Source organism: Scomber japonicus, chromosome 6, assembly GCF_027409825.1.
Source record: "Scomber japonicus isolate fScoJap1 chromosome 6, fScoJap1.pri, whole genome shotgun sequence".
NCBI lineage: Eukaryota > Metazoa > Chordata > Actinopteri > Scombriformes > Scombridae > Scomber > Scomber japonicus.
In genome coordinates this window covers 23871541-24015719 of record NC_070583.1, presented here as the reverse complement: position 1 = coordinate 24015719, position 144179 = coordinate 23871541, and the positions used below count along the sequence as shown (strand labels likewise).

General features: G+C 39.3%; 7 protein-coding genes and 1 long non-coding RNA gene across 11 annotated transcripts; 3 read left to right on the top strand and 5 right to left on the bottom strand.

Moving 5' to 3' along the window:
• Positions 1–45744: 45744 nt before the first annotated feature.
• Positions 45745–50474, bottom strand: socs9 (suppressor of cytokine signaling 9). The gene is made up of 2 exons (XM_053320787.1): positions 50399–50474; positions 45745–47837 (listed from the first exon to the last, which is right to left on the bottom strand). The coding sequence occupies exon 2, from the start codon at positions 47662–47664 to the stop codon at positions 46012–46014; it is 1653 nt and encodes a 550-aa protein (XP_053176762.1). The 5' UTR covers positions 47665–47837; positions 50399–50474; the 3' UTR covers positions 45745–46011.
• Positions 50475–51686: 1212 nt separating this feature from the next.
• Positions 51687–66379, bottom strand: LOC128360651 (protein Smaug homolog 2). Its single transcript, XM_053321134.1, has 13 exons — positions 66078–66379; positions 64002–64525; positions 63395–63871; positions 62924–63166; positions 62670–62779; positions 62263–62349; positions 61729–62002; positions 61465–61550; positions 60834–60949; positions 60376–60574; positions 59769–59895; positions 57212–57295; positions 51687–53679 (listed from the first exon to the last, which is right to left on the bottom strand). Exons 2-13 carry the CDS (start codon positions 64195–64197, stop codon positions 53651–53653), a joined length of 2028 nt encoding a protein of 675 aa, XP_053177109.1. The 5' UTR covers positions 64198–64525; positions 66078–66379; the 3' UTR covers positions 51687–53650.
• A 1614-nt stretch (positions 66380–67993) lies between these two features.
• Positions 67994–69726, top strand: gmfg (glia maturation factor, gamma). The gene is made up of 7 exons (XM_053320951.1): positions 67994–68096; positions 68445–68541; positions 68707–68756; positions 68840–68891; positions 68999–69079; positions 69191–69264; positions 69559–69726. Exons 1-7 carry the CDS (start codon positions 68094–68096, stop codon positions 69628–69630), a joined length of 429 nt encoding a protein of 142 aa, XP_053176926.1. The 5' UTR covers positions 67994–68093; the 3' UTR covers positions 69631–69726.
• A 166-nt stretch (positions 69727–69892) lies between these two features.
• paf1 (PAF1 homolog, Paf1/RNA polymerase II complex component) lies at positions 69893–75624 on the bottom strand. The gene is made up of 14 exons (XM_053320751.1): positions 75399–75624; positions 74079–74111; positions 73859–73951; positions 73581–73702; positions 73415–73481; positions 73229–73330; positions 73025–73130; positions 72530–72598; positions 72253–72356; positions 72043–72159; positions 71812–71940; positions 71503–71608; positions 70941–71019; positions 69893–70789 (listed from the first exon to the last, which is right to left on the bottom strand). The coding sequence occupies exons 1-14, from the start codon at positions 75443–75445 to the stop codon at positions 70347–70349; spliced, it is 1617 nt and encodes a 538-aa protein (XP_053176726.1). The 5' UTR covers positions 75446–75624; the 3' UTR covers positions 69893–70346.
• A 1238-nt stretch (positions 75625–76862) lies between these two features.
• On the bottom strand, positions 76863–79896 carry LOC128360582 (uncharacterized). The gene is made up of 4 exons (XR_008321506.1): positions 79833–79896; positions 78605–78741; positions 77961–78005; positions 76863–77871 (listed from the first exon to the last, which is right to left on the bottom strand). It is a non-coding gene; the product is annotated as an uncharacterized LOC128360582 (long non-coding RNA).
• A 2191-nt stretch (positions 79897–82087) lies between these two features.
• taok1a (TAO kinase 1a) lies at positions 82088–96161 on the bottom strand. Of its 2 annotated transcripts, none has more exons than XM_053320686.1 (20): positions 95708–96161; positions 92463–92704; positions 91030–91101; positions 90803–90904; positions 90626–90671; positions 90429–90525; positions 90214–90327; positions 90009–90100; positions 89741–89834; positions 89544–89625; positions 89252–89419; positions 88929–89129; positions 88703–88831; positions 88081–88317; positions 87851–87979; positions 87516–87719; positions 87146–87385; positions 86801–87013; positions 86464–86646; positions 82088–86003 (listed from the first exon to the last, which is right to left on the bottom strand). In XM_053320686.1, exons 2-20 carry the CDS (start codon positions 92592–92594, stop codon positions 85473–85475), a joined length of 3066 nt encoding a protein of 1021 aa, XP_053176661.1. In that variant the 5' UTR covers positions 92595–92704; positions 95708–96161; the 3' UTR covers positions 82088–85472. The 2 variants fall into 2 exon arrangements, with proteins under 2 accessions (XP_053176661.1, XP_053176662.1); XM_053320687.1 differs by having other exon boundaries at positions 95901–96161.
• A 4397-nt stretch (positions 96162–100558) lies between these two features.
• Positions 100559–111402, top strand: tsr1 (TSR1 ribosome maturation factor). Its single transcript, XM_053320845.1, has 15 exons — positions 100559–100685; positions 102650–102753; positions 102850–103078; positions 103400–103534; positions 103673–104127; positions 105273–105417; positions 105813–105997; positions 108369–108583; positions 108707–108866; positions 108951–109061; positions 109174–109306; positions 109917–110033; positions 110203–110343; positions 110458–110532; positions 111101–111402. Exons 1-15 carry the CDS (start codon positions 100559–100561, stop codon positions 111277–111279), a joined length of 2511 nt encoding a protein of 836 aa, XP_053176820.1. The 3' UTR covers positions 111280–111402.
• An 11000-nt stretch (positions 111403–122402) lies between these two features.
• On the top strand, positions 122403–131604 carry hic1 (hypermethylated in cancer 1). 3 transcript variants are annotated; one of them, XM_053320805.1, is made up of 3 exons: positions 122403–122634; positions 124206–124475; positions 129104–131604. In XM_053320805.1, exons 2-3 carry the CDS (start codon positions 124424–124426, stop codon positions 131311–131313), a joined length of 2262 nt encoding a protein of 753 aa, XP_053176780.1. In that variant the 5' UTR covers positions 122403–122634; positions 124206–124423; the 3' UTR covers positions 131314–131604. The 3 variants fall into 3 exon arrangements, with proteins under 3 accessions (XP_053176780.1, XP_053176782.1, XP_053176781.1); XM_053320807.1 differs by lacking the exon at positions 124206–124475; XM_053320806.1 differs by lacking the exon at positions 122403–122634 and having other exon boundaries at positions 124428–124475; positions 129088–131604.
• Positions 131605–144179: the final 12575 nt, after the last annotated feature.

Genomic DNA, 144179 nt, shown 5'->3' with positions numbered 1-144179 from the left:
CCTCACAAGGAGACGCATGATAACAAAGGTACTGGAAAAATGGGCTACATATTTCTGCAGACCAAAACAATGTTTATTTTTCAGACTTTACTGTAATATTCTTTTTCAACCTCAGGAGAAAGTTTTGCACTTTTTGTTTTGCTTTGACTACACTCAATTCTGTTCATATGTGGGCGTGAGGGAAGACAGGTAGGTTGATGTTCTTTTCATGGGGTCTGAAGTCAAAAAAGGTTGAGAACTACTGGACGAAATGATTAATAAAATAATCAAAATGTAATGTAAAGACAATAATTAGTCGCAGCCCTACTATTGTCCTTATTCTTCAATCATGACTCAAGATACAGAGCCTTTCAGCAGCCACCCCTTGTTCTCTTCTTACTGTAGGTAATCCTCATTGGTGTCTGTATATCAAGATCTTTCCCAGCTGATAACAGCAAAAGCACATGTACTGTCTTAAAGAGGGTAAACCTGTGTGACATCTAAGTACTCCCTTAAGTACATCTAAGTAAACTTGTGACATTAAGTACTCACTTAAGTGTTCTGTGCATTTCCCTACACAGGAACAAGCAGCTCCTGGGAAGTACTATACAGTTTCAGGTAGAAAATTGCTAAGTTTACAACACTAGCTATTTGAACATTTTAATAGCCACGAAATGATGTAATGTGATAGTAAATAAGTTGGATGTGTCTGCGAATGAGGAAGCAAACTTGTTGTTAACCACTTAACGCACGCTGTTCCGTCTACGGAACGGGACGGATGTTAGGAGGTAGCCACAAGTTCTTCTGGATGTTTTAAACACCAACCCTTAAACATATATATTCATGCCGTACATTGTTAGAAAGCTTAGGTTCTCCTGATTCATTCAAGACCACTCACGACTTATATGGTTGCTCACAGCCGTAATAGTATTAGCGATTAGCTCGGCTAGCCCCTGAGCTAAGTAAGAAAAGCTATAATGCCTACATACCTTCAAAGTCTTCCCTTTATCCACAACGTTCATCTTATGACTCAGCACTTTCTGTACAGCTCGCCAAATATCCATTCTGCTGAAATATGAAATCTGTTTTCCATAAAACCGAAATACTTTCCTCAATATGTCCACATGTATTTAGTCCAACATGTATTGTAATAACACAAATAACAAACCATATACGGTCCGTTTACGTCATTTCCTGACCTGCACGTCCATCTCAGAGTACACGTGACTAGATGTTTACGACCGTGAGCCTCTCCTGCTTCTGACGACACCACACACAAGCCAATCAGTGTTTAGGATTAGGCAGTACATGTCTCCAAAGCCAATGAGGACATGTAACCGACAACAATGACGACATGGCTTTGATTGACTGCTGTTCTAGCCTATGGAAATGTTCGGTGAAATGAAGTTGATAACCTTTTAGCCAATAGTCTGAGGTTTCCAAGGGTGTATGACACTAAGCTATTAAGTTTGGCTAAACAAACTCCAAGCGTAACCGGCGTGCGCCCTGTGCGTAAAAGAGTTGAACCATATATCATTACGCACTCGGCATTTTGGTACACGGTTGGTTCTTCTTCGACTTGACATATGACTTATAACAAAATAAACAGATAGATAGATAGATAGATAGATATGACCAAACAAAAAAATATGGTTATATGTAATAATAATAATAATGATAATAATAATAATAATAATAATAATAATAATAATAATAATATGGTGTCAGCTTTCATTAGAGACCAAGATTTTGATTGTAGGCAAAGGGGATGTGAGGTTATAGGTGTTTGATTGTGGTTATACAGCTTTGGTAACCAAGTGTCCATTTGGAGTCTCCAAAAAGGACCTGAGGAAAACGCATGGACATACCTGTTGAAAAATAACTCTAAAAAAAATAACTGAAAAATTCATCTTTTGGTCTTTTGACTCCACATTTGGACTGCATGAAGCCAAGACCTGTGGCTGTGGCCTCATTGTGTCTATATCCTGCTGAGAGGTCCCTGAATGTCTGTACACATGTCATTGTAAAGGCAAACCTATGGGCGAGTAAACAACCCCATCATTGTAACCTCTGCCACTCTTTGTCAGTAAGTCACAGAATCACACAGACACTTTTACAAGAATCCTGAGAGTGTTTCCTTTCCAATGATACCAGACACATCTCTGAGTCTCAAACTATGTGGGATCTGTGCTGCTCACAACTTGGGCATGTCGTTTAGGCTAACAGCATAAAAAACAGGGGCGTGTGTTAAGTGGTTAACAGCTTTCATCTGTAGCTGAAGAACTCACTCCTCACTCTCTGCTGTGTGAAAGACAGGTTTGTTCTTCACTGCTGACTGTTTTGTTTCGTGACAGATTAATTACAATAACACAGGTGTCTAATACAACACACGGTGGGCTGTAATTTACAAAAATCAAGGTTACTTTGCCATTGTAGTACTGAAGAGGTAACATGGCTATAATGATGCTAAATACTGTAATAAAACTGTTTTTGTTTTTTGGCTTGACAACTAAATATCAGACAAAGCCTGTGGCTCGCTGATGGCACTGCTCTAGATCACTGAGCAGCTGGAGATCAGTACAGGTGTGTGTGTGTGTGTGTGTGTGTGTGTGTGTGTGTGTGTGTGTGTGTGTGTGTGTGTGTGTGTGTGTGTGTGTGTGTGTGTGTTTGCAAGTGAGACTATTTTGTTCCTGTATATGGGTATAAAGTGTCTTGAAAGAAATACATTTGAATGTAAAAATACTGCATTACTATACTTTTGAGCTACTTGGTGACAAAATTGAGGTTGGGGGCCTTTTTTACAAATGAAATATGGCAGCAAAGTTATAGACAATAAACAAATACAAGTGAGGTGAAAATAAGCCTGTTGTCAAAAGAGCCAGGAACCAAATAATTCAAAGGAGCAGAAAACATTCAGTGGAGATTTCTTGTGTTGTGGATTGGTTCAATGTCACTCAACAAAATGTATTGTGCGTATCCTTGAGAAACAATCATGCTTTGTTGTTGTGTTTCCTTCCTCATAAAACATTTGAAAAGCTGATGTTTAAAATATTTTTTGCTCAGTGCCACATGAATTCAAAAAAGCCATTTCTTTAAAACATACTGCACATACTCTGTGGGTCCAATATGCCCATGGTGGATGCTCACTAGAGACTTCCACTGGCCATCAAATTCTAATAGTAAAACAACTCATTGTGCAGTGGGGGGAAACAAGTTGTCTCTTTCACACTTTAAGTCTATGAGGAAAAAGTTGTTTCTGGCTGTATAGCATCACGTGATATTGTAATTAAATGGTTTGGCCTCTGTGTCAAGTTGGTTTCAAAGCCCAGTGCTGTTTCCAAGGGTTTGGATTTTTCTTGAAAGTTTACTTGCTATGAGTTTTCTTCTTTCCAGCCTTAATTGGTGCGTTCTGATGTACCTTAACACATTACCGCTACCTGTAGGTCACTGGAGTACTGTTAAACCATTGCCAGCACTGTGTATAACATCATCCACAGTCAAAACACTCACAGGGCATCTTTAAGGTCTTTATCCCCAACTCTGTACATTAGGAACAGGCAGTAGCAGTATGTCTTTTTAATCTGAGGTGAAGATTCATTGAGTTGCCGATCTCTATATGATGTCACTTCTTGTGGTGGGAGAAGTTCAGCCAAGGATTTCTGTTTGGTCTGGGCAATGATCATATCAACAAACTCAATGGATAAAATTACAAATAGTGGATGCTCACACACTAACTCAGTCTTTGTCTGTATTAAGCAGACTGCTGAGGACGTGGCCATCTGCCAGTGATCTTTAAATCCACACAAAATCAATATTACAGACCTAAAAATTCATTTAAATGCAAAAACATAACACTATAAAATAATCTTGCCCTGCAGCTGCTGTACAGTACCATCACAAGCAGCACTAACATTACCACCAATAAAACACTGCTTATAACAAAAACCCTGCCTGTAAATTACTGCAATAACTGCTGTAAAGGACAAACACCAAAACAACATGCACAATTTGGCTTTTAGTAATTTGCTGTTTTTTTGTTTTTTAAAGAGACATTTCACAGTGGTCCTTCGTGTGTTCAGTGCACGAATGAACTCATTTTCAGCTAATAGCAATCTAGCTCTGCCCACCCCCTGATGCTTCATGAAGTCTCTTTATTTATTCATTTTTCTGAATAAGCTCAGTGGTATACCGCGGTCAGTGAGGGAGATAATGAAGGCTTTGTTATTGAGTTACACTTTTTTTTTCCTCAACAGTGTGTGATGAATGTCTGTATGTGGGTGCACAGTGTCAAATCCCCTGAAGGAAGACACCTCTGCCCACAGCTACACCCACACACCCCTCTTTTTCCTTTTTGAAAATTTGTATCCCCTGCTGTTGGCATCTATAATCATCACATCTTTTCACCCCACTCGAGGCAACACCACACTATGAGGCCCTGCAGGCTTGTGCACATCTCTTTACCCCCCAAACACTCCACTTAAAGCTGAAGGACCAGCCCTCCCATCACAATTCACACAGGAGCCACGTGCAACCAGCTCCCACGCAAATGTGTACCCTTTTCAAATTTCTCAGTGAAAATGTTAATGCTGCGTAATTGCGCTGATAAGGACCACGCTGAATGTTAAATCAAGCTGAGCTTACTGATATACATTTTTATTCAGCTTTTATGTTAAGCTAGGATAAGCCACTATTTTCTATGCCACCACAGGTCATTCCACCTGTTTCTAATTGAATATCACAGCTCAACACAAGAGTTTAATTTCGTCAAACAGTGAAAATCTATGGTATTCAAATTAATGACTAAGGTGCTAAAAATGTGCTGCTTTATTCATGAATAAATTATTTTTCAAGCTTGTTTCATACCACAGAGAGGGCTGGCTGCAGGGTCAGAGTTTCATTTTCTTGCCAGAGGACAATTCAGCGAAGCAGATGCTCACCAAGCACCAGCAGTGGCTTAGACTGCTTTCTAAAATTGAAGGACAAGTTTTTTCACTGTGTTATCCTGCTGCCCATGAGGCACATGTGTCACACACTGGCTAAACCAGCTATAATTACTGTACATCGCATGATTTCAAATGCAAGTTTACCCTGATTCACAATGAGCTGTCACGGTCAATCGCCACAGTGTTGCGCATCAGTTAAAAGTTTGCAGCTTAGACCTCGCACTCACTGGCACAGTGTTGATATCAATTTGTAAAAGCAAACTCTGGTGGGTCTGGAGGAGCTCCTTGACTCACAACGATCCTAATCCAGGGCCTGGAGGGAGGCAGAGGGGACACGCTGTGCAGGCTGCTGGAGTGGACTCCACTGTGAGGTCACAAAAACTGTAACAGTCCAGGCACTCAGTTTGCTGCAGTATGTCATAGCTCTGTACCCACCACTGCAATTTTATTTCCCAGTGGCCTCAATTTGTCAAAAGGGATTCTGTGCGTGTCAGGACTTCCCCTCATAACTAAGGACAGTGTAGTTGTGCGAGAGAGAGGCCCCAACAGCTGCAGTGAAACTGTTCTAATGCTAAACACCCCTCTACTTAAAACAGAATAATCACTGTCACACAACTGCGTTTCCTCTGACTTCCCCCACCCTCCCATTTTCTTACTTGCTCCGGGCCGTTGGTGTGTCATGCCCAGAATAAATAAAGAACAGCATATCCATCTGTCTGGTAAACAAGCTGGCTAAGCTGTCACCTCAGTTCACCCATTTTGGATATTTCCCATAGATGAAGAGATTTGGATGCTATACACTGCATGCAAGCATTTCTCAAATTAGGCTGTAGCTATAATTTCATTTGAATGTAACCGCTATGTTTATGTATAAAGTACAGTATAATGGAGTGGAGCACAGTGGATTGGCAAAGGGCAGACACTATTCATTTAACTTGAATTAATTAGTAGGAGAATTGAATAGTCTGGCCTCTTTGAGAGAAATAAAAATTCAAACACAATACAAACACTCAAAATCAGCCATCTCACCTGTATTTGTTGCTTCTCTCCTGTATCTTGACAACTTTGAATGTAATTACAGCAGGTCTGTAAGAAAGATGACAGATATTATAATACTCAATGAGTTATTCAATTCTCAAAACAGCTAGAAATGCAAAAACCCAGCAAATATATCTCAAAACAACACAAATTTTCTCCCAAAATGAAGATGTTTACTAGTGATACAATGACCTTGTTGCTATGTATTAGAGATGCTACATTCCCAATTAAATAGAATAACAAATTGTCATTGTAAACAGTGTATTACTACAGAAAACTACAGAAACACATATTTGAATACTGTTAAGAGCAATTAAAAAAAGAGAAAAAGGTAGAAACACCATCAACCAGCAAATTACTTTACACACACACACACACACACACACACACACACACACACACACCTAACAAATAGGTTATCGCAAGTCAAAGGTTCATTACAACTCCATTCAGTCTCATTTATGTAGACACCTCAGCAGTATCATACCTTTTGTTATCCTTTTTAATAGATGATTATGAAACTGGAAGTTATTCAACACCTGAATAGGTTTCCAACTGAGATGGAAACCAGCTGTGACTGGTCTATTTATGCACCTTCAACAAGCAATTTGTCCCTATAATTATGATCATTTTTTAAAATAACTTCTAAATTGTGATTGTTTGTTAGTAATTATTGAAACAAGCTGTCCTATGAATGATGATGTGCATATAGGTATGCATGTACATGAATCATAAACTCTTGATTGTAAGGGTTGTTTTTTTACCATGTTATGGTTTGGTATTATAAAAGCAGTCAATAGATAATGTCAAAAACTGAAACCTAATTGGACAAAGAACTGGTCTCAAATCTGTGATCAACAATGTGATTTTTAATCCTGTGATCCTGTGAGCAGTGACTGTAAGACTCATGCATAATTCTTCACACTGCGTGCATATACACACAAATACAGAAAGACAGAGACAAATACACACCACTCGTCTGCTGTCAAATCAGTTTAGCTACAGCTTCATAAACAAGGTGCAAATAAGCACTGATACCAGCGAGAAGAGCTGTAAAAACCAACAGATGTGTTGATATCTCCCTCAGCAGCAACAGAAATGATGCTGCTGCAGATATGACACCCTTCTCTTTATGCAACTTATTAGCCAAAGTAATCACTTAACAAAGCTGCAGGTAATCAGTGCAAATGAATCATATGGTCATCCATCTCAGATGCTGTCTGATGATATATGACATGAATTTTAAAATGATCCCCCTCAACATATTGCCACCATGAAACACAACCGTTTGCTTCCCAATTGTGTAATGCAAAAGGCGTTGATTTAATTTTGTTTGTTGAGAGAAAGGCAGCATGTTGTGCACGCATTTCCTCACAACACCAGAGTAATTTTTGCAGTGTGAAATCAAATCTATTTCTCATTACCGAGGCAGTGTTTGAAAGCTGCAATGTTGCATATCCACGGGACAATGCTGGACTGTTTTGAATAAAACTCATTGTCTGATATTTGTTCTCCGAGATAAAAATGAACTTCACTACAAACTAACTTTTACAGAGCCGAGCCTCACAGCCTCGGTTAAATTATGTGACCAAACAAATATGAGCACAAGGCCTCGTATTCTTCTGTTTTAACAGCAGCACAACACAATCCTCAAATGCCTAAAAAGACATCAGTCTCGCAAAATCATTTCAGCATTATCAGCTTTAACATCTCAGAACTTCTCCCCAGTGGAGCTGATTCATCGCAAGATTAATGTAGGATTTAAATGGTTCAGAGGAATATTGGTATTCTGTCTTTTTTTTTTCTTTGTTTGATCTAAAATGTTACATCCAGTCTAGACAGGAAGGAGAAACTCTCAAATGTCTCATACTGAACAGTGAGGATGGAAACCTGGACAAAAAAAACCCCAAAATATAAGATGTGTGGTTGCTGCAGATGAGGAGAAAACACTCAATTTTGTTTCCATGGTTGGTCCCACATCTTCTGATAGAAATGATTTGAGCCACTTTTGTTAACATCACATGTATTTATCTGTTGACCTTTCTTTAGGCAAGGATGAATCCTTGAGAGTAACTTTTGTTAGTCCAGCTCTAAATGTTGCCAGATGCACTGTATTATCCACCTAACAAATTCTTAGTGCAGACATCCCTTCAGTCTGAGCCTTAAATGAATCCTATGGCCTTGTCAGTGTCAGATACTGACTACAGTATTAAACTGAAGATGCAAACACATCTGTATTTATATTTTTTTTTAACAGTTCCAAACAACAAATGGCTTTTAGGTAATTTCACTCTGAATACAGAATGAGATGATAGAATTTATGATGCAATGTGCTTTGATCTTGGCGTGTTGTCCTCATTTTACAGGAAACACCTGCCTCAAACACATTTAGGGGAGATTAGGAGTGAGCTTGTTATCTTTCCACTCCACATTTGTGTCTTACAGGACCGGAATTTCAATGCAGGTCCAGACACTGTGAAACTGTTTCCGCAACCGGCAGAACACAGACGTCGTTCATTTGTTGCTGAAATGATGTTCAGCCGCATTAAGGAGCTGCTCACATTGATAAATCAGAGCTGTGCTATTGTGACGAGGTGAAGCAACGCTGAATCTTTAAAAGACCAACAGGTCAGCAGTTATTGAAGTGCAATTAAAAAAGCTACATTGTGCTCAAACCCACAACACAAATGGATAAAAACTCAACCTTGATGTAGTGAAGGGTATTTTTCTAACTGAGGACATCGATTTCTATAAATATAATAAGATTCTGCTATGTTTTGTGACGTCAGCAACATTAAAGATCTCATTTCACATTTCACCTAAAAGAACTCAAAGAACAATAAACGTGCCTGACCATTTTCATCTTTGGGATACTCCTTGAATGCCCGAGATATGTAGAGAGCTGGGTGGGGGGTTTTGTCAGCAAAGAGCATTACTCCTTCGCAATTTTGCACTTAATAAATACTTGGAGCTTGCAACATTGTCTTATTGATGTGCAGAATATACATGGGTAGGCGGAAAATCCCAAACCAAATTTAAGCAAGACGGATTGTGATCTCATCATCAGGGAAAGGCGATGGCTGAGATTGATTGTGCTGCATCTTTTACACACAAAAAAGGTTCTCTTGGCAGACCACATTGTGAGATTTCTCATAGGAAAATCACTGTTTGCTCTGCAATAATACATCTGTGGCTGTGTACATTCGCTGCAGGCTAGTGTGTGTCAGCCAACAATCTTTAAAGTATGTCGTGATGTTTCATGGTGATCGTTTGACAGTGATGCGGTTGCACTGGCTGCCAAACTTACTGACCTATAAAGCACATTGAGTGTTTGCTAATATTATTTGTTATCTGCCATTACCTCCTGTAAAAATGTACACACACACACCACACACACACTTCTCACTGTCACCGTGTAGAGTGTACGCCAGTTGAAAAAGACAAAATAAAAAGGGCAAAGCATTAGAAGGACATAAACAATCAGCTATCTCATTGCTGCAGCCTAACTGTCAGTGTTATCTGTCGCGGGCCACTACAACAATGTTAATGATATCTCACTGGCCCCTGCCAATAGTTAGAGCACATCAGGCGAACTAGGCCCGTGCTTTGTAGATCTCATTTGATTTTCACTGCTGATAGTGGATGCAGCAATTTATGCCAGAGCTCATTCAAGTAGATGGAGATCAAAGAAGCTCGTCCCACCCCTCCCCTCACTCTCATCTCTAGTTTCATCAGATCTGCAACCGGACTCCTTACAGGCTTCCTGATTTGCCTACTGAATCGCCAGGGTCAAATTTAATTCCTGCAGAGCAAATTAGCAAACATTATAGGTTTAACAGAGGTGCTTGAGAAATGTGCATGTATTTACATGTTTATCAAGCATGGGAAAAGGAGTTCTTCCAATCTGCAATGATCAAAACCAAATTGTATTTACAGAAAAATGCTGTCTGACATATTATTTCCTTCTCCAGAACTAAAAGAAAAAAAAAATATGTCTGAGCCATGGTTATCTTTTTCAGGTGTTGCTGAGCTGCCGGAATTATTTCATCACTTTATACAGACAACTATTCCAAAGACAGTGTAACTATGGACAAGGTTATATAGCCTCAAGTATCTGTTTAAGTTGACACTTTAATGCAATACAAATTACCAAAGAGGCAAAAAACATTTTCAATCATGTTTTTTTATTTTATTTTCAGTTTACATTTATGACTTACATCTATCTGTAATGGATTGTGCACAGATTGGTTCTAAAATATCAGTTTGTTCTCCATTATGCCTGACAGTCTATTCATTATTCTTGTTTTTGTTTTATCTATCCAGATGCACTACAAGAAAATTAGAATATTACTATAAACAGCTATCAGTAAGTATTTAAGAGCACATCCCCTTCAATCAACTGAAGTGGCGCATATTCAGCAGTCAGTTCTGCTCTTATTGACTGTGACTCGTCCTTTTTGAACAGTAATGAGATGGTAGCACCCTGCTGATGTTTGGAGAGGGGTAGCTAACAATACAGGCCTTGGAAAGGTTTGGTTATTGAAATAAGAGACTATAATGAAAATATAATGTCAGCAAATAGCCGATCAGTGGTTACTAACTTTTTCAAGCAAAGTTGTATGTGTATGACCTTTTACCAGTTCAACCACACATTGAACTCGCCTTTTAAGATGGTTTGAGTTTAATCTTTTTGAAGCTTGATTAGAGGAATATTCTTTAAAAAAAAGAATATTTTGTCTAGCAGAAAAAAAGAAATCAGTTCATTTCCACTCAGATTTATCTTGTGACCTATAACATCTATATTCAACTTGTCAACTTATGATTAATGCACGACACACAAGTTAATTTTGGGCCAATTTTCCATTTGTGAAGTGAAATTCTGCGTCTGGCAGCTATGCTGTGTCATTTTAACAGGAGCTCATTACAGCTTCACCATGACAAACCTTATTCCCTGAAGAAAGGTAATAACTTACAAGGAAAAGCAGCCAGTCCCTGACACTTCTCTTTGGTTATGTGCCGCTCACTTGAAATGTTAATCTTGTATAGATGGTTTTATGTATTTACCATTTAAGAGGGCTACAAACAAAACACCTTAGAACGAACCAATAAACACAAGCTGCGTTCTTTGTTTGTGTTTGTACAAAGGGAGCAGTAATGGTCCTGCACTTTTAATATGATCATTTATTGCTGCTAAGGACCAAAACAAAGGTCATCTGTGACAGCATTTATAGATGCAAAAAAAACATGTTCAACATTAGCCTAATTACTGAAAGTAATACTCATGTGACTGCTGCTCTAATTCATTAATATGAATGGTGAAAAAATGCAAATGAATATTCATTAATGCTTTTGTGATGAAACACTACATCTGTAAAGCCCTTTACAGTCAGCCTCTGCTGACCAAATGTTGATATTCGATAGGAGAGCTTATACAAAACAGAGACCACTTGCACCAGAAAATGTGCAGTCAACTAGTGTTATTGAGCAGTGAAGCTATCATGCATTGAGGTAATACACAGCACAGTGATGAAAACAAGGCACCATGATTTAGCTTCCTGTTACCACACACATGTACACACCCACACCCCTGCATGCGCACACACAAACACACACAAACACACACAAACAGCCATTGTTCAGCATCACACTATTGGACAAATTGCACCTTAAGCAGATGACACAGAGCACTTTCTGGTCTCTGTAAATATTTCCAGGAAACCTTATTGTGATTAAATTGTTTGCCAGATCTAAACAGAGTTACTCTGTCAGACATGTCTGGATTTCTTAAAAAACATGCCTATAAAAGAGGAAACTTTGCATTTGAACACTAAATTGATAACCTACCCATTCAGTTATGGTTTATATTGTTGAATCTCAGAGGAAACTACTCTGTTATTTTCCAATTTCCACTAGCGCCTCAGACTTATTTGTTTTCTAGACACAAAGTTTTGCATCCAGCACATACTGAGTGCGAGCAGGAGATAAAATATACAAAAGCACAGCTTCCATATAAAATTATGGAAGATTTATCTGTTTTATCTGTGCAGAAAAGCCTGTATTTGACTTTCAGGTCTTTCTCTTAACTCGTTCTGAGGTGTCATATACCCCTCAACCTTTTCAAATGTCAGGTGTATCCTGCGGGCCACACTGAAATTTGAATTTGGTGGCAGCACTATTTTTCTGTATTTTGTTGTGGTTCATCTTCAAAAATGATAGCATGTCACGATTAAAGTTGCATACAAAGTTTTAGGAGAACTTTTACGAGGATACTGCATACTCATCAACTGAAGCTGTTAGTTAGTTTCCTGCAATTTTTAAACTGTAGCCAAGAAACTGAAATGAATTCAAATATACACAAACAATTAAAAGGAACACATACAGTACAGTGGATCCACTTAAAAGGGTATAAAAGAGAAAACTTTTACTGTTACATGTTTAGATTTCTATGTGGCTATTTTGGGCTGAATTAAGCACTAGACATTTTGTGTTTACTTTTTTACTATTTGAACAAAAACCACAATTCTTTCCTACAATTTCAACCCGAGTCATGAACTTTCCTTAGCCCGCCCCTTTCTGCTAACCTTTATCAAAGTGCTCTCGTCGCTTAAACACAAGCATATAGAAAAAGGCAGAAAGCAAACCTCAGTCTGCAGTATCGAAGTCCTTTGCTTTGTACACCCACCATCGACCCTGACAACCCTCCTACAACTGTGTGGTGCACGACCGTAGCACAAAAAAAAAAAAAAAAAAGCATTGCCACAGAAAACAAAGCAAACAAAAAAAAACCAAGAAAGAACCACTTCGATTTTATAATTCAGTATATCAAATTTCTAAGAAGGGTTGTCATTTGGGGAGAAAACCTAAGACAATATGAACAATGAAATAAAAACTGAATTTAAATTATAAATTCAATTTTGAGCTTTTGAATGTCATTTCCTCATAAATATGCTACCAGGAGATGCTAGCTGCTTGGGTACATTTCAGCATTGCTCAGATATGGTGTACATGTACATGAGATTTGGCCACAGAGGCTGCTTACCTTTCATTTTTGAGCCCAAGGCTGTCCATGTTAGATCCCCCCCTTACACAGCTGCTTGTCATGTTATCAACAAGCTTGTGTTTGAGGTCTTTGAAAATCCTGCATTACACTGTCCTGTCATCACACCTGCTAGAGGGCATGCTGCAGCTGCACAACCCGGAGACTGCGTGCTCCATTTTGAAGCAGTGGGATGAAGGGGAAGGTGTGTGGTCTCGCTGTTGAGCTGCAGTGACCCATAGAACATGTATCATAACTGATTTTCTTTCTTTATCCTCCTGCTTATCCTTTCCTGAAAGCTGTAAATGATGTGCGGGCCAGAGCTTATCCAGACCCACATCTAGGAACCGGCCACTGCAACAGGGCTTAACACCACCTAGGCTTGGCTTATCAGACGCTGCAGATGCTGCTACCAAAAGATATCAGTCTTCCTTTGGTTCTGTATCCTAAGCAGGTTTTGAGGGCAATGTAGTAATGAGAAACTAGACAGGCCATGCTCATTTTACAGTCCGGTTTACGGCCACCCTCAATGATTTCAACATGGTTAGAAATAAATAAAAAAGGTATTCTAGATTATAGACATCATACTTGAAAATATTGTATTATCCACAATTATTTTATGTTTATATAGCATACCTGTATTTTAACCTGCTGTGTGTAATAGCAGCAATTATTCAACTTAACTGCATCTGACGTAGTTGCATAAAATGAACAATTAACGGTAGAATTCCTAATGCATGCATACATTTATCTAAATCACCCTGTCAGTTGGGTTTCCACATAGGATTTAGACTGTGTGGATAGTTAATGGTTATTCATCATTTCATTTGCTAATGTCTACACTGCTAATAATTCAACAGCAATTACGATGAAATGGTTTCATGCGTGGTGAAAACTGCTGTGTTTGACATCCACAATAATGAGCCTCCTCCATTTATCTAGAAAAACTGATGATAGATTTATTTTTCTGAAATGTTTAAAAAGGTACAAAGACATTTTGAAGTGATTATGGTGCAGCTTAATTCAAACAATAAACCTGCTGCATTGAATAGGTTTTGTTAATGCCAGAGCCAAAGGCCATTCTTTACCATGAATTCACTTACAGGCCATTAGTGTCCATTCAGCCACTGCTTTGTTGTTCGTGTTACCATGATGTTGTCTTCTCAGTAAAAGACTGCAATTATTTCTTTTTAACTCGGTTGTGATTCGACAAAGAAAAGACACCAAACATCTAATAAGGGCTACAAAAGTGCAGATTATGCGGTGGCCCGGCTACCTCCTGTTTTGAAGTGGTTGTCATCAAAGCAAAGGAGCGCAGCATGTTGACCGGCAGCATGCAAGTCCACATGCTGCTTGCGTTATGAGATACTTGACACTGGTGATTTCTAGCTTTTTCAATTTATAAAGCCTTAAACACATAAAGAAAAGTGGCACAGGTGTACTTTACTGCCATTTCTCAAGGTCATTTTGATTTATTTATTGTTTTTCCTCTTGTGTGCTTGTTGCTCATTAATGACAAGCTTTATGTACTGGAAAATAAATGAATGAGGCCAGTTGGTGACAACAAAAAATCTGTTTAATTAGTTCTCTTATTAATTAAAATCCCATTTTGCATAAGGGAACAAAATGACTAAGAGTACAAAATCTCTGATGTTGGCTAAACTTTACAAACACTGGAAGTCCATATTCCCAAGAGAAAGAAAGAAAGTTCTCAGCCAAAATAAGAATCACACACTTTGCAGCATCACACAAGACATGCAGTTTGAGGCCAGCACGGTATGTGATTATAGCCCCCCTAAAACTCAGCAAAGTGGTGATTATAAAGATCATGTTACAGGGTTTCAAAGTGTCTCACAATTTCCTTGCTGACTCGACTGGCCCCAAATCAGAACGTAGCATTTGATCTTCTAGTTGAGGACACGCCGTGAGCATTAGCAGTTCAGTTGTGATGTGTAAGTGAAGAGAGTGTGGAGAAGAATGTGGCGAATGTTCACCACAGAGACGTAACTGCAGTATTATTTTACTATTTAAGCTCCACCAAAGCATGATAAAACGGTTTATTCTATTTCAGGATGGTTGTATCCTCATGAAAAAGGAGTATCTCACAAGTAAAGGATTTATCTTTATCACACCAAAAGGTTAACATCACCCACTTAATTTCCTTAGGGCAGTGAGGTAAATTTGCTACAGCAATAACACATATTTTATAAAGGGTTTTGTGTGTAATCACTTTAATGAAAATATTAAATGGGAATGACATGAGGTCTAAGACTAGAGGCTGTGATGCCTCTGACTCACCGATGTAGACCGGGGCTCTGGCTCCCTGCAGCTGTTTTGGCTCTCTGAGAGTACAAAGTTTGGGAATCAAACACTGTTTTCCTCTTTAGGTTTTCATTTGCATCTCAAATGTGTTAAAACAGTCATTTTGACTTTTTCAGTTGAATATTTACAAAAAATACAATTCTGGAAATGAGGTTACATTGCAATTTTAAATGTTAGGAAGTTTTTAGGAACTAATATCTTTAATAATGGTCTATAAAGCAATTAGTGTAATAATGCTTAATTAATAGAATAACATGCATGCAGCCATTAACAAGAACAACTGTGGGCTCCTGTTTTATTTCATTTTTTAATTAGCTCTTTTGTTCATCAGGAAAACTAAACGTATGGGAAAGAGCTTCGGGACATCTAAATCAAAATCCATTGATTAAACATGATTCATGCTTACAACAGCAGACTTGATGGATATTCAGAAAAAAGCACTACACCTCTTTAATTATTGGGTACAAAGGCTGAACCACGACCAAAAAGGGAACACTGTTCTTATCAATAACTTACAACTGATTTGTACAGCATTAAAAGATTATTTAACCAGAAATTAAGCTATTCTTTAAACCCTTCACAAAAAGCACCTCATTTAAAAGTGTCACCAAATGTAACTTAATTAAAATATATCACTTTCATGACTGCTGGCAACAATTGAAATACAAAAACAGAATATGTCACCTCGACATCAATAACGAACATGCTATTAATGAGCAACAGGTGGGCTGTTGTTGAGAACATGATCTCACTATTGCAGTAAAAAGGGGTCATATGTGTTCTGAAATGATTGTTCAGGTAACAATTTAAGTCTCAAACAGAATTAGATTTATCACTGCTTCACTGCCTGTGGGATATTTAGTCAGGTGATAATTATGCCAGCAGTCGCCAAGTGACACACATGCTGCAATTACACAAAAGCCAGGACTAAATAATGCAAAGCAAAAAAAAAACAAAAAAACAAACCCATAACATACATTTGTAGTCTAGCTCTGTCAGGTGCTTTATTAGTTCACAGTGCAGCTATGAATTCAAATACTATGAATATTCATTTGAAGAGAAAAATAATCAGTACAAACAGTGATTCTGAGGGATTAGCTGCGCCCCACCATGAATTATTTCCCACTGACAGCGAGCTGATCAAAGTAAAAACCGTGATGATTGAGTCAAAAGGAGGCTGGCTTTATGGAGAATTCATTATCACTTCCAAGAAATCTTGCACATACTCTGAGAAATATTAACTGTATTCATTAACGTAGCAACTTCTAAGATGACAACCCCCCTTGCCACAGCTCTCACCTGCTAGATGGGAAAATAAAAAGGCTAACTATATGCTTAGCAGCCTCCTGTATATGCAACTATAATCCTGAAAGAAGACTCAAAGGAAAGCCTGAAATGCTAGATATTTTTCTCCATGCTATGACTTCAGAGAATCAATATGCTAACTCAGATAACCTAACTGAGATATGACCTTACACTACAGGAGATAAATGGACCAAATGTGTGCCAGAAATGGGCTCCGCTCTGTGGAAAACTGTTGTGCAAGTCTTCCCAATATTCAGAAATAAATTGCAGAAGGACAGCATGAAACCTCATTTTAAGTTTAGGTTTTTATGTGAGAGAGCCTCAGATTGCTGTGATTTAATCTCTTCTCTGCACAAGACGGTACAATGGAAATGCTGAGACAAGGATGAATGACCTAATCTCATTTTATTTTAAAAGGTTAGCCTCCTCTCCATCTCTCGGGCCCCTGGCCAGCTCTAGAACGCCAGGTGTCCGATCTTCCCTTTCAAAGCCAGGCTATGTGCCCTACTTTACAAGGCATTTATAAATGTCACAGTCATTAACAGTCAGAAATCTAACCTAACCTACCTTCTTTGAGCCTGGCACACATGTTGTGATACTGTAGATTTTACAGGACATTACTACTACACCCTCTAAATCCTTAGTCCTCTAATTCATCTATAACATCCATTATTAGCCATCTTTACACAGCATAAGCTATAGCAAATCCAGCTTGGATAACATTGTAATTTGGCACAAGCAAGATTTACTTAGTGTTTTGGCAGGAGACCAGTTTAACAAACCTGTTTTTGTTGAAGAATTCAATTTGGCTTTTTGCCACATGTGAGCACTGCGTGTGATTTACTGTGTCCTTCCCTCCGGCACATGTATGAACAAAATCATTTATACCTACAAATGGCTGTCTGGTGACAGATTTCTGACCATGAATAAGCGCTATGATGCTGGTGTTTAATTCTGTGTTTTTGTGATGCAAGCACAAAAAAGGGCCACCATTCATTCTCTCTGAGTACTAAAATCGCTATTAAACAACCTCCGCCACCAACACCGCTACAACCTGCTCCACACTAAACCTATCAAATATAAATTGTTACAGTACTTTGCTTGAAAGGGTGGGGATATAATTTCATGCTAGACTAAGGTGTGATGTGACACTTTACTCTATTCTGGTCTTAGCCCTGACAAACACAGACAGAAGTGACATATCCATTATGTCTGTGTGAGGTAGAGAAGTGACCTTTGAAAATCATTCAGTTCTTGCACACAGATTAGAAATGGGAACACATATTCTTTCTTTTATCACTCAAAGGTCCTCAATGTTTGTGAGGCCTCACTCACCTGAATAATTGGACAATGGATTAATGTTATAATATAATGTGAAAACTACTTGTTGTTTTGGCCCATGCGCCTAAAATAACTCATTTCGCAGTGACTGTTTTCTAATTCAGAAACATGCTGTGGTCTAAATCACATTTTCTCCAGAGCAATGTGGCAGACAGATACAGACCAAATGTGCATGCCAGAGAGAAGAAAACCGATCAAAGTGAAACAGTCAAATCCCTGCATGATGGAGACACTAACTCAAATGAATGTAATTGAGACATAGCCCTGCCCTAAAAAACAGTTTACCTTTTTTTATTTGCAGCTGTCTTTCAGATTTGGCATTAAATTGTGAGGGTTTGTGGATCAATTAGATCCCTGGTGAGGTTGAACACAGTGCATGTTAAATGCGAATCCCAAAAATGATATTTTGAGTGTGAACTTGGCTTGAGGTTTCATAACCAATTAAGGGAAAATCAGCCAACGCAGGGATTTGCTGCATTTAATCAGCTGACTTGAAGGGCTGGTTGTTTTGAGTCGCAGTGGCAAGGCCAAGAGGTAATTTGACTAGACACGCATAGGGCATGCTAATGACTGTCTGCGCTTCATTACTTCAGCCTGGGACTGCACTGTTGAAAAGAGTATTACCAAACAGATATTTTTATCATCCAACCTTTTGCATGATTTAAACTCGCTCCTGCATCAACTTTCTCTTGAGTGTGGTGCATAATATTGTTTGCATATCTGAAACCATGCAAATTTGATTCCCCAATTCAATTCCGAGAATGCCATTGCAATGTCATTACTACTGCCTTCCCACTTCATTTGCCGAGCCCCGACTCGAAAGTGATATGTTGGAATGAGAGTCCCTGCTGCTGAAGAGATGGAGATAACAGGATGATTCATAGTCTTTCAAAAGAGGTCACAGCTTCCTGTGCTTTTTACGACAGGAATTTGGGATTCCCTCAGTGCGCGCAGTAAAGGGCAGCAAGCCAAGCGCCCCAGTTGGCATACAAAATTAGTTGTGGTGTGGATAAGGAGCAAATACCTCACAACTCATTATACTAAAGTCCAATTGCAAACTCTAGTTCTTTTTTAAAGCACGAGAGGAATGAGTCTTATTTAAGAAAGCACACAAATCCTAACCTGTTATACGAAGAGATATTTTTACTGTCAGAAAGCAAGAAATACCCGATAAACTGTGACTTTAAAAACTAATTTCAGTATTTATAATGAGGAGGACCTTGACCACATAAGGGAAATTGCATAGAGTGAGACTTAAGTTGTTCAGGAGGAATACCCAAATAGGATGTGGAAATTCATTTCTAATAAAACAAGGGGATGTGAAGGTTAAATGCAAGCTTTTCCCTCCATCCTCCTTGTTTCTAATTACTGGGCGATAGCGTGAGAGAGCCGGGCTCCTGATTGCAGCTGCCTGGTGACTGCAGCAGAAACCAAATCTTCTCTGCTGTCTATTATAATGAAAGTGACCAGACCCTCAGGCACCCTGTCAGTATTTCTGTATGGAGAATCGTGCTCCGCAACAGCTTCTAAGTTTAACCCACCCTTCCTGATGAATTAAACGCCGTCTTGATTTTTAGATCATAACCAAAGATAGCCATCAGGGTGTATTGTCATGTTGACAATGTGTAAATGTGCAGGGGTTGCAGTCATGCACATCATGACACTTATAATAAACAGACAAGATCATTAATTAAAAAGCCTATTTTAATGAGACTGTCAATGCCTGCTGGGTAACAGCCTCCACAGTGATGTACAGCATACCAGTTACATAGCATTATCATTGTTGTTGACCAGTGTGTGCTGTCAGATTGGTAGGGTAACAAGTCATTTCTAACCCTCAGAAATTACTTGTTACTTTTTCCACCAATGTTACCTGTTGTAACAAATTAACAGCTGTCCAATGGCAAAACAAACATATTTCATTAATACTTTTACAGGATTACAGCACATTGTCTTTAGTAGCTTTATTGACCTGAAAGACACAAAATTGCTATGGGAGGTGCAAATCGACAGCTTACAGATACAGAAATTAAAGTGTAGCATTAAAATGTATCTTATCAGACAAACTGGGTGCTGGGTTCATGCCTCGCAAAGTTTATCAATAGAGGGTCATCAGCGTGTAACTCCTCAATCTGTCATCACAAGAAGGTCTGCCAGTGTGCTGCAACATCACACTCATACATTGAGTAAAGCTACAAGTAAAGCTTCAGTTTAGTTGGAAGTAGTGGATGACTGCGTTCCAAGGGGAATCTCTGCTTTAACTCTGAATTGTTTCTTGAAATACAATTTAAACATCTAAAGCAGCATTACTATAGTCTCACGATAGCAGGCAGTCAGAGATCTCCACCTGCTAAAGTCTGAGGATTTCTAAATGTACAGTATTTGTTTGAATGGTGGCAAGAACAGCTTCTAACAAACCTACAGCCTTTACATTTCGTCAGGGACACATTCTCCTCAATAGTGAACTGCATGTCACTGCCCCAATATATATATATAATGGGCAGCCCTAAACACTTTGGATTGGTTCTGTAATGCAGGTTTTTTAAGCTCTCTAATTATTTTCACCTGTTTTTTATGATGAAATCTCAGACATTGTCCTAAGTATCTTTATTTTTCTTGTTTAAAGACTGACCTGTGAGTCTAGCATCACAATGGGGATTTTTAAACAAGGGTTGCCTGACTTCTTCGGCTCATTTCTTCCAATTATGTTGGCACCCACCTTCTATTGATAAAAACATTTAAATTGTAGCAAGATGCTTCGACCAGTATTAAAATACATCAATGCAACATCACACTTGGCAATTAAATGTGAATACCTAAGATGGACATATTGTAAAAGTAGATGAAGTGGCACATATTTCACAACACAATAACACGGGAAACAAATCTAATCTAGCATTGAAAAGTAAAGGCATGTAAATGAGCACGAACTGCACTCAAGCTTGAAATGTTCTTTAAATTGAATTTCCCTTCCTGCTAAATTTGTTCATCTTCAGTATAATCCAATTTGTGTTGAGTAAAAGACAAGACAGGGTAAGTTCACCAGACGACAGAGTCTTTGGGACACTACAACATGCAAATTTGTCACAAAAGAGGTCATAGATAAGCACCAAACCTGCCCTGAAGCAGCTACATATTGAGTCACTCTGCCAATATCCCATTAAATGTTACCTTTTATCAGTAAACACTCTGCCCCTGTAATTATCAGTAGTTTGGAGCTCACGTACAGAGATGCATATAAACAGAAAAGCATCCAGTGACGGTTAACAAGACAAGACAGTTGGCTGGTATACTCTCCTATTTAGACAAGTTAAAGATGTACTGAGCAATATGTGCACCATCAACAATTAATCTAATAACTTGGGTTCTTGTGAAAAGCTTTCAAGTATGTTGACAACACTGAGAATCTACGGCCAACTTTGCACCTCAGCGCAGCTGTCAACAGTTTCAAGCATGTTGTTTTAGTTTGTGGACGGAGACGATCTAAATAATGTCGCCTCGTGTAAAACCATTTGCAGTGACTCCCAGCAGGCGCTCAGACCAACTGACTGTATGCTTTCTGTCCTCAGCAAAATGTCAGAGTCTTTTTTTGTACATCAAACAAAGGCTGACTAAAAGCAAGGCCAGTCCTGTGAATACTGGACTTGTACTCAACATGTGTCCAAACGCCAAAGTGATGCTCAGTAAAGTTTGGGGCTTTCTTGTACACGTCTTGTAAAAGTTATCTTAACATTCAGTGTTTCTCACTTGAAATCCACTGAGTGCATCCCAGAGGCCTAAAAAGTGCTTCAAATGTGTCTTCTTCGTAAAGTACATGAAAAGGCCAGGGTGTGCAGGGGGATTCAGACGGCGAAGAGAAACAACCACAACTAAGTAAATAACTTCGTTTATAAAGCACCTTTCAAGAGCAGAGACGTCACAAAGTGCTACACAGAGGAGATAAAGCACAAACATACATACAGACATAAAATAGAATACATAGAAAAATTTCACAAAGTCAAGTCTGAAAAAAATAAGCCTTGAGCTGCTTTTTTAAGGGGTCCAAGGATTTTGAATCCAATAGGAGAGTTACAAAGTTTAGAAGCCACAACCTCAAAGCCTCGCTCCAAGGACAACCAGCAAACCCTGATCAGAAGACCTTAGAGATTCTGTTGGTGGCGTAGATCTCTAATATAGGCAGGTATCTGACCATGTAGAGCTCTAAAGGTCATCACAAAAACTGAATTGGATTCTGAATATGATGAGGAGCCAGTGAAGAGCAATCATAATCAGTGTCACATGAGACTTTTGAGGACCTGGTCAAGAGTTTAGCAACAGCATTTTGGACCACTTGTAAATGATCCACTGATGTTTTGCTGAGTCAGTTGAAAAGGGAGTTACAATAGTCAAGACAGAATAATATAAAAGCATGAATTATTATTTCCATCACCACTTGAATTGAGACACAATGAGCCTGAGCTTTGAAAGGTTGTTTCTGAGCTGGAAAAAAACAAGAGCAAATCAGACACCCTAAGTACTACACCTCAGTACAGATGATGCATGAGTAAAAAAAAAAGGAAAAGGTACTCCTGGGCACAAGCAGATGGGCTAATGGTGTTGGGATTAGTTACTGCCAATTGTCTCTTGTCACCAGTGAGCAATGGAGGTCGGCAGCCCACCAGAGGACAGCAGCTCCAGGGAGGACGAACCAGCAGGCAACTGACAACAGAGCCCCACTTACGGATAAGGCAAGCATCACCTGAAGTCATTGTTAGGTAGGTCAACGGTCTCAACGGCCCCTCTGGTTTCTTCAAAGACGTGTAGAGACCCATCTCCTCTTTTTTAAAGACAACAGACCTCTAAACTGTTGATTTAAGGGACACTAGAGATGTTTGACACTTTATAGTTTGATTATTCTACATTTCAGCATGTTATAGTTTTAGTTGTGTATTTAAAGCTTTAACATTTTATAATTCAAATGATTAAACAATTAGCAATTAATGTTGCTGTTAAAAACTGCTGGAGTCAGCTCCTTGGTAACCTCAATGTTTCTCTCTAGCCGATTCAAAATGTCCCTCACCCCCACCCTTATGTAACCGAATACTGTAAATAGCAGTGCAGTAAATGTATTTCACCACTGGATCGCATCTAAGATGAAGACAAAAGTAGTTTCTAAAAAGTCTTCATTCTTTGCCCAAGTTAGGTGAATCAGTCAGGAAGGTCTGCCACATGTCTTACAACAGACAACCACATTACCTGTCATTCCAATCTCATGAATCAAGATCAAAGACTACGCTTAGGCTCCAATATCCAACATAATTCCACATGACTTGTTTAATTCAGCTAACAACTGGTTTTCAGCTTTGATGTACCAAAGTGAACAGAAAACTCTCCGTCTTTCTCTCACACAGCAGTCCAATAACTGACAGACAGAAGAAAGTGTCCATCAGCTGAACTGTTTGTTTCTGTTACTGCTGTCGGAGAGGTTGAGCGTGGCTGCATAACAGAGAAATCGATATCTGATTGATGTCCGATGCAATGAACCATCCACAGTTGCCATCAACACTCACACCACGCACGCACAATTGTTTCGTTTCAACTCACACACAAGCCATGCTCTTTGTCGTCCCTATCATTACCCTTACCCATGTCTTTTTAAGACCTAATTCTCACAATATGATTGCTGCTATGACTCACGTCTACAAACAAACCAGTCAGAATACAAGGTGACAGGAAATACACTGGTGGCCGGGGGGGTTCCATCGTGTCAATAGCTGTCATTCGAGGTACCCTCGCTCAGGGGGGAGCGTTCCTCTGTATATTCAGGAGGTCCATTTTAAAAGTCCCTGTGAGAAGTCCATCCAGAGCAAACATATTACAATTCAGTCTTGCAGTAACATCTCCATTTCTTATATATATAATATCTGTTACCCTTCTCTGTATCATGTCTCAGGGAAAATGTTAATATTTCCATATTGTGAATTTCTTTTACTATTTCTATCCAATCAAGGATAGTTGGACACTCAGTGCTCAGCCATTTCCCGGTTAATGCTTTTTTGCTACTTGCTAGTAATATCTGTAAGGTATCTGTCTTGTTTAAGATAAGCTGCTCTTTTCCGCAGGTCGTATGTCACCAGCTCCTGTACGCAGTTGTAGACAGTTGGACCGGTATCGAGGAACACTTTAAAGCAATGGTTCAGCATAATTTCAACCAAGCGTCATTTGCACCATGATGTCTACCTGAACAACCCCCCACCCCTTTTTTTCCCTTGGTCACAAATTAGTGGAGTTGGAGTTAGAGCTATCAGCTGAATGGCTTAGTATAGGCACTAACGGGACCACCAGTGTATCTCGTAAATTACCCCACTAATAATGCCTGGATTGTTATCAAACTTGTACAGTAGTACAAATAGGGTCTTTACTCATAAATCGATGCATTGGAAATGTTACACTAGGAGTTTATTAAAATAACTCTTACCTGGTAGCTTGCACTCTGCTGATCCTGCTAATGCTGTAAACGTCATCGAAATCTCGCGCCATCAATGAAATATCGGGTCATTCCAGTGACACGACAGGTCATGGAAGGTCTCCGAATTGAAGATAGATACAACTGTATGGCATATTGTCCAAACCTTCTACTCATATTGATGTCTTCTGCTGTACTCTAGCTTCTTCTTCTTCTTCGCTACTACTAGTCTCTTCTGGCAATAGATGTGCTCTGTGCGAGATTTCGACGATGTTTACAGGACCAGTAGAAGCCATCAGGTAAGTGTTATTTTAATAAACTCCTGGTGCACTTACAAACTTTCCAATGCCAACGATATTTTTCAAAATTCTAACAGTTTCACGGTATATGACGGTATTTTTTTTTCATGCATAATCAGGTGTTCACAACATCTTCTACTGGTTGAGAGAGGAACCCACTAGTTTACTGCAGTAGATTGACTTAGGATGGACTATTTTACTGTCATGATGAGTGAATATTGTAGAATTCCACACTAGTAGTAATATCATAGCTGCCAACAGTTTTCCTCTGGTTTTTTCTGCCTTTTGTTCTCCCCTTTCATGCTACATTATCAACTTTTCTAGTAAGTTATCGGCAGTGCTCTCAAGTTTCATGAAAAGTTTGGCGTGAGATTACACAGCTATAAGGACTCTGCGCTCTCACACGCGCTGCATTGATAGTCACACATGCAGTCACTCTCTAGTGCGTGTTCCTGCTCGTTCGCTCCAGATTCCGGGAGATTGGATCACATTTGTGGGCGTCAGGGACCCGCTATCAATACGCGGGAGAGTTGGGTGATGTATGGATTACATTCTGTATATTAATTTCTGTGTGGTGGGATCTATCACTTCTCAGCATGAGAAATGATAGGTGTGGCATGAGAGCGTGTGAATGGCTTGAAATACGTGTGTCTCAAAGTCAATGCGTGAGACTTGAGAGGTCTGGTAATTGGTACGTTTTGTTTGTGTGTGTGTGTATGCTGTCGCTTGCTGCTGTACCATACCGGAAGTCTCAAACACAGGCATCTTTATTCATGTCTTGGTTGTCATTTAGGTTTAAGGTACAATTTACTTGGGATTACTTTGGACAATTAAAGTTGTTAAACAATAATTCAGTATTCTTAGATTATAGTTATCTGTGATAATTTGTCATAATCATGATTTGTGGGGGGTTTTTTTGCTCATCTGCAAAGCTGATCCTTTGTTGATGATTCAAGCTCGAACATTAAAGCATTTCCACTTCAAAAGTACATTTTCAATCAATGGAAATAATATTGTAAATGAGACCGCAAAGCAGGCACTTGGTAGGAGTGCTACTCTCATGGTTGTGTGAATCTGCTGGTATCCCAAACCATCGCATCTGTTCACAAGTCTTTTGGATTCCTTGTCAAACATGAGAAAAACTGTTTCATTGCCTCATTTCTTGGCAGCTGAATGTAGATACTAGTGAGACACACAATGTGCTGACTTTGCTTTTATCTCCAACTCAGGGGCAGGATGCCCAACAAGCAGTGTGCAGCAGTGTCTGATTGTTTTTGAAATCATATATTTAAACATGAGTTACATGTGTAAACATTGGACATATTTTCACTCAGCATTGAGTTAACAATACAGATTTTTATGATTATTCTTCATACTTTTTCTCACTTCTTTGACCCCAAAATAAATACTGCTAAGAATGCTATTGTACATTAAAGTCCATGTAAAGTAAGAATAAATGTGTTCCGCCCACTAAATCCTCAACACAGAAATCTTGAAACACAGTGTGTGAAGCCTAGCTCCACAATTCTCTACACAAATCTAAATGGTTGAAATGCTTTTTACACTTTTTTTTAGAAATACATTTAATGTGTTTAGAAGAAAATGTCTGAATTCACTTTACACAGTCTTTAAGGTACAGCTGAATGCCATAAGGAAACGTCCTTGGACACAGTGATGTTGCTTTTATGAGATATGCAATTTAACACATAAAAATACTGGAGATGATAAGTCTTACACTCCATAAGGCAGAATATTAGATTTAACAAAGCAATCTGCTCTCATAAAATGAACATATCCTTCGGTTTTAGACACATCTGTACAATAACAGAGACATACTGTATCATTAGATATTAGATGTTCTATCTATTCTATTTGCCTTTGCTCATTGACACTACATGCACATGGTCAATCACTGGTGAGTTTGATTACTTCACTGCCATTGGCTATTGGGTTTCAAGTGAATGTGATCTACATAGGCAGTTTAGCTGATTGGCACACTGGTGGAAAATTAGTGATATTAGTTTTATTCAGCAATATTGAAGTCAAATGTTTACTCAACATAAGGATTGAGTGCCAGACACTTGGAAACCATTACTGTGAGAAGTTTCAAGGGACATTTTGTAGTTCTTAATTGGATACCACTTTGGAAGCTCAGTTATCTGTGAACAGTGAAACCTCTTATTCTGGTATTTCAGGCAACAGAGGAAAACAAACACAAAAATCATAACTTTTCGGATTAAGTATTCCCTTTAGTCGACGTCTTAGTTGAACACACACACACACACAGAATGGCTAACATTGGGGCTGCACCAACTGCTGCTCAGTGCTCAGCTTCATCTTTGTTCAAAAAAAGATAAAAACCCAACAGCAAACACGCACACTACAAATGGCTGATATTCAATTCCACAGGCTAAAATGTATCACACAGGGTAAAAAGCTGATTTCAGCTTATCACTGAAAATGTATGTTAAAGTTCACCTGAACCAGAGTTAAATTGGCAAAAAAGATGGATAACCTTTAAGTGATCTTAAAGGTGCTAGAGGCAGTGTCTAAATGCTTTAGGGTTGTCTGCAGTTTGCTCCTGAGCTGCATGATATTCTGTCTTGTAATGTAGAAGCCGTTACAATCGTGGCTTTGATATTTTCTGCATGCTTGAGAAATGGCCTCTGGTCAGACTTACCACATGAAATCTTAAACACACAGAGAAACAACACACACTGTGGCTGCTGATGCTATGAGCATTAATGTAGCAACAGAAGATGTTCACATTAGTAATACTGATCACAAACAGAAAGGTTAACAAGCTCATATTTTTCTCTCTATTTTATTTTATGTTTTAAATGGGCACTAACAAAAGAGAGGGAATAACTCTCCCACTGCAGAAACCACACGCACTAAAATGTATCATAGCTCAATTCTCTTCTTTTTTCACTTAATAGGTAACACACTACATCCTTCGTGCCAGGAGCATTTGTTTCCACTGGTCCTGCCTGACCACAAAGCATAAAAATTGGCAGCTTAATCGCGCTTGCAGTGTGCCAGAAATGTGTGCCATCATGCCAAGCCATAATGTGATCAAATCTGCCTTTCTTCACTTTGCTACACCTACCCAGCATAGCCACTGTAAAATTTATCTCTCTCCACCCTCCTGGCAAAGTGTAGTAAAGGAGTTCTCTATTTGTTTTTATGCTAAGGAGAAAAAAAAATGGTGCACTGCAGCCACAGCCACCCACAAATGAATCATTTGCCAAATCAATTCTGTCCAAAGCTCTATTTCCTTTTATGCTGCTCATTTTATTCAGTTTATTACTTATTCTATTCTCGTCTCATATTCAGGACCTGCAAAATAACTTCTTGTAGAACTAGACATTATACAGTATTTATTAGCATTAGCTCAGCTCTTTTTCCTAATGTAATGTTAAATTTCATTAACAGTCACAATATTAAATGTGCTCAGTTTTCACTCTATTCAAAGAAAGGTTATTTTTTATGATTTGTCTTCCCCAAAGCTTTATCTTACTGATGAATACAATTTGAACAGTTTATCCAGCACTGGCCAAGTCAACTTTATTTGCTTGAATTGGAAAAGCAGCATACATGCACCTTTATCCTGTTTGTGAGGTCCTCTCTTTGCTACAAGTAAACAGGATGTGTATTTATTTTCTTTCATTTAGTCATTCTGGGCCTACTTTAAAAACCTTCTGCTAGACATCCATTTCTAGTTAGGCATTTGTACAGCACAAATAGAAAATATAAAACAGAAAAAGCCCCAAATGTCACAACTTTTATACCCTCAATTGTGTGCTTTAGACTTAAAGATTTTGTGAAAATGTCTTTAGCACAGGTAAGGATCACACTACGATTTGTATTATGAGCTTTGAAATATGGAAGCATTTAAACTAAATGGCTGCATTTCAGTTACAAAATATGTTACAAAATATAGGTTAAATGAAATGGAGGGGAAATGATCTTCTACAGAAACCTTAGAAATACAGCAACTCTGACAACTTTAATACAAGCTGTTACTACATTTAGATTCCATTACTAAATTCTCTGGTGTCAATGAATCATCAAAAGTCTATCATTTCATTAAAACATTCCTGACAGACTCCTTTTAAAATATTAAATCAACTGAATCCTCCAGTTAAATATTGCACAGAATGCAGATACTCAAACATGTAAAGCACAGCAGTAAATAATATGCTGTACTCCTACTACATTGCATGTACCCAAAGGTCCCATAGTCCTGATCTATTATTTATTCTAAGATTTACAAAACCCTCTGCTGATATTAAGGCTTTCTCCCACAGAGCTCCTTCTTGTGAAATAGTCAGTTTAGGGATTTGGGGAGTCTTTATTTTATTTCATTTTTATTTTAATTTTAACAGCCTTTAGATTTTCTTTTTCTTGCTTTTTGCTTTTTACTGTCCTGATTGTTATGCTGCAATCCTTTTTTCCCCCAAACTTTCACAGAGTCCCATTCTTGTCTCCCTTCAGTACACACATAAACACACATGTACAGTGGGGCTTGAAAGCTTGTGAAATTGCTATTGCTATTTCTGCATGAATATGACTTAAACCTTGTTCAGATTGTCATGTAAATCCTAATACTAGATAAAGAGACATCAATTAAAGACTTTCTGATTTATTTATTGTGGAAAAATGATGCAATATAACATATTTGTGTGAGGAAAAAGTATGTGAACCTCTAGGATTATCAATTCATTGAAGGGGGAAATTAAAATTGGGTGTTTCCATCAATGGGATGTTAAATCAGGTGTGAGTTGGGGAGGCCCTGCCCTATTATCTGGGTCTTCACTATCAACGTCTGAGCTTCACAGTACAGGTTTGTGGAGGTTTGTCATGACTCAAACAAAAGGAGATTACTAAGGACCTTATAAGGATAGTTGTTGATGCTCACCAGGCTGTGAAAGTGTTACAAACCCATTTCTAAAGAGTTTGGACTCCACCAGTCGACTGTGAAGCAGAGTATGTACAGATGGAGGATTCAACACCACTGTTACCCTCCCCCAGAAGGTGTCAACCAGCAGAGATCACACCACAAGCAAGGCGTGTAATAATCTAGAAGATCACAAGGGACCTCAGGGTAATGTCTAGGAAATTAAAGGACTAATGTCAGTGTTTCTGATTCCAAATTGGACATCAATGGTGTGCGTGGCAGAGTTGCAAGCAGATACTCTCCAAAAAGAAATTGCTGCCCATCCACAGTTAGCTCAAGAACACGTGAATAAGCCAGAAGGCTGTTAGAAAAATGTTCTTTGTACAGATGAGACCAAAATTGAACTTTTTGGCTTGAATGAGAAGTGTTATGTTTGGCGACGAGGCAACACTGTTTTTCAGCGCAAGAACTTTATCCCATCTGTGAAACATGGTGGTGGCAGTATCATGTTGTGAGTCTGCTTTGCTGCCTCTAGACCAGGGCGGCTTGCGATCATTGATGGGACTATTGGCCCAGCAAATTCTGCAGGGAAATGGCAAGGTCTCTGTGAACTGAGGCTCAACAGGAAGTAGATCATGCAGCAAGACAACAACCCTAAACACACAAGTCGTTCTATTAAAGTTAATGTTTTGGAATGGCTGAGTCAAAGTCCTGAACTTAATTTAACAGAAATGCTGTGGAAGGACCTGAAGCTGGCAGTTCATGCAAGGACACTCACCAACATCCCTAAATTAAGACAGTTCTGTAAGGAGGAACAGGCTAAAGTTCCTCCAAGCCGCTGTTCAGGGCTAATAAACAGTTATCGGAAACATATAGTTGAAGTTATTGCTGCGACAGGAGGTCAAATTAATTATTGAAAGCGAGGGTTTACATGCTCACACAGATATGTAAGAAACAACAACAGGACTACGAATTGGAAAACGTCAACGAAAATTATGACGAAATATCGAGAGAGGGCTGGCTCAATTTGCGGCAGCGGCATCTTCCGCGGCATTTCTTGCGGCACCCAGAGATGCCGCAGAAAGTGCCGCTGGCTGCCGCCGGCAGCGGCACTTTCCGCGGCATTTCTTGCGGCACCCAGAGATGCCGCAGCTAGATGTCGCTTGTAGGCACTTTCCGTGGCATTTTTTGCGGCATTTTCTGCGGCATTTCTTGTTGTGTGGGTGATTTTGCGTTAGTTTCTTTTTGTGTCTGTGTTCCTTTTTTGTATGTTTTAGCTTTCTGGACTGTTTTTTGTTTGTTTGTTTGTTTGTTTGTTTGTTTGTATGTATGTATGTATGTATGTATTGTAAATGACCTTTAGTCTGGAATGTGTTATTTTTATGTTTATTTATTTATTTTTTGAGCATTCTTTAAGGCCAGGTTATTATTTCATTAGTTATAACAGACATTCAATTTGGTGCTTTTATTTTGAAAGTGTTTTTACCGGAAGACGCTTTTATTTTGAAAGTGTTTTCACCGGAAGTAAAGGGTATCTTGAGTTTTTGTCGTCAGTGTGTATGTATAGTTAAAAAAGCGTGTCTACCTGACGGGAGGAAAATAGTTAATGGTCAATTAGCACCTGGCTGATAAGGGCACAAGGTTTGTAATCATTTCTTTTCATGTTATGTTTAATGCTTAGCTCAAATTGTGGTGTTTTGACGCCGTTTGATGCAGTTTTATGATTATGCGTTTTAGCTAGTAGGAATGCTAATTAGCATCTTATCGGTTTAGATTAAGGAAATATAATTATTTTATTTTGTCTTCTTTCATAGCTCTTACGGTGTGTTCAAAGTGTCCAAGGAAGGTTCTTAAAAATAAAAACACTGAACCATCAGTTAGAGAGTATGACCATCATTCAGCCTGGGATGCTACATGTATGTATGTATGTATGTTTTCCAAGTTCATTTTAATAATAATACTAGCCTACTACTAGTATTAGAGTACTGTATTATTATTAAGTTAGCTAGCCTACTTATTTTTTTTTTTAAATTGCTGTCCTGATTTTTTTCTTTTTGTTTACTTAAAAATAAAATAAATACTATGCAACTTATTTTGTCCTTTATTATATGAATATCACAAAGTTTTATTTGTTTTATTCGGTGGGTTACAATGCCATAGTTGCCAGATGACACTGTTTGGGAGGATAGGTTTAATGTTAACAATTTTCAAGTTTGAATTAGAGTGGGACTACAGGTATAATTTTTCTTTTTACATTTTTTGTGGCACAGACGCCTTTATTAAACAGTTGGTAGACAGGACATATGGGAGAGAGATGGGGGAGTGACATGCAGTAAATGACCGCACCGGTCGGGATTCGAACCAGGGGTCAGCTGCGTCAGTTGTGTCATGCGCTCTAACCACGACACTACTCTACTGTACTGAATTCTACTATACTATACTATACTATACTACATATACCATAATCATATACTAATCTACATAGACTATTTCTAAAATCCAATTATTGAGCGATTTTATAACTGTATTTTTTGGAAATGTTTGTATGCATATCAAACAGCATTTTGCTAATGTTGTTGCCCTCTCATATTGTATATTTATCCTCGGATGATTTTATTGCATAAAACTTTGTTTTTTCTCAGGATTCATGTTGTTAAGTGCTATTACCATGTTATGCCACATATGCCTACATAAAATTTCCTTTGGGTTATAATAAATAACCGCAGACTAGACTATCAGACTTCATTAAAAATGATTTCATGACTGTGGCATGGTTTTAGGCTTTAGATGGCAATTTACAGACATGTCAACGTTAGAAAATAATTATGTTTTGATGCCACACATGTTAAACGTAGCCTAAAGAATACATATAGAATGGTTGCCATGTTTGGGTTTCCCTGTCCTCATCTTTCTTTATCCACTATAACTAAAATGGACGTGTGCTAAGGCAATACTTACAATAAGATTTGTGACACTTTATGACACAATGAGACTGCGTCACATTTTTAACATCAGCTTTTTAGGCAATTGGTCTATAATACTGATAAACGGATTTGTGTATTTTTGTTATAGTGTTGGAGATATGTGACATAATAAGAGGCAAGGCCTACTAAAATAGCCTATACTTAATTTTTATGAGAGATTTTTTTTTTTAATTATGGAAAATTGTGTATAAAACCGCATTTTTAAATATCATAACCTACTTTGGAGAGTTACCTGTCACACCTGGCAACCCGAGAGCGTGTCAAATCATTTTGACGACTGCCCACTCATTTGTCACATCAGCGTACGACTGTCAGTCCTGTATTTCAAATCCCTAAAGAGACATTGACGACTGGAGAAACATAGGTAAGTCATAATCAATTTAGTCAAATGTGTGCCTTGATTTTAGTTGTATAATTTAAAGCGTCTGCTATTTCCACTCAAGTAATTTGAAGTGCCTACTAGCGACATCTAGCCGCGGCATCTGTGGGTGCCGCAAGAAATGCCGCAGAAAATGCCGCAAAAAATGCCACGGAAAGTGCCTACTAGCGACATCTAGCTGCGGCATCTCTGGGTGCCGCAAGAAATGCCGCGGAAAGTGCCGCTGCCGGCGGCAGCCAGCGGCACTTTCTGCGGCATCTCTGGGTGCCGCAAGAAATGCCGCGGAAGATGCCGCTGCCGCAAATTGAGCCAGCCCCTACTGGAAATATCTTCGTCAACGAACCTTTATCACGTGACGAAAACGAGACGAGACGCAACCATAGACTGAAAGGACTCAACGAAAATGCTGGTCACAGGATTCACACTGACTGATAAATTCAACACAAGACTCTCAGCACATGCAGTGTATGTGTGTATTATCAAAACAGTCTACACTCAGATATGCAGAAACACTTCAAAGAATAGTAAACAACCTGTTTATAGAATCTCCACAATATCAAACATCCCAACAACAAATCTTTTCCGAGTCATAAAAAAAACAATGCACATTAACAACACTTGGGAGGCAAGAATACACACACACATTAGAGTAGCTCCCTTATGCAATGACCTTTCTCCTGGCCTTTCTCCTAGCAAACTTCTCCACAACATCGCTAAAGTCCAGGTCTCTGACAAGTTCAGACTCTATTGCCAGTAATGATAAGGACTTCAGGCGTTTTTGATTCATGGTTGTTCTCAGCTCATTTTTGATTCTCCCCAAATGAGAAAATGAGCGCTCCCCCTCACAGTTTGTCACCGGCAACGTAAGGAACATCCTCAAAGCCACATAAACATTAGGGAAGACTAACTGCAAACCAAACATCAATATGGTTTTCAGCATGTTTGAGGGTGACTTCTCTGTTTCAGCCAACATGGGGATGAGGATCGGAACTGCAGACACTTAAAACACGCTGTTCCGCCTACGGGACGGGTCGGAGGTTGGGAGGTAGCCACAAGTCCTTCTGAATGTTTTAAACACCAACCCTTAAACATATATTTTCATGCCGTACATTGTTAGAAAGCATAGGTTGCCCTGATTCATTCAAGACCACCCACGAATTATATTGGTTGCTCACAGCCGTAATAGTATTAGCGATTGGCTCGGCTAGCCACTCAGCTAAAGTAAAAACAGCTATAATCTCTACATACCTTCAAAGTCTTCCCTTTATCCACAACGATCATCTTATGACTCAGGACTTTCTGTACAGCTCGCCAAGTATCCATTCTTGTGAAATATGAAATCCGTTTCCATAACATCGAAATACTTTCCTCAATATGTCCATGTATTTAGTCCAACACGTAACGCAATAACACAAATAACAAACCATATACGGTCCCTTTTACGTCTTTTCCTGACCTACACGTACAAGCAACAACGACAACGACAGTAATAAGCTGCCGGAACTATGTAGCCGTCAGTTGTTTCCACTCTCGTTAGTGGTCTCCCCGTGTTAGCCGAAGCTAACAATACACCGGCATTCTCCAGTTCAACTTCAAACCTGGGGCTACATCGCCTGACCAAATAACACATTAAAAAGTACATGTAGCGACATTAAACACTACCATTTTCACTTACTTTCTAGTTCGTTTTCCAATTCGTAGTCCTGTTGTTGTTGTTTCTTCTTCCGGTGTTTCGGCAAAAACAGTCCCCGGTAATCCACTTTCGTTGTGGCTTTTTTTATTTGCATCGTTTTTTTTATTATATGCTGCGGTGTTTTTTGTTTTTTTTTTGTTTACTGCGGTGTTTTATTTGCAGCGGCGTTTGTTTTTATTTGCAGCGTTTTTTTTGTTTGCTGCGGTGTGTCTTTTTATTTGCAGCGTTTCTTTTATATGCAGCAGCGTTTCTTTTTATTTGCAGCAGCGTTTCTTTTTGTTTGCAGCGTTACTTTTATTTGCAGCTATGGCGGGTCTCGGCCACCGTACTTGGAGATTTGTTTTCAAATGTAAAGTGCATTCAAAATAAAATGTATTATAATTATTATCATTACTATTACTATTATTATTATTATTATTATTATTATTAGGGGTGTCAGCTGACGAGACAAGACACGATATTGGGTTCACGAGATCGAGACGAGATTTTAACTTTATTTTTAAGAAAATTTCAATGAGGAAATAAATGACTGTTCTTTTATTTGAAATTCCCAAAATGGATTTGAAATGTTTGAACTAATCTTGTAATGAATCACTTCAGTTTTACTTTCTAAATATATAATTATCATGCAGTATGCAACACTGTAAAAGGTTTCCTCATATAAATATTTTATAGATGGATAATTTTGGTATTTATGGAGAGAACAACCATAAATACAAAAGTTAAATACAATCACAAATGCTAAAAAGTAAATTATAAAGGTTAGAAACAATTCTAATATATAAATTAAATAAAGAATCCAATTATCACAAATTAACATATTGCTAATAAAAAAAACAGAAATAAAAGTAAATTGCACAAATCCTGTATCACATAAATACACAAGTAGAACAATATATAAATTGTGTTATAATTACAGTGTGACTCATTTTACTGTTTGCATCATTAGGCTTCCATTCAGGCGCTACCTTCCTCCTCCTCCTACCTCAGGCTCAGTGTAGAGACCAGAGGTCAACTTACTGTTGCTCCTCTCCTCATCTCATACTTCTGATCTTCTCAGCAGGTAGAAGCTGTAACAATTGCAAATGAGCGATAGAAAACCGATCGTCTTTTTTTTTGGTGTGCCCCTTAATTATAGCTTCACGAGACAAAATTCACTTTGACGAGAAATATCGTCGAAATATTGTCTCGCGAGATCTCGTTACACCCCTAATTATTATCTATTTTTACTTGTTCAATAGCTGGTTGTTTTTTTGTACTTTGAGGCAGGAAGTCACAGTCCTAAATGTCTGCTCTCTACTGTGTGGTCCCTCAGTGGTGGAACAACATACTTGACTAACTTGGGCCAGCAGAATCCCTCTCAGTCTTCACAAAACACATCAACACCTGCACACCTCTTCCAAGTGTTTTTACTCACTTTGCTCTTCATCTCTCTCTCTCTCTCTCTCTCTCTCTCTCTCTCTCTCTCTCTCTCTCTCTCTCTCTCTCTCTCTTTCTCTCTCTTTCTCTCCTTCTCCAGTTATTTCGCTCCCAAAAAAATAAAAAAAATTGCCCTTTTTTATGCACTCATGGGTGTACTTCATCCGCCTGCGGTAGGTGGGACTGAGTGTTATGGCACTTACTCTCAGAGGCTTCTCCTTGATCTGCTGTGGCTAACGTTGCACAAAAAAGTGTCCGGCTAAATGAATGCAAATGTAAATTAGTCAATCAAGTGTCCACAGCTTATTTTGCACAGATGTACAATATATGCAGCACTATAAAATGCTACTATGGTAATTTCCCTCTCGCTACAAAGTATTTTAGCATAGATGATTTCTTTCATTGACCTTTCTAAAAAAGTTGAAACATGATTCACAGGCACTCTCTTCAGGATGAGTGGATAACACTAATAACATTTGAGCACCTTGGCCTTTTACCAAGTTTATTTTGACATTATTCAACAACTATATCTCAGATGAGGGTTTGATCATGTGCTTATATCTAACATTCATAGGAGTTACAGTAAGTGTTAAGGCACACAACCATAGTTCACCCACACAGGTGTTTTCACTGCTGTTGCCTGATTCTCATGACTGTGTGGGTGATCACAGACTGTGCTTGATTGACGTCTCTCTGACACTTGTGGCTAATTTGCTGAACCTGTTAGAGAAGGACAACCTATGTATAATAATAGTTATCATTGTTATTATGCCATAGATTTTGGTGATAACAACCCAACTGCCACTTGACCAGAGGTCTAATGTGCAAACACCTGTGGGTGTGCTGGGCCTTTGAATGATGAGATGCTCCAAATTGATGGAAATGACTAGTTATTAACCTTACAACACTGATATTAAATCCCAGTAATAACTCAAATTTTCAGAAAGACAAATTACAGAAACCTCCACAGCAAAAATACAAGAGAAATGTCAGTCCAACACAAATTCCCACAGCGGAACAAAAATAAAATAAAAAATCTATCGATTATTTTCTTGATTGATCGATGAGTTATTTGGCCCAAAATGTCAGAAAATACTGAAAGATGTCAATCACTGTTTCCCTAAGCCCAAGATGGCATCTGACCAGCAGTCCAAAACCCAGTTTATAGGAGTTGGTTCTTTCTTCTTCTATGACAGTAAACTGAACATGTTTGGGTTGTGGATTGCTGGTTGAGGACGTCCCCTGTTTGCCAGGCTTTGGCAAACAGTAATCAACATTTCTCAGCTTTTTTAAGACATTTTATGGACTAAACATCTAGTTGATTAATCAAGAAAATAATTAATGTTTGCAGCCCTACACACCATTGACAAAACTTTTTCATTCTTCTGTAGGAATCACTGAAGGTGTCTTTAATGTGTCTTCCTAACTAATAGATCAATTGAGAAAAATAAGATCAATCATTGATCAAAGTAGTTGGAAGTTCATTTAATAGTTGGCAACTTAATGACTAATCAACCAATCATTGCAGCTCTAATGGCATTTACACTTATTTCTGATAACAATGCCAAAACGCAATGTGTTGAATTTTATGAATGCCAAAAACTGGAAAAGCCATATGACACTACACCTGTCACTCTTGTCAATGACGGTGCAAAATTATGATAATATCCCTGCTGGTGTTCGTTACTGAATTGAGGACCATTTCACACTTGCTATATCTAGTGAATGCAGTTCATTGGAAATACTCTGGTGTATCCATATTGCCAAATACGCAGGGGAAATCTGTCTGGGTTAGGTAACCTGTTTTGTTGAATTGTTATTGTCTGTACACATGGTTGAAATATTATAATGTAGAAAAACAAATCCAGAGTCTGTTTTTATGATGGGCCCATCTGTTGTCCATTTACAGTAGAAAGTCTACTGAGCCACACAGTGCTTATGCATCAGGAGTCTTTCTCAGCTGAAAAAGTTGGGAATGGTTGAGTCTGCAAAAATGTGTGTCTTCAATCAGTTTACTCAGCATGTTGGGATGTTATACTGTTATTTTCCAGGTTTAATTGAGTAAGCTTCATGAATATATTATCTGGAATATAGAGGAGTAAAAACATGCTACTGGGCGACACGAGTGGTGCAAAACATCAATCATTAAAAGAAAAAATAACTTGACATGCTAGACAGCTATTGCTGCAATATGGCCCCAATATAAAATGGTGTGCTTTATGCAGGATTTGCACTGTTAGACTGACTTTCATCCCCCACAGTTGGTCAAGTTCATTCCCCAACATGTGTCACTCATCTTGATGAGGCGTCCAACAGAATACAGGTTTCTGAGGTAATTACTCTTCCTAAAGCCACCACAGGCAGACACTTGATGAAGGAAATGAATTGAAAAGCACTGCTGACGTTCACCTCTATTATTTATTATTTATTGTTTTTTACAAAATCACCTCGTGAACAGAACATCATGTGCATATTTGATGGACAGAAGGGCGTAAAGGATAGTTTCACAATTTTTCAAGTCTGTATTAAAACAACAGGTGCCCATGTGAAGAGAAAGGATGTTTTCCTCGCTTTAATCATTCCTCCACTTCAAACCCGATATTAAAAGATCCCCTCCAAATGTGCTTTCAATGTAAGTGATGGAGGCCAAAATTCAGATTTTTGAAATGCATTTAACAGTAAAGCTTATGAGGCTTCAGCAGTCTGAGTTAGTCATATCAAGTTGATATCTGCCACAGTCTTTTTAGCATCAAACTCCTTTTTTGTGTTTCCTCTGACAGAGTGTTTCTCTGTTGAGCTGTGAAATATAGTTACAAAAAGTGGACTTTGGCACAAAACAAACTAACTTTGAAAGATATCTACTTGATTTGACTAAAGTTGGAGAGCTGAACTAGCGTCAGATACATTTTTAAATAAAAGGAGGCTTGCAGATTTTGTCCCCATCACTTACATCGTAAGTGCATTAAGGAGGGATCTTCTAATGGCCAGTATGAAGAGGAGGAATGATTATGGCAAGAAAAAAACATTTCAATGTTCATTTGTGACTACTATTTTAAGACAGATTTGAAGAACTGTTGAATTCTTCACATTAATTTTGGTATATTTTATATCAGCCTGGTAATCAAAGAGCTAATCATAATTCAAGCTACTTTCAGCTTCAACCTCAGCTCAAGTAGCCTCCAAAACTAATTCTAAGCAACAATCCATAACTCAGACGAATCGAGCACAATCCAAAATGTGACCACACTTAACAATCAATAAACCACAAGTATAGTGCTGATCAACAAAGGAAACCAAACTGCTGAAAAGGCCTCACATACACACACACGCACATACACCCACACCCACACATAGACACACTATAGTTTTTGCTGAATCCTTCACAAACATTGCCAAAGAGGGTCAGGAGGATCTGAATGAGCTTGTGTTCATCTCTTCATGCAGCAGAGCTCCTATTTAAATGCTCCATTATGAGCTGTGTAGCTTTGTGAGCATTTTTAATCATTTATCTAGAGGAATCAATGTTGTCTTCTTGCTTTTACCTAGCAGCCATGGGTGATGGGTGTTGGTCATGTTTCTTCCTTCCTATGTCCTTTAAAGACACGAAAATCTAATATTTAGATGCATGGTCGTTTTTAGCTGGTGTGTGCCATTTTCAGGTTTGGGATGCTTCAAGTTACGCGCCAGTGTCCCGATCAATCAGCATTGCCAATAGCTGCCACCTCACCAGGAAAGACTAATAGACGGTGATAGACAAATGGTTTATCCCATCACCTGCCAAGTTATTTTTTGAAAGTCCTTCCCTTTTTCCAAAACCAAGCACAGCTTCTCAGATGATTATGTTTAACCATCTGGTGTGTGAGACTTTCAATTAACACAGCTACTTACGCATCTGTTTTTCTTAAAGATAATTAACTTACAAGCCAGATTTTGAAAACCAAGCAAGACATTTAACAACATTTCCAAATATCTGAAAGGGTATTCTGTAGAGTTTGTACAAACCTACTCTCCGTGATGAATTAGTCAAGGTTTAGCTTGTTTTGGCAAAGATGTCTCTCAAGATATGAGATGGATTATGGTTGTGTACAATCGAAAGTGAATGACGTATCCAGATACTTTACCTAAGTAAAAGTACCAATTCAGCAATGTAAAAATACTCCATTACAAGCAGTTCCTAGTCTGGGGGTTGGGCCCTTCCAAAGGGTCATCAGATAAATGTGAGGGATGGTGAGATGATTAATGGGAGAAGAAAGAGGAAAGATCTGATGAACCAATTTGTTTTCAGTTTTTGGACTTTTTCTCTAATCTTTGATTTTTGGGATCTTTTATCATTTGAACATTTATTAAAATAAAACCATGTTTGAAGTTTTACAGGAAAAAATCACTATTTGGTGGAGCTGTTAACAACTCAAATACCACCACTGACATCCCAAAAGCTTTATTACCATAGTAATTCAATAATGTTTGTTAATCTTATTTTCAAGTATTTTATATTTGAATAGAAAATTGTGCATTTTTCATTACTTTTGCTTTAGTTTGATGGGAGTCCTTTACAAATTTAGCAGTATTCAAAATGAGCAGTAGACTAAGTGTTAAATTAAGTGCAGGTTTTTTTGTTTGCAATGCATTTATCTATTCATTTATAAAAGCTTAATCAGACTCCAAGGTAATTATCATTGTAAAACCTTTTTAATGAAAAACACCAGAAACGTGAGAGGTTCTATTGGTTAACTATTGGCCAGGCTAATTCATTCACTACCACCAAATTCATCAAGGACAAAAATCTAACCCCATGTGTGGCTTACCTTTCAGAACACATCCTCCAGCATAAGGGTATAATGAGTTGACACAGCACTGAATATGTGTTTCTGTATTGCGTGTATTTTGAAGCAATATGTATTTTGAGTATATATTGATTTATGATACAATACTCCAGTCTGTAATATTACACGAGTGCATGGATGCAGATGAATTGAAAATACACTTGCTAGCTGGTTCACATCACACTGTCAAGGTTTACTGGGACACTTGAATAGAACAGAGCCTTCATCAGTGTATTAGTAACACTTGTGCTTTGCCCACTGCAACAAGACAAGATATCTAATGTGAAAATCACCTGTGTGTAGCTAAAATACATCCTCTAACAATATTTAGCAATTTAGAAAATAATGAGCATTAATATGTTGATGTAAATTTAAATGTTTTCTGCTCCATCAACTGTCATTATCTATTATTTTAATATATTTTAATAGTGTCACACCCAATTGGATGCATCCATTAGATAAATAGGATTTGAAGTGAAAAACGTAGACCAATTATGTATTATTACAGTAATGACATTCAAAAACACACAGGGTTCTCAGCGGAAATACAGTCACTTTAATGACGTAAAAAAGTCTTGTCTAGCATACCATAGTACAGTAAGTAGTAAGGGAGGAGAGGCCATTTTGTGCCTGATGGTATCAGTGTAAGTCATAGTGTGTGTAATTTGCTTAGAGTTCAGATAAACTAGGTGCATCAGCTCCACCTACTTTTTTTTTCAATATTCCTACATATTTCTCCGTTAACTTGTGCACTTGCTGACAAAACATTAAAAGGATGGAAAAAATTAATACCTGAAAATATCACAGGTACAAAAGATGCCCATTAGGTAGGACTCTTTCAATAACTAGCTGGCAAGGTCCACACACTCCATTCTTATTTGCACTTCTTCACTGTAACACTGTGTTCAATGCAACTGTTGCGCAACAGCAGAATGAGTCACAGAGCAGTCACAGCATTATGTTATTTATTTATCATTTACACAATTATGAATTTTCCTACCTTTTATCAATGGTGTACAGGCCTTTTAGCATCAATGTGAAGGCGTATTATAATTTACCATAGTCCTCAAAACAAACAATGCTTATCTATAATTATATCTGTGTTATCTGTAGCTCCAATACACTCTGTTTGTACAAACATATTATGATACATTACAACTGCACGTGCATAACTCAAATTAAAGAATATGCTAATTTTCAAATGTGATAATCTGCCTTCAGTATATCCCTACACTTTCCATTAACCAGTGTTAATGACTTCATGAATTTAACCCTAGTTGTGTGTCTTTTTTACTGCAATCCCATCAATCTATGTAGAATCCACTGGCTTAGTTGTAGTATGTCCAACACCCCATTACTCCATCAACAACCTGTCAATGTGTACGAGAGAGAAACACAGAGGCAAGCACGGGACTATACAGGAGGAACACTAACAGCTCAAAATGAGAATAGCCGACTGATGTTTTGTACCAAAGACCTTATATGAATTCCTACAAGCCTGAGAAAACAGGAGTGCATTTGGGTTTTAAATAGGAGGAGAGAGCAATATTGTGTTGTCAAACGCTTGCTTCCAGGGAAACAAACATCAAATGTAACTGTGTCAACGTGTGACAATGTACCTCCTGGGGGGGGGGGGTTGAGACAGACTTTTAAGAACTAACTTTAAAAAGGAATTGCTTGCTTGGTTTTGACAAGAAGCGCTCTTTTTGAAAAGGTCTGACTCAAAATAGGCAAGAATGTCCCTATTCATGTTTAATGTTGAAATTCAGCTGCATTCATTTACTGACCAAAAATATACTTTTCCCAGCTGCAGTGATCCCTCTGTCCCAGAAATGTATTCCTCCTCAGTGAGTGGATAAGAAGCACGTCTAGGCGTCTGCATCTTGCAAGAATTTGGAATCAGATTGATACGCCCTCCCCTGGAATTAATGGCCTAGATACACACAGCATCTCATGGTAGATGGGTCTGCATCATCTATACGGGTTCACGTACAGCAAAAAGCATAGAACCTACAAAAAGGCTCAGTCAAGCTAAATTCATACCAATACAAACCCTTTCAGGGCATTTGTTAGATTATGACCAGCAGATTATTTAGGGAAGTAATTGTCCCCAGGTGCTATGAACCTTCCAAGCTTATTCTCCACCCCCCTTATGCTCAATTGTAGAGATTAGGCTCAGAGGAAAATCTCTTCCCTCAATGGAAGGAAGGGAAAAAAGAGGTCCAAACAGGCACAAACACAGTAAGTATGTGTAGCCAATCAGCTTTCTGCTTTGCTTGAGCATGCTGTCCCTCTGGGCCTGTTGATCCAGGCAAAGAAAAGTCCCCCCCCCCCCCGCCCCCCCAGGACCTCTAATACCTGCATGATGAGTGCCACGGTGCTGCCAGCTGCTGCAGCCACACTCAATCCCACCATCTCAACACACCACACAGAGAACGCACAGGCCCGGGAGCAACCAGTGTAAATCACACTGAAGCTCTTTACAGCCACCTGCTGTGCTTGATGCAATACAACATTTCACACAATTATTCTTTGTGCCTTTTCTTTTGTTTGTTTTTTTGAAGACAAGATGTGCATAAGTAATGAGCTATATTCTTATCATAATTGAATATTCAAATTATTAGTCTCCTCTGAGATTTCCTGAAATAACTGTAATTTAGTGCTAAGTATAGGGAAAAATAGAAAAACAGGTTTAGAAAGAAGCTCCATTTGTACTATTAATTCATAATTCATTTATTAGACACTTTAGGCACTGTATGTGTTGAACTGTATGCTTGCCTGTGAACAGGTTATATTTTTTGCACGCTAGCTGACCTGCTGTACACCGACACTGGTTAATTAACTGGAATTTTTTAATTGGAACTGTAGCAACTGAACCAATAATTAGAACTAAATGATAACCTTACCTATTATTTTAAACAAAGGCTACTATGTGACTTGTAAATGTTACTGAAGCATGACCTTAAAATGTGGTCCAGACACAAAAGGACATTTTTTTTGGATATTATTACCAAGGACAAAAGATTGCAGAGGATTACATTGTGCTGTGAGATACACTACAAAAGCCTTGAGCTGTCAATGGTCTGAAATTGCTTGTGTAACGGGTTCAAAGTGTAGCCCGCACTTATGTTTGCATGCCAGGTCAAATGTCTCCCATCACAGTAAATCTTATTTTATAGTTTAGATTTTAGACGTGACTTAATTATGTATACAAAGGTCAAAGGTCCCGACTTTGCATTTTGAATGCAGCCTTAGAACTGCTGTTTAAATTATGGTGGCTTCATTAGTGGAGGAGTGCTTGTCATGCATGATTTGCATCCTGCATATCAAATCGCCCATCTCAAGGAGAAAGCAGCATCACAGCCATTCAGAAGATGATCCGGGATCCATTTTCCATGCTTTCCCCATTAACACCGGGACGGTTGTCTTTTGTGATTATTACTCAGTGCATACAACAATTAGCAGTGTGGTCTCTCGTGTGTGTTTCCGTTAATACAGCATGCTGTTCACACACAGCAGTAAATCAACCCACCGCATAGGTAAATTTTGCAATTAGTATTGTAAGAAGTTCTTGATAGCAAGGTAAATGAAAGTCTGTCTAGCATGACATGCTTGTAATATCAAGAAATAGCTTTACTCTACTCTAGCGTAACTGACAATTTTGGTCTTTTGATGTGAATGTTTTTCATATTCTATAATTGGTTTTGTTCAACACAATGGGCATGACACAAGAATAGGCTGTCTATTGGTTACAGACAGTGAGAATTTCTACATTTTCACCTGTCTTCAGTGCATTTCGGTTTCCAGTTTACAACCTATTCCTCTTTGCATAGCTTGCAGATTTTTGTCTGCAACAGACTTGATGTCAAGCTCCTGAGGAAGCTCAAAATACATTCCTTCTCCCATCATTCTTCCTGTTAATTAAGATTCATCAGTGCTAATTCACTATGGTAATTTTGTCAATGAACTGCTGGAATGGGAGATTAGTGTGTAGACACCCCACTTCTTTAAGATATGCACAGCAGGAAACAGAGCAACAAGATTATTTTTTTTCCTTTAGGTTCTGAGTTGTCAGCTGCTGAACAAAGAGACATGTCTGGCCAAACCCCACGACTTTTCTACAATCACAGGGGTTCACTAGAAAGAGTACATTTAGAGCTAGACAGCCAGGAAGTCAGATGTTTTAGAAAATAGGTCCATAAATGTCTGGGCTTCATCATTTGCATATTAATAATAGAGTTGCTTCACCTGCTGCTGACAAGTTCCCAAAGGCCACATTTGCTCCTTTACTTCAAAGCAATGAATACCGCTGGCACTAGCTGCATGCATTTGAACCTCATATGAGATATGAGGTGCTGTTTTATAGGTTGGAAATGCAGTAGTTAAATTATACAGAATCAGTTCAAAGGACAAATGATTACACTAGTTTTGTAAGATCATTCTTTAACTGGCATATTTCCCAACAACTGAAAACTAATGTGAGCATCATTATCATAACTTCAATATGTGCCAAATATCTATCCTTGAGCCTGCCTGTCTTCTTCTCCTTTTTAGTAAGGTAGCACTTGCCCCCATCTCTCATAATCAGTCTTAGGTTCAATGTGGGAAACAATGATTTATAGTGCAGACTTGCTGCACCTCCACACCTCGGTAACAAGAAAGAAACCTTGTCAGTATGTGTTCCACCTTCTCAGCACGTGACTGATGAACAACTCTATTATAATCATCTCAATTCACACTAGGACACCCCCCCCCCCTCATCACCAGATAATTAAGCTGATTTAGTCACACTTGAAAATACAAAAGATGTGTGAGGGTAGCTCTCTGAACACCACAGATCTAAATAAGTTTGTTTAATTTGAGCGAAAAGAACTTGGAGTGTGCAAGGTCAGTGAGATTACATGTCATCTTATCAGTGTAGTTTAGTACAATTGTTAAGACATATACAGCAGGAAATAAAATAAATAAATACAGTGCAGTGTATGTTAATACAGCCGAATAGAGTGAAGAATAAGCTGACTTCATTGTTCAGTTCAGTTAGGGTGGGATTTGCATTAAAAATTTATTTAGTAGTTTCTTATAGTCAGTAAGTTTTTTGTTGTTCTTCATTCCCACCATGTGTCCATTCGCCGTACACGTACTCTCTGCTTATAATGGTATTCTTTCAGGTGCTTTTTCAAAGCATTTGGAATGGGAAGCATGTTAATGCCGTCATAGGTGGTGCAGCTGCTGATGACCGATCGGCAGATGTGCTGCAGGCTGAATGGCTGCACGCGATGGATGGGGTTGGACAGCAAGGGCTCGAAGAACATGCAAGAGTTGGGGTCTTTGTAGTGTTCCAGCAAACCCGTCACTGTGGGAGCGTGGAAGACGCTGGGGTCGTGCACGTCGAAGCTAAAGTTGTGGTTCCACTGTTCAATGCGAGCATGTAGCGAGCGGCCGTAGCGCCGGAAACTAACGGAAAAGAGGTAGTCTTCCTGGGCAGAGTCACGCAGGAGGAAAGTTCCTTCAGGCTTTCCCTCCAGCAGGGTCTCTGCCTCGTAGCGGTCCATGACCCCCCAGTAACACGGGAGGTTGGTGATCTGCAGCAGGTCTGGAACTAAACAGTGAATGTAGTCAATCTGGGTGTGAATGCGGTAGCCATCCTGAGATTTCTGATGCTCAGTTTGAGGAGGTACAGCTCTGGAGGGCACGTTGGTCGCTGTAACCTCTGGGTCAACCGGAGGGTCGGAGATGGTTTCGCAGGGGTGAACAGAGGTTGATGCTGAGGCAGAGGCCACCACCTCATCCAGAGTGTCCAGACAGCTCTGTAGTAGGAGTTGGTGCTGCTGCTGCCTTTGGAGAAGAAGCTGCTGTTGCTGTTGAACTGAGGCTCTGTCCGCCCCTGCCAACTCGTTCATACCATGAGCCAGTTTAGGCCCGTGCTTGTAGAGAGGGTTAATTTGGGCTGTCACCTCAAATGTGTGGATCTCTGCATTTGGTGGCGGTTCAACGCCTTGTTCGATGCTAATGCGCCTGCGCTCTCGCAACCTGTCATCTACATCCTCCACCACAGCGGCCATAGCTGAAGTTGGGGCGCTGCATACTACTTCAGTGTCAAGCACTGGAGGCTGGGTGATCGGGGCCGTGTGTTGCTTAATGAGATACCACTTCTGAGCCAGCTCTGACCCCACAGGGAAAGGGCAGTCATCCAACATCAACTCACTGAGATGGATCTTACGCCTTGAGGAGGCACAGGCAGCTGATGATGAAAGAGCCTGCGGAGGTGGTGATGGTGCCGCTGCTGCTGCTGCTGCTGCACTGTGCGTCTTTATTGGGAAACATTGCCCCATCGCATCTTGGATTTTCTGCCGGAGAGTGCGACTGCTGCTTGCCCCTCTGCCCTCCCCCTCACCGGGTGCAGATAATTCTGTGGCAGAACTAATGGTTCCCAATCCTGGCCTGGCTGTTACTAGTTCTGGTCCAAGTAATGAGGCAGCCGCTTCCAAACCCTGCCATCGCCAACTCTCTTTAAGAGGAGAGGAGGAAGATTGGTCCCTGTTCTCCAGGTCACTTAGAAGCTCACCATACTCAAAGCCATCACTGACAGGCCGCTCTGCTGCTGACTCGTGGGACGAAAGGCCTTTTTTCTTTCCCTTTCCACCTTTCCGTCCCGCACCTGCATCTCGTCTCTCCTCTGATCGACTCTGTCTCACCTTAGGGCGGGCTCCCCTCTCTCGATCTTTCCCTCGGTTCCCTGACTCCTTTGGTAATGACATGATGGATTATGTGGTGAAATGTTGATGGCTGCGCTAGTCAATGGCACTCGAGGGAGTTTCCAGCAGATGACTTGTAACTGCGGTTAGCTTTCAGCAGGAAGCTTCCCATCTGCGTCCCTTGTGTGAGTCGTTATCATTATCCATGCATCGTGGCCACGGAGACGTTAAACAACCTGCAGGAGGAAATGACAGTTGTTAATGCTGCAGTTTGAAATAATTCAGGATAACATTTTGTCATTTTGTTACAGTCAGTCCACAGTTTATTGGTTTATTGGTCCTGCAAGAAATCCAATTTCATGAGGGTAATTAAGTTATTTTATTTTACTGAAACAATTATTTTCAACAGTGATTACTCGTCTTATTATTTTGCAATAAATCATTTCATCCATAAAATGTTTTTTTTTTTTTAATGCCCCTCACAATTGATGTAAATGATGTCTTCAAGCTGCTTGCTTTAGAACAACAGTCTAAAAGTCTATTCAATGTAATATCATAAAAGACAACTAACTAACTAACTATGATATTTTCAAATAATCAATTAAGAAAATATTCATCATTTCAGGTCTAGCTGATTCAACTTCATGGTCAGTTTGGAGGCTGTTCATTTATACTGACTGAGAGGTGTTTTCTTAAAATCTAAATGTCTCTTGTGGACATATAATAAAATAGAATAGTCTTTATTGTCATTGTACATGTACAACGAAACTGAAAGCAATCCTTATGTTATCATGAGGAAAGCAAAGAAAGAAGGTGTTTATAAAAGAATAAAATAAATGAGTAATTAGTACTAAAAACTAACTAAAACACATAATACACACAGACACACAAGACATTACACTCATTTCCATCAATGGAATTCCCCTTAATATTACACACAGAATAGCTGTTGCAGTTACTACATATCCTTGTAAATGAGTGTATAGTGTTATTTCTTTAAAGAGAAGAGGTCACGAGTGTCTCTACAACAAGAACAGTTCATGCATAGGTATACTTTAACTAAAAGATACATTACAAACTAAGATAAGCAAACACCAAAACCAGTGACAAGTCTTTTAGTTTTATATTTCAAAGCTGTATGTTGGTTCTGTGGCCTCGAGGAGAAAAAGGTATTTTCTTTGATCTAAACACAACAACTGACAAACTGTCAGAAACAGGTCATGGGAAATGATGTACTTGACAACTTGGTAAGTTAAAACCGCCCACATCTTTAAAAAGTAACTTTGCTATGATGTTCTTCACTCAGACTTCCTGAATCTGACATTTGGAGCATCTTCTAACATTAAAGGATAGCCATCCAGACTCTCAATAAACAAACACAGTGACTCTGCAAACCACTTAAAAAAGAATCATATATTGTGCAATATATTACCAGTATAATATTTTACCAGACACTTGCACTCACACCTACCTGCTTTGTCTGAATTTTTTACCTGCCTTTGTCTTTGTTTTGTTTTTATGTCATTTGTTTTATGGTGGGTCTGAATACCACTTTGATGCAATTCTATTGTATTATGAATAGAGTGACAATAAAGGTATCTTATCTTATCTTATACTTAAAGCAACAGTCAGGTTCGCAAAAAAACACTCAAGAGGTCAGGGTTCAAAATTTACTTTTCATCCAATGGCCAAATGGCTAGTAAATGTTCAAATATTAACACTCAATAGATTACTGTTGTTTTTTGGCTGGTGAGTGAAACGCATCCACCAGCCGCTTCTATATTTTACCAGCATTTGGCTGGTGCAAATTTTGAGCCCTGAAAAAGGTTTTCCTTGCTGTAATCTTCCCTCTTGTTCATACTGACTCTTGAAAGATCCCCTTCAAATGCAATCCACAGTGTGTCCACACTGTCATTTTGTGCGATAATGCATTCAAAAGTTTATCTAAAGCTTTTATGAGGCTTCAGCAATCTGAGTTCGTCACACATCAAAGTCCCTCTTTTGCTGTGGAGGAAGTAAAGTAACAAAAAGGGGGACTGGCACAAATAACACTGTAACATCTAAATATATTCACTTGATTTGACTAATTTGGACAGCTGAAACTTCATATTAGCTTCAGATAAACTTTTAAACCCCCATCACTTACATTGTAGGAGCATAATGAATGGTCAGTATGAACTGAAGGAATGATTACAGCAAGAAAACAACATTTCAGTGTTCATTTGGCACCTGACTGTTTAAAGACAGGTTTGAAAAACTGTGAAACTATCCTTTAACATTTGGTCAAAACCATAATTTCAACTTTCCTCACGCCCGTGAAGAACTGAACACTGAGAGCAGAAAGTTAGCGTAGGTGTTCATCTAACTCTCATTTCTAAATCACGTCAAACTAATCAGCTTTATCCATCTCTATATTTATCCGGTTGTCTTGTTCGTCCAGTAGGATGTCCTCCCCTACATCTCATCAGATGGAAAAAGTACTTGATCGACTAAAAACATGAATTTATTAACCTTTTTTACTACAGTACAAGCAATGATTAAATGCCGATAATATGTCACACACATCTGCCCAACCGATGACTCAATCAAAAGCCATTCTCTGTTAGAAGAAACCAACCAAAAGATAACATTAGTGAGGCTAGCAGCGTTAGCTCTCAGCTGGTTGAGGTAGGCTAAGTTAGCAACGCGGCTAATATCTGCTAACTTGGGTACTTTTAGCTGGAGGAGGAGCGGTGAAGTTGTATTTATAACCACTTATATATATCTTTCTGGACAACAATGACAACTACGGACTTACCTTGACAGTTACTGTTAAACTCACCAACGAAATGGCTCCTGACTCATCTCAGATAAACTAATGACGTTAACAAAAAGGCGGCTAGCTCGCATATTAGCAACCCGGAAGTGAAAAGTAATTGGAGTATCTCACTTCAGTAACGTCGGAACATCACTTTTTCTGCAACATCTCAAATAAGTGTAATAAGTAATCGCTCAGGTCTGTCTTCTTGGTAAAAAAACAAACAAAGTGGGAACAAAGTAAAGAGACACAAGGACAAAACCACAAATGAAGTTGCAAAAGAACTGAACCTCTTTATTTGGACTGTCAATGATCCGACGGATGCTGCACTTCAGACCATTCACACATATGAGTGACAGTAAAAAAAAAAAAAAGTAGAGTGTAAGCACGGGATGCAAAAGGTTCATAAAATATTAAGGGGGGAAGGGGGGTGTAGGGGAGTCATCAGAATTAAATATAAATTGTACAAGACAAAGATGTAATGTAGCCTACAGCTGACAGCTGCATTAATTCAATGATCAAGCCTGGCAGGGACATTAACATGATCTCAGGACCACTTAGTAGTAGTCTCCATATGACACAGGCTCTGTACCGCCTAGTGGATTCTTGGTATGTGAAAATACACCAGGCTGACCTCAAGAAGTTCATTTCCCAACTCATTTCATGCATCACTGGAATGTAAACATGGAGTAAACATATTCCTTGGCCTGTTATTAGTGTTCAGTTTACTCATAATCACATCATTTGTGGCTCAGATAAGCATTGTCATCCCCTGCTGCATCTTCATTATGCACAGACACTTGCAGAAATCTGCTGTACTGTACCTCTGTGTCTATTTGCAGTAAAATGTAGGCTGTCCAAAGACTTACAGAGGCCATGAAAAGGATAATCTGAGCCATATGTAACATAACAGAGTTGATGTACAGTATATTGAAGTTCTCCTAAAAAAAATAAAAAATAAAAGTAGCAGAGTCTTAAACTTGTCAGCATTGTTAACTCATTGAAGTTCTCTGCGGGCATGAGTGTGATGCATTTAGTAAGTCAGATCTATCCGAGAGCCTGCTCTGAAGAAATTCATGACTACAATACTACTCTCAAGACCATTAAATCAACATATTGAGGATGCTGGAGCTGTGCATTTGAGGCACCACATGAACAGTTTATCAGGACATGACAGCTAATGGTTCAATCACAAGGCCAGGAAAGCTATTCTCTCATCACTGCATGACCAGAAAAGCAGGCGTTACATGCCTCATACAGGTATCACTTAAAAAAAAAAAAAAAAAAATTAAAAAAAAAAAACCTACTGGGACTCGCATGGAGTCCATAGATGAGGGGTAGACTGCTTTTGTTTTCAGGCTCTACCCAGCCAGCTCATGTGCGAGAAGGCTTCAGTTCTTTAATGTGTTACATAGTGAGACAATGTAGTATTCATGACATCGCATAGCATGAATTGGGCATTATCCCAGAGAGATGTAAACAGTGACATTTAGGCGTTATAAACATACAACATTAGTTGCAAGGCTTCTGCTCTCTAGCTTTTGGTGACACTGGGCACCATCAACCACCATGTCCTCTATCTACAACAGTGCTGTATTAGTGTGGCAAAACATGCGATTATAGAAAATAAGCATAAGTTATCAATATCAAGGGAGAGTAAAAAATACAATTGGAAACATATCTGTAAATAACCATCTTTACTATACAGAACTCCTATGGCTCTGCTGAAATAAAATGTGAATGGTTATCCCTGCCTTATGATGCAACCAAAAGTGATCCAAAAGTTAAGACCATATTACACACACATGCACCTCCGCTCTGCCACATTCAAAGACAGAGGCTGTATAAGACAGTTTTTGATTCAACACTGATACCACATGAAAATGTTAGGGTTCTGAGACTGTAACACACCGAGACACAAACAGAAAATATGGACATCATCAAAGCACCTTAAAAAATATGATTCATCAAATCATCACATTGGCCGTGTGAGGAAGAGGGCACTGCGAGGGTGAGGTGCTGCACACCGGAGCATTTATTACAAGATCAAGCTTTATTTTCCAGAGCCAATCATACGGGGGGCCAGAGGGTTGAGATGGGTTTCATTTAGTTTTCTCACCAAGCATTAGAGTATAAATTGAAAACACTCTACCCTCCTCGCTTTTATCAATTCAATATCAAATCAGCTCTTGCACAATACAAACCTCACCAGCCCGTGTTCACCCCTCTGGGGATTCCTCGGCACAAAATGAGATTCATCATCATTTACGTAGTCGGGCATAAAATAACAGAGACAAACTGCAGCTGGCATAAATTCTTCAAACTGCTGTTCTTGAAAAAAAAAAAAAAAAAAAAAAAAAGTTATACCATTCTGTTGCATTTCACTACAAATATCCTTCTCAAATTAACAATCGCACAACCCTTCTCTTTGGCTTTGTAGAAGTTGAGAGAACAGTCACTTCTACTTTGACAATGTGTTTAGGGGAGACAAGGGGGTATGCCTGCAGTTGAATTTCAAGATTTTCCTCTGTTCTTTTGGTCCTCCTTTTCCTGCCTTTGCCACAAAAACATGTTTTCTAGAAAGGACAACAAGAACCGAGGAAAGCTGTCCAAGTTTCAAACAACAAAAGCACTCACTAGCACTGGGTTTTTCCAACAAAAAGTGTCTAGGAAGTGTAATCGTGTCTGTGTAACACACCTGCCTACGAGTGGAACATCTCAGTGAGCTAATCCTTGGGCCAATTACAGCTTAGTGCCTAATATCGAAGGTAATTTAATAACAAGTGCCTTACTTCTGGCTGGAAAATTTCTTAATCTACGCATTATGTGGTGCAGAGGGGCTGTGTCTGTCAGTGTGTTTTTCGGGAAAGAAACCTTGCTCCAAGGTGGGAGGAAAAGAAGAGTAACTCATAGGGCAGAACCCTTTTAAGACAGCACCAATCCACCGTTTTTCTTTCAGACCAGGGCAAACTGAGCCTCGCCATGTCACAGTCCTGCAGGTGACATGGAGCAGTTTGCACAGTTAACCTTTTCTCTGTCCTGCAATATAATAATCATCTGTATTCCATTTTTAATAAACTTAGTTGTATATAATAAAGTACAAAAATATTAGAGAACATATACACAGTTTTTTTGTCATTTTGTAGTGACTGCTTTGCCTGGTTTTCTTAAGCATACGTATATCTTTGTGCTGGGTGGTGAGGAACTGAACAGGCCTCAACTCTGAAGTGTAGTTTTTTCCTCTCTTCTTTTTCATATTGTCGATGTCCGGTCTGTTCCATCTGAGGGGGGAATAAGGAAGAAATATGTTTCAAGACATTTACAATCATTGAATATAGTGCACCGTTCACATTTCACCCTCTAATGCTTTACGGGATCATTCACTTTTGGGACTTTTATAGTTTTTCCTCCTTTTCCAGAGGCAGACAGTTATTAGTTATTCCCTTTTTATAAGTTGCTGCTGTCCAGTGAAAGCCATGTATGTCCAGATTTGGACATTTTGAATTTTTCAGATAGATGGATTAAATGTTCCTTTTTTGGGTGGTGAAAGATTGAACTTTTTAAGTCAAATAAACAATTAAAAAAACCCATTGGATCGTTGGGAAAGATGCATTGTCATTAACCTGAAGAAGGGCTGTTTTTATGAGCTCATGAAAGATGACATTTTGCAGATACATGCTTTTCAACTGGACAGAGGCCATGTGCATGTCTTTTGAAGGTATGCCAACCATTGAGCTAGGCCAACTCTTAGATACATTTCTGGACGTCTGTGCCAGTGGTTCTCAAACTGTGGTGTGCTGTGGAATTTTGTCCCTTAAATGCCCTTTTTAACTATTCCATAAAGTACATATTTAAAGAACACATTTTAAATGTTGTAAAAGGTTTTATTAACATAATATTTCTTCCAATTCCAACCTGGAAATATTTTTATTTCTGTCTGTTGAATTTCCTTTAACATTAAGCCACTCTCTTTCATCCATCATCACCATGCATTACTATTAGCTAATGCTAGCTCCTAAAATTCTATGTGTGACACTCAAAACCTTAAACCTTATGGGTCATTATTAATCTTGTGGTTATGTGGGAGATTTGATGGTTGGCCATCTTCCATTTAAAATAGACTGCTAAATAACAATTCAATTATGCAGCAAAACAGATTTTATCAAATTCAATTTGTCAGATGGAGTTGCCTTGCACCCCAATTCTCCCCCAGTGACAGGCTGACTCAAGACTCTAAAGCCTGTGTTCACTGCTTTGATTTAAACGGGCTGAACTTTACCTCAGTCTATACCAAAAAACTAGGTCATTAGGTAAAGGTGACGGCTACTGATAAATTCCTCACCAAAAAGAGAGGCCAGCCTATCTCCAATGTCTTTGTCAATGACAAAGCAGCTGAAAACTGTGACACAGTATCACAATAGTTAGATGGCACACGGATTTTCATTGACGGGAGATGCTGCTTACCCCCAACCGGGATAATTTATCTGCAGAGAGAAGCTATCCAATTATACAATGGTGGGTTTCAGAAAAAGCTCAAGAAGCAAGCTATCTCATAGATGAGCTCATCTTAAACGGTGAAAAAATAGGACACCTTTGCTGAAAGACTAATTCTACTGGCATGTAAGAAAATGGGTAATGTGATGTTAGGAATAGATGCAGCTAAAGAGATGAAGAAAATAAATCCTCATCTCAGATAAACCATCGACTGTAGAAATGACAACATGTCGGCAGACAGAGGATGTTCTTAAGTACAAACTCACAGTCAGCTGCAAGTTTTCCCTGCAGATAGGCTAGTCTACAGATATCAGTGGATGCTGCCAGAGAATAGCAAGCACTCGGTATGTGGATGGGGATTCAATCAACAAAGCCTTCCTCTTCTGTAAGCAGCTCCCCATTCTGTCAGATTTTCAGGTGGCAGATGCCTACTTGAAAGATTTTAACCTCACCTGGCCTATGCGTGACAGCATATGCAATGAATCGCAAAGTTAAGGGCTTTGTGACTAAAGTGACAGAGCAGAATCTCACCCTCCACTCAATCCACTGCGTCTTGCACCGCTAAGTTCTCATAGCCAAAACACTGCCACCTGAATATCCTGAACTTCTTCAAATCACATCCCCTGAAATCTCAATTCGTTGTGGGGGTTGAGCACCAGGCTTTGCCACTTCACACAAAGGTGAGGTGGCTTTCACAAGGAAAGGTCCTGGCTGTTTGTATAAAGACAGGGTGAGACAGTTTGCCAATGAAAATGAGCTGCCCCGCATGGATTTAATGAATTTAATAAGGGATGAGACGCAGTGGGTAAAGCTGGCCTATCTCGCCGACATGTTCAGCCAACTAAATGCATGAACATCAGAATGCATAGGAAGAACGAAACCATTCTCAGCACAACAAACTCAGAGGCTTTGCTTCAAAGCTGGCCCTCTGGCAAGAGATCGTGATGAGTGGGTCCACTGAGATGTTCCTCCTGGCCTCAACACATACCGCAGGTAAAAGGGGATTGCCCAATCTTGTCCATGCACCTGGACACATTAGAAGAGAGGTTTACCAGGTACGTTCCCTCTGCCAACATGAAATACGATGACTGGGTTTGCGTATCAACCCCCGACACTGGCCATGAGATATAAAGAACTGGCTTAATTCAAAGAGGACTTAGCCCCTTGGTTGCGGGTAGCAAAGGAATACCCCAATCTATCAGAGCAAGCAGTTTCTATTTTATTACACAACCACGAGCTGGCTTTCTCATTGGTGATGTACATGAAAAACAACACAAGGAAGCATTTGTCTGTGGAGCATTGTAAATCTTATCAACACTGTTACATTATAAATAATGTAATAATAATAATTTTATAACTGATTTTTATGAAATTCCAGTCTAAAACTGCAAAATTTTGGAAACGTGATGTTTTAACAACACATGTACAAATGTAGCCTTGCTTTTGTAATTACTTTGTACTTGTTAGCCAAGTGTTCATGAAAGTACTACAATAGCCAAACAATTTTGGAGCTACTTTTTCCGAAAGATGCATTTATCCATCTGCCATGGCTTTTTTATCTAAAGAAAATGCATGGGCTGCTTGATATGATCTTATTTATTTGATAATAGTGATGCAGAGACAGTTCAGTTTCACCAGTGATCTGTGGAAAAAACCCTGTGTGTCTTCCATCCAGACATGCAAAAATTAAGCCAAATTAGAACTAAACTTGCTGTTAAACATACTTTCAAACTGTATACACAGACACAAAAAGACATGAATAACTCTACCTGTCACTGGAAAGGAGGGCAAATACTTTTAATTCCCTGTATTCCATCTAACATAAAATGAAACAGGGACAACTTTCAAGTTAGTACCATAATACTTGAGGCAAAGTAAAATAATAAAGAGCAACTGAACCTGAAGTTATAGAACATTCTGTCATTCAACTGAAAGGTATGGATACACAGAGGTATGTCTGAGTCTTTCTCCAAAGGGAATGAACCCGACTAGACTGACGATATTGTATAATTTACATATTATGAAACATTAATTAACAAATATAACTAATTAAATATAGATTATTAAAATTGACGGACCTTTGCATCTGCATTTGCAAATTAGTATGTACAGTGGTGCTTTTCTTCAGGGACATGGCCTGTTCATTGAATGTTCATGAAGTGTTCTAGTGATTCAACAACTCTCTATTAGACCAACATATGATATCATGAATGCATAACAATATAATATTGTAATGAGATGTTTTTGTCTAGTTGGTAGGTGGTAGTGAGGTTTGCAAGCCAGTGGCTTAATTAGCACGTGACTGTTGAGGACACTTACCCCCTAAGGCATGCTCTGTCATACTGAGGCACAGTGACTCCAGCGTGGGGTTGATCTCCAGGTCAGCACCTGGAACTTGGCATTCTGAGGGAACGAGTAAAAATAGGCTCAGTCCAAAGGAAGATTAAGGATTATATTAACTTCAGGACTGCCACAGTCCATTACTTCACACTCTAAATTTACAAAAACATTGATAGTATTTTTCTCTTAATAGATAATGTACAAAGACTTATCAGTTATCAGGCTACAAATGAGCTATCTAATCTAAATGGAGAAATAACCCAGTTTATGTGTGCTGTAGAATAATTATGTTCTGATGGCTCTTTGGCCTGATAACATACTGAATATGCTGCTGATGATAGTTGATTACAGCCAATGATGCCGGACACACTACAAAAACTACGAGCCACAGAGGTTTTTGACTTTTCAGGTGTGGTTACACTCAAAAGGATGAAGGTAGAAATTGGCCCGATCATTTGTGATTCTTGTCTTGATGTAATATGTCATACTGTACTGTACAGTACTGATGCAATGAAAAGTAAAAACCATGGCCAATACTACAAAAAATAAGACACCTGTGAAAAAGTGAATATCATGTAAGAGCTGAGGATAAATGTAGTTATTTTAATGAAATATATTTCTATAGGTTGAATGGTAAGGCTTTTGTACAGTCACAGATAGCCAACTTATGGATAGCACACTCACATATGGAATTAAAGCTCATCATTACTCTACACATCTCCCAGTGAAGGAAGGGCTGGACACACTTCCAATGGAAAGGCCTCTGCGTGATGCATAACTAACTGTTCAACAACCTAACATTTTGATCAAACTCAAGCAAAAGCAGAAGAAATCAGAGGGCCGAATAATTTGCACTATGAGATGACGAGATGCTATGTGAAGTATATGTTATGTGTCTGCATTTTTCAGAGAGGCACGGTGCCAAATTGCCTCTGTAATCTTCTTCCCTTGCTGTGGGGCTAAAGAGAGGTGTTTATTTGTCCAGTGTGAGTCACAGCTTACATTTCACTTGCTTAAAAATCTAAATGTGATCACAAGTGCCCACTCGAGACGCACTTGAGAGATGTATTCTGATGTCAGGTGTAAACTGTAATCTGTCTCAAGTGGATGTAGACATGATGGGAATTACTGGATATATAATACTGGTTTGAAGAGTGACAGAGTGGAAGTGAGCTTGAAAGTGAAACTAGAATACCTAGGCTACCGATGACCATTTGAGTAATTAGTCTGGCCCTTGACTGATCTTTACACCTAGCTGCAAGGTTTCTGCAGTGATGACTGAAACCTAAACAGCTGGAATCAGTTGGAGAATCTATAATAGTTTTTTAAACATTGTTACAATGCTTTTGTTTTGTCTCATTATTGAGAAATCAGCTTTTAATAAACTAGATAAGGAAGTCACTGCTTCAATATCATGACTACTTGAATGTACTTCTATGTGCTGTCTGTAGATGTACGTATATTTGACCTTAAGGTAGATCTGGAAAGGTGTGATACCTCTGAATCTTTAAGGTTATAAATTGATTCAAGTTTTAATCTCAAAGATTTTCATTTAAATGTCTGTTTAGTCACTATATACCTCACATGATTGAGCCTACGGGCCAATGATAAAAGCCCTTGCATTTGCAGTATTATCAATAACTGGGTGTTGGTGGTGACTTTCCCACCATGTACTCAAATCACAAGCAGTGCAGTTAGTGACCTGTTTTCCATCATCCAGTGGTTGGTCTCTGTGAAGTGGTGTACTGTTTTTTGGAGCAGAGTCTATCTACTGTATTGCAGACCTACAAGACACACCCACTTTAATACAAGGCACGTCTACTTCACTACATAAGACAATCCCTTACTCCCTGACCATTTCACTGCTCATGTCTTAATCTCACCTGACAAATAAGATTTTAAACATTGTTTATCATTTTGTCCTTAATAAACAAATAAATGTATTTGTAATATTTATGTGCATTTCTATGTTGAGATATACAGTTCATAAAGTTTATCGAGTTTTCTTTCTTGGATTATAGTAAATTATTTGCATTTTTATATAATTAAAAACAAAAATATGCATATATTTATATATTCAATAAATACAAAGCAGCAAGGGCCCCTCTCTCTAGCATACAGTCTTTGACACTGCTGTGCTCGTAACTTGAAGTTCAGAATTTTTAGCTTTCACAAATTTCACACAAAAGGTCTATATTGACTGTCTTTAAATATGAAAAGACCATTACAGATGACTCTACAGTGCTTGCGTACAGCATATGGCACATGGGACAAGGCAGCGGAGAGGTTATGTATACTGAACAAGGTGACAGTTTGTTTGCTGCAACATGCCGCTAAGCTGCCTTGTTATTTCCATCCTTGGCACAGAGTGAGAGTAGGTCTTTATTTTGGCACCTGACCAATTTATAGCTATTTTTTAAAGTTGTGTAACTTGCTCGTGTAGCATGCATGGCTTGATATCCTTGTCATTTGGAAGATAAACCTTTTACTTTAATAACAAAAAGAGTTTTAAGTAAGAGGCATGACCTCACAGTACCTTGCTGCTGGAACATGAGCATGGTTTGCGGGGAAGTGTGGACAGGGAGTGAGTGGGTCCGCTGCACAGAGCTGCGGCTCTGACTTGGCATGCTGTTACTGCCCCCAGGGTTGGCAAACCACAAGTTCTAAACAAGGAAAATACAATATCTCATTACACAAATGCCACTCATCCAAGAAGGTTGAGATTATTTGTTTTATCAGCGAAGTCATTAAACAGAAACTCTCGAAGCTATGATAATAAATCAATTTGTGTCACAAATGTGGTTCCTAACCCCTTGTACTGTCCTGTGTATATTGCATTTTCCACTAGTTTTCCTCTCGGAATAAATGTTTACTAAGATGAAATATGAATTCTTAGGGATGTCATCTTCAGATAGCAACATATACTATTTGTGCTACAAATATGGATTCACACATTCAACTGTCTAGTCAGCATTTAGCATAAAAAAAGTTCTTATAGTTTTTTAAAAAAGCAATAAGGAAAAACATCAAAAATTTGAATATCTGACTTTTTTTTCATATGTTTTGTCTATGTGTTAAAGTTAGCTATACCTGTCACAAACTTGAACTTGTTGAATTACCCATCTGATGTCTGGAATACTCACTTGTCTACCCTGGCCTGCCAGTGAAGGATTAGTGAGTGTGTGACGTGGAGACGCTCCCCCGATCCCACCGGGACTAAGAAGACCCATGCGCCCAGCTGGGAGTCCACGTGGGGTCATCTGGAACTGCCTTTGGCCCCGCCGGGCTACACCTCCACTCACAGAGCCTGCTGTGGGGAGGGAGTTGGACCCATAGGTCCAGCTGGAGTAGGAACAGACAAAAAAGGAAAATACATGAGAAAGCAGTGAGCACTGAGAAAACGGCACATTCAACTGCTGAACCTGCGTCATATCAAATGACACTTATTTGAATGAGGAAGCGAGAATGAAAGAGAAAAGGGAAGGGAAAAAGAATCAAAGAAAAGTTAGACAGCACGGATGAGTGCAGGAAGAGTGTTACATTCAGCTACTGTGACATCTCCCGTGCTAAAGACGGAGATCAAAGGTAAAAGAGGGCTCACCCTTTCTGTCGGTACACAGGCATGTCCAGCATAGCTTTCCGAGGGAACAGGCGGAGCAGTTTAAGGACCTGCTGCTTCCAGGAGACCAGCCTTTTCTTGTGAGTTTCTGTGAAAGCCTGACAGTGAGAGAGAGAGGGAGACAGCAGGAGAAAAAAGGTTTCAGAATTTCAAAGAGCATAAGCAGAGTTTCAAATGGCGCTTCTGGAATTTGTGATTTTCTGAAGGAAAAGGAAAGTCATAGTCTGCATTTTAAGGGAAACTACTATGATTATGAGATTCTGTTTTGTACAGATATATTTCTATGATTTCATATTTTAAGGTATTAATGTTTGTGCAAAACTAGCTGGGTGCATTTGTAAGAATGCACAAATTCAGGCATATATTCAGAATAATTTGCAGATTTAAGGGGTGGGTACCAAATTCAGCACTTTGAGTGGGCTGTGTTGCTATTTAAATAAACATTGATAAGATTCCTTGTGAGTGTGTGCCTGAAATGTCTCTCCTGTGACTGTTTGTCATTTAAAATATCCACCTTATCTTATTGTTTCCTGATTGCTTTCAGACATATAAGAACTTCTGCTAATGAAAACGTTTCAAATAAGAACAGTAGCCAACCCTAGCAGGTCCTCACCTCATGTGTCAAACCCTTCTCAATGAGCTGAAGGTAACAACTGATATTCTCCTCGTCTGGTCTTGACACTAGCAGCTGGGTGCACACTGAAACAAAAAAAAGCCAGGGTTAGGTATTCATGAGAAAAGAGTCATTTTGATAAACTTGTACCAAGTATTACTGAAGGATTTGAACTGTTTTTCTATGTGATGGACATTAATAACGACATTAGGATTATGTTGTTAATTGTGCTTTATGTGTGCTAGTGCAAAACACCTCACTCACCTTTACCCATCACACGGGTGAACTGTCCAGCAATGTCGCCATCTGAGATGGGTGTGGCTGAGGAGTCTCCATCACAGGGAGGTGGGTTGTGGGACTGGAAGCCATCTGAGGCCGGCTCTTTATCTGCTCCTGATTTTGTGGCTTCTGAGGGAGAGGTGATTGTGTCCTGGGCAGTCTGTGCCGCACTGGGTGGGCTATAGGCCTTGATGGGCGTGATAATGATCTGTTGCAGCTCTTGGAGGGCATTGCGCAGATTTCCTCCTTCCAAAATGTCCTGTGAGGATATAAGGACATTAGTGTCCGGTGCTGTATAAATGAGCCACTGATACACTTGCGGGTGCAGCATGACATCACGAGTGGATTTAAGTCTTTTACACAATTGAAATGTCATACAGCAATACACTGCATCCCTACCACCTTTGCTCTGTGCACTACGCAGCTAAATCAATTAGTGCATACTCAGTATGAGTAAAATTCATCAACACAAAACCTGTTTTCAGCATGAGAAGAACATCACCATCCAATTTGAATTACCTTTTCTAAAGACTTGAGGACACTCTGCCTCTCTCGCAGTTTCTGGATACTCAAGGCAATCTTATGCCGTGCTCCTTTGGTGACGTTCTAAACAGGGTAGATAGAACATAACAAGATGGCATGAAAAGCAGACAAGTCATTTCTTGTGGGAATACTGGGCAATTTATACAGTTACTAAATAACAAACGTAATCACCATCTGTTTCATTAAAGCCAAGGGGCAGACGCAAAATCGCACCATTTGTATGTGTGACTGGCTTGATATAACTGTGGGGTGCGTTGCTTAATTTCATGCCTCATTGAGAGTTGATGTATCATCAGGTTTGGGGATAGTAAGGTTCACAATTGATAAGGAGGGTGGCATAATCAAAGCCTGGGCCATGTGTATCAAAAGGAGGGCTTAAAAACCTGCGACTCCAGGTGCTGCTCTGTTAGAATCATCATCTCCTCATAGGTCATCTGGGAGAAAAGTGATGCATATTTATGAAGGCGGAGACTTTTCAACCATGCGGGAACATCTAGAACAAACACACATTGAGAAACAAAAAACAGTGTTACAATTCAGCTTATATCACCACAGGCTTTTGGCTGTGCACGGCTTTTACCATAGCCAAATATCATCTATGTGAACGCCCTGGGCTTAGTTGGTGATGAACTCTGACCTTTCATGCCACTGCCATCCTCCTGGAAGGTGTTGCGTGTGGAGCCCTGGTCCTCTGTCTGCTCACTGCCCGAGGAGGCCACACTGCTCTGGGGGGAGAGGGGTGCATGATCTGTTGAAATGAAGTTCTGCCGGCCCCCTGCGTCATCCTGGCTAACCCATTCAGGGCCACAAGCCTGGGAACTGGAAGGGATAACGGACATGGCCTTCTTCAGAGGGCTGGGCTGCATCTGCCCACCCAGACCTGCAGAAGGGAAGAATTCAAGTATGAGGAAAAAAATATTGTAAACGAAACATCCACAATACTCTTAAGATTCTAAGATTTTAAAAAAGCTATTTAACATCTTCATCAAAAGTTTTCATAATATGGGGGTTTCATCCACAATGGTCTTATATATATACCCTGATGAAACTACCTCCTCTCCATGTTTTGTCTGCATTTGAAAAATTTAAGCAGCATGAGAAATATAACCTGTGTTATTGCTGTTGATGGGAGAAGACATTCCACCTGGGAAAGGCATGTGTCCGTTCTGGCCTGCCGGAGACGTGCTTGATGAGGGAGACTTGTCATGCCAGGCGTGCCCAGGATCCAGAGCCTCTGCAGAGCTGGGCCATTCATCTGAGCCCTGGCGTGGGTGGTAGGGGCTGGAAGGGGCTCGGGAGGACGATACATAGCCACTGGTTAGGTGCTCCTCCAGGTGGTTCAGCCACATGGCCAAAGAGGTGCGGTCATCCAGTGTGGTGGCAGGGTGGATGAGCGCGTAGGACAACAGCTGTCTGCTCTCTTCTACAAACAGGCTACTCTCAATAGTGTGACTCAACACCTTCTGCAGCAGCTTCATGTACTCGCATTTGGCCTCGCTGTTGCGTGGCTGCAGCAAAGGCAGATGGGACAGCAGCAAGGACACCACTTTCTCCTTTGGCTCCTGGTGCCACTGGCTGACAATAGCTAAGGACAAAGGACAATCTTTCATTATTGGTTTGACACATACCTTCTTCATCTTCATTAGAAAGAATGATGTTTCATAATCAGAGATAATCTATAACGTGTGATAAAATATTCTAATAAATTCAGCTACCTGCATTGTTGGCCTCAGCTTCTAGGATGTGGATCTCTGTACAGTCTGCCAGCCAGTGTTCAAGGCATATGTGTAAGAAGCGAGCCTGGGTGCGGGACACCCGCTTCAGGAGGGACAACAGTGCCACCGTCTGTTCACACTCATTCCAGCCTTTGAACCAATCTGTGAGGATACCTACCTGGTCTCGGAACATCATGGCGTGTCTCCTCAGTAAGGAGAACAGGAATGTGTGGAGGGGGAGGAGGGTACTGTAAAGAACACTTTTCTGACACTGACAGGATCAGTCTCGCCCCGCACAGCGGGGTCGTATTTGCGACAGTCCTGGGATCCCCTCAGACTGGACCGAGGGGCCCTCACATGGTTCAGGTGCAGAAGAATCTGCAGACAGAGGTACGGTGTGGATTGTTTGGAAGATGTCTTATGAAGTGAGGCTGAGAGTAGGTGTCAAATGTTGTTGGTAATGACACAAACAGGAAAAGCTTTTTTTGTCACTCTGGCATGTTCAGGATCACATCATCCGTGCCCTATTAAATCAACAAACAGAGAGAAAAAACCTTAATGACCATTTTTATGTCTACTTCAATTTTAAAATCTTAACCAACCCCTTACAGCCCATCCATTTCCCATCTGTTTAGCTTTTTCTACTTTTACCATGTCCACTGTGATGACATTGCATGTTTATGCATAAACAAATCAACATGAGTCCTTCAACATACTTCCATTAAGCCTAAGGATTATATCTGTATTATATCGATATTGTTATATGAGACCAGATATTGTCTTTTCCTGGTTTGTAATTTTCTGAACCTGACTGTTCTGGCTGTACTATTTTTTTTGCCTATACCCACTTAGTCATTATGTCCATATTATTGATGATTATTTATCAAAAAATCTCATTGTGTAATTATTTTGAGTAGAGGTAATTAGTTAAAAATATTGAGATATTGAATTTGCTCCATTTCACCCAACCCTACCATCCATTCTACAGACTTGGTACCAGAATCTTCCTCCTGTGATTTTATACATTTTACTAATAATTGGGGATATTAACTTCTCTGTCCAAAAGCTGCAATCAAAAGTTATGATTTTCTTAGATGACCCAGGCGATCATTAGCTTCTGTGGATAACAACCTGAAGTGATAATGGGAGGCTGATTATTTCTTGTGAAGTATAATATATTACTGAGAGATAAGGGCGACTTTTTTGATATCCAAACAATGGCCATGATAAGGACTAAAACAGCAAATTGGAGTTTTATAACTTTTCCACAGTTACAGCACGAAATGGATCACAAACAAGAGGGGATGTGAGAAATTTCCAAAACAAATCTTGCAGATCAATCCTTGAAAGTTTTGGTTATAACTGGGACCTTATGAGCGTTATTTGAGGTCAGCTAATAAACTCTACTCTTGCCAAACATGAGCCGTATCATAACAGGCGCGAGTCATTCACAAAAGGTGTGCCAAGCATGTTATCCAAAAGATAACAGTCCGGGTGAGCAACGCTGGGAGTAAGTACACTAAAAACGGGATGCAACGCAAAGAATAAGAGCTGTCATCGGTGCCCTTTATTTAAGATAGCTAATCGTTATACATCATTTATCTGCTACCTATGGAGAAGTAAAGCACAAATATCATCTCTAACCAGCAAGAGTAATGTTACATGTCAAAACTACCAACTCCCAAACACTGTATACGGTAGCACCTGTAACATTATGAGCTATCATTTAGATTAAACAGCGAGTTGAGTGTGTGACTATTAGCTCTCGTCAGCAAACTGTTGTTGCGGGGTTTATCAAGTTGAAACAGGCTAACACTACACCCGGCAGCCCCGCATTAGATAGCGGCTGGCCATAGTTAGCTTAGTCGGCCTAGTCAGTGAAGGGGGGATTCAGGATTTGTATTGTTTTTCGTTGACGCTGTTGCTGATGCTATGCCCCCTTTCTCCCGTTTCGTACGTGCAAACAGGAACGATAAAAGCAAGGTTTTAGTCGACACAAGGCTGGGACTAGATAACTATATACGGTTACGTGTGTAGACATTTAAAATCAACGGGCTCAAAGGGTTTGTTGTTTACCTTTGTCACTTGTCACTGATTAGCGGGCTAGGCTAAAGTGCTAATGCATAGCTAGCTCGACGATAGCTCCTTAGCTAGCAAGTTTTGCTAATAGATGCAATAGCGTTAGCTTAGCTGAAAGAAGCGTTGATTTCGGTCCCATGCGTGGTATTCCTCAAGGATATTCCTCCACAGCGGCAAGCTCTCGTTGTTTCAGATACGCCATGTTAAAGAATATGTGTACAAAAGTGTTTATTGCAATACAGAAAATAAAGAGTGTACGCCTGGAGAAATCTACTTCGATTTTGAGTTGACGTAAGACGTAAGCACAACGTCATACGTCTGGACGGTACGTAATGTTTTGTTCCGCCCACAGTCTCCCACCCCAACTAGTAAACATATGTCATGCCCTGCAGTAAAAGAAGTAGGCACAATAGGCATTATTAATGCATGTAGATTAATGCAAGACATTCATCTATATATTTACAGCTTATATTCAACAAATGTTTTCAGCTGTTAGGGTAAGTGTACCTATTAATCCCACCAAAATCCAAGTTCAGGGGTTTTTCATGGATACTGATATCATTTATAAGGGAGATCATTTCTTATAAAGCAAGACTTATCTCTCATTTGAAAATGTATTCATTAGTTCATGTAGATTTTGGAATATAAAACAAAGATATTATGAAAAAAGTCAAAAGTCTGACATGGGTTTAAATTAGTACTGTGACACCATTTAAACCCATGTTCCAAATAAGCCAACGCCTTGATTTGTTACTCCTCAACTGACTGTATATTCATCTTAGGTTTCCAATTAACTGTTTACATTTACTGTTTATTACTACTAGTATAGAGTAAACGTTAAGGATGCAACTAATACTTATTTCTTATCATGGAATAGTTTGTTGATTATTTTTTCAAATATTCAATTAACTATTGGATAATGCCTGTCACATGCTCCCAAAGCCTAGACTGATGTCTTCATTGCTTTGTTTCTTCTTCTTAGGTATAACAGCTTAAATCCAAATATACTATCACATCTACAAGCAGCAAATCCTGACAGAAGCCAATAACAAATGTCTGGCTTTTGTATTTTATCTTAAATTAATTTTGCAGATGCTACCTAAAGCAACTTACTTTTTTTGCCTATATAAACACACCCTTCCTGTGTGGCTGAGGTTTCTGTGTCTTGCTATAGTAATAGTAATAGTAAAAAAAAAAAAAAAAAAAAAAAATGACTGTATTTATACAGCACCTTTCATACAGTTAATGAAGCTGGGTGCTTTACACCAAATTCTATACATAAAAGAAATTAACATAAATCATGTAAACAAATACATTTAGAGGAGGCAAACAAAATATTCAAATCAGAGTTGAACAATAGGAGTAACATTTTAAAGGTCTTGGTAAGATTCAATAAAAGCAAGCAATACTACATATGATGCATATGTAATCGAAATGGATTGAAACAATAATTTAACACTGTGGTGGGTACCTTTTTATGGACAGCTTTTGCTGTTGGTACTTAAGTATGTCTTTCCATAAATATTTCTATACCTTTACCTTTACTGTTGTGATATTGACACTTGTGTTTTAAGGATTTAAGCACCTTTTCTACATCTGCAAGTTTTCACAGAATTTGATGTCATTTGTTTTAAATTAACAGGAAGTGAAAGTAACCCTCTCCAACACTAGAAAAATTCTCACGATACAGTGATATTTGTACATTTTGTGAGATTAATTAATGTAATCTTCAAATTATAGTGTTATAGTGTTCAAGTGAAATACAATGTCTTCTGCCATGCAAATTTTCGTGTGGGTTTTTTTTTTCTTTATGCATTATATAAGGAGTAACAGATGGTGTCATCTTGCTTCTGTCAAAAGAGGAAGCATCACTAATGCTTGTTCTAACTGTGTGTCTGCCCTCCCTTTTTCATCTGAGGATCTTGACGGTTCAACAGTCGCTGTCAGTCGCAAACTGCTTCAGCAAGTCAGCGTCACCCTGAAGACAGGAAGGCGGAAACAGCTCCTTTGAGAATGGTAGGTGAAACTGATGCAATTGCATGAAATATTTTGCTTTTCTGTTGAAATTTACTGAATCAAATTTACTTCACGCATTGATACTTGATATGTGTGTGTGTGTATATGTATATATTTTTCTTTACCCTTACAATACAAGTCAGCCACCCATCTTACACTTTCAAACAGGAAACTACATTCTTGCATGTTGCAGCAAAAACATTTCCTGCCCTCAATATGTCAGACTAGTATCATGAATGTTTAATGCTTCCATGCGACGTGGATAGAGACCTCCGCATCTGAATAGAGTTGCACATTCTTTGTTTCTATTTTTGGGCTCTAGTAATATGTTTCTATTTCATATCGCAGTCAAGCTCTCTGGTTGTGTGTGAAGTGGATGAAAGTCTCAAAGCCAAACTGAAGAAGTTCAGATTTCGGAAGGAAACCAACAATGCCGCAATACTAAGTAAATATCACATGCTTGTGAATAAGATTTACTTGCAAATCTCAACTCTAACACATTTGTAACCTAAGTAATATAAACTCTAATGAATATATAATGATGAATATTCATGCATCAACACTGGTAAAAACAGAACCAAAAGCCTAAATAATCATTCTTTCTGCCCAGTGAAAATCGACATGGAGAAACAACTTGTTATCCTTGAGGAGGAATATGAGGCAAGTCTTTTTAAAGAAACCGTTAAGTTCAGATTGTTACATTATGTGTTGAAAGTCACTTAAGACTCGACCTTGTCTTTCAGGACATCTCACTGGATGAACTGAGGGAGGAACTCCCAGAGCGGCAGCCCAGATATCCTCACTGAATTTTAAATACATTTGCCAAGTGTTGTATTCAAATGGTAGCAGATTGCAATTAGTGTTTTGTCTTATGATTTGGGTTCCTTGACAACCATGCACATTCATTGTGTACAGCTACAAATATGTCCACGCTGATGCTAGGGTGTCCTACCCTCTGTGTTTCATATTCTCAAGTCCAATGGGTAAATAGTCTTGCTGTCATTGATAATCTTTTTCTTGGAATCACACTATTGTTTGCCAAGTAGAATAACTGTCAAATTAACATCTCCTCGTTTGTGGATTGAATTTGGCAGGATGTAAGCCAGAGCAACAGATGATGTATGCAGGCAGCAAGAATCAACTGGTCCAAGCTGCAGAGCTCACAAAGGTAATTATCTTAATTATGACCCATATTTCATAGTAAATCTCAATCACTGCGCCTAAGATGGTGAACATTGGAAAAATGATACCTGCATTATTCCTATGGCGGTAGACTCACATCTTTAGTTACTACCAGCATGTGTTTTACAGGTTATTCTTTTAATTTTTCTACTCCCTCTTTGTTAACAACTGGCTTGAGTGATGATTGTTATTTTAAATACTATGAACTTGTTTCAAATTTTATGAGGCTGTCATATTCGGATTTTGTATATGACTTGTTTTTGTTTTGCTTTACTCTGAGGTCTTTGAAACAAGAAACGCTGATGACTTGACTGAGGAATGGCTGAAGAAACAGCTGGCATTTTTTCGCTGAATGTGCATCTTCCAAATCTTCAAACTGTCCTTTTCTTTGTGAAAAGTATTAACTGTAATTGTTGTTTATTGCTAATAAATGTCTTGCTGTATGCAATCAAGTCTAAATATGTCAGTTTTGTACTGGAACCTTATTCAGTTTGGACAAGAATAATGAATCCTTCATGGTATTTTCAACATTTTATAGCAATGTTGTCAACTGTGCCTGAAACCAAAGTAATCACATTTTCTAAAAAATGATTCTAAAAAAAGGAGCACAGACACTGCCATGCTTTATGGACTGATTTAAATACAGTAGAAATTCAAATAAGGAAAAAAAACAAAAAAAACACTGATATTCTTACAAAAACATCACCTGCATTTTATTTTCAGTTTCAAAGCCATAACACAATAATGTGTGAAAATTATTTTTGTTTTACACAATCCTGTACTAAATATCTGACAGACAGAAAAAAAGGAATGGCATACAAACAGCTACTGGTGCATGAGCTAAATCTACAAATAATAAATTGTAATAAAGAGAGATGTCCTCAGTCCAAAGTAATGAGCATCTCACACACACATTTGATTTGATATTTGCAATCATCAAGAGACTACAGCTCCAGACCGGACTAGTATAAAGGGACAGCAACAGCATAGCGCTGCCATGTTTGGAACTGAAAGCACAGGTAAAATAGGAAATAGGTGGCCATCTCCATGCTGTCCAGACCACAGACCTTATTCACTGTCACTGGCATCACTGGAGTCTGAGCCTCTCTCACTTCCGCTTCCACTCTGCGCCCGTGCCTCTGAACGGTCGCTGCTGCGGTCGCTGTGTGCTGGAGAGGCACTGCCACTCCTGCTGCCTCCTCTGTTGCCTCCTTCATCCTCGCTCCCACTACCCTCATCCCCGCTGCTCCGGGCTGAGTTCTTGGGCTCGTTGTCGTCGTTGTCGTCGCTGTCGTCGTCACTACCGAAGATCTCTTCCTCATCTCGCATTTCCCTGGTCCTGTCCTCGCCACTCTCACTGCCACTCCCGCTTGCTTTCCTCCTTCTCTTCGCTGCTCTGTCCTCATCATCCTCATCTTCTTCTCCCCTTTGTTCCGGCTCTTCATCTTCCCGATCAGAGTCACTGCCAGAGTTCTCTGCATCACTGCCGCTACCTTTGTCTTTATCATCACCTGGAGAAAACAATTCAAGTATCACATAAAGAAATCAATGCAGATCATGAAAATTGTAGTAGACACTCCACTACTACAGTGCAGCAGGTAGCCAAACCAGTAGAAATATAATGATGAGAGTTGCTTTGGTAGAGAATAAAAGAAAACTGACCAGAGTCCTGCAAGTCTTTGTCCAAGTCTTCCTCTTCATCTTCTGGCTCATGGTTCTCCAGCTGAGCTTTACGTGCTTCCTGAGAATCACAATAAAGGAAATGTCATCAGTACTCTACTACTGTCCAGAGAATGACTAAGAATTTAAGCTTATAGCTCTCACTATTACAGATCATCAATTTTGATAGGTTGAGGCATTTTAGTAAAAAGCTGTTAAATACAGAGATACATGAAACATGGCACTTACTGTAAATGTTATCATATTTACAAACCCCAAAACCAGTGCTACTTTGGTTTGGGATTACAACTATTTAAATACTGCTAAATACTTGTATTTTAAGTAGAAATGTATTTTTAAAAATCAATAATACATCTTTTCTCTATGATTTAATGTACCCCTTAGGTTCACCAGGCACAAATCATAATTTAAATTATTCTATATCCCAACAAACTGCAGTTGAAAGTTCATATGCATCACTATAGGCTGAAAGACTTCAAGAAGTAGTAAATGAGTTAAGTGTAATGTCAAGACAACAAAAACAAAAGGGGAAGGTGACACTCACCTGGGCTTCAAGCTCCTTCTCGTTCATGTCTCTGTGCTTACACACCAGCACAGCGTTTGTGGTCGACTGTGCTCCAGCCTTAGCTCTCCTCTTGCTCAGTCGCACCCTGCAGATCACAATAAAAACCGTTAAGAGGACACAGCCAAACACTTCCCTCTGAAAGCTCCTTGTGAAGGGGTACTGAAACCTTCGACACTCTTTACACATATTTAATCCAAAAAACACTAGCTTCAAATATTTCCTTTGAAGTGTATGCCATCCTCTTTATAACAGGGTCCAACAACAAAAGAGTCTCTTGTAATGGGTTACCTTGTCTCCAGCTCGTTGTAGTAAACACCATCTCCATCTCTGAAGATAAAGAAGTAGTTCTCCTCATAACCCTTGCTGGCTTTGTTCTTCACATTCCAGTTGTATTCCCTTGCAATCTTATAATCATACCTGAAATACAGAAAATGAATCCATAGTTACTGTAAATTGCCACAACTTAAAACAGGATAAATGGTTATTAATCATAAAACTTGATGTGATATGTTTACTTACAGATCCTCTGCCATGTAATCCACGCCCTCGTCACAGTCTCTCTTGCGCTTGCGAATTGTTTCTTCATTGGGCAAGAAGTAGGCCACAAACTGATTTCCTTCCTCATCCATCATACCTCTGTATTGCAGTGTGACATTGAAAGTAAATTAGTGTTTATGCACAATATTGCTGTTGTTACACATATTTACATAACAGATCATTTGTATATACCTGATCATGGCCTGAGACATCATTTCCACTCCAGCTGGTCCTGATATGTCTTTAGGTGCAGGATCAGAGTCGAAGATGACTTGAGCACATGGGTTGATCCACATCTGGGGAAACAGCGTACACAAAAATTATTATCTTAACCCAGAGAGAGCCAGCAATTACTACGAACAACTTGGAGTAACTGAGGTTTAAACAGTTTATAGCATGAATTTAATCAACAGACTCTAAATGTCAGTAAATTAAGTGCTGTGTTATTTTGTATAAGTAGTGAGCTCACCTTGAAGTCTGGGAACACAGGAAGCACCTCCACAGGAGTAACTCTGGGTTTGCTGTAGTGCTGTGCAATCTGTAGAGAAATAAAAGAACATTCTCAGATATGTGCAATACACTATTGCCACTTAAGCCAATTTGGAAAGGCATCAGTGAAATACTAATTACATTTAATCAATGAGATATGTTAAGAGCAAAGCTCCCTTACAGATAATGTTACAAAAATAACTGACAGGTCAAGAAGAGCAGGGAAAGAAAACAAAGATGATGAGAACTGTGTGCCAAAAAAAGGAAGCATGAATGTTGCCATTTTTTGAGGGTGCCACAAAAGCAGTATGTAGACATTATGTAGTAAGAAAATATTTTTTTGCTTATTAGCAATATCACTTTTTTACACATAAACCACAACCCCTATACATGCAAATGTGCTTTTTCGTGATTAAGTGACTTGTAATATAAAAAAGGACAAGAATGTGGGCTGCATAGTAATATCTCCCCTCACCGATTTCTGTGCATCCTCAAATGTCTTCTCAATAGCAGAAATTTGGCTGTCTCTGTCCTTGTAGATTTCTTCCTCTGTAAACTGCTGTTTGACAGACACTCCAATCCTAAAAACACAAAACATTTAGGTTTAAGTTACACACAGAAAATCTTACACCTTTATACTATTAGATTATTTCAAGGTTAACGTATTTATATAACTTACTTGACTTCCACTTTCTCGTTGGAGACACCATATCTGTTGAACTCTGTAGAAATATATTCTGTCTTTCTCATCCATGGGACCACTTTAGCATGCTGCTGTGATCTTTAAGAGAAGAAGAAAAGGTTCTCAATAGAAAGTCTCCAAATGGATCTGTAGCAACATCAAACTGCATATTTTGTAGTTTACCTCTTAGAACTGGACGGAGCCTGGATGTCCTCTTCCAACAGTTTTTCATCAGCGGGATCCAACAGTACTGACAATTTAAAAAGATTGGTTTAGTCTCCACAGACCTTTTATAATCCAATAGTGTCACTAAAAAGATTTTAATGTGATATGATGGAGAATTACTTACTGTTGGGGTCTATGCGGTAGGTGTCTGGGTTGATGAGATCAATGGTGACACCAAGGTCGGGCTCAGTCAAGAGCTCATGCTTGTGCTGCTTCTCTAGAGAGGTGGCTTTATACTGTACAAACCTGCCACAACAGATAAACAGGCATCAAGCTGTGTCTGTGTTGTTGTTGATGTATGTGTGTTTTTATGGACCGAATTGGTCTGAAATAAAGATTTAATTGAATATATCTACTCAATGCACAATTAATAAGGAGAGACAACTGGGTGAGGGTCTTTACCTGTGCTGATCAAACGGATATGTGATGAATTTTGGGTCAAAGGGAATGTCAGGCAGGCTGTTGCAGTATTTCACCCGGCAAACCACTCCTGACCTGTCATGAGAAGACAAGTAGAGGACAAAAGTGGTCATTTTCCACGTAGCTCAGAACCACTTCAATTGAGGCACACATTAAATGATTGTACACAACAGCAAATATTTAATACGTTCAATCTACTCACCTCTCTGGGACTGTTCTGTGAGATGACTGCCGACTGAAAGAGAATATAATCATCTGTTATACATGTTGTTACACAGTGAGATCATTTCAAGGGAAAGGTAATGAACACTTTCCAACTGTGTTTTTCATCATTTGGAGCCGTTTGCTATGTACGAACAATACTTCGACACAACACAACCGATGGTCTCAAACACGTTAAGAAGGCAAGAAATCCACCAATTTACTTTTGACAAGGCACACCTGTTAATTTAAAACCACTCCAGCTGACTTCCTCATCAAGATAGTTAAGATATTATCAATAGTATTCAAAGCTGTCATCAAGGCAAACAGTGGCAACCATCTAAATCTAAAATATGACACACATGGTTTGTTTATCACATATTACACAATTCCATATGTGTTATTTATTCATTTGGATGTCTACAGTATTGTGCAATGTCGTCCAAACGTGAACATTTTTAAATCCAGGTTAAAAACATTTCTCTTTTCCTGTGCTTATGATTGAACTCTTTTAAAGCACTTTACATTGTAATCTCTCATTTGCACTGTATGTCCTTTTAATTATTTTAAAGCAAATCATTTTATGCTGCAAACCTATATTTTATGCGCTATTTTAGTCTAGTTTTTATTTTATTTTTCTCTGTTTCTACTTTTCTGTATTTTGTTTTATTTGTATTATTATTATTGGGTTGTTTTGTTTTTAATTGTATGTCTTAATGTTTCCAATTTTTAATGTTATTGGGTTTTTTGTTTGTTTGTTGTTTTTTTTTAAATTGTATGTTTTTATGTTATCTGTTTCCAATTCTTACTGCCACATGTTTGTTTTTATATAAAGCACATATACACACTATATAAATAAAGCAGCCTTGCCTTGCCTGAAGGTTTTAACGTTATACTGTGAGTATTAGTGATGGTGACACATGGATAATATGAATGCAATATTGCCATAATTATTATTTATAGCTATCAATAAAATACATTTTCTGTTCGGTGACTGTTAGCATTGTGTGGCTAACCTGAGCTAATTTTACCTTTACCAATAACACATCGTTAGCTATTTCTACTTAAACGCAAGAAAGTGAGTTAATAAACACTACATCACGGTAAGTTTAGCGCGTAGCGAGCAGGTTAGCATTGAGGTAACTTTACGTTTAGTTTGCTTGTTGTTGTTGTTGTTTTTGCTTAACATTATGCACAACTAACAAATGAATCTCCATATAACAACAATAATAATAATAATAATAAATTCTCATCGTTGCTGTTACTTTAACTCGATAACAACCAGCTAACTAACTCGAGGAAGCTTCTTTTTCTTTTTTACCTGTGGCCGTCTTCTCGTTGAGATTGTGTCTGAATCGTTGGAGCCATGTTGTTCACAAACTGCTCACAACAGAAAGCAAACTTCTTGGTTCTTTACAAATAAACAACACTAATAAGTCCTGTGTGTATATCTCAGGCCAAAATAAAGCCTCATGCAGCTGTTAAATGTGACCTGCCATCACAAAGTGTACTGAACTGTTACTGCTTTATTTTGTCCCGGTAAGACAGGATGGTGACCCGGAGATACAAACCTGAAGAGCTCCACATTTTACTATAGCGACCCCTACTGCTGTGGCATGTGAGGACTTAAAGGACAAGTTCACACATTTAACAACAACAGCCCCCCGTCCCCCCATAAAATAATTGATGTTACTTTTTGTTTTTACTTCTTTTTTGTGTGGTTATTTCCGGCACTGTCCATTTCCCTCTAATTGAAAATATTCCCCACACACTAATTGATACAACCTAACCACATTGCATTGTGACCTGCTAACCAATAATCACTTACCCAACCAATCAAAAATACATAAAAAAAAAAAAAGTCAATCATGAGACTCAATTTTCTTGGAAATCTTTTTTTTTTAAACTTATTTATTCTGATTGGATAACACTGCTGTCCGGTGGAAAGCCAGCCTATTAAATCCATACTTCATTTTGATATTTAAGGTTTCTGATGGCAACCATAATTGTCAACATCCAAGAGAAAAGGTCAAGGTTTATGTAGTTTTGCTGTTGAGCCCCGACAATAAAAAGCACCCTTTATAATCAAGGGCACCTGGGCACTAGATTGCCCATATGGTAGCTCCGTCCATTGTGTTGGCATAGGGATATGAACACATATCAGCTGTAAAGTCATGTCAGTATATATTGCCTTGTGTTTGTTCTTGGACCACATAGTATTGTGCTTTGCTATATACACAATATAATATTAAAAGGCAGGTTTTTAAATGTTTTTAAAACAATACTCAGGTGCCCATATGAATATTGGAAATTGTTGTTGTTGCCATAATAATTCCTTCTGTTCATACTGTACATTTACAATGTACAGCAAATCCACAAGTCTCCCTCTGTGCAAAAGTGCATTTAAAAGTGTATCAGCCTATCCAAGTTAGTCAAATCAATATCTTTCATTGTTAGTCTTTTTAGTTTTAAAATCCCTCTTTTTCTAACTATACTTCCACCGCAGCTGAACAAGGAAACGTTGTACGAGGAAACACAGACGGGGAGTTTTACGCTAAAAAGAATGTCAACATAGTCAACATGTCGACTCGATATGACTAACTCAGACTGCTGGAGCCTCATATAAGCATCAGATTGATTTGAAGGTGATCTTTTGATAGCCAGTATAAGATAAGATATATTTCATTGTACAAACAGGAGGAATGATTACAGCAAGTGTTGAGTTAAGACAGACTTAAAAAATGATGACTCTTTCCTTTAATACTCAATAAAGGCATGGCTTGAAAATACCTGAATTTATTCAGTACATTCATACAAAGCAACATTGCCTCAGATACAAAGTGAAAGCAAAATTTGACATTGATCTTGTTTAAAAGTAAATCACTTAAAAGACAGAAAGCAAAGAGGATGACAACCATTTCTGGACATATCATTAATCTCAAAGGCTTGAAAATAAAATGTATTTATTGAATTTACTGGGTAGAACAGATGTTTTGAGAGAGTAGTCCTATCATGGAGTACATTCTCTTCAATTTTACTTTCGTATTTTAGACGCAAAATAAAACTGTTACTGCATGTTGATCCTCTTTAGAGTTGATCTACTGTGTTTGATGGTTATTTTTTGAAAAGTCTTGTAAACCTGTAGACCACATCGTAAATCCATGATTATCTATCCAGGGTCCAAACTTCCACCACATCCAACATTCAAATGTTCTCCTGTTAAAGATTGTGACGTCAAACATTCACCAACATATCTGATCATTGTTCATAATATTCATGTGCCTAGCTGATAACAGACTTACTGAAATCTGACATTTTAAAACACAAATACAGCTGCAGATAGCATTGACGTTACTTGCATAGAAGAGCAATATGATCATAACACCATCTCAGTGCAAGTCTCAACACAACAAATAAAAGTGAAATGCACTGAAATCAGCCATTGCATCCCAAAGCACCTGCTGCTTCACTCATTTAGCTTCCCCCAAAATGTGAAAGTGAAAATAAAAATGCAACAGTGGGTGTTATACACTTAATTCATCGAGGACCTCCTTCTGTGTTCATGCTGCAACTCTCCACCACTTATTACTAAAAGTGGACTTACTATATTTACCTATGTTAAAAAGGACTGTGCACATCAGTGTGCGAGCCAGTCAGTGCAAAGGAAACACAGCTACTGCTTTCCATCTCGAGTCACATAACTGCAACAGTCGTCTATTCAGAGTCCTTTCAGCTGAGTTCTTGATCTTCTTCTGTCTCAGGTCTGCGTCTCTCTCTGTATAGGAGTATCAACTCTGTGGAGACAGATAAGACATTATACCTTCCATACAGAAAGCTCATATTACAAAACAAATGGAACAAACTCGATTTGTCAAGTACTTACCTGCTCAACATGTATATCATCTGTCCAGTATCATCTGTAAATACCCTGTAAAATCAAAAGAAAGAACATGTACTCACTAACCCATGAACTATACACACACAGGCACACACAGATACCATTATGGACATTGCCCATTAGCTCTTAAGTGTTTTTCCATCCATCAACTCAGGACAGAGTTAAGGATCCTAAGGTCTAAGTTTAGGTTTTATCAAGAAAATCAACTTGTCTTAAACTTTACTGCATTTCATTCTACCCTCTCTTCTCTCCCATTACTTCACTGACAAGATTGGTGCTTTATTATTTATTAATTTGGTCCATAAAATGTCAGAAAAGAGTGAAAATATACACATTCATATTTCCATAAAGTGAGCATATTTAAAGGTCTTGCTTTGTCTGAGCAAATATCTAAAAATGTACAGTAAAATAGATATTTAGTTTAACATCATAGATGTTGATAGAAACTAAATCTGCATCAGTAACAACAAAAGTAATTTTTAGATAATATTTGCTAGTTTCAACAAACCAATTCACTGACTAATTGTTTCACCTCTAGATGTCTGTGGAGGGAACAAAGTTATATATCTGATGGGAAAACCACAGTCACTGCAGGGATGGTATGAAAACCAAAAGATCACATGTCTTACCCGTCTCCCCAGTGGTAAAATGCCCGGTCTTGGTAGAACATGGAGAGAAACAGCCACACACTTATCGTCTCGACCCAGAAAATGACAAAAAGGAACCATAGTGATGAGAGCAGGACTTCACACAACATCCTGGAGATCTGTGAGCAGAACAACAGATAGAAGAATATGTGGCAACTGCTGGAATATACTGAGTCTATTTAAAATATTTACCTCTCCTGTGACTTTCTTGTTTTTTTCCTTTACTTTGAATTAACATTCATGGGTCAGACAATATGAATTTATCTTCTGTTAAAGATTTTGCAATACCGTTTATACAGACTTTGCATCATTTACATTACCATTGTGATAACTGTGTGTATTAAACCATTTTGGAAAATGTTGAAAATCATGTTTCATGTTGTGACTTCATATCATGACCAAAATGTTACTGTTTATGTTAGTAAGCTGGCAGTGTGGGGGGACTTTCTACTTTGCATTATTTCCTTCACTCAACTTTTTATACATGCATAAACAATAAAAATGAAATACTGTAAATAATATACATTTTAATATACATATAGTTATTATACTGTATTTGGTTTATGCTAGTCTATCCCATGTTACAAAGATATACATTTACATTTGTGTCATAATAAAGTTCATTTACTCAAGTGCTGTACTGAAGTACACATTTCAGGCACTTGTGCTTATCTTGAGTATTTCCATTGTGTACTGCTTTGTACATGTTAGACGGAAATGTTGTCATTTTTACTCCACTACATTTGATTGCCACTCATAATTACTTTTCAGATTTCTTTTTGTAAATGTGTGAAAGTGAAAAAGTTGTGTGAAAGGTGCTATTATATAAAATAAGTTGTGCACCTTTACAATCATTTACCTTTCATGTTGTAGTGTTGTCATAGTGATAATAACGGGGACTAGCCCGCTAGCTTGGCGGCTAACGCTACAATATAAAGTATTGGTGCTAAACTGCTAATGCTAGCCCCTAGTTCGTTCACCCTGTTCAGCTAATCATGAAATGTTTAATTTGACATTGAAGGTTAACTTTAGCGTGATTCAGGTATCACCAATGCAAACATTAGCAGTTCAGTTACACAAGTCAATCAAGCTGGAGCTACTTTAATTGACGTTAATGCGACGTTAACTACATTGTGTCACAATTCCATTCTGCACTATTTTATAAGCTGTTAAATTGATATAGATTCGTGCTGTAAAACTGTGTGCTTACTCAAATGAAAGACTGTTGAGATGGCATTCCTTCTGCAAGAAACACTGACTTTTGTTTACAATGCTCGTCACGTATCGTCACGTTGCGTCTATTTCCGGTGTCGTGCAAAAGAGAGAGCGTGCGTCATCCACCACGCCAACACCCACACTGACTGTCCTAATGTAGGGCTCAAATAAATGACCAAGTGGTTATAATATGTCCGACCTATAATATTTGATTGAAAATGATTCATTTGCATACATCAAGGCTTAGAAACCATAACACAGTGATTCACAAACTAGGTTTTTGAGGGACTTGCCGGGAGTCCACTGATAAATGGGCAATATTTGAATTTCACTATTATGTCATTAAGTAAAAGTTATCTTGGGAAGAGAGAGTGTGAAAGAATGAATATTCTGTTTATAGATTTCACTCTTCACTCTCCGCCCACCTACTACATTGTAGACCACGGGTTCTCAAAGTAGGGTCCGACTGAGCAAAAAGGGGAATGACTTAATTAATAAAATGAAAGAAGCTCTGCTTATTTTGGTCATGGGTTTAATATATTTTCTGTAATAAAACATCTCAAAACAAAAATCTAACCAGATGTGGATCCTGAGACACAACTTTATCAAATGGGGATCTGTCGTCTAATTTGTGTCAGTTTAGAGCTCCTTGACATGAAACATTTTGAGAATCACTGCCATAACAAATATATATTAGCATACAAGGCACATTAGATCAGAAAGGTCATTTAGATCCCCTACAGACATGTACTAAAACATTTAAAAGAATACTTGAATATGAATTGAATAATTGAGTGAGGGGTGTGTTCAAGTGAGCTCTGATAAACCTCTCAACAGGTACTGTGACAGTAAAAAGAAATATGTCACAGAAATAGCCCCTTGAACACTTGCACACTGCAAGTGTGGCTATTAGGATGGACCCACAGAGAGAGAGAGAGAGAAAGAGAGAGAGAGAGAGCGAGAGAGAGAGAGAGAGAGAGAGAGAGAGAGAGAGAGAGAGAGAGATTGTATTTGCCCTTTAGATCTATTAACACTGGTGAATGATTAGATGGTTTAGAGTCTAATTTCAGTTAATTTGAGTCAGAAAACAAGTAACGTGTGTAATAAGGTATGAGCTGCATTTAATGGTTGTAAATTGGCTAAAAAATAATAATTAAATAAAAAGACTCGATGATTTATAATAATATAAAGCACAGAGCACAAAGAATATGCTCATTAGAATGATTGCAAAGGGGATCCATTTCTCTATTTCAATATAACAAGTAATTAGTCTAGATTCCAATATAAAAAAGTATATTGGGCATATTATTACATATAAAACTAGGCAGCTTTTAAAAAATGAGATAAGGGCATTTAATAGTCTAGTCCTTTTACAGCCAAAATAAATGTACTTTAAACATACATATTTAGCTTCTGTAACTAGCTGGATAATGGTATACACCTGCTGTACATCCAAACTAAAGTTGAGTAAAACACTACAGCTCCCTGAAAAATATCAGCATTTATCACAAGCAAACATTTCCTATAATCAGCTATAACCTGTGGGATGTACATCTAGCAAAAGACTGAAGAATGCCGGAACTGCAGACTTCCTTTGGCTAAAATTACAATTATTTATTGTTGCCACGGTGATAAAGTGGTATCTATTTTTTGCACTTTGTGACGGTTTAAAGCTGTGTCTAAAAACAACAGTCAGGTTGCCACATGAACACTGAAAGAGGTTTTCTGTACTGTTATCATTCCTGCTGTTCATACTGGCTATTAGTGATTTCATTATTAGTGAGTGAGGCCAAAATCCAGCGTGTCCAAAAATGCATTTAAAGATAATTTAAAGTCTAAATGAGGCTTCAAATCAGTCAACAAGTGGATATCTGCCACATTTACAGTCTTTTTAGTATCAAATTCCCTCTTTGTGCTTCCATGTTAAGCTGTGGACATATAGTAACTATAGTAACATATAGACTGATTTAAACAGCTTTGTCATGTTAGCTTCAGATAACCTTTTGCACAGATGGAGGCTTGTGGGTTTTGGTCCCCATCACTTACATTGTAAGTGCATTATGAAGGGATCTTGTAAAAGCCAATATGAACATGAATAATTAATTGTGGCAAGAAAAAACTTGTTTAATGTTCATTTGGGCTCCTGGCTTGTTTTAAGACAGACCAGAAACATGAAAAGCCTGTCCTTTAATATCATATTCTGAAAACTGATGTCCAAGAAAAAAAGAAAAAAAAAAACACAAGGCGAGATATACTAAAATTACTTTATTACAGCTGATTTCTGTTCATATCCCTCTGCCAACACAATGGTAAATATAATACAAACAAAATAGTACATTTGATCCTATTTTTATTCTGTTTTATGAATCTTTTTACACAATTTAAATCCACTTTTAGTACTTTACCATCTCATATGTAGTATCTTCATAATCTCTCAGACATTCAATAACATGTTCCACCATCTATACATTTTAATACAGGTTATGAGTTGTAGTGGTAATGTGCCAAAAGAAGAATACTGACATCTTCAAAGAAATCTCTTTTCATAATTTGTCACCAAGCCATCTTTTCAACCCTTTGTTTATTTTGGCCACTGGACCAGAACGCACTTTTTTTTTTTTTAATGTTTCATACATTTCATACTATCAGCCCAGTGATAGGTAAAACCAATGGCGATGATATAATGCAGTGGTATCTGGGCTTGGCAACTCAGGTATGGCACAGTGTTTGACCATAGAAAAGATCGCCATGTTCTCTGTTGCTGGTTCTCATTCAGTATCCCATATGCTTTCAGTCAGTAGGACAAAATTTGACATCAAAGTTTAAAAAAAAAAGAAGAAAAAAAAATAAAAGATCCAGGTTGGTGGAGATGTCTCATAACTGACAATGATCAACAACAATATCCAGACTCCCTCACACACAACATTGACATAAAAGTGAACAGAATGTCTGCATACAAACTTAAGGTTGGCATGTAGGTGAGGTTTGATTGGCCTAACATTCAAACTCATGGCCTTGGCTTTTGACTTAAGGTAAGATCCAATAATGATAAATACATTCCCCTTTTCATTACCAAATATTAACAAATCAGAAAAGAAATAACAATGTAAATATCCTGTTGTGTTACAGTAGCTGGAACAAAAAAAATCTTGAGAATTGGGAGCAAACCATATGTAACTTGATATAATGCATATGTTCTAGGTAGGATATATACATGTGCAGAAAAATGAAAAATCCCACCTCTTAAAAGAAAAAGACCCCAGCATTTTTGTGTCTTCAAATGTGATAGGAAGTAGACGGAGATGAGTGATAATGTTCAAAGACAGCCAGTTGACTGACTGATTTAAAGGAGATGACAGCCAATACTGTACAAGCGTGTGAGGCATTTCGTCTGTGTACGAATCATCCAATAAGCCACATCCAGATAAACTGATCTTCAGTTGGAAAGGTTAGCTAATATCTGTGTGGTCTGTCAGTTAAATAAAGTTTATTTTACAATTTTACAAATGACTTTCTTAAAAGGTGAGTTATGTTTTTTAAATTCTTTCATTCATAAAATATACACATGAACATTTCACTCCAGCTTTATGGTTGAAGGAAGCATATATCTTCATTATCTCTAGATCATTATCCTTAAAAGGCCTATTTCAGTAGGTGTCTTTACAATATTTGTTTGGAAAATGAAGACAGAAATGAAGAAATGACTGAGCAGAACCAGAATCTTTAAAAAAAAAAAAAAAAAAAAAGGGACCTGCTGGGGCAATCACAGGAAATACCTAAGTGCTTTCTGCCACATTTATTCATTTTTGCTGATCTTACAGTGTGCCGTTGAGTCAATTATACATTTGTGCACTACGATGACATCAACATGTGCTTAATTTAGTCACCCTTGTTCTCGGGTTATGATGAGATTGTGTAAAAGTTTCTAACTTAGCACCTTTTCAATTTTTAGTGTTGCTTTACTGCGTGTTAAAAATTTTGAAAACTGTCTTGCAGTTTTCTTTGTAGTGCCAAGCCTGCTGTCATGGTCATGACATTTACCTTTACCTACTGTACCTGCCTGCACATTAAGGACTCAACAGTTAAGCCGGTTCAGTTTGTTTAATGGAAACTAGCCAAAACACATCTAAAAAAGCCTGCAGCATGCTCACATCCTATGTTCATTCAAATGTCATCATAAACACAGAAGAGATAACTAACAGCTACAATTCAAAACACAGTAAAAGCTGCAGAAAAGGGGAAAAATGCGTTTACTTGCATACGGTTTGTTGCCATACACTAGGGCTTGTCTGCACTTGGGACATTGCTCCTAAAAATCACAGCACAGGTTAGCTTAAATCCCTAAACTTTACTACATACGTACCCACAAAACACTCATCCACCAGGTGCTTTGCGAAAATAAAATCAAATATTAATTTTACAAATATTTAGCGGTTTAAAGTGCTTTAAAAAAAGGCAGCAGTTTTAAAAGGCACTAATAAAATCAACATATCAATACTAGGATTATTTTTGAAGGCAAATGAGTCTCACTTTTTTCCTCATAACTCCTTGTGTCAACATGCAAACTAACATTCTCCTTAATGCAGGGGTTTCCAAGTTCACCCCGAGAGTACCACAACTCTAAAAATACAGTTACTGATATGCACAAGTTGCTTTCTATTTCTCACACTTCTTCTATTTCTCCAGCCAACATTACTGCATACACAGTGAATATAATAATAAATCTGAGAGAAGTATTTGGGACCTCTGGAGCTAAGAATGCAGGTGTGTAACATTGTTAAAATAGACTGAACTAAACACTGGCACTGGTCTCAATCTGCTAGCCGAGTCTAAAACATTAAACTATAAACATCCGAGACTGAATTCTATAACCAAAAAGGTTAAAAAGGCACAGTAGTAGTGTCGTAGCATTCGCTGGAAACAGTTAAGATTAGTTTATTTGGCTCTGAATTGATAAAGTCTCATTTTGGCTGATGATTGGGAAACTAAGTGAAATAAAACTACTGAATAAAAAGGAGGCGTCTAATTTATCACAATGACCATTACAGCAGGCTGGTATCACAACAGCAAAGCGTCTTTAGTCAAGACTGCTGTGTCTTTAACCACCGTCAGAGAATCGGCCAGTGTATAACTGAAAATGAACCAGGTGAGGGGAGGAAGGGGCGATCTAGACAAAATTAGTTTACTGTGATTGTTTGACACCACATTTCTGAGGACATAGTTAACACGTGTCAAAGGTTTTCAACAGTGTTTCATGTGCAAAATGAGAGCAATGGCTGTGAATAGCACAAAACATATACTTAAAAAAATTCTGTAGGAGAGAGCTGCAATTTAAAAAAATGGGAGTATTATGTGTTGACACTCAAACTGCTAATGTAACACAAACTTAAAAATCTGAATGTGTGCCGATAAACTGCTGTGAGGAGGGGCTGTGCCTCTTCCAGCCCTTTTGACCTGAGCAACATTTATTTCATCGCACATCCACATCTGTACACGGGAAGAATTGGGGAGGGGGGTAGCAGAGAGAGAGAGAGAGAGAGAGAGCTGCAGAGCTCAGCCGATACTCTGTCCTGTTGTGTTTGTTGGATTTTACATCTCCGTACTCAGACTGGGACTCCGGGGACTGACAGGGGACTTATGTGAAGGAAAGGTGTGACCCGTTAGATATTTGAGAGGTGACACTGGTACTCCTGCTCATGCCCTGCTCACTCCGCCCTCCTGAGGGTGTCCTCCCCATTGCTTGGGGGCTGTTCTGTGCACCTCCACTGCTGCGAGAGACCAGGGATGCTGATGGGTGGCCCCATGGCTGGGGACCTCCCTGCATACTTTGCCCCCACCCTTGCTGCATAGGTGGCCCTCCTGGACTGGAGTGATAGTGGTGATGGCTGCCTTGGTGGCTTGATGATGGGCCCAAACTGCCACTGCCCCAGTGGGACCCTGGAGAGCTCCCAGACGGGTGCTGTTGCTGATGGTGACTCCAACTTCCTGAAGCCCCAGGGAAGCTATGGCTGAGGGCCTCTGGGGAGATGTTTGATAGCACCATGTTGCTGAAGCCCAGGCGCATACTCTCTGAGTCAAAGGCCTCAACTTCTCGGGCTTGGCGTTCCAGCAGGCTCCGGATTCGCTCCAGGCGTTCATTCTGCAAGGAAACCATCTCCTCCTCGATCTACAGAAGAACAAAACATCAAAATTGTTCATATACAGTATTTGCATCACAGTTAGCAGCTATACTTACTGTACCCTGTTAGATTTTCTTGTTAACAAAAGGTTATGTTTACATTCAATGTTTCTCACCATACTGTATACAAATAAAACAGGAACAGGGATGTCCATTTCTTTGAATGGATAAAACAAAACACATTGTTTGTTGTGTTTTCACTTATTTATTTGCCTTTTTTCACTTCACATAATTCTCAGATGTGTGTGGCTGTGTCCAGACTGGGATTGCCATCTCAGTTTACGTAATTCCAAGCATAACTTTGTCTACCTTCAACCTGAGCAAATCTATATAAACCACAATGACCAAAACCCAGTGTGAGTGTGTGGGGCATTTAAATTTAAACTTTTTGTAAAATCACTGAGGTAGTGCAATGTAAATGTACTTATGTGAATAATTTAGAGCCAACCTTCTGTTCCAGCAGGGCCCTTCGGAGCGACACCCTCTGCTCCAGGTCCTTCCTCTCACGGTCATGCTGAGCATCTGTCTGCATCTTGATTTTGCTCTGATAAGCGTTTAGAAGCTCTAGCTCCTGCTGGAGCTGCATTCGTAAGGCTTGGCACTGAGCCTCCTGAGTCTCATCCAGACGTAGCTGGGAACAGGAAGATCAACAGGATCAGAATCAATGTACAATATTAACACAACCATTACTGACAAGGTGACATGAAGTCATACTGGCACCATCATGATCTTACTTCACAACTTTACACCACAGGATTCTACATTCCTAACATTGCAAGACTCACCGCCTGAGTGGAAAGCATCTCATTGATGGAGTGGTCATACTGCTCTGCCAAGATGGCGAGTTTGCGGTGTTGCTCCTGCTTCAGACGCTTCAGCACAGTCTTGTGCTCTGACTTTGGTGTTGTCTCCAGCAGATGATTCCTCAGTGCCTTGTACTGCCTGGTCTGGATCTTACAGGTGTCCTGGAACTGCTTCTTGATCTGTAGCTCTTTGGACTGTCATTTGGTGCAATGTAGAGAAAAGTACAATGATGTATTTTTCATATTCAAAGCAAACATCAAGCAACACAGAAACATGATTCTTAATTAAGTTTCTGCAATCACAGCAATTTGGAGCAGAGCTCTCACCTTGAGACTCTTGGGTTGCTGGCGGACCTCCATAACATGTTTACGTCTAAGTTCCCTCTCCCTCCTCTTGTTGTACTCCTGCTGGTTGGTGAGCTCCGTCTGGTGCTGTAGGCGGATCAGCTCAGCTCTTGTCTTTTGAATGGTGTTGAGCTGGCGGAACTCCAGCTCTTGCATGGACTCATGGTGCCGCAGAAGCATGGCATGTTCCAAGTCCTTCTGGGTTTGACGCTTGTTCAGCTCCTGGTTATGTGCACATGGAGAGACAAGAGATAAGATTGTCACGGACAAAGAATAAGTACCAATTTTAGTTTGTTAATTAATTAGACCCAGAAGTATAAAGAGAGTGCATCATGTAGGAGAGAGTGCTGACCTCACGAACTAAGTCCTGTTCAATATTGTGGCGAGCAATCAAGATCCTCCGTTTGAACCTGCGGCACTCCAGCTCCAAGTACTGCCTCTGTCTGCGCTGCAAGTTGGCCTCCTCCTCCGCTTGGAAGTGTTGAAAGTTCTCCTTCTGTTTGGACAACCACTCCTGCTTTTCCTTCTTGGGTGTTGACTGGTTTTCATTTAACTCCTACCAGGACACAACATTACAGGTCACTAGCAGAACTGGCTCCATAGTACTGAGTGATGGCAATTTTCAAACAGCAAGTGCGCTAAAACTGTGACTAATGCATGGGGCACAGACACAGGTAGATCCTCTACCTCTTTGAGTTGTTCCTTGCGGAGTTTGTACTCCCGTTTCTGGGATTCTAGGAAGCTGTTGAGCTCCTTCTTCTGTTGGCTCTGGATATGTTGCTGGAACTTCTTCTCATCATTGGTGAAAGTTTTTGCCTGATGGAAAAATGCACAACATAATAATTTAGGCTCTAGGCAAAATAATAGTGTGTGTTTTGTAAATCTGAGGTGAACACATAAATACAATGAAAATATACATCTTTCTCCATGGATGCCTGGTGCTTCTTTATCAGTTTCTCCATCTCCTGGGCAAAGCTATTCCGCTGATTCTCCAGTTCCTTGTCCAGACGGAGTCTGTGCTCATCCATTTCAGATTTCAGCTTGTTTTCCAGAGCCATCAGCTGTTTCTGGTGCTGCCGTCGCATGCGCTTGTACCCTAATATCTGCTCCCTTAACTCAGAATCCTGCTCGTGCTCCTTAATCTGGCGGGTGAGCTGGTAAGACACAAGACACAGATTCTCTTTATATTTTTGTTACATGTATGTCACTCTGTATCTTTTATTTGATATTTAATGCTCATTTGTATAAGAATAAGTATAAAGCATAAACTTATGCCACACACCACAGCATTTATATCCTAAGCTAGTGTGCATTGCCTGTCCTTATGTGGGCTTGATGGAGAGAAACATTTTACAATTTAACAATATATGTAAGAATACCAATGTATTGTATTTAAGACATTTTAAAACAGTTTAAAAAAAAGCATATCAAAAGCGATTAAATGTTTCCACCTGCTTTCAATTACGTTCAAAATTGCAAAGTTAGTTGGACTTAGCTATCTTTTAATTTGATCTGTCAACACTATAACTGTGTTATTACCACTGAGGCTGTGCGTATAGTGGCGAAGTGTTCGCGGTTTCGTCTTGGCCGTGGAGTGTGTGCAGGCAGGGACTGTGCCTCAGTTGGCCGGGCGTGAGGATCTGACTCTTCATTGTATGTCTGTTCCTCCTGAAGGACACGCAAAAATACATAGAACATATAATCAGTGAACTCATGTTGTATTTAAAAATGTGTAATAATAATTCCTTGAACTAATTCTTCTTACTGGTTTGAGGTGGATGACAGAGCTGTTGGACATCACAGTGTGGTCTCCCTCCATGTCCACCTCACTCTTATCATCACCAGCGTCTGTTAGACTGTTAACAGAACTGCTCTGGGAACTTGCACTGATTGACATACTGGGAATGGATTGGTTGCTCCCCACGCTGTTCACTGTACCCGTTCTACCCACACTGTGCTCTGGCTCCTACAAATAACACAGACAGCAGTAATATGGTTAAAACTATTCTTTCTAATAGCATAAGTTGACATAAAACTATAAAAATACAACCATCCTGGAGTGAGGGTTGAAATAGTAACACAACAGACCTCTTCTTCATCTTGTGCCTCAGTTGTCGGGCCGTTGTGGGCTTCCTGAAACAAGATCTTCTTCATTTTGCGATACTGCAAATTGTCCAGCTCCCGCACTGCATCCTTAGTCCGACTTATCAGGTCTATGAGAACTGATTCTGGTCGCTCACGTTGGACAAATGCATGCTGGGAGAGTAACACAAAGACCTCTGTCATTCATTTTCTGAATTTTAACAAATACCTGGTTATAAGGATTCATCGTAAAGCATGACATACATCTGTCACATCCAACTTTTTGTTTCATTCTTACCTTTAAGAGCTCCTCAGAGTTCGGCCTGTCTTGGGGAATTTTCTGAAGGCAAGAATCTACAAAGTTTCGGAAATAATCCGTCCTAAAGTGAGAGATTGAGAGATTAAATGAGAAAAAGAAGACAGAATTGTAGTCACTTCATGGAAACCATCATATTTAAAGAAACCATGTTTGCAAATTGTAATTCTATAACTCACCATTCACTAGACTGCAACATTGGACTCTCATTCTGTGCTATGTGGTATAAGGCACTCATTGCATTCATATTGAATAGTGGAGGCTTCCTCTCAGCTGTGAACCAAGCAGCCCGATATATCAGGGAGTCAGGTATTGAAGAGAAATTAATAGAGAAACAGAGAACATCATAAGTCATTATAAGCCGCAATAAATTCTGGTTTTCAGATGTTTATGAGGGTAAAAATAGATGAACTGCCGTAATCAGTCCATACAAAACAGTGACTGTACCTAATTCAACGCAGGTGATTCCCAAAGACCAAATGTCCACCTTTCCATCATACTGACCCTCATCCATAGCTAAGATTACTTCTGGGGCCATCCTAAAAAAAAAAACACAAACACATTTAGCAGAATACAAAGATAGAAATGACATATTTAAGAGAATTTTGCGAAAGTATTATGGGGTAGACATGTAACATGCTTTGAAGCGTACCAATATGGTGTCCCGACAAAGGAGTTGGCAGGACAGGCAATGGAGGCAGAACCAAAATCTGCCAGTTTTACCTGCCCTGGCTCTGTCAGCAAGATGTTTCCTGCCTTGATGTCTCTGTCAAACACATCAGAGGAAATTATTACAGCACCGCACAGAAGACAGGACCAGAGCCTGAGAGCTACCCAGCATGCTACCAAACACTTGATCACACTCACCGGTGAATCATGTTGTGGGAGTGAAGGTAAGCCAACCCTTGAAGAGCACCATGGGTAATTGCAGCTATTTCAACTTCTTGTAGAGGTTTCTTGTGAACTGGGGGAGATACATTCAGCAGCAGCATTGTAAATTAAGAAAAAAAAGCCACAAGGATAAACTTCAAAAGAGACCACCAAGTTCAAAGTTTGAAACTCACCTTCTAATAAATCTGAAGCAGAGCCGAGACAATACTCCATCACCAGCTGCAAGGAAATAATGTCTTGTGTGAAATCCTTATTATGAATCACTTTATATGAATCACTGCAGTTGCCTTCTTTGTCATCGTCATCATCATCATTATCATCATCCCTGGCATTTGCTTTTTTATTCTTACCCAGGCAGTGTGCTCTCGTAGATAGCATCCTTTGTACTCTATGCTGTTAGGGTGTTGTATTCTCTGCAGGAATTTCACCTCCTTGATTATGTCTTGCCATTTCTGAGAAAACAGTAAAAAGCAGATACGTTTGACAACTAATAATATATCCAGTCTTGTTCCTGACATGAGTAAACATGGTAACAAGTGGCTGTTGAAATGATATCAATGAGTAAAAGCTATCATACCTCACTGGACTGCTTTCCACTGTAGGACATCTTCTTGATGGCCACCACCTCATTTGTCCGCACATCCCGTGCCTGAAAGATAAGCACATATAATATGGTCATCTTCAGTTTTACTTAACTGAATCTATTAATGGTAATTTTAATAACTTAAGCTATATTCATGGGCAATGATGATAATGAATTTTATTCATATTATTTGCCTGAAAGCCATTTTGTCATTTAGGAATATGATGTGATTTCCACACTTGTGTCTTTACACATTTAAAATCTGTCACACCACAGTTCAAAAGACAGACTGCAGCTATTAGGGAAGCACTGGACAGGTTTCTGTGTTTTAAACACTACATAATAAAAATGTAGTTTACAAGATTCCCTACTGCAGCCCGAGACAGTACAGCTAGCAGCTAGATTGTAAATACTGATGTGAGATATTGGCTAGAATTCTGGTTATCATAATATTGTGTCATAAAGATCAAAATTAGGTTTTTCTTGTAGCATTAAAACTCAAATTAACAATCACTGTATGACACACCACCAGTATCATGGATACATGGTCAATATTAGACACTTTACTACATGTGGTTGACATTTAGAGTGAAGATCATGCAGACTCAATGTAGCTATTGGGGCAACGTAACATTTCACAACATTAAAAGCAAAGTGAGAAGCTGTTAACTGACACATTCTCTATGTAAGCTGTTGGACACGAACAATTAATGCTTCAAACTGTTTGGCCATAATATCAACATTACAGGGAATATGTAACCCACTTTTCATTAAGCTTAAAGAGTATAAGCAAGGCAACATCTAAACCAAATTGTCACACATCCCAATTCAATTTTGGGCCAAAAATACACAATATTTTATTTTGTCAATATTTTCCAGCTCTACTGGAAAGGTTGTGCATGCTCAACTGTTTACTGGGAGCTTTTGATGTGTTACACTCACACACTAAGACACTTTCCCTAAAATAATACTGCCTTTTTAGGCAGTCAAGAATCATTCGGAAATATTTAAGAGGATCTTAAAGGCCTCTGCCAAATACCAAAACAAACAATCAATAATATCAGCATCATCCGAGTAACGCTCACTAATGTAAAGTGCTTATTCAGCATGTTACTAAAGAACAACAAAGTTTTCATATTCAATGCACAAACCTGCAAGCAGTAACATTTTTGTTGCAATGTTTTTCACTAAATCGCAATACTTTTACTAAAATCAGAAAATGAAAGAATCAGAAAAATCAAATCAAGTGTCAATAATATCTACAATTTTGATGGTTGGTTTTATTTATATATTAATATTGTTTGATCATAACTGCCTCATGTTGTATATTATTTCAGTTGCTACCATTTTACCTGAATGAGTCTTAACACCTCCCCTTTTTTCCTTGCCTTGACCTGGCCTATTGTGTTGAGTTGTGAAATACTCACAAAATATACAGCACCAAAGCTGCCATGTCCAATCTCACGCAGATCTGAGTAGAGCTTTTCTGGATCCTCCTTGAAGAAGAGCTCAGCGATATCGGGGTCCTTCAGGCTCCCCGCCCGACTGCTGTTGGGCATAATGGGGGGCAATGCCGCTGCCGCCAGGAACTATCTGGGTCTGCGACAGCGACTTACAAGCCCCCTCCAAAGGCTCATCTGCAGGACAGTGGTCTCATATGTGTTCAGAGCTGCAGGTTCAAAAGGACAAACAAAAGTTAGCGCATTGCAGAGAGATGTAGCCTTGACATAATATGCATGCATATGTTGCTAATGTAAATTAGACAGTGTCTATATGGAAAAACACTCAGTATGAATGGACAGCAGAGGAGAAGAATTGTTGCAGGTGAGGTGTGAGATGTTTCTGAGGATGTTTCAATATTTTTTCGGTCATTAAACTGTGTTACACTTTCAATATTGTGTAATAATTGTAATGTTATATGTAAAACTAGTAATTCACTGACGTACAGTAACAACCTGAGCGGGGGAAGTCTAAATAAGACGTTCTGTGAACAAAAGATGTCAGGTGCGATTGTGGAGAACGGCCAGTCCGAAATCTTGAGGTAGAACAAGATAAGTCTCCTGTTTCCATAGTAACTGTGAGTACAGTAAGGAAATCAGTGGGCTGTGTCCTGACATCCTCCCCTCACATCTTCAGCGGCTGGTAATGTAGACAGACAGATGTGAGGAGGATACAAAGAAAAGTCTCACACACACCTGACAGTCTCCAGCTTGAACAAAGAAAGCAAGGAAACAACTTGCAGCTTCGCAAACTGAAACAAAGCATTCCAGTGATAGGACTACTCGTTAAACCTGTACGCACTGGGTAAACACATGTTCTCAAACATACCAAACGCTGTCAGCCTATAGAGTCACAGCCTTGCCACAAGTGATTAAAGTGTCAGATCACCATCTCATGCAGGTAGTTTTTTTGGTAGGTTTTATTTGATCAGGTTTTGAGATATCCACACAGTCGCCACATCCAAATCCAATACAGATAAATAATTAGTTTGTGGTCGCCGCCTCACTGGAAAATTACATCTGAAAGAAGCTTGCCTTCCCAAAACATCCTGGGTACTAATCCAGCAACCTTGAACCACTATCATTGTGAACTGTAATTAGATTATTTTCACTATTGATTAATCTGTCAATCATTTTCTAGATTAGTTTGGTCTATAAAAAGGTCAAAAAATTGTGAAAAATGTCAGTGTACCAAAGCCTGAGATTCAACCTTAGATGTGTTGTTTTCCCCCAACCAACAGCCACAACCCAAACGATATTCAGATGTTCAGTTTACTATCATAGAAGACTCAAGAAACCAGGAAAATACCTTTTGAATATGTTTTCAATTAAAATGACCCAAAAAAGATGATCAAAATAATAATATTCAGTCAATTAATTAATCTATTATTCAATTAAACATTGCTGCTGTAGAATTGTCTTATTCTGAATGTAAAAGCAGAAAGATACCCTGAATTGGGTGTGGGCTTCAGCCTTATCTCAGAGCCTCACCACATAAAACCAAACCTATCTGCATGACTAGATACTACTAGGGGATGTGATATGAAGGAATATGTGGGATTATTATTTTGTTTGTTTTTAATTTAAGGTGAATTGACCCATTAAATCTACAGAAACGGGGTTAGAATGTAGTATGAGCCCACATTTCCTCTACCAAGCTTTAACTTCAAACTATTTGCTGTCTATTAAACTGTTTCTTATGGGCTTTACTGCTGTAATACAGATGTAGACTGTAAAAGATCACTGAGGAAAGTTTACTGAGTCCATGCGGCTCAGATGATCAGCTGCAAACAGATGCAGAGCTGACGCTAGAGTCACAAGACTTTCTTTCCCAGCCTGAGAGAAACAGCCCCCAGTTCAAGCAGACATCTTTTGTCTCACAACAACACTGAACAACTCACTATTCCACACAGATGCAGCCACGGCCCTGAAATAAAGCCTCATTACCATGTGGGACTGTGCCTCTTTATTGCCATTGTTCTTTACTACATTGTTGCTCATGAATGAGCTTTGTTGTCATATCTCATGATGGCATTTTCAACTGTGGATACATGAGCACAAAAGTGAGTGATGATAACTGATACCTTCATAAAACACCCTTTGCGTTCCAGCTAACTCACACATGCACAAGAATGCAGCAGGACAGGACAACAAAGCTGGAGGGTTGGAATTCCCAATTTATGCCCTCACTGCTGCATTTCTCAGCATTTCCTGTTCGCACAGCTATAGGGAGATAGGAATGGGGCCTGGTGAACATTTTCACTATTAAAACTAAAAAAAAAGAAAATGATAATAATTAAAAAATACAGTACCAGTCATGATATATACCACTCAGAGATACATTGCAATTGAACCCACAGTGCTATAAATTTAAAGTTTTTAAAGCTCCCAAAAACTGCCTGCCATCTCTTTTAGTGAACAGTATGCAGTATATAAACTCATCAAGTCATTTTCCTTTTGGCACACCAATCCATACACAAAAACAAGCAAGTGTCAACCAACAGGGTGTCCTTTATCACATCAATCATTTAAAAACAACAACAAAACTATGACTTTTTGGGGCACTTACTGACTTACTTTACATTAATAAAGTAAGATGGCAACTGGGCCCAAATAAGCGTCATTTAGCTGAGGCTAGACACTGTGAAAACAACAACAAGCCTTAAAACAACCCCGTGGTGTAGCTCAGCTTTACCTGCTGCGTGTTTAGTGTTCATGGCCAGCTAACCTCAGTTACCTGTGGCTAGGTGATCCCACACTGGAGTTTCTACGCAAGCGGAATTAAGAGAATGCACGTAGAAGAGGAGGAGGAGGGGGATTAGCTGAAAGTTGTCACTTTCCAACAGCTGTTTTAACTGTCTCACAAGAAAAGTCAAACTAACAAAGTCTTACATTGTAATGCCTTGTGGTTTCATGAGCTGACTGTAGTGTTCACTGTTAGCTGCACACACCTAAACTTAATGTCAGCTAAGGCTAAGTTAACTTACGTGTCATATGATAAAACAATCCCAGCAACACACACGGCGTCTTAACTGCTTTAACAGCTCGGTATCTACAGCATATAAGGTGTAACTACGCCAGCGTTTAAGAGTCATGTGTTAGAGGTGGCTAAATTAGCAGGCTAACCTATGTGATGTTTGCTACGTTAGCTTAGCCAGTTAGCCGAAACTCACCCTCTTGTGACAGGCCAGGTTTCAGCGGTGCAGAGACTGTCGTGTAATTCACAACACTTTGGGATTATAAAAGCGCTCTTCCCCTTTTCATTCCCGACACGGTCAATTAGCTCGCCAAATTCTTCCGGTTATATACGCTGTCAGTCGATTCTAACATACAGATTTGTGTGTTATAATAGGTTAAAATCCCCACCCTTGAAGTAAGTGGGGTGCCAGAGTAGTCGAGTCCCACTCCCAGGCAGGTCCAAAGATGGCTGCCGAGCGCTCCGCCGCCGCCTCCCTTCGTGAAAAGAGGAGAATGTGAGGGAAGTTCAAACACCTCCAAAACACCCATAAACAAGCCACGACACTCTCCTCGATGCAGTGAGGAAAAATAAGATTATGGCTCAGCACACTGGCCTATTAACTAACTACTTGACTCAATAGTTGTGTGAAACTGTGGCTGGCTAGTCCGCCTTCCTGCAAACAGCAGTTCCGCCCTGCCTGTTGCACTAAACTCTCTCTGACCCAAAAACATCCAGAGGCGGAGACACTGAAGCATAATTAACAAACACCAAGCCAATAATACACTGCTGATTAAATACTCAACACTTACTAAACTTTATATTATTTTGTGATGTAGCATTTACTTCACCAATAAAAGAAAAATCAGAGGCCCTATCACATAATTATGACTTCTATCTCATATTGAATAGAATATATCTCATAATTATGACATATTATTATAATAAAGAGAAAATATCTCATAATTATCACTTATTATCGTAATGAATAGAATATATCTCATAATTATGACATATTATCTATCTATCTATCTATCTATAAATGACAGGTCTGTCTGTCTGTCTGTTATTCGCATATCTCTCGAATCCAATTGATTTCAAACGTGACAGGAACGCAGCTCCCTGAAATGACTTTTTGCAGGTTGTCTGCACACGCAAAAACTGATTTTGCACGCGCACTGCACTAGTCATAATAAAGAGAAAATATCTCATAATTAGGCCTATGACTTAGTATCGTAATGAAAAAAATATATCTCAAAATTATGACTTAGTATCTCATAATGAAGAGAAAATATATCATAATTATGACTTATTATCCTAATTAATATCTCATAATTATGACTTTTTATCTTAATGAAGAGAAAAGTTTCCATAATTATAACTTAGCGTCTTATAATGAAAGGAATATATCATAGTTATGACATGGTATCTCATAACTTAGAGAAAAGATCTCATAATTAAGACTTACTATCTCATAATTAAGAGAAAAGATTTCATAAGTATAACTTATTATCATAATGAAGAGAAATGATTTCACAATTATGTCTTCTATTTTACAATTAAGAGAAAATATCTCATAATTATGCCTTACTATCTCATAATGAAGAGAAAAGATCTCTAGATTGAGATAGTAAATCATAATGGAGATCTCTTCTTGTAATAATGAGTATGGCCCCAATGGATTTTCAGGGCACATATAAAAATTCTGATATCGATGTATCAGCTTATAATCTTGTATATAACACACATTTTTTTGCAACGATCTCTCAAATGTGGTTATCAAACACTTAAGTTTATGGTATAAAATGACATCAGTGCACTGAAACAGTAATCTATTTGTGTTTAAGAAATTATTATTATTTTGGCTATACAATAAATACAGCTTTTAGTTATTTACTACTATGCAAACCATGAACACATTTAGCTGAAATCCTGTGCTTGTCTGACTTATAATGATACAGATCAAAACACATGCACACATTATTTTTGATAATACTTTCATAACCCACGTGTGGGCATTAACTGGCAGATTCAAGTATCCTGTCAGCTATTGAGAAGCTCTAAAAGGATAGAGTGTTGTGTGCCTCTCTCCTCTGCAGCATGTTGCTGAGTGGCCAAAGAGTGCGACTCAAGACATTGCACAATATCCACCCATAGGATTCAAACTCGCTACAAAAGCTTCTCAAATCAGCAAGCACCACAGGTCTTATGATGGGAAAGTTGAAACAGGATTTCCAGGGTTAACTGAGTGCATATAGACAGTACTTACATCACACATATGTGAGTGTGCAAATTTCCCCTTCAGGCAGTGCATGATAGTCAGCTATTGTTTACTTATGCATTCTCTGGTGGGTCTGCGCATGATGTAACACCGTACCAAAGAACCCCCTGCAGCTTCTTCTTCAACTCTTCTTCAAACCTATTCTCTCCCTCTAACCATTATTTTTATTTATGTGGCTCAGTCTGTACAGTGAGCTGCCAGTTGCAAAGCCAACAAATGGCAGAGCTCTTCTCATAGGGGCTCTGACAGGGCTATTGGATCTGCATTACTTTGATATGTTTCCTCTCTAGGGGGTCCCACATGTGACTTGTGCTACTGCTGCTTTATGTTACACAACTTTGTGCTTCTACATGACGAGGGGAGATCCTAGGGGTGAAAGCAGTGAATCTGATTGTTCTGGGCTGACAATAACGACATAACAGAGGACATAACAGAAAGCAGAAAAAGTAGGTCATATAAAAGAGACTTTAACTGCAAAAGAGCCCTGTTAAGATATAACTTTTGAATATGTATGATAAATCTACGTTAATGATGACAACAACAATGAAATAAGGTGGATTTAATTGAAGATGCCTTGTTTCATATGACACATAATTATAGCTATCAGTGATCCATTTACAAAAAGTGTCCTCAAACTGCCTTTTCATTTCTGAATACAAACAGGAGTCGAGCTGATAGTTACGGCAAGTGATAAGAAAAGTGATCAATCATTCACCATCACACTTCATTTTTGACTTCATGGGCAACTGTCACCTACCAGTACTTTGAGCAGGAAACTGATTTTCTCTCAGATAACTGCTACTTAACTTTATTGTAAACTTATTAAAGCTACAATTAGCTGATGATAGTCGACATTTACACATAAAGTACTTACAGTGGTTGTTAACCCCAAGGTGGAGGATGATATTCTACTACAGAAAAGGGTTAAGGTTGATGTTGTTGCCACAGACCTAATTATACAGCAATATGATAAAACAGAGGCAGTAATTGAAATCTATCTATACCATCACCTGTAACATCTGCTGATGAAGAATTATAATTAAATGTTCACTAAATGAAGACCTCCAGTCTCCTGTCCATATATCAGCTTCAGCCAGTACTGTATAAAGTGCAGAAGAGCTTCTACACCTATACTTATTCTCCCCTTTCCGCACTCACTCTTTCATGGCTAAAGGAGGGAGTATCTTTCTTAATATACGACATATTTATTTTAATAACTGCTGTATATGATTATCAGGTGACCCTTGTTGTGTAGCATGATTTTGGTCATCCTACACTGTGTAATATTAACGATTGACGATCTTTCAAAATAAAATTCCTCAAAAATATGCAAAAAACTTTTTTCCTGAAATAACTATTGTAGTATGATTATCTTGTGTGTGGAGTGAATATAGTGAAGACTACAATGTATAATATTGATGCTATTGAAGATTTTTCTCTGTAAAAATTCCACCAAATTATGCAAATTGAGTGAATTTGGTGAGACTACAGTGAATAAAAGTGGAGATATTGAATATGTGTCGCTTTGGTACTGCACTTTTTAGACGGTCCCTAAACGCTCGCCTCTCCGCCCGCAATGCATATAGAGCAATTTTTTGTGTTTTAACTTTAACAATGTTTCGTTTATGAGCTATTGATCGCTGAAGATCGAATCTGCCAATCCATTTCTAACTTTACCCAAGTACACTCTATACTCTATGTGGAATTGTGCTATTCTGTCTTTCCCCCTACCCTACTTTGAAAAATAGTCTGTTTGATGGTTTGAATTAAAAGTAGCCTACATCTACTCTAAAAAAAAACCCAGAATCTGTAAATATATTTAATTTCAGAAATTAAACTGCAGGACACAAGATGTCTCCTACTTCAATATAAAGTCTGTCTCAGTGTGTATGCACTGGAGGCTTTGAGATTCCACATCACACATATGTAAGTTGCATATTGGACCGTGATTGGTTTCCAAATTACTTGTGTAGTCACAAGTCTTATTTATAGTCCCACCCCATAACTTGGATTTTCAGTTAGCACAGAAAAACGTTCCCATTTCAGCAGATGAATGTGAAAACCGTCTTCAAGAGCACATAGCCTACATCATTCTGCACAGTGAAGCTCAAACATCCAAGTGTAGGAACAAGAAAAAAAACACATTTATAAGTGGAGAGGGACTTTAAGTATTAAGTATGTAACCACAAATCGTTTCCAAATCGTTTTCTTATCATGGAGTTGTCATTGTGGTGTGTCTCTTTAACTTTAGCAGACTATGTACTCAGCCAATATGTTAGATTTTTGTTGTTGTTGTGTTCTCGTGCTTAAAATATATTCAGTAATCATGTCCCACAAATATCATGTTTGCATGTTATTTTAATAATAAAATTAACTTCATTTATAGGCCTAGAACATTTTTCAAAATCCAAGTTACAAAGTACTTCACAGCTACACATATCGTAAAATAATTCTGTTGTAAAAGACAACAAATAATATAAAAATGTGATGAATAAAAGCAATTTCAGTATACGAAAAAAAAGCAAGAACAGACTAGCCATATTTAAAGGACATAAAAGCATGAGGGTAGACCTATCACAAAAATATGGAAGAGAAAACTTTCCGGTTAGCGATATCATTTTCCTAGGGTGGTGAAGTCACGACCCGCCCTACTCTGCCTCTGATTGGCTTACCGTGATATGTCTACCCCAATTCTAACCAATCCGACCAACGTAGGTAACGAGGACTAGCCAATCAGAGGCAGAGAGGGTGAGCCCGTAGCGGAAGTAAATTGCCTGTCTTTCCCACATGGCGAAAATGGCTGCGAATGGGGAAAAACAACAGGGCCACAGAGCCGGCATATATAAACAGAAAAACAAAGGCCACAAACATGGCAAGCATCGAACGAAAGGTGAAATCGAGAGAGAAAACAAAGGTGAGCCCTGTTGTTTTGTTACGAAGTGTCAGTAAAACAGCTGGTGTTAGCTGTATAGTGTCGGTTGGTAGCTGTGCTGCTCACGGCTTTACAAACACACGTGTCCAGCTGTCCCTGTGAACCCAGCAGCAGCTTCACTTCAGTACAAAATGTGATACGTGTAATTACGGGTTTTATTAACATTGCTATTGAAAAAATTGCGTAAAAACACGTCCGATTGTCAGTTAACTGTGAAGTGGTCATCTTTCTCCTGTTGTCCTATGACCATTTAAAGGACAGGGTCAGGATTGGTTGATTAGGATTGCTAGATATCTATACAGCTGTCATGCTATTTTAAACTAGACCAGTTTTCCGTAAGACAGTGGCTTTATTAAACATTTCTTACTAGAGTCTATATATTAATTTATAACACCTTTTTTTATTCTTATGATCAACACATAATTCAACTGAAATAGCACAATTGCATATTTTAAATCTGATGCCATCCAGCAGCCCTGCAAATAATATTACATTTATATTTGATTCTATCATAAAATAATACCTACAAATACACCTGAAACACACCCATTCTACAACAAGTGATGGCCAGAATGAATATTTCAGAGGTTGTTTATGTTACTGTCTTGGAAGTTGATACATATTCACATAGATATATTATTTTATTCACTCACACAGATCCTGTATATAGTCATAACCCAGTGACTAAATGGTACATGGAACGAACTGCATTTATATAGCGCCTTTCTATTCTTCTGACCACTTAAAACGCTTAAGCCACATTCACACTCACATAGCAGAGGCAATGTGCCTGCAAATCTAATCTTATATTCATTCATACACGATCACACTGATTGCACAGCCTTCAGGAATAATTTGGGGTTTCAGGTTCTTGCCCAAGGACACCTCTGCATGCAGACTGGAGGAACCGGGGATCAAAACGCCTATCTTTCAATTACTGGACAAGTCTACTTCCTGAGCCATAACTCTGCCACAAGTGAGCTGGTGGTTTTTCAGTCAGTCAAACTGCTGTAAATCAGACAAGTTGAAAAACAATACTCAAGATTCATGGTGCGTGTACTGCAGTATAGGGGGAGCTAGAAGTCATATATTTTTACATCTGTGTCCACAAGATGTCATGCATCTGTATTTCTGAGAGAAAACTCATACAGGATTCTTATGTCATGAACTGAACTATGTCTTTAATGTTAAGTTTTTCATGACTATTTGGGAAAGTTGTAGATTGAGCTGTGTAGTATTTTTTTGAGGGAACAAATTGTGTTGCTACAACAACAATAACACAAAATCTGGCCTCAAACATTGATTCAAAACTATTCTAAAAAAAATTAGCATAAGCATCACAAAATAAACGTCTTTCTGCAGGGCTATCATGTGTGATTGTGTTTATGATGAATAGACAACCATGTTTTATAACAGCAAAGATATTGAAGACATCGATCATGAGTTTAGTATCCTAGCGAAAAGCATGTCAGTGTCTTCTTTGCACAGTTGACATATGTACGGATGATTTCTTCCAAGCTTATTATTGCATCATGTTTTGTCTCCAGGACAAGTTCTGACTCAACAGCTCAAACAACAAATTATAAACTGTTATTGTTCAACATATTGAGTTTGCAGTTTTTCATCAAACAGAACATATGCACACAAACACTGCTGTTTACTTGCATGCATCAGGATGTTGGGGCAGGGTGGAGCATGAAACAGACACACTGTGACAGGCACTATGAATATTATAATATATTGTACTGGAAATGTTTTTTTTTGTAGTAATGTTGGGGTTTAGTTGCATAATATCAACTGCCAGAAGTCATTTGAACTCCTATTTAACTCAAGATCATCACCATATCACAGCATTTTTGTGCTATACTATTATGAGTTGAGGCATTTATTTGACTTGCATGACAGTACGTTGTTTAATAAGGAATATTTGATGACCTGTCTCACAGGGAGAGTGTCCGTGACAGCCCTCACCAAAAAACAGAGGAAAGAGCAAAAGAGGATGGACCGAAGGCATAAAGCCAACCAGCTACGCAAGAATAAGAAAGACATGGTAACTTTTATAATTCGTGAGAGAGAAACAATAGCCATTCTCTTTGCTGATTGCTGTTGATCAGTGTTGCAGATTTTCAATATCTTGTCTTCTTAGGTTCTTACAGAGAAACGGCGTCTAGGCACCAGGGATGGTCCTCCTCACTTGGTTGCTGTGGTCGCCCTCCATGCTGGAGTTGATGCTGGTGCCATCACCAAACTGCTACGTGGAGAGGGTGCAGGAGGTGTCATTCATCAGGAAAAGTGTATCGTTGGCGTCAGTGACAGTTTCGGGCTGATTCTGCCTCGTTTTAAACAGAGGTTCACCTTTCTAAACCAAAGCACGGGTAAGTAGTGAGTGATCTAGAACAGTTGTTAGTCTGGAAAGGATTTTACATATTTCTCATCCTGTGGTGATACTATGTAAAGTAATTATAAATCGTGTACAATTATAAAATGTGTCACATGGCTAGTCAATGTTCAAATTTGATCAGCCACTCAATTAGATAGATTACCATTGTTTGTTTTTTTGGCATATTTTACCAGCACTTGGCTGGTGTCAGGTGATAATTTAATGCCATGTTCACAAGCCTTTGTTGCACTATTTTGTCTTTGATGAGAATTATGTTGTCATATGCTGAAGCCTGAATCATGATTTCTTTGGGCAGCGGACATACATTCCCTGCTGGATATGGCAAAGATTGCAGATAGCCTCATATTTGTGCTGGACTCTACTGAAGGTTGGGACAGCTATGGAGACTATTGTCTCTCCTGTCTGTTCGCCCAGGGCCTCCCCAGCCACGGTGAGTATAAACCCTGAAAACACTGCAAGAGCTTTCTGTCAGTGAGATGCATCACTGTCAGTGGGATAGACTAATATTAGACTTTATGATTTCTGTTCTGATCCACACTATCTAACCTGTTTTTTTGTCCCCCCGCAGCTCTGGTGTGTCAGGGTGTGTCTGATCTTCCTGTGAAGAAGAGGGTTGATTCCAGGAGAGCTCTGTCAAAGATCACTGAGATCCGTTTCCCTGATACCCGTCTCTTCCCTCTGGATACGGAGCAGGATGCCACTCTACTTCTCAGACACCTGGGCGCTCAGAGACAGAGGAAGCTGGGTTTCCGCTCCAGACGCTCCCATCTTTTGGCTCAGCATGCTACTTTTACCCCCAACAGCCCTGCTGAGGGAACAGGTGCTGGACCCACCGGCCTGGGTACCCTTTGTGTCTCTGGGTACGTCCGTGGCCGTCCTCTACGAGTTGACAGACTGGTGCACATCAGTGGACACGGAGACTTTCAGCTCAGTCAGATTGACGCTCCCTTAGACCCTCTTCCCCTTAACATAACAACACCCAGAACAGCAAAGTCTGGCAAGGGAGCAGACGTTGACATGCAGGTAGGTGGTTTTTAGTATAGAATGGTTAAATATGTTTTCTAGGTTTTTTCTAGGTTGTCATATTATAGATGTTTTTTAAATATATGTTCAGTAAAGCTGATTATATATTATATAAAGCTTTTATGGTAGTAAAGTTTTTTTCAAATTTTGTTTCTTTATTTCAGAATTTTTTTTCTAACCATTATCCAAGTTAATTACGTTCTCTTGCTTGGACATATTTTTATATTTTAGCCAATTCTAAGTGTTATACATCATATGATTCAGGGGAACCTGCCCTTAATTTCTGGTGCATTGTCAAGTCATCATCATGCATTACCTTATTACCTTTTGTGTGAAAATGCCATATGTGACAAAAAAGATACACCCAGTGAAAAAACTTTTATTGATCATCTCCATAGTGATTTTTTCAGTGTAAAAAGTTGTATTTAGGTGTTTTGGAGCTCCATGTAAAGTTTGGTTCAAATCTACCATGTATTTGCATTTTGTCCTTGGTATTTTTTAGTAGACAATGTGACAGTATATTCATTTTGCTGCTTTTTATTTTTTAATCAATATCACCTCTGAGAATAAATATGAAAATGTTATTGATGTGATTGGAGAATTGACAACTTAAACTCATATGGAAGAGTACACTTTACTTTTTGTGTAGTGAGTGTGTACAGACTGGAGTGAAGCCCAGCAAGCTTCTGCTCTCATATCACTTGATCACACACATCATAAATCAGCCTTGATGGTCGTAAAGGCACCGATCAAGGCACCACATAAAGCTAAGAATCCCATGGCAAAAAAAAGACAAAAAAAAGCGCATCAGTATTATAAATGGTTCCAAAGTCATATACACATAACATTGATGCTATGCTCAGTCAAAATAATGAATACCTACTTAGGTTTTGAAATCCTGGCTGGTCCTTTATAACACAGCCATAATGTAACTTTGATGATTAAAGTGACAAAAGTCATGATGTTGAAAATAGTTAACTTAGAGCAAGTTTTAAGAGTCTGATTTTCATATTGTTGAGTAATGAATGAAAAGAATGGTTGCTAGGAAGATGGCAATGAAATGATGATCAGTAATGTAAATGTCACTATATGTGTGGTAGTCAGCAAAAACATATTTATCGTTGCCATTTATTTGTTTCCCCCAGGTCGGTGATGTAGATGAGGCTCCAGTGCGGGTGCTTATGAAGGCGGACCCGTCCAACAGGGAAAGCCTGCATACAGAGGCTGAGGTGGACCCCATGGATGGAGAGCAGACGTGGCCCACAGAATCAGAACTGCTGGAGGCTGAAGGTCCAAAATCATTATTTTTTTTATTTATTTAAATTTTAAATTTTTAAATTAGTGAGGGGATAGAATAGTGGGAGTAAGATAGCGGGATGCCTACTCAATCAATCAATCAATCAATCAATATTTATATAGTGCCAAATCAAAACAAAAGTCATCTCAAGGCATTTTGCAACATTCCCACATGTGCAAGCAATTGGCGACAGCGGCAAGGAAAAACTTCCCTTCCACGTTTGATATTGTGAGGTTGAGGCCTCACTTGTGTTAGAGCAACTATTCAAATGCCTTTCTTGATTTAAAATATTTTTTAAGTGGTCTATGTACACTTAAAACTTGCAACAATGAGACGGTTCTCTTATTGTTTCTGTGTTGTTTCTATCTCTCTCTTTTTTTGTTTTTAGAGGCCAGAAAGAACAAACGTGTGATGAAGGTCCCTAAAGGGACATCAGACTACCAGGCTACATGGATCGTGGATGACGGTGATGATGAGGATGGTGATTTGGATGATGAAAGCAGTGAAGACGATGATGGTGACGACATGATGGACGAGGCCATGGAGAGAGATGATGAGGAGAATAACTCACAGGTACTCGCATGGCAAATAAAACCCAGTTTTCTTTATTAGACAGAATATCTCAAGTCTGTGCTGCTCCTGGGCAACAGCTGAGAAGCAACGCATGTTTGGACTGAATGAGCCTTCGTCACAAAATGAGCAATGAATCTGCAAGTCAGGTGAAAAAACAAGTGACATCCAACAGGTGGGGACAATCAACAATTAGCTAGTGGCAGACTCAAACAAAGGAAGCCAGAACCACACAGGGTAATCAAAAAATAAAATACAGGTGAACAGTAGAGGGCCTCGTATCTCCCCAAGGGAGCAGGAATTTCTATAGAAGAAGAAAATCAAACATCAAACACACAAGCAAACAATGATTTTTAAATATACATCTGCTTTAAAATACTTTAACTTTGCAGTGAATGTACAGACACAAGGAAAATCGAGAGGCCTTGAGGAAAACTAAAATATTGGCAAATTGAATTAGTTTGTGTATGTAATAAAGACACACAACAACATACTGTTTGTGGTGAGAAAGCAAACAGCAAAAACACTCCAGGGGTCAAATTTGTGAGGTGAAAATTTACTTCCGGTTCACACTAAGACTGCCCTTAACCCCCCCCCCCCATTAATCAGCTGTACAATTTCAGAAAATGGGAAAAGTTTGAATTACATATATATATTTGATTATCAAAATTGATTTAAACAAAATTGTTTCTGTACTTTTTCAGCCTTAACCCAAATTTCCAGGGCTAGTTTGTTCAGCTGCTGTTTGTTGTCATAGCAACAGTCAGTGTAATCCTGTGAAGAATGTCGGGGACAGTCATCTGCGAAGAAGCTATGAAGTCTTGAGTGTCAGAGGTTCCGGGGTTGGTGCGGTGCATACGTGACCAGCGGTCGGTGCACCTCGCGACTGAGAGGCACTGTTTGTTTTTTCAGTGTCTGTATCTGGCTTATAGTGCCAGGCTGCTCACCACAACAATAGTGTTTGGAGCAGGAGTCCCAAGAGAAGCCTCCTGTCTTCCTGTTCTGTGAGCAGAACTTCCTGTCTGGATGAGGGGAAGGGTCGACCATTTATTTATTTCCAGCTCTGCTTGAAAAGATGTCGGGGGAACTCTTTTTACGCAACAGGTTCATTATGATCTGTAATTGTTATTAGCATGTGTTTGATGTCAAGGTTGGCGCACAGGAATACGCATTAGGAGAAGTTAACAATAGGGAAAATAGTACTTCAAATGATAATGATTGTTATTATTATTGGAGCAAGGATGTTGGAAAGGTTGTGAGTTGATCCCATGCTGAGAGCTTTCCCCCCATGCGTCTGGCTCCCTCTGTGATTTGCCAGTCAGGGAGCACTGAATACATGTCTTCTTTGATGATTGACTTCCTTATACAAATATATTGTTCATGGAAGTGGGTTTTCAAGAAATAGTATGTCTGGATCTCTGATGTTGTCTCTCAACACACTAAATTTGAATATATTCAAACCAGAGGTCTGGCAACTCCTTATCAAATTCCCACGCATACAAATGCAAATACCTATTACACACAGTGTAAGGCTTTTCATAATGTTATTGTGGCTGGGCTGGTCTTGTTTATGTTTGGCTATTATACAATTGCAGTTTCTTTATATAGAATCTGTTTGACTTTTGTTCCCAGTATGTCATTGTTTGTAAAATACTGAGGCAGCAATTTGCTGAGGCAAAAAGTTGGTGAATAAAAAAATGTATCAACTGATTAAAACTTTATTTATATAGCACTCTTAAAAACCAGGGTTCAAAATCGAGCTTCAATGTTTAGTCGATTCATTGATTCGCTGATCAACAGCAAATTAATTTTATCAGTCAAAAATTAGTTTTTAATGTTTGCTGTTTCATATTTGAAGATATGATTCTTTTGTTTGTCACACACAACAAACTTACTATCTTTGGGTTTTGGTTGTTGGACAAAATAAACAATCTGAGGATGTTGCCTTGAACTTTGGGAAATGATAACTGGCATTTTCCACTATTTTCTGACATTTTACAGACCAAACGGTTCATTTCTTTTTGGAGAAAATATACAACAGATTAATCAATAATGAAAATAAAGTGGAAAAAAAAACTGTATTTTAAAAAAATGATCTAAATTGTATTGTACACTAATTGTATTCAGGAAAGGAAACAGTGGTCACCCAAATTACAAAAATCTCACCTCTAGTTGTATCTGGTGATGCATGTAGTTTGGTTTTGTTTGCCCAGGCTTTCAGAGATTTCTGCCTCCACCACAATACAAAAGTTTACCACCATTACCTGTGAGGTGAAATGCCTCCACAAGTAAGTGGAGATAACAGGTTTAATTGTGTATGTAATGCAGTGCTATTGTATATTGAGGTACATTGTACTGTGTCCTATCTCCTCAGGATGCTGGTTCAGGCTGTTCCGAAGAGGAGGAAGAAGAAGAGGAGGAGGAAGAAGAGTTGTGCTCCACAGAGCGAGCTGGAGCTGATCAGCGCTACGATGAGCACATAGATGAAGCTGCAGAGGAAGAGGGTCTCAAACGTTACCGTGAAGCCCGATCCAATGAAATGTTCCCTGATGAGGTGGACACACCCCGCGACACAGCAGCTAGAATCAGGTCAGTTCTGCTACTATTTTTTTTTTTTTAGCACAAGAAATACATTTGCAAGTCTTCTGAAATTAGATTGGTATGAAACTAATTCAGAGATCATTTTCTTTATGCAATTTCCAATGCTTAAAGGTTTCAGCGTTACAGAGGATTAAAAAGTTTCCGTTCCTCTCCCTGGGATCCGATGGAGAACTTGCCTCTCAACTACTCACGCATCTTCCAGTTTCAGAGCTTTGAACGCACCCGCCGCCGCATACTGGCTGAAGCTGCAGAGGAGGAGGAGGGAGCCATGGTAAAATGAGTCTCAGTGTCCCGTAAAATTGTACTACCTTTTAGGTTTGTTCATTCACTGACTCTGCTGCTCCTGCTGTTACAGGTGGGCTGGTATGTTACACTGCACATCACTGATGTGCCATTTTCTGTGATGGAGAGTGTCCAGTCTGGCAGACCTCTAGTATTAGTGTCCCTGTTGCCCCATGAACAGAAGGTATGATTCATTGTGTTGACATACAAAAGTCTTTCTCGTCCATTTGAAACAAATTCACGCTGACAGCACATTTTGACTTTTCTGGCCTAATAATGTTTCCCTCTGTGCACAGATGTCAGTGATGCACCTTTTAGTGAGAAGACACCCCAGCAATACAGAGCCAATCAAATCTAAAGAGGAGCTGGTGTTCCACTGTGGATTTCGGAGGTTCAAGGCCTCTCCTATCTTCTCCCAGCACACCACAGGTAGGTGTTCAAACATGGATATGAGCTGAAGGAACAGAGAGGTGTAAGTAATGCTGCGTTCACATTATATGCCATTGATGCCAGGTAGGGTTGGAAGATTCCTGTGTTGACAACTTGTGAGCTTTGTCCATGTGTCCAAGGACCATGAGACAGTTGCATGATTAGTGTTGGTTGAGCAAGCGTTAAAATAGTGTAGATCGACAGTATACTTACAAATAAGTAAATGTGGATTAATTGATATTGAACAAGGAATTTTGGCAAATGGGATATCTCTCATTAGCCAAAATGTTTGCTTTATGTTCAGGTACTTCTGTATCAGTAGCATATGTTTCTACCTTTTCCTGCCTACCTCCTAGTGTAGACTTCAGGACTGTAATGGAGATAAGTCACGTGACTCTATTTCAATATCCTGATGAATTTTAGTACAGCATGCACATTCTCTTAACTGTATACTGGGATCCCAGGTGGACCCTGTTCAAGCCTTTTGCTTGCTGAGCTTGACATGGTCTGTCTCCCTCACAGTGGGAGGCACATTGCATCTGAAACTGGATTAGCTGCTGGTTGTACTGTGGGTTATAAATTAATTATAAAAGGTTTAACTCTTCTCTAGCTGACAAGCATAAAATGGAGCGCTTCCTCAGGCCAGATGCCCCCACTGTGGTATCGGTGTACGCTCCCATCACCTTCCCCCCAACTGGAGTCCTGCTCTTCAAACAAAGGAACGATGGTGAGAATAAAAGTGAAAATAAGTAGATGTAATTAGCTGTCTGGCTGCTTTGATTTTAAACTTTTGGCTATCCATTCTTTTGTCCGTTTAATGGTTTTATTTGATTATCCATTTAAGCTAATTATGTGCTGCTATTTGAGATTGTGTTCTTGTTACTGCTTCCTTCTAGACATCCAGGACCTGGTGGCTACAGGCAGTCTGCTCAGTTGTGACCCTCAGCGTGTTGTCCTGAAGAGGATTGTACTGAGCGGACACCCGTTCAAAATTAACCGCCGCTCTGCAGTTGTTCGTTACATGTTCTTTAACAGGGGTGAGTGGAAATTCTTTCTTTCTTTACTCTCTTTACAGAAGATTACATACATGCGCATTTGTCTGTGGCTTCAATTCAGATTCTACTTTTTTTATTTGTTTCTCAATGTGACAGATGATATCATGTGGTTCAAGCCAGTGGAGCTGCGAACCAAGTGGGGTCGGAGAGGCCACATCAAGGAGGCTTTAGGTGAGAAAACTGAAAAACAAAACACACTGCCATAGGGCTGGGCAATTAATTGAAAAATAATCTAAACCAACATTTAGAAACTCTAATTGACTTAATCTTGCTCATGTCAATTAATCGTGGTGTTCACTGTTGCCATGACAGTAAAGTTTGCATATCTTTAAGGAATTTGAAATCTTGTCTCCAGTGATCATTTTAACCCAAACCATGATCTTTTCATAGTTCTAATCAAGTAAACTAGACATTAACCACAGCGTCACACCTTAAAACATCATTATTTTCACTCCCTAAAGATACTCGTGTGAAAATATCACTATATATTATGAGGGCAGTGTAAAATACAGAATAAAAGAAACTGTGAAAATACATGATTGTTCATCAAGGGTGGAGATAATCGTTCATTAATCGTAATCAAGGTTAAAGATCAATTAATGGTTTGATGATTAATGATTAATGATTTTGATTTTTGCCATAATCGCCCAGCCCTACACTGCCAGCAGCATTACTAAGCTGTGTACTTGTTTTTTAAGAATACTGCATTGTCACTAAAATCTGATTTTATATTTTTTAGGTACGCATGGTCACATGAAGTGTGTGTTTGATAATCAGATGCGATCTCAAGACACAGTCATGATGAATTTGTACAAGAGAGTTTATCCTCGCTGGACATATGACCCCTATGTGCCCTTGTCATTACCCTGGGTTAAAAGAGAGATTACTGTGGACATGGAAGACTTGGAGATGGAATAATGGAGGGACATGGCAATGCAAACAAGACACAAAACATGTATTCATAGAAATGCTTTACATGGATGTGGTCACATGACATTTTTCTAAAAGTGTAATGTGTATTAAATAAAACTATTTTGATCCAAAGTATCTTGTTTCCAATGTTAATTTTAAGCCATTTTGAAGCCACAGTTTCCTTTTGCTCTGAAGCCCCAAACTTCCTGCCGAGCCAGTTCCTGCCACTAGATGGCAATAATGAATAAGCATTAATCAAAGTTGCACACTGCCTTATTGTGCAACTTTTGACATTTGCTTGAAATGACCATTGAACAAATGTGTGTGTGTGTGTGTGTGTGTGTGTGTGTGTGTGTAATACTCTATGATTGAAGAAATGAGTGTTGTAAACAACTGGCAGGTCAATAATAGTTTTTACATCATGCATCAAGCCCATTACACTGGCAACTCTTTGAAGTCATTGATGCCTGCAGTCATGTTAAAATGTACAGACTTGGACAAAATCATTACACAGATAATGTTAGTGATATTTGAGGAACTTTAATCATGGAAAAAAACTCCCAATTTGGACTTTAAAGCAAATATTCTTTCAATGACTGACTTTTGATTTTGACAAATAGCAGCTGTCAGTCATTTATTTATAAAATCTTTTATCATAAACACGCCTCAGTGTACTTCGCAAAAAAAGATCTAATTAATCACTAATCACGAAAGGAATTTAATAGAGAACAAAACAACATCAAGCATGATATATAAGCACATTTGAGACTTCCTCGCCCATCTAAGCTATTTTAGGTTTCCTGGCACTACCAACATTACATCAGTATGAGGGCAAGAGAGCAAATAACAGCTTTGAAAACAATTAATCTCGTAATGCACCCTTGACAGACTGCATCGTATCCCCAGATTCCCTGGTGTTCTTCTCCCTGGTGGTCTTGCTCTGACCTGAAGCCTCCTCTTCAGTACACATACACAGATCGCGCCCTCTCTTGTTTTCAAGCTGAAGCTGGAATGCTCAACAGTTTTGCGTCCTTCCCTGACCCATGCTTTCATGCTTAGGAAAACACTGATTTATGAATTGCAATATTTATCATAAAACTGAGCTCTTGCATGCTTGCAGCAACATGATTCATCCTGGGGCTCTGTTGGGACTGCACCACAGAGGCATGCCAATATGTCTGGGAAACCAGAAGGTGAAGACTTTGGGATGGAGAGGAGAATATGATCCAAGAAATGAAGGGGAGCAAAAGTTCACTGTGTGCATTTTTATTTGATTACAGTGGAAAAAGATAATACAATCGAGAAAGACTAATGTCTCTATTGCCCATGGGGGGCAAGCTAGGAGTCCTGGACAGTTTTGTGGTAACACTCAATTTATTTCCTACTTCACTGTATTTTTTCTAAGATGTATTAAGGCAAGGGCACTGTAACAGTGATGTGTTGGACACAGTCGAGGGGAGGGGTGTTGTGTGCTCTGCTGGCCGGCAGTTCATGGCGAGGGGAGGGGGAATTCAATACCCCCATGATGGAGAACGCTCTTAAAGTAACACATGTACAAAAATGGTACTGAATTTTGATTCACACACTACTTTTTTTCCCTGACACTATCAATTTAAAACAGATAAACATTTAGCTGTTTGGGGACCAACTGCAACGTGGTAGTACTGAATCCAGCCCATAAGTGAAGTGTGTGTTTGGCACAGGCCACTGTCAGAGGACTTGAACGCTGGTGACTTAGTGCTGTTTGAATCAGGAATGTCTTGTGGTTCCCAGTTCACTGCCACCACACTTAGTTGGCTCCCACTGAAGATATAATGGGTGAAAGATTTTTCCGTTGGATGTGGATAAAGAAACGGAAGGAGAGAAAAGGGGCAGTGAGGGAATGAGAGATAAGGGAAGAGCCAGTTGATGTTCAGCATGAATAAAACCAGAAGTGGTGGGAGGAAGGAGTCAAAGGAATGCAAAAACTGGGACGAGTAGAATTTGGAAATTAAAATAAAAAGTTAGTGGGTGAGAGAAAGGGAGAGACAGAGTGAGAGAGAGAGTGAAATGGAGGAGTGTGAGAGTCTGAGGCGGTGTGGGCGAGGGAGTAGGAGAGCAAGAGTGGCTGGCGTTTATGGATTGCAGATGTGGCGCTATGGGGTTTTGGCAGGGGCCATGCGCGCCTGAATCCTGCACCGGCTGGGTGGCACCGGGGTGAGAGGGAGGTCACCGCACCGCAGCACACAGCCCATAAAACATTGAGAGTAGTGGGGGAGAGGAACAAGAGAATAGGCCTCAAATACACACTAACCCAAGACTGCACGGCAGTGGGGGTGATCAAATCACATTTTACGTTCAAGCACGCACAGGCATACCCAAACATCCTGCATATGTTGAGTGAGGCTACCAACAAAGCCATAGGTTAATGCATAAAACATCAGCAAGAAGCTAAGCGCTGATAAGCTTATCTCAAATTTAATAAGGATGAGCCTTCTGTAGACACTTCCCCTACCATGAAAAATCACACTATCCTCACTGATAAAAGGAAAATTTCCACTCGTCTTCGCATAAATACTGAATTCATTGCAAGTGCTTTGTCAAGATTACAGAAGAGAAACAAGTTAGCCACGTGTAGAGCAAAAGTCTTGTCTATCCTCTGAAGTTCATACTTGCCTACAAATTCTACTGTTTCTGTTTTTGCTCTAATCATTCCTCATCATTCCACATCTTCCCTGGGCATTCAAAGTGGATTGTGGGATAAATCTGCCAGAGTTGGTCTTGGTGAATTTACAGAATAAAAATACAGGAAACATAAACTGTTTCTTGTTTCTTTTTATTGCTCTTCTTCAAAGGAAATCATTTTATTTCCCATTTAATATCCAGTGTATCTACAGCATTTTGTTGGAGCATGAGCACTTTTCTGCTGCAATTTGGGATTAACTGCTCAGAGGGCAACATGTAATATGTTTGATTGTTAACAGTGATGACAGTGTTCATTGTCTTCCTTTGCCCGCATAATGATTTGAATGGCATACCCTTTGTTTATAATACAATTTCTGACCTTTAAAGTACCTGACTGGGAATTTAAGATGACATGCTGTATATTAAGTTTCACAGATTTCCATTATGTATGCCTTGAAAAGGATAGTAATTCTTCAGTTTACTGAAGTATATTTCACTGCAAAAAAGTATTTTTCTTTAAAGTGAAGTTCAGACTGCAGGACATGCAACAATCAGCATCTGGCATCATGTGTTTACATAGAAAATTAGCACCACTAAAATGATAAAGAACTGTTGTGCAATCAACTGCATAAGCAGATTTTTTTTCTGGCTTTTTTTTCAGACTACTGACAGCTAAAGAGAAGAGAAGCAATGTGAAGCAATACTTTGTTAGGGTTCTTTTTGAATGAAACAGTATGTACAGTACAGTCTTAAATATTTTTTACAAACCTTTCCACAGATAACCATGATATCTTTTGACAACCCTGTGAATTGAATCAGGAAGACAAATCTCTCTTTAAAAAAGATGCAGCTGTGTATGTGCCTTCAACCACCTGTTAGTTTGTTAGTTTGCCAACAGTTTAGACCTGCAGATGTGGATGTACCAACTTCAGGCAAGGAAATTAATAATTTCTTAGACAATTGAGCCACAAGCAGGAAATTATTATTATGATCGTTTTATCCATGGATGTATTGTAAAAGCTGGATACTGGACTGAAAATGGCACCCATTCATTCCAAAAAGTGCATACGCCACAAATAGTTTCTAGCTTTTGTGCAGCCCATTGAATATGCACAGTTTGGCTGCTTGGCCCATAGACTTTACTTTGTGATGATGTCATGGGTTTTTAAATAGTTTTAATCAGCTCGAGGAAAGTTTTGCAAATATAATAACCTCCATGGATCAAAAATCCATAATAGAAAATGTCATAACTGACCTTGTTTGCAGTTCAAGGTGTCCTTTCAACAGTTTTACAGATGTCTCTTTTATAATTTTGGTCTATGGAGAAAATGCTTTTTGGGCTACAGTGGGTTTTTTCGCTGCAATACTGCAAGTGGCCACTGGTCTATCGAGCTTATAGTACATCTTCACTACAATGTAAAGTTTAAGGGCTGAGAAGGTACTTACAGGCGGAGTCAGCGAAAGAGGGTCTATCTGCAGTTTTGCAGACTTACATGACACACCCACTTAACTACACGACACATCTTGATGTTGTCACCGTAATGTCATATTACATGACACCGCCCCGATCCCTAACCCTAACCCCTACCATCCCAGTCCTCATGCCTAAACATAAGCAAGTTGGTGTGTCATATGGTAAAGTGGATGTATCGTGTACATATTGGCGCCAGTGGAAGTGATATTACTGCACATGTTCAGTTGGCTGTGTAAACCTGAAAGCTAAAAACTTTTTTATGCATCAGACGAGCAATTCTCATTGGACTGAATAGTGGTCCGGTATCCAGCTCTCATAATGCATCCATGGGTGCTTCACACAAAATAGAATTACTCAAGTAAAATGGGTTAGGGTTGGGGTTAAAGCTAAAAACTGAAGTTATGTACAGTACTTGAGCAAATGAATTTAGTTTTCTGAGAAAATTGATGAATTCTAAAACCAAATGACAGCACCAGTATCAAATAGTAAAACAAATATTCATTGCCTCAAGTGTTTTGGGAAATATGATGCTTTGCCCGTAAAAACCTTTGAGGAACATCTCATGCACTTCTGTTTATGTAGGTGCTGCCTTATAATACTTTTGTGTTAGGTCAGCTCTGTTTTTCTCTTTCCTTTGTGATATCCTTCCTTCCCTCTCTTGTTCCCCTTTTTCTCCCCCTTAGCCTGGTCCTGACTCCCTGGTTCCTGGGGCCTGGCCAAGGCGTGTGTCCCTCGAGGAGCCAAAGAGGAGATGGAGAGAGGGGGCAGCAAGGGGGTGCAGCAGAGAGTGGCTCCAAAACCACAGCTGCAGCAGCCTCTCCTCTCCTCTCCTCTCCTCTCCTCTCTTCTCCTCTCCTCTCATCTCCTCTCCTCTCCTCTCCTCTCCTCTCCTCTCTTCTTCTCTTCTCTCCTTTCTGCTCCACTCCTCTCTTCTTCTCTTCTCTCCTCTTCCCCTCCTCTCCTCTAATACCTCCCCTCCTTGCCTGGCACCCTCCCCAGCTCTGCCATTAATCAGAGGAGAAGGGTATTTTATAGTGCATGTGTGTTTGTGTGAGAAAGGGAGAGATGCTGACTGTGTGAGTGGCTAAGTGAGTGTTTGTGTGTATCTGTGTGTGTGCTGATAGAGAGCTGGATGGGTCGGTTGTGATGGTATGGAGACCAGGATCTCACAACAAAGCTGGAGAGTTCACCCAGAGAACAAAAGGGGGAGGGAGGGAGGCTGACAGACATAAAGCCTGGTGAGCAGATTGGGACTGCCAGTGACTAAAAGGAAGAGGTAGACAGATGATCTGCAGAAGTTTTTAGCATATCATGATGAGACCAGGACATCTAAAGATGGCCCGAGCCTTATTGGTAATTACAGTAACTAAAATCCCCCGGATTGAGGTTCTCGGGACATTTTTGAAAAATGTTGCAACTGCACCTGCACACAAATGTAAATTAAACACACTGTAAACAGTTCCAAGACCTGACATGTTAAATCACAAATCATATGATATGGACATCCTTCAGCCCCTGATTATCCAGGTGGGAGTGAAATCTGAAAAAAAAAGATAAAATTTCCAACCTGCTCTGCTTTCACCCCCCAAAGGGCCTCCCAGAGTGCTTTTCTGCTGACATCACTGCACAGAGACCTGGCAAGCCAATCTCTCCCCTGCTCTACCATTCCCCTTTCCTTGCTTCCTGCCCTGATGATGTCACACGCCATATGGTTTTCAGCAGTATCAAGCCGGAAAAGAGATTTAGTCAGTGGAGAGGAGAAGGAGAGAAAAGGAGGAGGGTTGGAATGGGGCGCAGGTCGGACACAGAAAACAAAAGGTTCACCCCCCCCCCCCCCCCCCCCCTCCTCTTGTGTGTGTACTGTTAGTGGAAGGTAGAGGGGAGAAGGGTGAGGGAACGAGAAGGGAATGACTGCACTGTGTGAGGCTAATGAGGAGAGACCAGGGAGCAGAGACCATGCATCGGACAGCCATGTGTGCCGCAGACGCCCACTGGACTGGCTTGCACACAAACACACACACATATACGGAGATACACTGAATAGAGATATTGATACCCACACTGGAGTGCAGGGAGAGGCAGGATTAACCTAACAAGGCCATGCTGGTAAATAATGTTCATGTGTGCACTGATTGAGCTGCCCTAGTTCAACATTGATGAAATGTTCAATGTGATTAAGAGTTATGTTGTTGTCTCATTCCATGTTAATGCAGGTGTTTGAGCCCGGATCCAATGACATTTTCAGATTTGAGAAGAATGTTCATTCTCGATCTTGGAAACACTGACAGAATAATGCTCATTTCATTTAGTGGCTGTTTTGGAGCTTTCAGTTCTATCACACGATCTTCCTTAATCCCCTCATTTCCTCATTTTTCTTAAAGTGCTCAGAAAATTGACATTTGAACATCTATTCCATAACAACTGGGCTAACTCCATCTGCTGAGGAGATGTGGTTTGATTGAATTGTCCAGAGCCGAGGTTCTCTGGTGGCCAAGGGGTTGAGGCGCCAACCACGAATGTCATCATTTGGCATGCAGTTAAATATCATTCTCATCGTTTCCTGTCATCTCTCCACTGTTATATATCAAATTAACAGAATAAAACGAAAAAACCAAAAAGCTCTAGAACAGCTACTAAATGGGGAAAGTGGAATGTCAACTACTGGTACTCTTATATAGCTACTGGCACTAAGAATTTCCCCTTTTCTCTTCGTTATTAAAAATCAACCTTTTCATTTCACTTAAATTTCAAATATGATACCATTTTGCATTCAATATTTTAACACATTTAAATGAGACTGTGGTTCCAGCTAGCTTGCCTTCATCAGGGTGGTATGTAAGGACATTCAGCTTATTTTACCCATTGATGATTTAAGAGTAAGAGAGATTTTGTAATGTATTGTAAAAAAACATATTTTGTAAAAGGTTGAAGAGCTACAACCAACGAAACCAACAGTTCAAATTCCAAATATATTGAATTTTAGGTGAAATTAAACACAAAAAAAGTAGGAAATGTGAACAACTGAGGAGCTGAAATGAGTTAGTTTTTGGCTGTTTTGCTTGAAAGATGACTGTTGTTTTTTCCAGTTAAAGACTAATACGCTAATTGTTTCAACAGTAGATGGTTGTATGGTGTTTTGCAACTTTTGTATTATTTATAATGTGTATTTCTCCTTTAAAATCACATGACTAATTGATGAAGTGTAGACAGAGAAACCAGAAACAACCTCATATACCACAATGATGAAGGAAAAATAGCAAAGAATGTCTGAGGAATAAAACATGGTTTACTGGAGAAGAGTTGTGTTGATAAACTTATACAGACTGTTCTGTGATCTGAAAAAAATAATAAAAATGTTGCAATCACACATATTTCTCCTTGAGAAAACAAATTGAGCATTTCTACTCTGGCTCTAATCGTGGCACGGTAATTGTCCATCACCAGCAGATGGGCGAACTAGAATAGCGACCAAATGCACAGAGCAGCTCTGCTCATTCAAATGACATGCCTTGCACGCCTGTGCTCTAAAGCTGTCGCAAAACTGCTCATTACAATGAATTAAGAGAGGTCTGTGTGTAAATGTTGAGCCTACCATTCAATTTTTGGTGGGGAAGGGAATCTGAAGCTGGAGGGGGGTGTGTCTGGTATGGTGGGGCGGTCACATCTGGAGATATGTGTGGCCATGTCCACTGGAAAGAAATTGAGAAAGAGAGAAAGGAGTGAGGGATGATTGATGAGAATGAAAGAAGTTTAGAAGAGTGTGAGACACTGCACTCGCATGGTGGTGGTGTCTGTTTTAAGGTGCTGAGATTACTTTTTCGACTGTCCTGTCTATTGTCTCCCTGCTGTCAGGCAGAAATGGAGCAATAATAAGGTGATTGGAATATTTGTCACTCAAAACCCAAATTGAAACAAGGTTTTTCAGGCCTCAGAGATACGGTGACCCTGCAGCATGTCAGCTAAGAGACGTCTGAAAAAAATGTATTCATTGTGTTTCCATATTCAATCCACCAAGCTTTTGCAAGATATATGTCACATGTAAAACCTGCTACGCAAACACTTGAAGAAACAGTGGGAAAGGTGTGTGATTTAGAGGGTGACAGCAGACTGTTAAGGGATTTAGTTGCTCAGACTGCCTTATCTCCAACTCCAGTGTTGGTCTTTGGGGGAAGTCGACATGCACAGCTTTTCTTTGGGATGGGCTGCCCGGGTTTTGTGTTTGGGGCTCAACTCTCGCAGCTTTAATTGAATCATTGCTTACAACAAGCAATTTTGGAGGCTTTTTTTCAGTTCATTAAAAGTTCAGCATTTCAGGTTTGCTCCGCTCCAGATTACGGTATGTTAAATTGTGTTTTGACAAGCTGAAGTTTAATGCTCAGCGCAGGCCTCTGGAGGCTGATTGATTAGTGAGATAAAAAGTCTGTCTGGGAAGACAACAGCTGTACACAGAGACACACACAGAATTTGTTTTTGTAGTATCTTGCTTTTTTAAATCTTCCTTCCTGTCAAATAAGGTTACATGTTAACCATATCAAAACCGTTTTTAACCCTATCAGTCCCATTTGGATGCCGGTGTTCACTCACAGTCCACATATCTATTGCTCTGAGCCTTGTGATAAAAATGAGCTATCAGGCTTGGTTGTAACCTCTTCCTATATGTTTAAATGTTGGTCCAAGCAACATGTGTGTATGAACAAGTTTGGTTTTGAGGCTGTAAAGAGTTGAATATGTTGCCTGTGTTAATTATTGGTGACGATTTTGCCCCCTAATAAGCCAGAAAGATTTGGCTGCACTTAGAAGTCTCTATATGTATTGTACTTCTGCTATTTTAGCCTGTGCTGCACACATGACATCTAGTGCATGTGTGCGAGATGAATCCCTCTTCTGTTGCTCTTCCTGAGGTTTCCTCCATTTTTTCCCCCCTTTTTTCCATATCGAATTGAAGGTCTAAGGATTTTAAGTGTCATATGCTGTACAGATTGTAAAAGTCCTTGAGGCAAATGTATGATTTGTGATATTGAGGGGTATAAATCAAATTGACTTGACCTGACTTGAAAGGTTAGTGACATGGTTTGACTTGAGTAAAACCTTAGTGTAACTTTGAGTAAGTAAGTAAGTTTGTTTTTTACTTGTGTTATGTATTGGTTATGGAGCTGCTAAACCTATGGTTGCTGCCAGCTACATCAGAAAAAGACAGATTAAATTGATTAGTTGCAGTACTGATCTGCCATGAGCTGAAGACAATTCATCATAACTCTTGAATGTAATTATTCACGTTATCCTGAAAAGAAAATGTGCAATACATCCACATTTCAGGGTAGTAGGAGAAAGTCAGATTAATGCAAATGCAAAATATAGTTTTTGGCCAAAGGTTAAATAGACGAGTACATTAATACAGAAAGAAATCAAGCTTTGTAAAAAGACATAACCTACTTGACAAGCAGCATATGACATCGCTTATCTTTCCTTAGGTGGAAAAAAACTATTTTGGAGCATGAATTGAAACCTGCTGTCACATCCTTGATAGAACATATCTATTCTCCTGCACAGTGCTGCCTACTTTTGCCTGTGAGGTTATCACCAGTTCATCAAGGGAACATGGAAGTGAGAGACAATACGTTCCTCCACTTCACCAGGCTCCTGGGGTGGCGCAGATCACTTCAATGAAACACCAGCACCTTGGACTGGGATCAGCTTCAAGAGGAAGAGGGCCTGCTTTATGAGATTGTCAGCTGCTATTGTGATCAAAACAAACATGAACAGGCCACAGTCTGGTAAGTGCTTCACTGAATCACATCTTCTGTCTGCTAATGACCTCAGTGATGGTGAAATAATTAGTTTCATCAATTTCAATCTGTGGTCTTTCAAACACCTCAGGATGATTTTGGAAAAACTTGAAGTTGTTGAATAAGTTGAATAATAACAGAAAGGCCTGACTGACATAATACACCCAAATAAAGCAGATTAAATCTATGTTAGAATTCATGTTTATTGAAAGTTAATGACTCCTGATAACTGTGGTGTAAAAAAAGCTACAAAAATGTTCTTTTTCATAGACATTAAAGCCAATTAGCAGTAGTATACAGACTCAACATTTTCTGGAGCAGTTGCCTTAATTCCTTTAATCAAATATATCAACCTCAAGTGCTGGTTATGATAAAATCTGTTCTGAAATGACTAAAAATCTGACGTACACTGTGTTGAAATTACATGTTTTCTTTTCCATGACAGGTTGTCACACACATGCTTTACAGAGAGTCTAAGCCCTTTATGTACTGTGCTTGAATACAATTGTGAGGTACTTTTCTAAAGTATTTCCAGTTTATTCCACTACACTTATCTGGCAGTTAAGTTAACTAGTTTCATTTCATGTTAAGATTTTACATTCAAGAACACATAATCACCTTGTAAAATATGATGCATTGTTATAGATTGATATATCAAATTCGACCAGCTGCAGCATCACAGTACTTACATGTTAATGTATTCTTTTTAATAGTATAATATTAAAACATTATTAACATTAAACACTCACAGGGCCATTCTGATTTTTTTTGTGATACTTTAAAGACATTTTCTTCCCATTACTTTTCTACTTTTTATAGTGTGGTATTGCTACTTTTACCCAGGTAAGCTATCTGAATACTTTTTTTCACCAATGTAAATTTAATTGTGAATATGAAGGCGATTTATCATTAAAGTCTCACCTGAACTGATGTTTTAATTTGCAGGGAGTTGACCAGCTTTGCTTATGCTTAAGTCGTTATGGGGTGAATTTGCAGCATAAAAACCCAATCAGTGTGAATGCTGTATAGGTTATTTTGTGTTTTTAGTGGTCACACATTATATTTAATAGCTTTCCTACCTTTTCATTTGCCCCCAAATCACTGCACAGCATGTGCCCCCTTGATTAAACCAATGGGACTCGTTGCCGCTTAGTGCGCCGTTGGGTGTCGCTGTGCGCGTAAAGTCTCCGCCGGCAGGTTTGGTCCGACCGGACCCCAGCACAGTCTGAAGTGTCAGATAGTCTTCCTAACGCGTGAGAAATTTGGTGTATGGAAGAGGGTGAAAGAGGGGAAACCCGGCAGAGAGAGAGGGCTGCAAAATTACGCGGAAGAGCACTGTTGATAGAACAGGACTCGGAGGAAACATCGGAGGTCTTAATGAGGGAATGCCGAAAAGGAGAGCAGACATACGGCAGGAGCACCAGACATGAGTCCGAGGTAAGCGCGAGATACGGCAGAGAGGCAGTGATGGCATCCACGCAGACGTGGGATCATACACAGAGTCAGAATGAGCAGCTTTTTAAGATGTCTACAGTGATAAATTCATCCAATGTGCCTCGTGTCTTCGCCTTTTTCAGCCAACAGTCCCGATGTAGCGTTCAGAGACAATGCCTGAACATCTGGATCGGCATGTCCGGCCTAAAGCTTATCTGATGTAACATCGGCTATATTTAGCTATATATTAATTCTATTTTTAAATGTGTAATATTGATACATGCTCATGTAAATCATCCAAAACACACTCACAGTCTTGAGAAGAGGATTTTCAGAACCATTTTTTAAGTATAAAGTAAAAAATAAACTTAAAATGTATAAAAGTCCCATGAAACAACATATTTTAATATTTTATGTGTCAATGAATAGTCTGGTAAAGGGAAATATTAAAAGAAGCTGTTGGGAAACGAGTTTTTTTAAAAACACAAAACAATCTGGGTTTATTTAGTGACATGCAGCTGCGTTTTTATTATTTATCACAAAAATATTTTGTCATCAATCACAAAAAAGGGTGAGTAGTTTTTAAGTAGGGGAGGATATTTATTCATGTTTAATTAGAAAAGGCCCTCGTGTCCCTGTGTTGCCATTATTCAGAGGACTCTAATCTGCACATTTACAATAGAAAGTCACTAATGCTGTCCGATTCAATCATGTCCACGTGATGGTTGAGAGAGTTTGGTACTTCACAGGTGTTTTACCTGATAGAGAGAGAGAGAGAGGGAGGGAGAGAGACCCAACGAGACAGAGACAGAGAGAGAGAGAGAGTGAGAGAGAGAGAGAGAGAGAGAAAGAAAGAAGGGGCTTTTAAGTGTTCAAAGTGTTTTTTTCAGACATCCTATTAGTTTCCACTTTACAAATTGGATTGTCCTATAAGTGAAGCTGGGGGGCCTCTACAAATGTTCTCAGGGGAGGTCCAGCAGAGGCACCTTTATTCAACTGGGCAACTATTTAATTGATTTAATGAGCAGTTACAAACTGTTACAAAGTTGTTTCCTACAGCTCACGAAAAAGCAAATATAAATTTCGACTGTTTTTGATTTAATTTGGGCCCCGGGGACTAAATAAAATCAAAAGATGGCGGGTGGTTTTTGGAGGCAGTTCTGTTGAAGGTCCTTGACATGAAAAGTTTCAATAACCCTTCACGTAATGAAGTAGTTATTTCCATCATCTAACTCCTCTCCAGAGCTTAAGTGGGCTGCATAATAATAAATATGCAACAATATATAGGTTTGTATACAATAGCTGCCTGTCTCTTTAAGGCGGTATGTTGAGAAGTTCAAGTCGGGGTCACTTGAAGTTCCTGCCCTCGATTTTACCTTTTAGTTTTATTATAGACTGACATCACACGGGGCGCTAAAACACTTAAGGCGCATAGAGGCTCCATTATCATCCCGGTGCGCGTTATTGCTCCGACTCAAAAATAGCTAAGGAAATTACTAGAAAAAAAAAATAGGAGGAAACTGATGCTGGTCTAAGCACGTATTTTTTTTTTTTTTTTTTTTTTTTTTTTATAGGAGGGGATGAGAAAGAGGGGAGAGGAGGGGCAGTGAGACAGTGAAGAGAGAGGGAGAAAAGTGGGTGGGAGGACGGACCTAAGGAGCGACAAGAAATTCATATCAATTAATAATCATAAAAAAAGAGCTGGCAGACGTGCTCGGAAAACTGGCATGGTTTTTTGGAGGCTGGCAGTTCAAAGCTGAAACGTCAGATATGACTCCCAGAGACTGCTGAGATGATCATTAAGGGAGACTTAGATCGGATGGCAGAAGACATCGGGCATGCAGGTAAGAGCTGATTCTGCTGCTGCTGCTGCTGCTACGCACAGCACAACACTACAGGGGCAGGATGACATTTAGCTTTTTATAACAATAAATGATCAGTATGTGCTGTCAGAGAGGAAAGCTGATTTTTCTTGAAACGCTGAAATATCGGTGCAGCGTTTCACTTGTTTTTTAAATGTAAGCTGTACTTTAAAATGGACAAGAATAGACATATTTATTTTTCACATTATCTTTAAGTCTATTTTTTCTTGCTTAATTACAACACATAGATATTTCAATTCATTTGTAAAAAGGCTTATTATCAGGCTGATGTAATTTTGCTTCCAAAATCAGTGAAACGCATCTAAAAAGTCAAAAACTTTTTTTTCTTTAACATGATTTATTATTTTTTTCAGTCCAGATTTTTATAACATTTTCATGTTTTCTGAGAGCAGATTTACTGTAGAAGTTAAAGGGAACATCGACATCTGTTGAAAGGGAACTTCAACCTCTTCAGTAATAAATTTTTGAAGGGAGCTACATAGCAAAATCATGAACTCCCTGTTGTGTTGGATATATGAAATAGGCCTCCCGCCTTGTGTGTGATAATGTCACACTAGCACAAAAGATTATTCATATTTTTGTGGGATTTTTAGTTTAAATGATTTTGCGTTTGAACTTTATGACAGCCGAGATGTTTCACGTTGCTGTAAGAAAGAGATGCTTCTCAGTATAGTGCTGCTGACAGGTCTGTAGACGGGAAGAGCTGCTATAAGAACCAGCTGTTTGCTACACCTTGCTTTGAGCACAGTGAGCTGCAAAACGCTGTTTTTGTGGAGGTGATTTAGGGCTCTTTGGTCGGAGATGAGGAGAGGTAAAAGGATGAGGCGCTGCAGCTCAGACACATAGAGATGGACTCACTCGTGATTTGGTTTTTATTGTGCGATATTGTGTACGTGAAGAGCAGAGGCTGATTACAGAGGGAACGAAACCTCTGCACCACACACACACACACACACACACACACACATACGCACACACACATCAGCAGGCAGACGCAACTCTTTCGCACTCTCTCATGCAAAATGCGACTTCCAGTGCTGAGAAAAAAATCTCACTCGTCACGAAAAGGTAACATTTAATAGTAAAGTAAAATAAATGTATTTAATTAAAACATAATCAGACGCCAGTGCATAGGAGATTATATTAGAAAGAAGATATAATTAAAATATATTAAAATCGATTCTGATTAATAACCTGCACGAAATGAATGAAATAGGCTAAGGTAAAAAACGACTATATAACTTTTAAATATTTAAATAGGTTTAGAGTTGGCTGATCATAATATTATGTTAATGTGATAGTTAACGATCGTCAATGATTGTTATGAACTCATAATTAAGAAGCTGCGGTTGTCGTGAGTCGGACATTGTTTTTGATTCGTATATGTGCAATTACAGCAATCAGAGAGGAAACTGATTTCGCTGACCTGACTGAAACTCAGTTTATTAACCTCTCATGTGTGCAACTACTAGGTCTGCGCTTCAGGATACAGTTTTTCTAACTTGTGAAGTGAAACACAGACTATGTGATTTCATGCACGTAATGCTTCTCCAGGCTGTATTTGCCTCCAGTGAGCCACAAAAATAACAAAGAGTAAATTAGTCGGAATAAAGTCATATAAAACTACACTAAAACATTCCTTCTTGCAAATTTACACTCATCTTGTATTGCAGTGCTGCCTCATGAATTGAAGTGGGCTATGTATGATCATGGTAAAATGAGTTCTAAAATAAACAAGGCTATGAGCATGGGTAGCAAATTGAAATGAAAGAAAATAAAACGTCAACACAAGGTTTAAAGCAGATGTCTGGAGTGTTTATGTGACAGAGGCTGAACATAGAGGTAGGAAGTTTAGTCTCCCGCTACACCCCAAACCACAGAAGTGACAAAACAGACAAAACACAGGGACGATGAATATTAATCTAATGCAAAGAACTTAATGCCATCATCGTAAACTACATCACCATCATCTTAAGTTTCCCCAGCATGTTGACGGGCCATTAAAAAGTAAGCTATCAGATGAAAACAGCCATGCATCCCAGAGGGACTCCACTAACTGTCTCTCAGGCGACTGTGCTCTGTGCAACTGAGGAAAAAAGATTTAATTTAGCATATTAAACATAACAAACCAAGAAAACAATTTACAAGTGTGTTTATAAAGATTTGTTCTCTGACTAAATTTCACTGCAATCATAAATGGCTTCCTCACAGGATGCAGTTTACACATGCCCTCTAGATCAGGAGTTTTATAAAACATGGTTTTGTGGGCTTTCTTTTTTTGTCAGTAGGCTAAATCAAACAGAGAGCTCATCCATTTTAAAGGGCGAGTTATAGCCTCTAGGAAGACTGATTCTGATCATAGCGAGAGAAGACAGATCCTTTTAGTCATGGTGGGAAACCCACAGCCACCTTGTCAGTTGTTACCACAAGACGACAAAAAAAAAAAAGGTTGTTTGTGCAGTACATTGCAGGTGCACAGAAATATTTTCTCACGCACACACACATATATATATACACACACACACATATATAGAAATAAAATAAAAAAACTATCATAAATTAATATATACACTGGGTGTCATTTTCTGTAAAGATCATGATGTAATTGAGCTGTGTCATATCACGCGGGGCTGTAGACTGGATACAGACGAGAATGCACACCTACTGTGTGCGTGTGAGTACACAATGTGTCACTATGCTCCGCACAATAACCAGTAACGGTAAGATGAACATCTCTCTAATGTAGTGGAGACTCTGCGAAAGTTCAGAACGTTATGGAAAGTACTCGGCCTATCCTTCCTATCACACTCATTTCTAAACATGTTTGATCTGACCGCTGTTGAAATTTATAGTAAAATATGACCGTTTAGTAACCAAAGCCAGACAGAAACCAGAAGTGGAAACACTTTAGATGACAACTGGGGACATGATGGAGCGTAAACCCACCTAAACCTGCCATACCCACAATTTTATTCATAGTCTTTTACTCTCCTTTCTTTCTTTTTTTAAATATTTATTTATATTATGACCAAGCAAGAAGTAATACATAGTCATGAAGCCATACTTTGAGAGTGATATGAGAATAGCACCTTTTAGAATAGAAATCATCAATACTTTCATGTCAGTTCATTTATTAAACAGATATTAAAAACATACTATTTTTCTTTCATATTGATGAGTCTTGACCACATGATCACTAGCAACCATACTTATTCTGACTTTGCATTTTCCACTTCAGCAGTGATGGTAAACTTCTGATTTGATATGCCTGATGCTGAGCATGCATCATCAGATTTACATGAATGCAAGAATTGTACACTGAGTGACTTTTGAGTTTTAGCAATACATAGCAAAAAAGAGAAATTCTACTTTCCTGTTCTTGTGCTGAGCATGTACACTGAATGAAATAAACAAGAAGTGAATGAGCTGGTGTCAGGAAGACCATGATCAGACAGATGACATGATATTTATTTAGTTGCGTGTTTCCCATCAGTGAGACTAAGCCCTGAGGGACAGTTTGAGACGTTTAATCTCATAAGTAAACTATCCTCAGATGCCACCATTTGAACAATACATGGTGTTTCATGTGTGCGGCTCATACAGTTTATTTTAGGCTTGACGGAACAATTAGTGTTGATATTTGAGTGTGTGCGAATGTGTGTGTGTTTATGTGTGCTTGCCTTGGAGCTATCACAACAAGTTTTGAACCATGTCATGTTGATTTACATCCTGTCCGTTAAGTGTTCCTTATATGACTGGGCAGAATGGGAGCTGGAAGATCTTTTTTTTTTTTTTTTTTTTTGGATGTGTCCTTTCTCCCGCAGGTTTATACCTGCTGTTCATCATACTTGTGAAACATTCATCCCTTACTTTGTTTAAAACTGCGTGCACCACTTGTGGAATACTTTATCGGGAAGCCAGCAGTTACAAAATATATATCTGCGTCTCTTAGAATTTTGTTCTTTCTTTCTTTTTACTCCGCTGCAGAGGAAGTGAACGCGTAGACTTGAATTTCTGATAATGAGAAAACCATTGCAACCGCTCACCTTTACAGACGTTCACTTTCACTGAGTGGCCTCTGTGTGCACTTTCCACACATAAGTTCTTCACACTGTGCGTGTTCCATTGAGTGGAATCTATGAATTAAACATGACTACTTAAATATTTAAGCATGAATTACAAATTAATTAGAAATCAAGACAGCAGCATCAAATAATAATCCTGACATTAAGATTTTGCCTGAAATAAATAAAATTAAGTGTTTTGTACCTGATTATGGATTTTTTTAAAACAAATTATGTTTTTTTTAAATTATTTTTTAATATTGATTTTCCTGCAGATATCAGCTATTTTGGTTTCCATACTGCTCTTACAATTTTCTTTAATGCATTTTTTTCTGTTAAGTTGACGACCATAAATGTTGGCATTGAAAACTACAACATATTCTAATATAGTCTGATGTGTGAAACATAGTTTTTTCAAATGTAATCATAGTCATTCTTGTATTGCAGAACTTTCATATTGATTGTGTTTCTCTGTCCTGAAATGCTGACTGGTGCATGACATTTTACAGATATCTGTTGTTGCAGGTGGCGGACTGAAGACGATGCTGGATGCCATGGAAGTTCCAAGTCATGCTAGGGATCTCCTCCTGCAGCTCAATAGCCAGCGCACCAAGGGCTTCCTGTGTGATGTTATTATTGTGGTGCAGAACGCCCTCTTCAGAGCTCACAAGAACATTCTTGCTGCCAGCAGCCTCTACTTGAAGTCACTGGTGGTCCATGACAATCTCATCAACCTCGACCACGAGATGGTGAGTCCAGGGGTCTTCAGGGTCATTCTGGACTACATCTACACAGGCCGCCTTAGTGATGGAGACCCCACTTCTCCCAGTGAACCCAATCTAGGGGCTGTTCTGGCAGCAGCCAGTTACCTACAGCTGCTCGACTTAGTGGCTTTGTGCAAAAAGAAGTTGAAAAGAAATGGCAAGTACCCTCCCCGCCCAGGTCCTGCGTTTCTGCCCTATGCAAAGATGGGGCCCAATAGTATGGGTGGCAGGTATAGGGTTTCTACCCCTGTCATTCAGTCCTGCCCTCCAGGAGGAATTATGAATAGCCATGCATCTCGGGCAGCACCACTAGAGGAGCTAGTTCCCCATCGACTAGCCATCCATGCTGGGGAGCTGTATGCTCCCACCCAGGGCTCTCAGGTGTTCCCGTCCGTGCACCCAGCTCTTCCTGCCCAGCTAGGCCTGCACTCAGCCTTACCTGATAGGAACTGCTCCCCCAACTATGGCCTTGATCTCTCTAAGAAAAGTCCCAACTCCCAGTCTCAGCACACACCCTCTCAATCCCATCTGGCAAACACCCACAATAATGAGGAGCGAGACGGGACATTGAGCGGCCGTACCAGTCCCATGCAGGGGACAAATGGGAGGGCCTTCCCCTCAGAAAAAATGGAGTCAACAGACCAAGGAGGCTCCCTCACACCCCCACCATTTCCCCATCTCAACCAGCCGCTTGGCCCCCACCTCCCCCACCTGCATCGCTCAGGCTCCCAGGGAACTGACCGCTACCCATGCCCCCCCAGCCCTGACACCCCCACAGACGGTGGAGAGGGCGGCAGAGAGATGGGCAACATCTACCGCTGGGTGAAACATGAGCCATTGTCATACACACCTGAAGATGAGGATGAGGACGAGGATGAGGACGAAGGGGGTGAAAATGGAGACCAGCACCACAACCACCACAAGACTGGGGAGGAGAGTGAGGGAGGTGATGAGAAGAGTGGGTCAGGCACAGAGGAGACAGGCAGTAGTGAAGGCCGCCCATCTCCTACCGGACCAATGGGGAGGTTCCACATGCCGTATGAACCGGAGAGCTTTGGGGACAATCTGTATGTCTGCATTCCCTGTGACAAAGGCTTCCCAAGCTCTGAGCAGCTCAATGCACATGTGGAGACACACACCGAAGAAGAGCTGTACGGCAACTCTGGTGGGGAGATGGGAAACAGCAATAACAGCAACACCAAAAACATCAGTAGTAATACAAATGGTTATGGGAGCATCAACAGCACCAATAGTTTGAACAGTCTGTCCCACCTTGAGACAAAGTCCAACCAGGGCCTGGGTGCAGGGGGCATCGGGGAGATGATCCGACCCTATCGCTGTTCCAGCTGTGAGAAGTCCTACAAAGATCCAGCCACTCTGCGCCAGCATGAGAAAACCCACTGGCTGACACGGCCTTACCCCTGCAGCATCTGTGGCAAGAAGTTCACACAGCGTGGTACCATGACACGCCACATGCGGAGCCACCTGGGCCTTAAGCCTTTTGCCTGTGACTCCTGTGGCATGCGCTTCACCCGCCAGTACCGTCTCACCGAGCACATGCGCATCCACTCCGGGGAAAAGCCCTATGAATGTCAGGTGTGCGGAGGAAAGTTTGCCCAGCAGCGCAACCTCATCAGCCACATGAAGATGCACAGCAGTGGAGGGACTGCAGGAGGCTTGACCTCTGATGGGAAACTGAAGCTGGACTTTGCAGAGGGCATCTATCCTCTGAATAAATTCACAGCAGAGCATCTGGGGCTGAAGCAAGAGAAGGCCAATGAGCTTCTCATACAGGCCCAGCAGCAGCTGGTAGCTGATGCAAAGGCCATGGAGAGCCTCTACCCACTGTCCAAACTGGCCTCGGAGCACCTGGGTCTCACCCACGACAAGATGGATGTCCTGGGATCCCTGCCCCCTCCCCCACAGGCCCTCTCCGAAGGCCGCACCATCGACCGCTACTCACCCAGCTAAGACCACATGACCTGTGCAAATGGCATTCACCAATAGGTCTGTGTGCACACACAACTTGCAGTATTCTAAAGCCATTCACCTCAACTCAATATCTCCTCTGCACCTCAGACTCAGGCCAAAAGGAATTAGTCTGCTAATGCACACCAAAATGTGTAGACTGTAAGTGCCTTTCTATGCATCTAATGTATCTTAAAATCCTCCTTTATAAAGGAGCACTGTGCTATTCCGTGACCAAGGGACACTCATTCAAAGAAGTACAGTATTTATGTACAGTATATGCAAACAAACATTTTTTTTAAAATTCCAGCCATTGAGCCAAAGCAAGAAATTGAAAACCAAAATGAAATTGTTTTATTTATTTTTGTATTATGATGAAATCCAAAAAGAAACGGTTGCAAGGAAACGTTGCAATCAGACCCTAAACCTGTGTACTATAAAGTATCATGTGTGTACAAAAAAAAGAAAAGCACATAAGGACAAGATTCAGGGTTTGTGTCCAGACCTGAGCGGAACTTTTACCAAATGAATAAGCCAACTCTTCTGGACTTTAAAGTAATGGGAGGATTTTTTTTTTCTACTTTTTTTTTTTTTTTTTTGGTTCATTTTCTGTTTTTGGGGTACTGGACAATTTATGTATCTCACTCTCCAGCTTCTCCCCATCATGTTCCTGCTTCTCAAGTCGCACGGAAATGACTGAACGATAAGAACAATTTCCTCAGCATTTCGGTAAAGTCTTCTCTGCTTTATTTTCTCCACATTTTTGAGCAACCCACTCCCCCGCATATTTGTGTGGACTCATACTATTTGACAGTAATGGTAGCTTAATCAGTTTTACACTCAGTGTGTAACCCTTCTTGAGCTAAAACTTCCATTGTATTTTGACTAACATCCTTTAGCTTTCAGTTGTTATTGAGGAGCAGCAAGCACAGCCCTGTGATCTCATAACTGGGACATGATTGCACATACCCAACTGATGACACACTAATCCCTGTTCATGATGCGTTTAGCTTCATGGTGTAGACGAAGCATGGGTGTTGCCTCTGACATTGTGTAATATTTACAATTATGGATGCAGCCGAGAAAGAAAGGCAGGGACCAGGTCAGAATTAATGACACAGAAATCTGTCATTTACTGTCTAGAGCAATTACTCCATTCACATGATGATTAATCATAGTGGAAAAAACCGGTGAGGTCAAATGCCACACTGGTCACCGCTCTGTTCCTCTATCTGACCTCTTATTTAACCTCCCTCCCTATAGTGTCATGCCTGGGAGCCCTGCTACTGTTGACAGGCCAAAGTGAGTGCTGTACTCAGCCCTTTGCCTTACAAGCGCTCCTCTGCACCGCACACACACATATACGCTCCCCCCCCTTCCACACACACACACACACACATAGGGAGCTGCTAATCTGTCAGTGATATGAACATAAGAAGGGGTTTGTGGGTCTTCCCTGGAAGCCAGCGGGTGAACAGCACGCCCCAGCTGCTGTGCTCCAGTAATCCCTGTGAAATCTTACTTTCTCCTGGACAATTCGCACTGCTCGCCGGCATGATGTCCCATTTCATGCCTGCCATCTTACCCCTCTGATCCACTTATTAACATCATATCCGGGCCCAGTAACCCTTCCCCGTTGGTATCAAACGCAGAAACAAAGAATGACATATTTCTGTGTTGGCTGACCAGCAGTTCCTCCAGCTTGAAAACAAAAGAGCACTTAAAGGTTGTGGGTTGAAGGCACATTTTTGTCTTGAGATGTTTATTCCAAAGAACATGCTGGCCTTTTCTTTTTTTTTTTTTTTCTTTTTCCATTTTACTGGTCCTCGATTCAGATTAGAAAATGTCTGACCACTATAGTGCCAATGCCAACCTCAGTGGGTGAATGTGAAGACTAAAGCCATAAATACACTGTGATAGACGTAGTGAATCTTAAAGGCTTAAAAAAAAAACAGAGACAATGTGCCTGACTTTTGGGATTGTTTTTTAAAATGTAACAATAATTTAAGGGCTTCATTTCTGTAGCATATGATCATATCAAACAATGTTGTTTCCTGTCACTTACTTTTCTTTACTTCATTTTGATTTTTAACTGAAAGCAGCGCACATGAAACTGGTGCTTACCTCAGGACTGAACCCAGCATGGGGATGCTAAGCTTTAGTAAACCTTTCGAATAACAATGTAAACACACATACACACACACACACTTTTAATTTTTTTTTTTTTTAACAGGGCAGTTGCCCTGTGTTAAACCTGTGGTTATTTCTGTGTTTATACATTTCTTGTTACAGTTTTTTTTGGTGGAGAGATAACGTGATATTAACATTTCTTTGTTTTGTTTTGAATTTTTACTATGCGGTATACTTTTTCTATTGTGTTGTCCTCAAAGAGGCTTGTGTCGGTCTGACCAATTCCATTGTTATAGCATGGCAAAGTCATTTTGATAGTATCTTAACTGGCTGTTTGTGAATTTCTGAACCACACTTTAGCGAGCATGGTGGTATTGATGTTTGGTTTCCACCACACATAAAGTCTAGGTGACAAGTGTAGTGTTTTGAAATGCCCCCGCTTATCCACAAGACATGATGTATTATCAGTACTTCCTTAAACAGACAAGCAGTTCCTTTGCTGGGCGAGTATGAAATCTAGCCTCATATTGTTTGACCCCTGTTGCTCCAGAGGTTAGTGAACTCTCAAACTGAGGCCGCACATGCACACGAACACACAGGAAGCTTGTTTTAGATGATCAAGCCTTAGGTTTTGGGACTGTTGTTGAGCTCTGAAACAAAAATTGAAAAAAAATACCTGAAACAAAATAATATGGGCAGTAAAAAACTTGGTATATATGTGTTAAAAATGTAGGAACAGTCGTGGGAATTTCAGTCACACTCATTCACTAGTTTTAATGAAAATCTGTCTCCTCCTTTTCCCTGCCTTACACCATTAAAATAACACAACGTGTTTCCACTGTCACTTCAAATCTGTGCAGGAGGGAAGAGCAAGATAGTGCCTGGACATTTCTGTAGGATGTGCACCGTTTGAAATGTGCTTAATTGCATTAATATGTATGACAGACAGAGAGGTATCTATAGAAGGGGAAACGTTGGCTTGTCTGTTTGTGTGTCCCTTATGCTATTGCGCATGAACGGCTGCTAATGCATGTCCTGGGAATACGGTTGGTGTGAAGGAGAAGAGCTGAGGAGCAGGAAGTGAACTTTTGGCTGGTGTGTTGTGTTGAGCAGGATGTGCCGTGTGTTTCTGCTCAGAGGCAGATAGAGAGACGGAGAATGGGGAGGGAGAGGAGCAGGGAGAGCGCAGCAGGGTGGACGCGAGCCATTGTCTCAGTATGAAAGCCTGTTCATACTTCTAAAACTCTCCATTCAGAAAACAAGTAGACTGTATCTTCTCTTTTCCTTCCCCTTTTTGCTCTTTGGGAATAAACCTCTGCTCAGTATCATGGTGATACGACATTGTGGGCTTTCAAGGGCTGAACGGTGAGGAAGCTATTCAGACATTTTGTTACATGGGGAGGATGTTTTGGATTACAGTTTTTGGCGTCCTTTTTGTCATACGATATTTTCTCCATATTTTGAACATTTTTTGAAAATTGGGGCAGGGTTGATCACCACACCATGATATAAAGGACCTATAAACTGCAATGTGAATCGTAATTATAAACGCTGGCAGTATGTTTTTTGCTCAGTGGTTGACTCAATTAGTAAAATTAGAAAAGTCTTGTTTCAATTTACTGGTGTAGCCACTCAACCCATGAGGCTTTGTGCCATATGCCGTTGTTAATGTTATTTATTTGACACACCAACCCAGAAGACTTCGCTTCACCACTGTGGTGGTTTAGATGAAGATGTTTTCAAAGTAATAAAATTAGGCATTTATAAAAATTTATTGGTTACATTAATTAATATAATGAAAACTAATGAATCCATGATACATAAATGAATAAAAAAAACCCACCAACTATAAACTGTGGATTGATCTTTTTGTATTTATTTATTGTTTTATTTTTTAGGCCATTTCATTCTTCTCTAAATGTTGTTATGGCAACCATCCCAGGCCCGTAACTTTTATAACACTAACAATATAGAAGTAAAAACGGTCTGGATGAATACCAGCAGCCTTGTGGAGACCAAAAAAGGGTTTAGGTTTAATGTTAAAAAATGCAAAGCATGCCTTTTAAGCTTTATACCAGCGGCAGCAGGCCGAGGTCACCTATGTGACTCTGAATAGTCCTGATCTGCAATCATACCGCGGTTTGACATTTATTGTATTTCACGATGTGTGCCAAAAGAACTGAAGCACTTAGCAGACATCACAGATGCTCAAAACAAAACTCAGCAACAATCTTTGCAGTTTCCACGGGTTGCGTTGTCGTGCTAAGCTTCTGACCGACTTTGACTTTGCCTTTTTATGAGAGTTATTCTCTGTGTGGCTAATCATAAGAGCACAGTGGAGAAATGCCACTATTGTCCAGTGTACATATTTATTTTTATGAAGTCTCATGTTTAAATGTAAGCTAGAGCCAAATACTATACATAATCGAGCCGCCGAATCCAAAAACTGACAGTTTAGTCAGCTAATACAAATGTGCCTGCAGTACAGCAAGCGTTGTCAGTGATTCTGCAATAAATTAATCTGTGTGTGTGTATGTGTGTGAGTGTGTGTATGTGTGTGTGTGTGTATGTGCATTTAGTGCACCTGTCCATCTGCATGTCTGAACTCCTTTCCCCCAGTGTATCAGGGTGAAGTACAAGAGAGAGATTTGACACTTTCAAGAGTCTTTATTACAAGCAGCTGCTTTAGATTTATTTCCCCAAACTGCACTTTTCTGGAAAAATCATTGTATTGTGATTTTTTATTACTCTTACGATCCCCTAGAAGTCCCACAATTGCCTCTCGTCTCTGGCACTTTGCTTCCTCCGTTTTCCTCCTCTTCCTCCCTCCAGTGCAGAGCTTGGCCACACTCGTTCACCGCCCTCGTTACCTCAAAGCACAGCTTCCCTCCTCACCTCTCTCTGTCCCTTCACTCCTCTTACACTCAACACAAACCGCTGACCCACAGCGCCCACTGCCTCCCTCCTCTCCCATGATCCACTTACTTCCAGCTGTTTTTCATGCTGAAGAAGACAGTTGTCTAAATGTTTACGTGAAGAGCTACTTTCTTTTTCTTTAAGCCCTGATCAATTTCCAAAGTGAACTTTGTGGCATGTGTTAAAATACAGCAGATGATGGGCCAAATAAAAAAGTCTGACATCGTTATTGTATTCTGATCCTCCAGCCAAGAAAAGGCTTACAAAGAGAGATTAAAGACAGCATATCGTTGTAGAGGAAATGTAGAATAATGTGAGGGGAAATGTTCAAGGGAAAATATGCTCAGAAAGATGCCAGTAAAGTAAACATGTATGAAATTGCACAATTGAGCCGGGCCTCGGCTGCACCAGCCAAGTCATGCGCTGAGATGGAGAGAACAAGTAAAGGGAGAAGAGTTGAGAGGAAAAAAAACTGAAACAGAGAGGGAAAAATAGCTTGTGCTTGACAGTCATAACCTTCAGTAAATAACAAAGGAAAGCTGGTTGCTTTGTGTATCTGCTCTCCTCTTTTTTCCCACTTTGTTCTGTGAGCCTGTTCTATTTCATTCCCCTCTAATAGGAAATTATCTTGTGAGGAAATTCTTTTTTTTGCCCGTCACTGTTGATTGTTACAGGTCATTGCCAGTGTTAGTGTTAATGTTTATGTCAGTGTGCCCTCAGAGATATCATCGTTCTCGCAGACTGAACGTGACCAACAGGAGGCTCTTTGTAGTTGAATGGTAAAGGGGGTTTTGGCTGCCCATGTCTTCCTGCATCTGTTAGCTTGGACCGCTGTTTCTTTCTCTACCTTGAAAACACAAGACAGGCTAAGTGGACTTCATTTTGTTTACAATGTACAACCTCTCCTCCAGAAGTTTAAATTAAAAGAAAAACAAAGCAGCAAGGACAAAACAAGCAGGAATTTGGAACAGTGAAAGCTGGTTAGGGAGAGGATCTGATTCTCTCTCTCTCGCTCTCTGTCTCTCTCTCTCTCTCTCTCTCTCTCTCTCTCTCTCTCTCTCTCTCTCTCTCTCTCTCTCTCTCTCTCTCTTACACACACATACACAGACACACACACACACACACACACACACACACACACACACACACACACACACACATACACACACACACACACAGCTGGATGGCAGACTCTTGCTTCAGATTAGGTCAGATTTAATTAGGTTGCCCTGCTCCGTTTGGAGTGTCGCTTCTTGTAGAAAAAGCCATTATTAAAGAAAAAGTGATTGTACTGACGGCTTCCACCCAACACACATTGAATCCTGTGCCAAAATGTTACATCGCCTCAGGGTCCTCACACACATGTGCATATATTGTCTATTTTGGTTTTGGAAAAAGGTTATATGTAGAAATGATGGATTATGAATTAATGAAGATCACTGTGACGTTTGGAGGTTGTTGTACCCGACTGGTTGTGGTTCAGGGATAAGAAAGTTCAGCAGACTGCCACGCAGACAGCAGTAGCTGTGGATGGATGGAAAAAAAGACATGACAGAATACATACATCACAAATTTACAATGGAAATTAGATTTTTTTCAGTGGAAGACAGGATCTCATTTCAGCAGGCATGAAGCAGTCGTCCATTAAACATCAGTAATGTCCAGTGTTTCCTTTTGCGGTTTTACAAGGGCTCTCATGAAATAACACAAGAGCAATTAAAAGCAATACATTAAACCAAACAGTATTTTTTTTTTTTGCATTTCTGAATTTTATTGTCAATATTGATCTTACTTTGCTTTAGTGAAATGAATGTATTTATTGCATGTCAAAAATGTTTTATAGTTAATTTTTGTGTAAATTTCAATTGTGGGTTTTTATAATTTCATTTAATTATAATGTCTTGATAAAATCATGTTGATAAGGCTTTTATGTTTTTTTAAAAGCCAATGTGAAAAATGTCATTTTTTTGTTTGTTACTATATTCAAAATCAACTTGGCAATAAAGTGAATTGCATAATGGATTTAAAGGGAAATGTGTCAAATTATTGATTGTGTGTTGCACTTTTTTGCATGTCCTACATCAACAGAAAAGATTTGACATAATAATATATAAATATAAATTTCTTCAATACACACAATCCTTGAAACTTTTTTAACACGCCACTAGATTTAATTAAATTACAAGATTTACCCTATTTCAAAATCTTGCATATCAAACTTTCTGACACATTTATTGTGCATGATATGGGTTTCACATTAATAGAAAAATATGAGACAAAAGACCACAATCAAGACCATTTCACAGCAATGATGACCGCAAAAATGAGCAGCTTCTGTTCATTTTCCTATAATACATTCGCCTTCAAGTCTGTATTCTCCCATATGGAGACATGTGAGTGCCTCATTTAAGACAGAGAATTTCAAATGAATCTCATACATCACACACAGTCCACATGCAACAATGAACAGATCCATTACTCTGTCAGCAGGAGCAAAACCAGCCAGGCAGGCACACACACTCACACAGTTGCACACACGCTCACATCCTTTTCCACTGTGTGAAAATCACCTTATTATCACCAGCACATAAGAAATCATAGTGCCTTCCAGATGTTTGATATGAATCAAGCCACTTGCCACAAATTACGTCTCGACGTTAAACAAATTAGCATTTCTTCATGCAGGTGTTGTAAATCATCGACATTCATGAACTGGAGGTGCTTCCTGAGAGAGATCATATTCACCAGGTGTAATGAAAGACATCATCCGCTTTATGCTGTTTGAACAGTAGGCAAAAACAAAAAAGAACAGCTTGGCATTCATCACGCGTCTTCTTCCACTCTGTTCATGAAGCCCAGGAACATTTTTCTCTGACTTAAAGGAAACTTCCACTTTATTATTTTTAAGATGTGGGCTTCAAACGCTTTCATATGCATCTCACAAATCTTCTGCAGCGGATGGAGTTTGTTCAGCTGTCATGAAGCCATGACCTAAGTATCAAAGGTGAGGACAACTGAGCTGTCTCCAAGGCAACTGAGCAAACTCCATTCTCTGAGGAAGAACGTGAGATGCATTTGAAAGCTTTTTCCTAAGCTTAAGCTAAAGGTTTCCAAGGTCAAGAAGGAACATTTGTGATTATATTGGCTTCTATACCATTTTACTCATCAACATCATGACAATCAGACTAAGTTTAAGTAATTTAGAGGTTTGTTCAAAACCTGTATGATTGTCTGCATGTCTTTCTTGCCTCATCAGACTTCATTGTAGTGATAGTGTTATATTCCCTAAATGATGCCCAATATATGAAAATAAGGACCATTTTTTATAACTGGGAATTATCCATTAAATTCTTCCATTCAGGGGCAATTTTCAGAAACCTTAATGCCCACCACTGAGATTTTTGGCAGTAGGCCTGTAGCGCCACCCTGCCCCCTTTCCTCTCTGCCACTTGGAGGCATCACATATTAAATGGCAAAGGTCTAAGGTGTCTGGTGTCTGGGCAAAGGGTGCCCTCATTCAGCCTGGTAATGTCAAGGCGGGGGGGACACAGGGAGGGTGCCAGGTCTTAGTTATCCCCATCCCCCTCAGACACAAGTCCCCTCTCTGCTAAAATTCTCTCTATGTGGACTTGACATGTTCTCTCTGTGTTTGTGTAGCTTTCCAATTGCAAGAATCAAGTGGCCAGAGGTATGACTGAAAGTGTGAGTGATTATCTGTCTGCTTGCTCAGCAACGCAGCAGTGAAATTTCAGGATGTGAGCAATGTATGCTGTGAAAAGGCTTCAGACCTTTTTCACCCTGATATCAGGTAAAACATGATTAGATGAGGTGGATGATCAGTGGGGTCTCCAGTGGACTGGATGTTTGTGTGACCTGGCGCTTCAGAAGTAGAGTAGATGGGACATGAAAAGGGCAAAGGTGTTGACTGCCAAGTCATTTAAAGTGTGTGGGACTCTGAAGTCCACACACACAGACACACACTGCTGTTGCTCTGCTGTCAGCACTAAGAGGAGGAGATTAGGAAGCGTGCGTTCATGTGTGTGCATGTGTGTGTGAGACAGCGACTGAAATTAGAAATAGCTGGGTGACCGTTTAAGAGCAACTTGAGAGTGTTTTGAGTTTGTACCTACGTTTTGCAATTGCAATTTTTAAAAGATCTAAAAGTTCTGGTCACTGTTTTAAATTAATGTGCAGTTGTGCTCATTTAGCCACAACATGAGAACCAATAACAGACTGAATGAGATGTCTCAATTTCCTGCTTCCCTTGTATCTGTGTTTTCCTCTTTCACATAAAATGCACATTATTATATGTAAGAAATTACCACTTTGTCCAGGTGGAGTAAAACTACCCAGCCATGATTCAAGCTTGTTTTCCATATTCTTAACAAGTTGACAAACAACTATAGTTAATTACATAAAATACGGATACATTACTTAGTACCTGCTTCATTGGTCCAAAGTTTGCAGCTGGAGTCATAGGTGAATGCAATCATGTCAAGATAATTATATTTTCTATAATTTTGTTTACATATCCCAAAATTAAAGGACTTCATGCAGCATACAACACTTTATATCCTTAGTCACAAAACATTGCAATTTACATTTTGAAATCTTCATAGCTATGGTATGAGAATGCCTGTGGGCCTATGGATAAGGAGAAACCAAGAATTGACAGAAGCTGGTCTTTAGCCTACAGACTGTAAATTATTTCATATACACGTAAACACATTTTACAAATCCATAAAACCATGAACTGAATATCTGCATCTAAAAAAAAGTTCATAGTTCAGTTTAGCTTGTTAAAGAAACAGGGAGAAATAGAGAATTAGAAAGAAAATGGAGACAATGATACAGCCAGCAATCCACTTAAATGACCATCATCATGACCTTTTCATGTTGTGTCTCACAACATATTTTAGTGCCTTCCTCCCTCCTCCTCCTCTTCCTCACTCCTCTCTACGCCTGTCTATCCCACCCCTGCTACATTTCACTGCTTGGACTCCCACTGAATGGAAAACAGCTGGGTTAGGGACTGCCCAGAGCACATTATGCCCAATTCTTCAATGAATTCCCATCTACCTCTCCCCTCTCCTCCTCTGTCCAGTGCGCTCCCTTACTCCCTGTCCTCATTTAAGGTGGGGCCGCACAGCTGAAACAAAAGAAAAACAGTCTGTATGAGAACATGTTTCTCACCCACATATGGTACTCGCTCCCTCTCCTATTTTCTGTGAATTTGTTTCTCAACCCTACTCCCTCCTGATACTCTGGTGTTATGGCTGGTTCTGCTTTTGACAAGTTGAAAAAATGTTGAGCTATAATGCAGTGTAGCTGCACGGCCAAGTATGCATATAGTTAAGTAGTGTGTCAGTTATTACTTATACCCAACCTAGTTCACCTGCTGTGGTTAACAAAGGTTTGTGGCCTGTGTGAAGACAAATGCAAGACATAAAAACTATGCTTGGATTTTTTTCAGAGAAAAAAGATCTCATGTGGGCCATTTACACAACAGTGTACAATAAAGTCTTATGAGCTTTGTGAGATTTTCAAGCCATATGAGACGTATGCATGCAGTGCATGTTGCAGGAGTTTGTTCCAAAGGTATCATAGAACATAATAATTCTGCTCTGGAATGGTTTTGAAAGAGGACCTTAATTAATGTTTATCATTTATTTTTATTATTATTATTATTATTTACTATTTTCAAGGTCGATGAACTTTCATACTGAAATACTACTTCAGGAATCTTCCAGACTTCTTGAATCGCTGCACACATCTTCGATTTTATAAGGATGATAGAACAGTTGCCATGACAATAGCAACAATTTTGGATAAGATTGATGCAGCTCTATGTGTCGTTGCAAGTTGATTTACAGAAAGAACAACTCTTAAATAGGCATATTTCTTCTATATTGACTGAAAACAATGTTGACGGTCATTCATCAGCTGACTGATTGCTTCATCTGTACATACACACATTATCTTGAAAAGAGCTTATTATATTTTGTTCACCACATTAACATACATGAAGGTGGCAAAATATTATGAACACTTCAATATTATGAACTCCAGTAAACTGTCACTAACCACGATGAAATTTTACAACCTTAAAAGTAAACACAAAGTAGAATTTTCACTCTTCTAACAATGTCAACAAAAATCTGATAATAAGCTTTTTAAGACTTTGTAAAAGTAGAATTCATGGCAGAGCTGTTGTATTGGATTGCTTTAGATTTACAGGGGTTTTTAATAAAGTGCTCAATGAGTGTATACATGAGTCATTTCCAGGTCCTTTTTTAAGAAACTGCTGACATTGCCGTGTATTAAACCAAAATCATAATCTTAATCCCAATCTTTTAATAAAAGAAGTAACACAAACTTCCTTGGATGAAGTTGAATTAACAAGCAACTTAATACATTATCGCTTTGACTGATGTAACCTGCGGTTTATGGTGCTTAATGTCAGCTGATGTTAACAAATTACAGATTCTGTGTGCGGTAAATGAGTCAGTTTGCTGACTGAAACAGACTCTTTTCTCATGTTTAGCATTGTCACAAATGATGATGTATTTAAAACGTCTGACTCAAGTGGATCTTGTGAAATTAGGGGAAATTCAGTGTTTCACTATCTGATCCTTGCCACTTGTGGCCACAGTGGGTGCTGTTTGGAGGTTACATGGTCACATTTCACTTTAAGGTGAAGTACAGTTATACACTTAGAAACTTAATCATGCTTAGTAAAAGAATAAAGGTAACATTAAGTGGGGCTGGGGATCAGTCTACCTTCATTGGCATGAGAATACAATCAGCATAGTCATACAACCTAAATGTTATTGGGCTGTACACGTTTTAATTTGCTTAGTCTAAGTGTAGTAAACAGCATTCATTAAATATATTTACTTAATGTGTATTTGTGTGTGATTAGAGGGATTAAGATTGTGCTGTGTGGTTTGGCTGAGTCACAATGATGAAATCAGATTTCAAAAGAAGTGTACACAGCATGAGAAACAGTGCAGGGTCAAGAGAAGTATGAGGAGGAAGTATTGCCTCAGCTTTAGAGGGGGCCTTGGTGACAAACTGGGTGTATATTGTGGGCAGTGTGTTTTTGTGTTCCTATGCCAGTGCAATTTCCTGCCTGCAGACTAACTAACATGTGGGCACCTGCCCCGATAAATCCACCCATCCTGTTTCTCGCAACTTACTGCTGCTGCATATGTTGTCTCTGAAAAAAAAAAACCCAACACAAAATGTGCAAATAAGACATTACAGGAACGTACTGTATAGGTGTAAAAATACAGCAACATTTTGTGCATCTGGAAGCCAAAACACCTGTAAGCTTACCTCGAGTATGAGCTACACTTTCCATGAACTCAGTGTTTCAGCCCACATGGTGATAATAGAAACTGGTGAAAGAAGTTCATGAATTAGTCATTCACACATGCTGGAAGCAACACGGAGAAGCACACACAGTAAACTAAACAGGGGCTTTACATCATAAATTTTGCACATCCAGCACAGAGGAGTGCAGCGGCCAGACAAGCCTGGACAAACTTGTCTGGCCTTGGGGGAGAGTGACTGACGGCCAACCTGGCTGGGTGACACACACACACACACACACACACACACACACACACACACACACACACACACACACACAGTTACATAAATACAGGCAACCCAAACATGAGAGGCAATAATGAGATTTCTATCTATTAGAGGAAATGTAAAGAGGGCCTTTATACTGCTGGCCTGGATTTTTGAAAAAATAATGAGCTGGCATGCAAACAATTGCAGTTCAGAAGGTGATCTTCCAAAGGTGTGTGTAT

What these genes read in the sequence shown, in the direction of transcription:
- socs9 (XM_053320787.1), bottom strand. Translation starts at nt 47,664, where the DNA reads ATGTCATTACCAAAGGAGTCAGGGAACCGAGGGAAAGATCGAGAGAGG.
- LOC128360651 (XM_053321134.1), bottom strand. Translation starts at nt 64,197, where the DNA reads ATGATGTTCCGAGACCAGGTAGGTATCCTCACAGATTGGTTCAAAGGC. An exon ending in GGATGGCAGTGGCATGAAAG is followed by an intron (nt 62,780 to 62,923) that starts GTCAGAGTTCAT and finishes TGTTTGTTCTAG; the next exon opens with ATGTTCCCGCATGGTTGAAA. An exon ending in TCCTCAAGTCTTTAGAAAAG is followed by an intron (nt 62,003 to 62,262) that starts GTAATTCAAATT and finishes ATATCCTCACAG; the next exon opens with GACATTTTGGAAGGAGGAAA.
- gmfg (XM_053320951.1), top strand. An exon ending in TCCTTGAGGAGGAATATGAG is followed by an intron (nt 68,757 to 68,839) that starts GCAAGTCTTTTT and finishes CTTGTCTTTCAG; the next exon opens with GACATCTCACTGGATGAACT. An exon ending in AAGCTGCAGAGCTCACAAAG is followed by an intron (nt 69,265 to 69,558) that starts GTAATTATCTTA and finishes CTTTACTCTGAG; the next exon opens with GTCTTTGAAACAAGAAACGC.
- paf1 (XM_053320751.1), bottom strand. Translation starts at nt 75,445, where the DNA reads ATGGCTCCAACGATTCAGACACAATCTCAACGAGAAGACGGCCACAG. An exon ending in AACGAGAAAGTGGAAGTCAA is followed by an intron (nt 73,131 to 73,228) that starts GTAAGTTATATA and finishes TTGTGTTTTTAG; the next exon opens with GATTGGAGTGTCTGTCAAAC. An exon ending in TTGAGGATGCACAGAAATCG is followed by an intron (nt 72,599 to 73,024) that starts GTGAGGGGAGAT and finishes ATTTCTCTACAG; the next exon opens with ATTGCACAGCACTACAGCAA.
- taok1a (XM_053320686.1), bottom strand. Translation starts at nt 92,594, where the DNA reads ATGCCCAACAGCAGTCGGGCGGGGAGCCTGAAGGACCCCGATATCGCT. An exon ending in TGCTTCAGATTTATTAGAAG is followed by an intron (nt 90,526 to 90,625) that starts GTGAGTTTCAAA and finishes TATCTCCCCCAG; the next exon opens with TTCACAAGAAACCTCTACAA. An exon ending in ATGTTGCAGTCTAGTGAATG is followed by an intron (nt 89,626 to 89,740) that starts GTGAGTTATAGA and finishes CTCTCACTTTAG; the next exon opens with GACGGATTATTTCCGAAACT.
- tsr1 (XM_053320845.1), top strand. Translation starts at nt 100,559, where the DNA reads ATGGCGAAAATGGCTGCGAATGGGGAAAAACAACAGGGCCACAGAGCC. An exon ending in AATCGAGAGAGAAAACAAAG is followed by an intron (nt 100,686 to 102,649) that starts GTGAGCCCTGTT and finishes CCTGTCTCACAG; the next exon opens with GGAGAGTGTCCGTGACAGCC. An exon ending in ATGAGGAGAATAACTCACAG is followed by an intron (nt 105,998 to 108,368) that starts GTACTCGCATGG and finishes CTATCTCCTCAG; the next exon opens with GATGCTGGTTCAGGCTGTTC.
- hic1 (XM_053320805.1), top strand. Translation starts at nt 124,424, where the DNA reads ATGATCATTAAGGGAGACTTAGATCGGATGGCAGAAGACATCGGGCAT. An exon ending in AGAAGACATCGGGCATGCAG is followed by an intron (nt 124,476 to 129,103) that starts GTAAGAGCTGAT and finishes CTGTTGTTGCAG; the next exon opens with GTGGCGGACTGAAGACGATG.